The sequence below is a fragment of the Panulirus ornatus genome, chromosome 30, assembly GCF_036320965.1.
Source record: "Panulirus ornatus isolate Po-2019 chromosome 30, ASM3632096v1, whole genome shotgun sequence".
Taxonomy (NCBI): Eukaryota; Metazoa; Arthropoda; class Malacostraca; order Decapoda; family Palinuridae; genus Panulirus; species Panulirus ornatus.
The window spans coordinates 5,437,874-5,582,052 of NC_092253.1; the positions used below are offsets into that span (position 1 = coordinate 5,437,874).

At 39.8% G+C, this 144,179-nt stretch overlaps 3 protein-coding genes and 2 long non-coding RNA genes across 14 annotated transcripts; 2 read left to right on the forward strand and 3 right to left on the reverse strand.

The window, feature by feature from the left end:
- Positions 1-4,175: 4,175 nt before the first annotated feature.
- LOC139758349 (snaclec salmorin subunit A-like) lies at positions 4,176-5,837 on the forward strand. The gene is made up of 4 exons (XM_071679641.1): positions 4,176-4,398; positions 4,654-4,807; positions 4,984-5,092; positions 5,343-5,837. Exons 1-4 carry the CDS (start codon positions 4,201-4,203, stop codon positions 5,497-5,499), a joined length of 618 nt encoding a protein of 205 aa, XP_071535742.1. The 5' UTR covers positions 4,176-4,200; the 3' UTR covers positions 5,500-5,837.
- A 1,672-nt stretch (positions 5,838-7,509) lies between these two features.
- On the reverse strand, positions 7,510-13,231 carry LOC139758348 (uncharacterized). Of its 4 annotated transcripts, XM_071679638.1 has the most exons (6): positions 13,115-13,231; positions 12,680-12,836; positions 10,275-10,637; positions 9,654-9,828; positions 8,751-8,877; positions 7,510-8,480 (listed from the first exon to the last, which is right to left on the reverse strand). In XM_071679638.1, the coding sequence occupies exons 2-6, from the start codon at positions 12,752-12,754 to the stop codon at positions 8,312-8,314; spliced, it is 909 nt and encodes a 302-aa protein (XP_071535739.1). In that variant the 5' UTR covers positions 12,755-12,836; positions 13,115-13,231; the 3' UTR covers positions 7,510-8,311. The 4 variants fall into 4 exon arrangements, with proteins under 4 accessions (XP_071535739.1, XP_071535738.1, XP_071535740.1 ...); XM_071679637.1 differs by lacking the exon at positions 13,115-13,231 and having other exon boundaries at positions 12,680-12,980; XM_071679639.1 differs by lacking the exons at positions 12,680-12,836; positions 13,115-13,231 and adding an exon at positions 11,726-12,420.
- A 3,149-nt stretch (positions 13,232-16,380) lies between these two features.
- LOC139758351 (uncharacterized) lies at positions 16,381-28,908 on the forward strand. The gene is made up of 3 exons (XR_011714802.1): positions 16,381-16,509; positions 19,513-19,757; positions 27,661-28,908. It is a non-coding gene; the product is annotated as an uncharacterized lncRNA (long non-coding RNA).
- Positions 28,909-30,171: 1,263 nt separating this feature from the next.
- On the reverse strand, positions 30,172-34,189 carry LOC139758350 (von Willebrand factor-like). 4 transcript variants are annotated; one of them, XM_071679644.1, is made up of 11 exons: positions 34,103-34,189; positions 32,634-32,700; positions 32,364-32,534; positions 32,102-32,215; positions 31,752-31,987; positions 31,510-31,662; positions 31,240-31,410; positions 30,996-31,058; positions 30,734-30,842; positions 30,495-30,620; positions 30,172-30,339 (listed from the first exon to the last, which is right to left on the reverse strand). In XM_071679644.1, the coding sequence occupies exons 1-11, from the start codon at positions 34,172-34,174 to the stop codon at positions 30,299-30,301; spliced, it is 1,323 nt and encodes a 440-aa protein (XP_071535745.1). In that variant the 5' UTR covers positions 34,175-34,189; the 3' UTR covers positions 30,172-30,298. The 4 variants fall into 4 exon arrangements, with proteins under 4 accessions (XP_071535745.1, XP_071535744.1, XP_071535746.1 ...); XM_071679643.1 differs by lacking the exon at positions 34,103-34,189 and adding an exon at positions 33,456-33,548; XM_071679645.1 differs by lacking the exon at positions 34,103-34,189 and adding an exon at positions 32,989-33,054.
- Positions 34,190-41,008: 6,819 nt separating this feature from the next.
- LOC139758353 (uncharacterized) lies at positions 41,009-66,414 on the reverse strand. Of its 4 annotated transcripts, none has more exons than XR_011714804.1 (4): positions 66,396-66,414; positions 42,811-42,956; positions 42,193-42,285; positions 41,009-42,103 (listed from the first exon to the last, which is right to left on the reverse strand). It is a non-coding gene; the product is annotated as an uncharacterized lncRNA (long non-coding RNA). The 4 variants fall into 4 exon arrangements; XR_011714803.1 differs by lacking the exon at positions 66,396-66,414 and adding an exon at positions 43,784-43,902; XR_011714806.1 differs by lacking the exon at positions 66,396-66,414 and adding an exon at positions 43,676-43,694.
- Between the last annotated feature and the right edge of the window lie 77,765 nt (positions 66,415-144,179).

Here is a 144,179-nt window from a genome sequence, read left to right on the forward strand (position 1 = left end):
CTGTAAACATTTACAATAATAAACTTGTAACATGCCACACATATAGCCAGCATGGTGCAACACATACATTTAAGACGAGGTAATATGCAAAATGAACCTTGACAAACGTCGTAACACTAAGGGAAAGTTGTTAAAACCTTGAGTATCATACTAAGACAAACTACCTAAGGTTGACAGAATCTTATTTTCCTCAAAAATTAGGTTACGGTGCTGATTGGTTATTTATTTTGATGCTAGTCCGACCAAAAATGAGATGCCAAAAGGGTACTGGAATGTTTATATTATGTCCTTGCATCAAGGTAAAGCTGACAAAAGTGGATAGTCGAGCTATAAACGCAAAGTTCTTAACTCTACTAATGACGTGTATGGCAGAGGAGCTACTCAGAGGGTGGTAACATACGAGCAAAAAGCATTGACTAGATATGGTTAAGGTAAGCGTTTGAATAATTTTTAGCAAATCGAAACACTTTCGCTTTTAAAGAGCGTGAAACGGTAAGTGGGTAAATTGTCTTTTGGAAGGTCCTAAGAATATATAACATGGGTAGAAACTATTTATTTTTGTCACTTTAAAACGTGTTCAATTACGAAGTTTGAGTGGTTCCGTGAAAGGTGGGTCTGCTTCAAAGATGTGCCACGTCAATCCATCTATTTGAAATTTATGGTCGTGGCAGTGAAGCAGGTAAGTAAAAGGGTCTTGGAGAGAAGGGAGATTCCACAGTATGCTGAGGGAAATAAACTGCGAAGAGAATCGCTTACTATTTGCAAATAAGTCTGTATTAGTGGAAACTTAAAGCTTGTTCGGGAGTCTGGAAGAAAGGAAAGTTTTAGACAAAAAGCAGGTTGGTGTAAGGATTAGTTGCTACAAAACAGCTCGAGTGCAATTTTAGACCTGAGAATGAACGTAGCAGAAAATGTAGCTATGGGGGGGTGGAGTCATTGGATAAAAGGGACTAATGTTCTGGATGCACGAAGGAATATAAAATGTGATTAGAAGCAAAGCTGTGACTTGGTAGTCCTGACATTACTACTTAGGTGTGAGTCTTGAACCTCGAGTGCAAATGAAGGGAAGAGGGTGGATGTGTGATGTAGGAAATACTGAGAACGATATATGGTGTCAGGAATGGCTGCGTCACAGAGGCGTGGTTGTGAGCATGGTCTAATTGAGAGTGCCGACCAGAATGTGCTTTTAATAGTTCGAGGCTATGAAAGAAAATGGACAAGGAGTTGACTGCGAGGTTCTACGTGTCAGATGTGGTGGGGAGCAAGGAGGACAAGGACAATGAACAGATAGAAGGATAGCTTGAAGGATGATTTCGACGTGTCAGGATCCAAATATTCATGAGCACAGGCTCGGGTTTTGCAAGGACGCAACATCAGCAGCAACGTGCTGGACAACACCAGCCATCTCTTTAATAACAAGAGTATTTATCCAGTAGTTACAAATATCATTATTTCATTCGTCTTGCAGGTTGGTACAAGAGGTGATCATTGGGTGGATTAGACTGGGTAGTCTTGTGTGTGTTTTTGGAGGGAGTTGACGTAAATGTCAGTAGTTTGAGCCGAGGGCATAGGAAACTTTGAAGATAATTATGAGGTATGCTGTGGATGGCGTGAGGTTCTGGTCTATGTAGGGGCAGGAAGTATGCAGGATGTGGAGCCATTGTTCCTTTGTTCCTGATGTTGCCTTCCTAAATCGCGATATATATATATATATATATATATATATATATATATATATATATATATTATATACGTGTGTGTGTGTGTGATTACAATTCGAATGTTACTGGGAGAGAGTTTTACACCAGTGTTACCCCATCTCTTAACCTCATGTAGACACGATGATGATAATCTTGTGTGTACACACACACTCAAGCCTGAGTCAGCGCGTGTGTGTGTGTGTGTGCGTGTGTTTATGACGTATGGACGAGAGACGAGGCAACTAACCGCTTTATCAGGTTACACGAAGAGTTTGAGGCATAATCAAGGAAGATTTCACATGACAGCTACTAGGCTAAGGAAAGTTATTACTTCCATGGCCTCGAGAGAGAAGAGAAATGTGAATGGGGTCCCCCGTGAAAAGAAAACGTTTACACCTAAAGGCAATGAAACAGGTTGGGGGTATATCCTCTACGTCTTAACCATCCGTCCATTTCCATAACCCATCCAGGGGTGCAGTACGGAACAATAATGTGTTGACGATGCAAAAGAAGATAAGTTGTACATCTGGTTTTTGCCAAAGCAAATGTCATCCATGATGCAAGACACAGTTTGAACAGGAGTATAATAAACCTATCCACAGAACTGACACTTGACCATCAAACAACAGTTGTGTTATAGAGCAAGATACTTTTGTCTGTCTCTCTCTCTCTCTCTCTCTCTATTACCCCTGGAGCTCAGACGCGACATATGAGGCCAGCGCGTTCTCAAACTAATGCAGCTGTTTGTCAAGGTAAAGCTGGGGAAGGGGGGGAAGTACCACTTCTTCCCAGAACCTGGTCTCTTCACACACACACACACGCACACAGAAACTAGAACATGAAGAAAGATTTACGAAGTATTACATTCTATTTCTTTTTTTTTTTTGGTCAACGATATACCTCTGTCGGAGACGATATATTTTCATGTACTTGTTTTCAGGGAGTGAGTATCTGTGAGGTGTTTATTTTCTGTCTTCAAGACGATTATTCAGAAGCACAGAATATCAGTAAAACGCATAGTGAACCTGCTTTAGTATCACCTGTAAGATTTGCATATGAGCTGTGGGGGACAGAAAGCCATCGCTAAACACAGTGAAAAGTATTCCCTAAGTGAAATGGAACATACATTTCTTATTGGCTTTCTTTTGCCCATTCTAAAGCAAAGGTGTTTGACAGAAGTAATCATTCTGTTTCAAATATTGGCCGATAGAATCATTTCACCGCCGGGTGTTACCGGGCACCGCCAGTTCGAGGTTCCACTGCTGGTGAAAAGTCACCTTTAGCTGGGCTGTCTTGCTAAAGAACTTCTCGCTTCAAAGAAGTCTCCGTAACCCTGTTACTGGAAGTAGCGCAGCCATGGGTTGAAGGAGGCCCTTGAGTGATTATAATAGATATAAGATAACTATCTACCACCTAACTCAAATTCCATGCATTCTAGGACTGAGGGATGGGCAATGAATCCAAAGAATTAATCATCTATCCCCAAAAGTGATCTTCACTCGAGAGAGAAAACACGCTCCACCCCTCACACAGCAACGTATTATTCCTAAGGTGGGAGACCGGGAAGCGGCAGAGCCTGGAAAATACCCACCCTACCCCCATCTCACACACACACACACGCACACACACACACCCTCCCCACCCCAGCACTTATCCCCACCTCCCCCGAACATAATGGTGAGGGAATACCCAGCTCGCTCGAGTAGCCTGAGGCGGGAGGCGGTCCCTAAGGGGGTGGGGACTGGATACCTGAGCAGTATATAAGGTGGCTCGTGTCGCCTACTGCTATCACATCCTCCCAAGGCACGGTGAGTAGAGGGAGTTGTGCTTGTGACGTAAAGATCAAAGTAAGATATAGTGTAGAGGTTTACAATTGTAAACTTGTTCGTAGTGCTGATAGTAAGAAACTGTAATATTAAGTTTCTTAGTTAAGTATTTAGATTCAAGACTTGCATTGAGTCTTAATTTTTGGGTTTTTTCTTTATATTACATGTACGTCTTGTAATCTTTAACTACGTTACTTCGTGAGTTTCTTGTCTTCCACTATCAGACAGTTTCCAGAGACTATCGCTGCTTCAATTCCCCTTTATATTTGTGTGTAATATACATGTTCACTTAACCTCGCGCGTCGAGTTAAAACCCGAAATTGCTGAAATAATTCCATGTAAATCCCATAACGTGTATAAACCTTTAATCTATCATAACCGAACGATTTCAACGCTCCCTCTTCAACTCCCTTACTCCCACTCAATATTATATACTTCCATAACCTTTTCCCTCGCCCACCCCCTGATTCATTTTCTTTCCATGTCTCCATTTATAACCATCTCCAATTTTTGTCTTTATTACCTTCAAATTTTTCATTTTCTTTTAAAACTATCTTCACTACGGTTTTGTTTCTCCTTGTCCAGAAAATGAAAAACCTATCAAATTCGTTTTAAAGACATACTAACCAAACTGCAACTTTCATAACTGACTTCTTTCTTTCCCTCCCCAGATCATGAAAACCACGATCCTACTGACCCTAGCAGCCGTTGTGGCCTGCCAATACCCTCGTGGTAACCAAGGAGGCCGAATTACTTTCCCTGATTCTCGACAACCAAGCGGACCTTCTCAACCATCGGGTCAAACCCTAGGACAACAATTAGCCAGTCGACCACAGCTCAACACAAAACGCTGCAGATATGCTGCAAATAATGTAATTTTTTTATCATGCATCCTTTAATAATGCAATCTAGATCCTAATATCTCTAAATCATGAGTAATATACTTCCATAATGACATCGTGGAATGCTTGCTTTGATGTTGTATATATAGTCCACGTTCATATACACTATTTACATTTGTATATATTCCTGACTCATTACACTCGCCAGTAATCTAATGAATTTCTCTTCTTCAAATTGTTAACAAACTATTCTACCATTCCTACTTGCATACGAATTTTCCACAGAACAATTACCACTTCTCCTGGTGTAACGATGGAGGACAAAAATATACTTGGTCACAAGCCATCAACTACTGCCAACAGCTTGGACAAGGATGGCATGCTGTAAGCATTGAATCTCGAGAGGAAAACAGCGCTATCACAAAAATTATCGCACGCCGTAAGTATGAAAATAATACAAATTACTTTCTGTATCTACACATTACTGTTGTGAAATTTCGTACCTATAACATCACCTATTCTTTATATTGCACTTGCATTCTATAATTCTCGTATATTCCCACCACCTGGTGTTTTTCTTAAACTTCCATTCTATTATCTTTCCCTCCCCAACAGACGAACTTCCATACATCTGGACAAGTGGAACCCGCCAGTACTCAAAAGAATGGCAGTGGTCAGCCACAAATGCTCCCTTGTACTACACTAACTGGGCTAGAACTGGAGGGTAAGTTACCCATGTAACGCCATCTCGTTAGGGTTGAAAATATCTTAATCTAGTTATCCAATACGTATCTCGTAATAACGCGCATCCTTTGAAATTTACATCTTTACTTTACATAATGATATTCATCTCAAATAGATTACTAGCGACAATGATTAGTTATCCTAACCACACAATCTCTTTCCAATATAATTACCATTGTAATTTCTCCCAGGAACATTAATACTAAAACCTCCCTTTTATCCTCCGCCAGACTTGGCGTACCTCAACCAGACAATAACGAAAACAACAACGAACAGTGCCTCGGAATCCTCAACCATTTCTATCCTGGTGACACCATCACTTGGCATGATATTGGCTGCCACCATTTGAAACCTGTCATCTGCGAATACCAAGGGTATTCTGGTTAAATTCCTTCTGACAACTCTACGGCACCCAATATTTTCTTCGCCTTCCGCCACAGTATAAATCCCCATCAGGATGGATAACACCTCATGAAATTTTTTAAGTGATATATCGGCATCAATTATGAAAATGTAACTATCATTTGTCTTACGATGTTATTTACCACAACTTCATTAACATCATATACCAACAAAGATTCTTTAGACGAGTACTTTTGAAAATACAGTATAAAGGACACGAAGATATTTTATCCATTGTGAAATAACGCCACTATTTTTTTAACTAAGAATATTGTATAAATGTCTCCCTTATTATCCAATAATAAACTACCTTCATAGTCCATGATTATATCTTAATTCCATCTCCTTACTCATAAATACCTATTATCACATTTTACCACTCTTAACTAAATTCCAATAGACTCGTGCCATAACAATCAATTCTATATATCTCTGCTACTTAAAATGATGCAGCCTTTGGCTGCATAACCCTTTAAAAATGTCTCTGGATGCACAGAATCTTTTCATAAAATTCTCCCAAAATTTTAAATGACCAAAAGACCTACTTGCAACAAGATCAAATGTACATTGAAAGTATTGCTTTTCATCATAATCAAATGTACCAGAAATCAATCATGATTTCAAATTGCATTTCCCCCTCTGAAAAGAATTTCATTTACCTATGATCTTACCCATTCCATGTGGTAACCAAAGGCAACTTTGTTGAAACTAGCCGTTGCTCTGTTAGGCTATCCTAACACTATACTTATATTGTAATATCCTAGTCTCTAAATCTTAACCCGATTACCCAATATACATAGTTGGTTACAAAGTTGTTTGTCTCGTATAAAAAGACCGTAACCAATTTACTATTGGACAGTCGGTGAGTGACAGGTAATCTTTTTTTTTTTTTTTTTTTTTTTTTTTTTTTTAAGCGCTTGTCATAAGAGTTTCGCCTAGGACTGCCGTAATAATTCCATCTACAGTTTAAGATACCTAATTGAAAGCATATAGGTTTAAACTCCACATCCATTGAACATCACCGCGGACGCAGCAAGCAATGGACATGTGTAAATCAGGGAAAGGATGATTATCCAACATATAAAACCACACAGGAAGAAACGCTAATGAAATGAATCTAAAGCGTTAGCCTCGACTTGAAGACCAGTGCCTTGGTTTCAGATTAGAAAAAGTGAAGCGGAATCGCTTTTCAATTTATGTAGGAGACTATGAAGGAAGAATCTCTTTTCAATTTATGTATGAGACTGAAGGAAAGTGTTATCAATGTTCAATTTATTACCAAAAAGAGGCCATAACAATGCTCCTGGAAGTGGACATCCAGGAAGAAATGCCCACAATCCATATCGAAAAGGTTAAAATAAAACATTTTTATGAGCACTGGCTTTTGAATTGGCTGGTGGAGCTGAGCAAGGCAGCACTGTCCCTACCTAATATTTACGACATATGGACTAACTTGTGGAACTACCGATCAAGACATTAGATGTCGATGAAAGGTACACGAGATCGGAATCCAAAGATTGGGCAATACATCCGACAAACACACCACATGTAAAATAAAGCAAAAACCTGAAAGAAAAAATATTAGGTTGCAAGAAATGTGTAACACTACTTGAGGGTCGTAATGCCTATGAGATATTCCAATACCACAAAAGCCCTTTATAACATACTTGTTTTCTTTTATTCACTGTAGACAGTAGGTCATCATCCCCAAGAGGAATAGAGACGATAGAAAGAATACAAATATAGCAACAAACTGTGCTGATGTTAAGGTGTTCATTCTGAATCGACTTCTCTCTCTGACGAGGGAGTGTATCTCTCTCATACTTGTTATTCTAAAGGAAGAATCATTCCCATCCGTGCTACTGATGGTAGCTCAGCCTTGAAGCTGGAGGAACCCAGTAAAAAGTGTCCTAGGTTTATATACATATATATGTATATATACATCAATTTTTTCATGGTTGCAAATATGTAGAAAATACCAGAAAAACTAATAGATATATCAATACTTTATTCGTTACTAACGTGACATAGATTAAAACCTGAAAATACAATTACTATTAACTGAGGTATAGACAAGAAAATCATGCTAACTGCCCACATATCAGTTGATGTATAAATTAGTGATTATCTACTTTTCATGACAGCGGCAGGAATCTGAATGTTTCAAGTTAAATGAATCATTGACTGCTTCGGTATTCCTCTACATTCAAGATAGTCTTTTGCTATTGATAGAGATACCTTCCCTACTGACTAAGCCTTACAAGTCTCAGGAAATGTATTAACATATTCTACACGCTAGTCATATACATCAGGGATTGATCTGATTATGAAAAGACAACTACATGATCAAGTTCTTCTAAATACCTCATATTGTCTTTGGTCATTCTCGTTTGTAAATGTATTTTTCTACCACGATTTTAGGCGCACATAACCCTCTAGAAGAGATCCAATTCTTCTTAAGAAGAAACTAAGAGTAACGAGGTATAACACACCCTCCAGCTTTCATGGGAAAGCGACTTCAGAACAAGTTTATGGCACTAATTAATTCCCTTCGCTCCAGGAAGAAGTTGGGAGTACAGTGGAAATGACAGGCAAACGCGTGGCCCATTAAGTCCCTCTTGCATTCATTACTAGACTTAATACTTTTGGTCAAGCGATATATCGTAACTTCGACGATTTCTTCGCCTCTTTTGTTTTTGTGTGTGTCATTATCATCAAGAACGGGTGATTGCAGTCCTGGACGTCGTTTGGATGCACTGCCTCTCCTGGAAGACGAAAAAGGTGGTGGCTACGTTTCTCACTCATAGTACTTTTTAGAAGTCTGACGTTCGCAGATGATAGGTTTCATGTGGTGGCAACCGATGTCGTGCCAAGTAATGCCATCTCCAGGATAGAAGCGGTTGATCACAGAGAGGCACTGTTCGTTGTCGTTCTCGTTGTTGTCGGGTTGGGGACGACCAGGGACCCTGTTATAGGAGAAAGGAGGGGGAAAGAGATGAGATCTTAGCCAATGGACGTCTTTCTTTGATAACGAGGTTTGTACTGCACTTCTATTCATAGAGGAAGGGGAGTGACACCTTCTTCTTATCTACGTATGTACATCATAATAAGTTTGATCATTCATAAAGATAATCTTACTGAATATGAGATAATGTGACTATATACATCTGAATGTATATGAGTTCATTTCTATATATGTATATAACAAGTATATCACCCAAGGAGTGGAGACTCACATGCCAGTCTGACCCCAGTTGTAGTAAGTGGCTTGGTTGCCAGTGGCTGCCCACAACCAGTTGTACAGATTCGTCTTGTAAGGGGCGTGGAGACGGTTGCCACTAGTCCAGATGTAGGGCAGCCGATCTGTGAGGAGGAGAAGTAAGAGTTAAAATTTGGCGAATTAGTGGAAAATGCACAGAGAGCCATTAAAAAAAAAAAAGAAGATGAGTCTGTGGAAAGTTGAGAATGGATCGCTAAGATGAAAATACATTAAGACCTTTATTTTCTACAAAGGTGATAGCATGCCTTTAATCCTTATCTTGCCAGAGAGATAAATTATCTATACCTTTTATAAGCGCGTTCGGGGTCATATACGCGGATCACTACTTACATTAGATAGGAATCGCTAAGACTGCTAAATTCATCGACTGATCTCATACTCGCATATGTTACGACAGATACTAAGGACGATACTTCATCCTCTATGTATATCAGCCTATATCAGAAACTGCATAGAGGAAACTGCGCTGCTCAAACCCTCACATAAATCTAGCGACACCTTAAAGGCTTTTATCATAACTTTATGGTTGATCATAAAATCCTTAACATTTTGCAGTTTCGAGAGTGTAGTTTCCACTACCCAAAAGCACCCTGAGGATACACTCTTTTTTTTCCCCTGTTATTCCTCTTTGTGACAAACTATTGCCCAAAATAAAGTTGGCTTGAATTCAAGGCGACTGCATTGATAGTAATGGTAATACAAAGGATAGAGGACTATCCAAAACTATTCTTTAAAGCATTCTTATCATCATGGTTTATCATTAACACGGACGACTCCCTCTACACTGAATCGCACCATCAGTAAACAGGGAACTCTCGCACTAGCCAGTCACTGACTCAGGGAAGGGCGCCGTACTTACGCTGGTCAATGATGTTTGTGATGTATTGGTTTTCCTCCTCAGTTTCAATGCTCACGCCACCCCATCCGCTGCCCAGCTTCTCGCAGTAACCGTTGGCATCCTCCCACACATACTTCCTGCCACCGTCGCTGCACCAGGAGAAGTGGTATTCGCTCCTACCGAGCTCGAAGTGGACCTGCCGATGGTGATGCTGCGTTTAGAGGCGGAGTACATGGAGAGGAGGGGTGGGTGGTGGAAGGGGAAGAAAGAATAAGGGGTTTGTTTACGTGCTTACGCGAAGGTTATAACTGTGTTTACGTAGCAGATGGGGAAGTTAGACTGAAGGCCAAATGGTTATATAAAGCAACAGTGATTATAATCCTCAAGAAAATATAAGGGAACTATTACATCTTGTGAAAGATAAGGGAAAAGCAAATAATGGATACAAATGGGAGAAAAGGTTACATGTGATGATCAGGACAGATGAAAGATATCAGACGTAACTGTTGATAAGGAAGAAGTTGGAGGTAAGGACAACGTAGCAGAAACAGTGAGACGTGATTCTGAATGAGGTATAAGACAGGCCTGAGTGGATATGTGTGTGTGTGTGTGTGTATGTAGTGAAAGGTGAAACTAGTTTACCTGAGGTCTGATGTATGGTTTGCACTGAAGAAGAGAGAGAACGCCATCTGGTCCACCTCCAATTGGTCCCAGCACTGCTCCATCTCCCTGTCCTCCTGCTGCTAACCCAGTCCCAGGCCTCACTGGTCGGCTTCCAGCTCCTGGCCTCCCTGGCCTGACTGGCAGTCCTAGTCCTTGGTATGAATCGGAATCTGGATACACAATCCTATCGTTGTCAGGTGTGCGAGAGTTTCCTCCCTGGCTGTGGACGCTTCCACCGGGTCTGGGAATGCCTCCATGGGTTCTCCCGAGCCCACGAGACCCATGTTGAACTCTGTGGGAAGCCACAACAGCCACCACCGTCAGCAATAGTAGAGTCTTCATCTGTTAAGGGGGAGGAGAAGAAGAAGAAGCAAGTCAGAATGCCTCGTTCATATCTAATCTTTGTGTTCAAGGTAGCATGACTCAACAAACGTCCTTGATAATGTGACTCAATGACATGATATATTAGAGCCCAAATAGCGATCACCTTCTCTAAAATTCTAACGTTCGTCTCAGATTTGTCTTAGCAGGATAAACGAACACCTTTGAAATGTACGCGGGTAAACGAATGATTGAGAATGCTTTACGCTCAAAATGAAAATGAACGTAAAGATCAAGATCAATGGTCTTACAAAGTAAAGTATTCAAAGTTAGATGTGTATATCTTTTTTTTAGATGCTATTTGATAAAGATTTGAACTGAAATGATTGGAGTGAAAAGCTTTATGTACACGAAGTAGTTATCTCCAACGCGACAACTGTGGAGGTCTTTGACTCACCGTGCCAGGTTAGGATGTGATGTTAAGAACGACCTTAGACCGGCTTTTATACAACTTGGCATCCCACTCACCTTACGCCCGGCGCCCCTCACCGCTTGGGAAATTCGGGTATTTTGTCGCTTGCTGCAAGGTAGGTTCTAGAGAACTGGGAAGCCTGGTTTGGGAATTATCATGTGAGGTAACTCAGAATTTCTTTCTTTCAATCCTTGGAAAGTACGCATTCGAAACAGGTAAATAAGTAAATGGCATTCGTAAACTAAAGACCTAATGTAACGATATGTGACTTCTGTAGTATCCGAAGGGGGACAGTCTTCACTTGATACATTTCTCTGATATGAAGACCTATTGATAAACATTTTCTTATGGTTAGTTGAAACGGGGACGACTTGGCGGAAAGATGGGTAAAGAGAACCGGTGTCTGGATTCATCTTTCCTGCATTTCGAAGGAAAGTTGTGCGTTTTACTCTAAGTAAACTACACTTGATGAATTCGAAGCTACCTTCGCCAGAGCTAATCTTTTCAAATCGGTTGCCAGGTCACATCAAAATGCTAAACTCTACATACATCAGCTTCATATCAATACACGACATATCATTGAAAAAAAAATTCTTCTTATACATTGATAGCTGAATATCCCTTTGATGACGCGTACCTTCGTTGTAGTCTTTGGTTTGTAATGAAAAGGAATCCACATCATCAATGGTTATATTTCCGTTTATTTCACAGCTTACAAATACGTGACGGCGAATATTCTACCCACGATACATATGTTGGTAGTTAGGAGTCACAAACTACTCAGTTGCAACATATATCTACTGACGTCATATATAAATTATCTGAGATAATCATTGCGATTCATGTGTTTTTATCACGTTAAGCCAGGGATCAGTATGGTCTTGGCTTGGCTTTCCTTCTCCTTGTCTCAGCAAGGTCTGGCAAACACCGGATATTCCCACATTGTACGTGTAGGTATGAAATATTTTCCATCTGTGACCAGGGATGATGTTATGTTGGGGGTTAAAGACGGCCGAACAGATGGCCTCATTCCCTCACATCTACTCCCTAGCAGCCATGCTTAAATGTACAGAAACCAGAACCTCCTATGTATAAACATGTCCCAAGCACTTCTCCGTGATTTCCAGTGACTGATTCGTAAGCCCTTGTTCAGCCCATTGGCAGCAAGCCACAGACACAGACAATCGAGACTTCTGATGTGATCGTAGACACTCCAGGAGATGCTACTGAGTACAAGGTGTAAGGACACCTGGTCTCCTACGATGGGGAATACCGAAACGGAATCCCAACTTAGGATCCAACATACCAGTGAAACTTTGTTTATAGACCACGGTCTTTGGGTGCGACAGATACGGTGAATATATATATATATATATATATATATATATATATATATATATATATATATATATATATATTCAATTCTGTCTCAAGAATGGAATTTTTGCTTCTAATGAAATTTTAGTTAAGAAGAATTATCAGGAGTATCTAATTCCCTCACTCCCTAATGCCTTGTGGGGAGAGGGGTCTTCCCTGGTCCATCTCGTGGCCAGGACATTTCCACAGGCTCGATGAACTTAGCCATACTAACTGGAAGAGGACCCTTGTCGTTCGCAGATGACTGGCATGGTGCAATGGCATGCGATGTCGTGTCAGGTGGTCTCATCTCCCTCAAAGAAGTGGTTCAAGATGCCAAGCACCGCTCGTTTCTATTCTCGACGTTATCGGGTTGAGGGATGCCGCCGAGCCTGGTGAACAGGAAGAAGGAAGGGTGTTAATGGTTAGCTTGGCTGATCGATGAAGAGCCGCTTTGACGATTCCGCCCTGGGGTTCGAATTCATGGAGTGTCTGCTCGGCCTACTCGCTCTTGTGAGTGCGACCTACTCACTCATGTGAGTGTATGTGGGTGGGTTTATAGGGACGAGTGAACATTCTTGGCAGTCACAGATGCGAACACTTTATCATGCAGATCTCTGTATGACTGCCTGTTCTGAGGTTGTGAATAGCTAAAGACGCTACTACTCACCTACCAGTTCTGGCCCAGTTGTTGAATGTGAAGGGTCTGCCCGTACCAATCCACGTCCACACATCTATAGTTTGTTGTTGCGCGTAGTTGCCCATCTGGGAAACGAAGTAACCACCCGTCCAGATGTATGGTAGTCGGTCTGGTTTAGCAGAGAGAGCGGGAGGTGTTGGTGGAAAAAGCAATTTAAGGAATACAATATCACTACTTCATTCATCTTTAGAGATGCTTAAGGCGTTTTTTAAATCACCGAGTTGATTGTTATATATATATATATATATATATATATATATATATATATATATATATATATATATATATATATGTATATATATATGTCATAGTTAGTTTCAAGGGTCTGGGATAGACGTTGAGGGGGGATGTGTGTGTGTGTGTGATGACTGAGACTACAAAATTTGCTTCTGAAGATTCGTATAGAGTTATCCTTTACGAAAATTCATGATGGTAAAGTTCCATATCAAGGATCCCTAGGAAAACTTGAGTCACACCTTAAAGACTGATTCGTTCTTACGTGGGAGACTGATCATCAACAAGTCAATGGTTAGAGGTAAATAAGTATTGTACTGCAGGAATCGATTGTGGGAACAGTCTTCGTTTTGGTATGTATACCAATGACGTTGATAATGGGTTTTGTTGTACGGCAACAGAATTCGCTGATTTTAAGGGATTCCTCAAAGTTGTAAGGGATTCTTCAAAGTTTTAAGGGATTCCTAAACTGAAATATGTGAGGGTAAAATTTTAAGTAAGTTAACCCAAGTCACTGGTCCTGATATAGACCATGTTAACTAGTCCCTGATAAGTGATGGTTGAGGGGGCTTCCTAGTTGTTCATCGAAGCAAGACTTAATTCTGTAATCATAACGAGAGTGAGTCACTTGCATGCAGTATGAGTCTCCGTTACAATGTGAGGTGGTAGAAGAAGTGGCTCTGTCCTTACCCTTTATGAAACCTTTAAGGTCGGCGAATGCTTCTTAAGGACTGGCTATTTGTTTCTTATGTTACTTGACTCCTGTGATATTTTTTTCTTGCGTTTGGCTCGTTGTCAGTTTGATGTTTATGCACAGAGATATTTTGGCTCTTACAGACGACACTTCACCGAACGTGTTATGAGACGCAGTTATGACACACAAGAGTAGAAGCTACACCCTGGACAGCATCAGCTACGTTACACCACACACACACAAACACACATACACACACGCGTACGAGCGCGCACTTGGCTTAGGCTGGGTTATATGCGTGCATGCACACACAGGAGTGATGGCACGGTACATATATACAAGGTTAAGAAGAGATGTGGTAACATCAATGTGAAACTCTCTCCCTGTACCACACGAATAGTAATTGAAAAGTATGAACCAAGCATATAGAATAGAATGGGGATTAGAAATCAGGTATATGATATCGTTATCTCTCTCTCTCTCTCTCTCTCTCTCTCTCTCTCTCTCTCTCTCTCTTAGTAGCGGGTTTAACTTACCGTCATAAGATCGGCCACAGCGATACCTTGCTGTGATTGACACATACTCAACAACTGCCAAAATACACTAAGTAACGAGATTGTGTGTTAGTAGAGATATGTTCAAGGTTCATTTTCTATATAGTGACCGACATGGCACCGGCAAAACGTAGCCCCCAAATCATGCTCATCTTGGATGAAAGGAAAAGAAGAATGAGAGAAAAAAAAATATGAAGTAATTAATCCGAGATCCTGAGTTGTTTGGTGGGAGACATGGCGTTTTTGCTCTTGATGATTGGCCTTCAAGCTCATATATGTATTTCCCAACCGCGCTACCACCAGCAGCTCACGAGCGAGTTGCATGAATTTCCCAACCACTCTTCTTCTGCCAGCAACTCACGTGTGATTCCATGACGTGTGCAAAGTAGCTCCCGACCAGGTAGGTAGTCCCAGGAGACTGAGAGATAAGAGACTACACTGACGTACCGTCGAATACGAATCACTGTGTTCCATCATCACTATCCTTTGGTCATGCACGAATCAAACAGGTCTTGCCTTTATCCCCCTTTAGTCTTACAGTCCTCCCCTGTAATGCCGTATTCATATGTATATAGAGACTGTCTACTCGGCATATGATTGACAAGTTCTTATAGGGATAGATGTATGTATATGTTTGTGTGTATGTGTGTGTGTACATGTACGTATAAATGCACGTTTATGAATATGTGTTTGCGTGTGTGTGTGTGGGTGTTTCTAGACTTTTTATGCTTGATTTACGTCAAGTCATTCACAAAGAGGCCGTGTTAGAGCGTGATGCGCAACAGGCCAGCTTAGAACAGGAAGCGTACTGTTGTGGTGTGGGAGCAGAGATGTGACCGATTTAGAACATGGGATTTCCTCCCTCGCTCTATTATTCCCTTGCCTCTGGCTCTGGGGCGAGTGTCATTGTCTCCGGCAAAGACATAACCTTAGAGCGGCGCCCCTGGCAGAGTTACCGTGAAACTGTCTGTGGGTGCGTCTGTATATTGTGTAGATGTGTCTGTGTATAGCGTGGGTGTGTCTGTGTGTGTGTGTGTGTGTGTGTGTATATCTGTAGAGAGGAGTGAGGTGAGGGGAGGGAAGTGTGTTATAATGTTTGTCTGTGTGTCTAAGTGTAATGACCTGACTATGATTATCTATTTGTACAGTAGATGTGTGCGTGATAAATGATGAATAGATGATAAAACGATTTATTAGCTTCAAGCAGCCATTCGGCTAAAGATACACAGTTGACGAATTACATAATTGTGGGGTTATGATAGTAAATAGTTATCAATTGATCACAAAAGGGCTCAAGATAAAGATAGGGTTGGATACTTCTACGCTTGGATTAAGGACACGAGTGAAGTCTATTTACATGCTCCAGGAATGGGTTTACAGATCATATTCCATGGTTTATACATGATTCATCTATCGATGATTCGTTGAACATTACGTGATATAAAGTTACTACATGTCGATTGCATTACAGAAGCATCGTGTTTACAAATGTATGTAATGGCGAACATTAGGTGATACAGAATTACATAATGGTTGAACTGCAGTCGAATTGCTTTGACGTACATGGTAAATATTAAGTAAAGTTGCATACTCGTTGAACTGTAGTGATACTGTGTTGATCTATGTATTCTATGGTGAACATTAAGTGATGAATATTTTCACGTTGGTTACGTTACAGTAATACAGTACTTGACATCCATATAACTATTAGGAAACCAAGCTATTTGCTTGTTTAGCTGGGCACTTGTTCGTGGATTGTTTACGACATTCACGGCAGTAGGTGTGGGGCAGTGCTTGCATCTGTACGAGCACTGGCTGGTATAATGACCCAGGGAGGTCATGGTGACGGGTTTCGGCCAGGCGATAACTCCTCTGACCCATAGGCAAGTTTGTTTATGATGTTTCCTCCTACATTAACCCTCGTCCTCTACATGCCACCGCACCCACTCTGCTTTCTACGCTTCCTTCCACAGTTTCCTGTTGTGTTTCCTTACACCACATCACCTCATTATCACTGTCTATGTCTGCTTGGAGAGAAAAGTGCTTTTATCCATAGGATACGAAATAGATCACTTTTATCAGCCATTTTTAGTCAGTCATTTATAAAAGGGAGTGATCGAAACGCTGGTAGTGACTTATACACAAACCTGATCTTACTGTCAAGCTCCATTGTCAAAAGTCCGTTATCAGGGAGCAGAGATAGTCCACAGGGAAATGGTGTTTCTTCAACTCATGATTAACTATGTATCACTTTACCATTATCTCTCGGGCATATCCTCTTCATATCACACCATGATCGTAGTTATCGGTTGATATCCATGATGCTTTGTTCATTGTTCTGATATTCAGCATTTTGATAACAACGTCGACAGACGACCTACAGTGCGTTACGGGATGAATGAGATTTAATGAGAATCTTCTTTGTTTCATTAAAAGATCATTCCTGTCGAAGTGCGTATCTCCGGAGAGGTATAAAAGTAATATTCACCTGTATCCAAGACGCGTACAAAAAGGATTTAGCGGGAACACTTCACCCCAGTAAAAAAAAAGAACACTCATTTGTTTTGTGATAATTATTTCCCGAAAAGATACAAGGTCCAGGATCTTCCTCTCTACGACACACTCCTCTATCTGTGGTACATATATTTTTTCCACAGTAGCTACAGGAAGAACGTGTTGCCAGTTCGGTTCTCCCCAAGCGAAACATCGTCTGCGGGGGGGGAAAAAAAAACCGGGATTTTCCATATCGCTGTTGTGGTAAGCGAGAGCGTTGACCCAGACTGCGGCAGCGGCTGCCAGACCACACAGCCTTCCTCCCTCCCTAGCACCACACACACACAAACACACCACACACACACACACACCGATGCGGGACGCACCTCCTCCGCTTATCAGATGGAGGGGGAAGTCATTCCCCATGCCTCTGTGCTATTGTCTCACGTGGTGAGTCACTTGCTCTTGTTTAAAGGCCTTGAATACTTGGTGAGGACTTGTGATAGCTGTTTAGAGCCTCTTTTCGTAGTCTAGGACTTCGTCATCCCCTCATCCACTATCATTTTGCATATTGCTCTGACAGGTAATAGCAAGTTACGGTGATGGAAGTGTCACTATGATACTGGAGGATCACAGCAGTGTGACTGTAGTTTGATGTCTATCTATCTGCCGAATAAAACTATTAATGAGACTTCAGCTCGTAGTCAACTTGTAAAATGACCAACATAGATACACCAGTGCTTAGGGAATATCCCACAAAGGCATGCGAGGTGATGCAAAGTCAAGGGTGATTGTGGGAGAGATCGACGTCATAGAGATTAGTGAAGTATTAGTAAGAAGCAAAAGGGTGAGTTATGAAGATGCAGTACAATGGTTATATTGTAAGTATGGAGGGAACAAAAGATGTCATTTGTGGACTCAGAGTAGGTATTTGTTGGACATATGTGTGGTATTACTTTTAAGCTTTTGTTATTGGTGAATCATTCCATATTTCAACATTCCCACTGAGGAAAGAGGACTTTGCTTCGTTCGAAGTGAAATGTTTGTCCTCGACTTTATACACGTGGTGTTAAAGAACCTCTTGATAATGACCCAATTTGTCTGAATGGCTATCACGCTAACTGTAATCACTCGCTTTCCTGTTAGGGATAAGTCGTTAACCTTATGTAGAATACGTAATACCTTGTACTTAATGCCACACAGGGATAGAATACACGAAATATGTAGCTATGTTTGCAGATGTGTGCATATTGTGCCTAAAAAAATGAAGAGGTGATGGCAAACTCGTTTCACAAGATACTCGTTTTACATTAGAAACAGTGGCTTTCCTTGACTGCTCATGGACGCAAGTCTGGTACCACGAGGAAACGACTTTTCCTCGAGAATTTTCGCTTCTTCCTTCTCTACATCTCTGCAGCACAGATTGATGGCCCGATAACACAATCCTAGCCTTCAACATTGTCTTTTTTCCTTTCCTGTTTCTTGACATATCTAAACCTATTTTCCTAGCCTTAAACTGTAGCTCTTTTCCGTATGTATGAGCTGACCTTCACGACTGCAATTCTTTCCAGTGCATGTGTACTAGCACAGAGCGAATATGTATATATATATATATATATCTTTCATTCGCTCAAATTCCTTTATGGAAGTGAGTGAGTGGCATTTGTTGGATCATAGGGACGACGTAGACTCGTTTCGTTCCGCAATATTTCGAGGAAGCGAAGTCCTCATGCATCTGGCTGGCTACTTAGTATGTGGCGGCAACATGACCTTGCTACACAGAGATGCCTCTCCAGTAGTATTTTGCGTATCAGCAAGTGGTTATTTCCGATGGTTTGATCAATTATTGGTATAGTTACTGTAATTCACGTTGTGGTTCCATCAATTATTAGTATAATTACTATACTTTAACTATTGGTTTGATGAGCATAATAGTTTGGTCACTTATTGTTATAGTTACTTTAACTAGAGGTTTGATCAGTTATGAATGTCGTTATCTTACTTTACATAGTGGCTTAATTAGTTTCTAGTAGTAACTGTATCTTACCAAGGGGTTTGATCAATCATTTGCATAAATACTGTATATTACATAGTGGCTAAATCAATCATTAGGAGTTACTTTAATTTACATAGTAGTTTGATCAGTTATTAGCATAATCACTGTAATTCCTATAGCTTCTATACTTAAAGAGAACTAGAATGGAAGCCAAAAGAATAGAACATCCACATTGGAAAAATAAAATCCACTGAAGGTATGCACAAGTCGTGGTATCAGGCTGCCGTGCAAGTTTTTCCCAATCCTCCTCAGCTTGCTCATGCCTGTTCCTACTCTGTGGAGCAGCTAACACACAACAATACACTGGTATTCTGGTTTTCTGTCCCCCTCCATACAGGTTTGCCAGATATGAGACGTCAGAAGCGACGATTCCTGTGACCAGTGAAGGACAGCAACTTTTATACACAACGTCAGACAGACACGTCTTGTCCTGGATGAAGTAGGGGGCCGGGTGGTGTTGACGTGTGCGTGTGGCAAGCAGCAGTCTTGGTGATGATGATGATGATGGTGACGTCACTGAGGGTGGTCAGACCGCACGGGGCCTCGCAGTCTTGAGGCCCAATGATGTACCATAACATAAAGGTAAGCCTGGGGGTGAGGAGGAGGAGGAGGAGTACTTCTTTACATGACGACATTTTAAGGTTGGACCAGGAAGTGGGGTGGATCATTGGCATCATCTCCCTCTACGCTTAAGTGACCCTCGTCCTTAGAGATGCAATTACAGTACGCGTTTCCCACCACCCCCACCACGCCCCCACCGTATCCTAGGATGAAGCGTTGATCGTAAGAATTTTCTCTCACCTTTTTTTAATTTAAAAGAACGAAACTCTAGACATTGCAGAACCGTCCTCCAATTAGATATCGCAACACAAGCCGATGTCGTTGGCCGATAAAGACAGCTGTTACCAGCGTTGCTTCCCATGAGTTAGTTCTCTCTCTCTTGGGGGACGGACTATGACCCTGAGGTAAGCAGGGGGGAAAACCTAACCGCTAGTGTGTAACGCGGAAAACCCCGGTGAGTGTAATGTTAGTTGCTCTCCAAATTGGTTGGTATCCAGTACCAGACACGCAGAGACGAGAAAAAACAGACTAGATAGACTATTTCTCACTATTTCCATATATGCCCTAAAATTCTCGTAGAAAAATGATCCAAGGATTCACAGAAGAATGCGAGACTCTGTACTATATAAAGCTACTTGCGCTACATAATTAGGCTTGCAACCATGATTGTGATAAATGATGCCTTGTACGTATTAAAGGCAAAGACATCCGAGAGTGACATCGACCTAGATCTTTTATGGCTCTTTGATATAATTCATGAAATCCCGAGGTAAACTATGTAGAATACTGGCTATCACTGAGCTTGCTCATGTACGTAAATGAGCGATGGTTACCTAAAGGCCAGTTCATGGGAGTGACAAGGAACTTCTCGGACAAATGGCCATTCTTAGTGAATTATTGATCCTTGTTCAGTAGATTAGGATACGTTCAACGCTGACTTATCGTACAAGAGTTGTTGTGGGGGACCGTGGAGGTCTTTGCCTATAATTGGCTTCCGCCGGCCATCATCATACTCTTAGATGAGGGAAAAGAAATTCAGTGATGACATTTGAAGGTGAATGGACACTTTGAAGGTGAAGGAGGTGAATGGACTCTGTGTGTAGACAATGTGAGAAATGGACTCTCTTTTAGGGTAAGCATTCTTACCATGTTCTACACGTCAGTCCTCTTGATTGGATTAATTGCTGTGGGTCTCACAAGTACGAACACACAACTCTGTGACCAAATCTCAACAAGTACGAACACACAACTCTATGACCAAATCTGCTACGATTTGGTCATAGGCGTTTATGTGGCGTGTTGGTGCACTTGCCCTCAAGTTGATTCGACATTCGCTTGCCTCCTGGTTGTTGACAGTAGAGTTAGACACACTAATGGAGCAGTGTCGTCACAGATTGGGAAAGATGTTAAGCTTCTGTAGATCCCAAGTCTTGAACGTTTATATGTTGCGTATACGACACCATTTGCCTCATAAGATAGATTTTTTTTTTTTTAGTGAACTATTTAAGTCAGAAACTCTTCAGATGGTTCAAAGTAACGCGCGTGGACAATAACATTTCGATCGTCAGATATTATTGCAAGATGAATCATAAGCCGAGATCAATACCTAACTGCTAATGTAAGCACTTCGGTAATTCAATTACCCCCTCATGATAACTGTCCATCGAGAGCAAACTTTTGAACTTTGAACACCAGTCCCTTACCTAAACCCGGCTCTAAGTTCGTGTGTTTAATGAAATCCTCTCCATTAACCACTTCACAACACCAGCCTCGAGCTGTGCGAGAGTTGCATCGTGAAGAGGAATACAAATACAATGGAATTCAAACGCTAGCAGCGCCAGTGGGTCCTGACGTGGTTGTTTGTGTATGTATGTATGTGTGTGTGAGAGAGAGTCGATCAGAATAATCATGTAGTAATGTGGTTTTCGTGTCGTCCCAGATGTCTTATTCCTCTTTAACATCACCTGAGTTTGGAGGGGAGGTGAAACCTGTTTAGGAGTCTTGTTATTACTCGATTACTCCAATTATCATCCTCTTCCTGTGTCCCCCACCTCAAAGCCAAGGTCATTTGGTCCATCAGAGGAAACCTCAGTGGCTGTTGGGATGTATACTTGCCATGTCGTTACTGTTGTTGTAGTCACTGTTGTTGTTGTTGTTGTGGCTGTTGTTTTTGTTGTTATTAATGTTGCTGGTTACTGTTGTTGGTGTTACTACAACTGTTGTTGCTATTGTTGTTGCTACTGTTATTACTAGGGTTTTTTTTTGGCTGCTGTAGCTCGTAATACTTTTGTTTATGTTTGTTATAGATACAGGTTATTAGACGGACATCGATTTACTTACAAGAACACTGAAAAAAAAAAAAGCTGACTTGGCATTTTCTTTTTCTTACTAGCTTCAATAACGTCTTTCAATAGATAGATATCATACCAGCTATGTTTTCCTATCATAGATATTTTCTTTGATGTATATTGATCACTTGAAAAGGAGCATTTCTGTGGCGAACAGAATTTTAGATATGTGGAACAAATTATCGATCTATGGTTAATCAGTGTGCCAACTCTCATTGTAAATTCACTATAAGTGACAGGGAAAACTGATGTAAACATTACCGCCTCTGAAATTGGTGCAGTATATCGAAGCATTATTGTTAGCAATCCCCTGTCGCAACACAGCCCTTGTTAGTGGCTTTTCTTGGGGAATTTTGTACAACACAGACATAATTACCCAACCACAGGAAATCCTTCTCCAAGGTTCATGTACAGATCTGCACGAATAATATATCCCGTAACGTATATATCCATCAGTAATTTGCAAAAATGGACTGCGTAAAAAAAATTAAGAAAAGCATAAGGCATATTATGTATATTTAGAGAGAGAGAAATTTACTTCAAATGTTTGCCATCATTACCTGTGCTGTTCCATTCCTTGTTAAAAATCATTCTTCAACTTGTTGATGACATAGTTACTAAATGATATGTGTTACAGATTCACAACAATGTTTCGTAAACGTCAAAGTTGCGCCAGATATCCAAGCAAATGTAATACAGAAGCTCATGCTAGTGGTGGTAGGTACAAATAGATATGTACTTAACAGAGGTGAAGGATTAATTAGTATATTTGTGCTCATGCACAAATATAGTTTGGTAGCGCATTTCCTCGAACTCAGTGTATTCATTTTCAGTGATACACTCTCTCGGTGTATTTCCATTGATGCTTCTTTACCTCAGTACGTTCTTACTGATTTATATTCGTTGCAATATGTGTACTCGTACTGACGTATTTCCTCAGAATTTGTATGTGTGCACTGACTAAATGTTTCAGAGTTAGTATGCTTGTTCTGATTTATTTCCTAAATTTGTTCTTCTTTTGCTTGCACCGATGTATTTCCACAGCTACATTGTACCTGTAGCAATGTATTTCCCCTGAACCACTTTTCTTGTAAGCTTGTGTTCCCTCAAAAGTAGGAAAATCTATACGCATTTGCACGCTCTCTCTCTCTCTCTCTCTCTCTCTCTCTCTCTCTCTCTCTCTCTCTAAAACAACACCTGGCAACAGCCACCTAATAATCAACCTTGGGGATTATTCCTTCGACACTACTACAGTTCCTGTCGGGGAGCCGTGAACCCAACCCGAAAGAAAGAAAAAATAAAAAAACGAGAGGTTAGTGAAAAAAAAAACTGGTTGTGGTCAGCACGTCTAGCCCTTGTGTTCCTCTCCACTTCCATTCTCGGAAGTGAGACGAGCATTAGGGACAACGACCAGGGTTCCACACCGTTCCGAGAAGCTGGAAAAATCCCGCTTTCTTGTACATAATTGGAGTGGTGGTGTCTGTGTGAGGATTTTTCTAAGCAAATGGAAAGTCCAAGCCATCTTGGTCAGTTGCTGCGCAATAAACCAGTTTTGGGGTGAGGAGGGGGAGAGGAGGACGAGGGTGCGGGGGGGGGGGATGATTGACTGGGTGGGTAGTATAGTGCGTTTACGTGGGGGAAGCAGTGGATGGAGTTACTGGAAGACTGGATTCGGAAAAACACTTGGGGTGTGTGGGGGAGGTAGCTCTGGAAGACAGAAGTAGGGAGGTGGGTGGAGGGTTAATCATAGCGCAAAAGTTCTAGAAAACACGAAGTGGGGGTAATTCAGGTGGTGTTGGAGGAGAATGAGGATGTTGGAGATGAGTGCGAGGGCAAGTTAGTGAAGATGAGGGTGTAATGAAGGTGTAATGTAGAATAGATTAGGGTGTAGTGAAGGTGTAATGTAGTATAGATGAGGGTGTAGTGAAGATGTAATTTAGTACAGATGAGTGTAGTGAAGGTGTAATGTGGTATGGATGAGGGTGTAGGAGACAATATTACTTTTTTTTATGACCTGACGCCTAAAATGATACAAGCTGGGTTCATGGACGGCCTTAAACAGGCCGAAGAGTTTAGTAAAAAAAAAAAAAAAAAACCTACTGTCGACTTCCTCAGTGGAACGCTATGCTGCTCTTCACTGTATCATTGTAACAAAAGGCTGTATAATGGTTGTTCTCGAGTGATAGCTATGTACCTTGTTTCCTAACAGTTTTAACAGGGAGTGCAAAAAAACTGATAGGGAAAAACTGAGATTGTATATGAAAAGAGAACTAGGATGATTGTTAAAGGACGAATAGAATATTTGTGCTAGAAAATTTAGGTTCAATATATGTGATAAAAAGCATGAATATATTTCTGTGAACTTTGAGTATTTGTTTAGAATATCTGTACAGGAAAGGGTAATATTTCATAGCATCTAACTTTATGATATCTTTGCAGTAAACATAAGATATATAGGGTAGGAAGCATAGGATATCTAACCAGGATAGTAAGAGATATCTCAACCTGGAGTCACGTGATATCTCGTAAGATATCATAGGCTATCTGTCCAAGGAATAGAAATATATACGTACAAGTAAGCATGTCTGTGGTAGGGATGTTCACAAATTATCTGCAGCTGTTGTACATACCAATGGACGAATCCTAGGGTGAGATAGTGAACAGAGAGAGAGAGAATAAGAGGAAGAAAAAGAAGAAGCAAGAAGGATCAATAGGTGTCGTGATGTGTAAGTCGAGGTAACAGGAAAACCCCTAGTGAGGCAAACAGATCACCAATCACCATCATAACCTCAGCTCTGACCTTCGCTAAAGGTCATTATGACATGAAAAAAATAAATATATGATATGGAAGAAACAACGCATGTGTAAAAGGATCATTTTGCTTTATTTCTTATCTATCGTCTCTTCCCTCATATTCCTTCATATATATATATATATATATATATATATATATATATATATATATATATATATATATATATATATATATATATATATATATCATAACTGTTTTAATACGCGACCCAAGACTGTTCCACAAAATTAAGCACCACCAGACTAGATCTGTTGACTATATGTGGACCCACAAGGACACTGAGTACAGACTAAGTAATATGCTGTAAAGACCTTAGCACCTTGAGAATTACTCTGATATATGCGTGACAGTATAATGTGTACACTTTTTCAAGGCCACTTAACTTCTAGCCACTCTGGGGGCATCGCATGTAACAACACAAAGAACGTAACCAAACGCATAGCCCCCAGCCCACTCACCGACACCAGGTTTGTAGCAGAGGAAAAAGAATCTCTTAGTGTCCTCCATAAACAGCTCATCCAATACACCCAAAACTATGCCTCACACCGTCTCATAGTCCATCCTGTCAAAGATGGGTGTATCCAAGGTTGTAGGCTCCTGCGACCCAGGGCTGTGTTACTTCCAGTAGCAAAAAAAAAGATATGGGGACACTTTTAGGGAATGAAGTTCTTCGAAGAGACTGTGTACTTCCGATGACATAGCCTCGAGAAAAGTGACCTTTCACGCAGGCGGCGCCCGGTAACACCATCATATATATATATATATATATATATATATATATATATATATATATATATATGGACTTTCCAGGGCGTATGTGGAACCACCCACTGTACTTGTCTAGTTTTTCTTCCTTACCGCTGATCTTGCCAGCGTCAGGTAACATCCAGGGGATAAAATCTTTCGTCACAACGATGCAATGATTCTCGAAAATGAGTTCTATTTTTGCGCATGATCAGCGTACCCGTCCGCATTCTCCATTAAGGAAACGATCTTTAAAGGACTTCGTTCAGACAGAGAAAAGCAATATCTCTCCACCCGCTATACTGTTTATGATATACCTGATAAAAACAGACACGTGTATATTCGGCTGTCACTGTGAGATAAGGAATTGTATGCGTTCTTTAATTCGTCCGTCAGTTCGTTCAACATTCCTCTGTCCCATGTTCAGATGTTTGTTCTATTGTTCTTGGCGTCGTCTTTTCGCCAGTCATTTGACTGTTCGTCCCCTCCACCCGTCTGTTCTTCATCGTTCATACTTGGTAAATTGGACTGAATTTCGTCATGGGTTTTGCACATGCTCGGGCTGGGATATTCATGGACATTATCTCGGGTGGTTCCACAAGGTAACTCTTGTTTTTGTCAGTGGGTGAGAGAGAGAGAGAGAGAGAGAGAGAGAGAGAGAGAGAGTGTAGGGAAAAGAAAAACAAGTGATCATCTGTCTTATAGGCTTTGGTGGACATGTACTGGCCACACTGCACATACACACGAATGCATCCCATTGTGTTAAGTTTCTCCAACGACTTTTTCCCGGTCATAGACATGATAATTTCCATCATTATGGCTCGTCATAATCTGGGATGATTACCTTTCTCTGGCAAATCTTCGATCTGCCCAAATGATGTCACAAAGTCTCACATCACTGAAAAAAAAAGGAAAGAAATTACTTGCGTTTCAGAATATGAGCTTCAATCCCCTTTGATACCCCTAGATGGTCATTTGAATACTAGGAAGCTTCGGCATGTGTCACATTGTGGGAGGGAAAACCTTTCCAGTGACGTATTGCCACTGACGTCAGAGAGGCAGAGGGACTCAAATGAGTCAGTCAGTGGCGTGACTCCACCGGCCATGGATGGATCGGGGAGACTGGGAGGAGGAGGAGGAGGTGGTCGTCCCTCACCACAGTCGAGCGGGGTCACATTAAGACATCGCCTCCTCTTTGTCTGTTGCTAGTGACGTGCTTGAGAGCCTTCTATCTGGTAGCTATGGTAAGACCATCGAGACTGACTGACACGTCCAGAACAAACAGTGTGGCGTCGCGATACCCACAGGAAATGCCACCGTTAGGACTAGTTCCACAGGGAGGCCAGTGGGAGTCCCCAGAATTACCGGCTACCTGTGGTGGCCATCACCAGGCAGCAAAACATTGCCACGCTGGTGCCAGACGTATGATCCCTCACATGATGAAAAAAAAACTTTCACCTTGCCACGTGCGTCTGTCTTCCACGCCGCCACATCAGTCCTTAGAAAATGGGATACCGGTGTATTGAACGATATTGTAAATCATCCACGATCAAGAGTCTTACAGATGTCGTCACTGATTGTAAAGTCACCTCTGGTTTTCCCACAGAACTAATATTGTCAGAGCTCCCGCTGTTACCTGGCAAGAACTACAAGCCTATTGTTGGATATTTGTGCATGGAAAACGAGTGATGGTCATCCTGCACAACCTAGCGAGTTAGTCGTTTCTTTATAGGAATTAGAACTTGATTTTATTGTTTAAGCTTAATGATACAAAACCTTTGGTGAAACAATTATCATATTACCTTTGTTCTGGTCCTTAAGGGGTCAAAAACCTTTAATGAAACATTTGATTACTATATTACCTTTGTAGTGACCCTTCAGAGGTCAAAATTGTAGATTTATTCAGCTCTTTAGCTATTTGATGCTGGGAAGCTGATACGCAAACATGTCCCATATAAATAGCACATCCTGAATCTGTATTAACTCTTTTAAATCTTTTTTTTTTCTTTCCTTATAGTGATGCTTGAAGAGGGAAGATGACGCAGCGCTGTATTATCATCATGACATCAGCGTCCAACGAAGGTGGCGAATCATTTCTATCTCATCAAGAGGAACACCACCACCACAGCAGCTCCTCAACTCTCACCAAAACAAAGGGAAAGAAATGCCCACATCGTACATACAACTTCGTAAGATAGTGTTAATGTTATTGTTTAATGTACAGTTCGTCTTTGGCTTCCCCATGTGACACACTGTGAACCTTCGGTGTCACACTGGACAGTTATTTGATAATAATCAAATGTGTGTGTCTGTCTGTCTGTCTGTTCGTCTTAGTGGAAAGCCAAAGGCAGCCATGTCGTCACGCCTTTGTGCTTAAAAGACAAGAAGCTTCTCATCAGATGATGTTAACATTGACCATCTCGTCTCATTTGATAATGGCAATGATTGACCACATTATAGCTGGCCATGCAGTTTGTCCTGTGAACTTAAAAGGTTCCCTGCACTTGAAGTAAACTTGCCATCAAGACCTGATCTTAATGCTGACCTTTGCCTTGATTACAGTTAACTTTTCCTAGATTTTCCACACACACACACAAAAAAAAGAAAACGAGGAAATGGTCATGATTTCTTCCTGCTTAAAAAGAGAGAACCTGGACTATTAAAGTTTTTCTTTTAAGGAGGTGGGGAGGCGAGGCAAGCCTTGATGTAGTATGTACTTTACCTTCACTTATGATTATATCCAGAACTAATTATCGGCTTGCACTTCAGTCCCCGTAAGAGGAAAGTATTCAAGGATTATAGCTCAAAATCGAAGGAAAAAAATATTGCAATCTTGATCAAGTACAGTTTTCATATTTAATACTTGCACGCAGTTTGAGAATTCCAGAAAGCCAGTAGATGACGCCATTTTAACAATGTATGCTTCACATTTCAGGCTAAAAGGAACATCTCTACTTGATAGTGTGTGGCACGATTGTGTGTGTGTAGATACATATGATTTCATTCACTCATACAGTTATGGGGATATCTGACGTAGGTTACACTTCTGTATTCATTATTTTTCTTTCATCTCCCACAATTGACGATAGTTTTGCTACGATGCTAATAATTGTGTACAATGCAGATTATATACAAACGATCATCGATTAACTTAGTTGAACAGACAAAATGTACCATGATGTGTTTAGTGTCCTGGAGAGCGAATATACCAAGAATCCATGTCTTGAATAATGTCTAAACTTGAATGTATCATCCATTTCACTAACGAGTTGTTTGCATACCCGAGAATCTTAGTCAAAAGATACGAATAGATAAGCATAATCGAATGTGGGGACGATCTATCAAGCTTCTGTTGCCTGTTGGTGGTTTTTTTTTATAAATACTGGATCTGTAGAGTGATGTTGAGCGGTACCTCCTTAATAGACGAAACTCATGGTCGCGTTATTTGAATAACGAGCCAACTGACTGGCTTTATCTACATGCAGACAAACAATGTTGAGTGTCAGGTACCACCAAGCTTGGACGAATTGCACAATAAATGGTAATTTTGCCATTTTCGAAGTGCACTGCATATTCTAATGTGTACATTTTGTAATCAAGACCTTTTATTTAAGGACTCCCAAAGCTTCAAGGCTGCGCTACACTTAGTAGACACACGATGGACTCCTTTGAAGAAATATATATATATATATATATATATATGCGTAATCGACATCTATAGTCAAGTCCTTATATTTCGGCTCTTTAATATTTTAATTACTATTCATGCAAAGTGTAGTATCATGCATATTTTATGTTTGTCACATGGGGATCATACCCAATTTCCATGCGATTATATTTTTTTTTTTATTAACGGGAAAGTATTGAAATGCTTTTATGTTACCAACTGTAAACATACGCTATTTGCAGTGCATATTTATTTCACGCCAGCAAATCTGTGCATCATCCTCTTACAGCTCAGTATGGGCAGGTTACGGTGGATTATAAAAAAATTTAATGAAACTAACATACCACTGTCCCCTTCAAGGCTATTTGTGTTGAAGATTTTAAAGTATAAACCACTCAACGAGAAACTATATCTACTAATCTAGGATTAAGGTGATTAGTGGATTATTAAGCTATGACAAATCCTGTATAGTGGATCAAGTAACAATGGTTATTGAGCAATGACAAACATTGCTACTTTAATTAGATGGACTAACAATGGTTAGATGAACTAATAATGGTCCGAGCTAGATCAACTAACGGTATTTTATTGCTAAACTCTCTCGGAAACATTTAATACTCGAAGTGAATCATTTTCTCATACAGAGGACGACTCTTGGTAGCCGACTGGTGTGTTTTCATTAAGAGTTAATTCAACAGGGCGACAAACAGAATATAACGAGAGGTTATGGGGTCAGTTAAAAGTGGGGAAGGTTTCAGCGTCAAAAAACAATTGTTCATGAACATCTTGTTTTACGGTTACGTACTGAAGATGTAATGTTGCTATTTGAACTCTAAAGGTATATTTATGTAAATCTCCAAGTTATTTCTGGAATTTTTTTTTATTAAAATATTTGAGCTACCTCTACAAAAAAAATACATTTTTTGTTTACAAAGTTTATATCGAAATTAACTATATTATGTAGATTCGTATGTGATGGACCTAGCTTTCAGGGACTTCTATATTGATTGTGCTCCGTCTTTTTGAACTCTGAAAAGAGGAATAAGGAAATTAAAGTACCAAGAATTAAATAAAGAAATTAGTATACAAAGAAATATACAATTAAACAAAACCTGAAGACTTACTATGGGTCTATTATATCTGTAGATACTATGCTAGATTAATATACAAACTCAAAAACTTACTTTTGGTCTTCTTTATTATATCTGTAGATACTCTGAGGTTCTTCTGGAGTTCCAGGAGCCAAAACTGGACAGCCTTCTGGTCTTCCCCGTAACCCAAGATCATACATACATCGAAAGCACAGGTATCTGGAAAAGAAGATGGGGCAAAATTTAAAATGGGGTCTTTAAGATTATTCAAGAAATCTTGAAGTCTTTTAAAATTAATCATGGACCGTTGTATACGGCTAATTGATACTTACTAATGTGGGTATTCAGTTGTTCATTGTCTCCAATGATTGGACCCAGAGAATCTTGGCACATGGTCTTGTACCTTTCCCACTCGTATGATGTTACGTTACATGGGTTGGTCTATTGTAGAGATTAAATTGGTTACTAAAAAGCAGTTTTAAGATTGTTAAAAAAAAGACTGTCAAAGATAATCGATTTTTCATTTCGTAGTGTACTTTATGAATAGTTACCAATATCAGAAACGTTCAATAGATTATTCAAGCGATTACCAACCGTAGTTTCGTGGTGACAGTCGTAACAAGGTGCTTTGCAGGAATAGTCGCTTTGCGTATCCGTCTGTAGAAACGATGTTATTACGAGGGCGTATCAAGAGGATTAAGGAATATTTAATACTGAACAATTGATAAGGGATAAGAACAGACTTTAACAAAGTTTAGATGAATAGATAAAGCAAAGCAAGAAGTTATACACAGAAATCATAAGCATTTCTAACTATAGCGATTGTGTTTTGGCTTACTCTCCAGGAAGATGGGAAAGCCAGAGGCCAGTAGTTCAAGTTGTGTACTTCACCGTTTCTATTCGTAAAGTCATCGTCCACGTAGAAGTTGAAATGTCCGCAGAGACCATCCAGGTCACCAGTGTGGCTTGGATGGGCCCAAATATCCAGACGATGAGGACAGTGTTGGAGCTGGGCAGAATTTTAAACGATACAAATTAAATGTACAAGTTTACGAAATCAACGAGATATTAATGCATCTTGTTACGTTTAGTTTAACGTTAAGCTTACTACTAGTCTGGAGGAGCCCAGAAGCATGGTACAATAACCATCAGGATGATCAACGAGAGTACGCCAGACCAACACAGGATGGCACCCGGCGGAGGATTTCACAGTTTGAACTTTGCCAGGCTTCACGTGGAACGATTCGCCATTCACAATAAGCTGGAAGAGAGAATTTACCCATTAAAAATGTATAAAAGAGGTATAGAGCATTTATTTTCGTTAGAGAAATTATTCCCGGAATTTCTTACGTCAAAGACCGCTCCGTTGAAGAGCGTTATGACAGTGTGAGGGTCGTTCTTGAAGGTGGTGTGAGCGAGGCAAGAAGCGCGGCCGTAGCAGGCGACGAAGTCGCTATAAACAGCAACATCAGGGTAGTAAGTCAGGTCGCTCTGGGCGACGGAGTAGTTGCAAATGCCGTGCCAGTCGTATTGGTAACCGTCAAAGGTGTATATGTGAGGGTCGTCATGTAGGCAACAGTGGTTACCTAAGGAGATTCAAAGAGGAAATTAAGCAAAATTATGGCGAAGATATCAAGTTTAAGAACGAATAAAAATTGGAATTTTCGAAAAAAAAAAAAAAAAAGTTTGAAGAGACTTACAGCAGTCATCAATGGTACCCACTGGGGTCCAACAGCTGTTGTAACAGACCATAGGAACGCATTGGGCAGTTAGCTCCTCTCCCTCTGGATATAGCTGCCCGTCAAATTCGCAGCCTGTAAGCAAAATGAAGTTATAAATTAAAACTCGCAGGCTATAAATGGTATTGCTATAAATTTAAGAAAATAAATTTGGTGTTTTTTGGCGTTGAAAAAGGAATTTCTCAAGTTTCAAAACGGTGATATACGAAGGAAATTGACTTACAATTCTCATCGCCTGGTTTATCAAAGTAATGGCGTTCGACCTTCCCATTGTTGCAGACGAGTTGAAGGCAGATTTTCGGTAGGGTGAGAATTACGTCGCCATGATCGTAATGGGCATCGCCGTAACAGCAAGTTGCATGCACAGAAGGCGAAGTGTCGTACGATATTGATCCTGTAACGATGAACAATGTTGGAAGCGTTAAAACGAACAGTATCTTTTTCGCATAGTTTTTTTATAGAGTAGATTTAAGAGAAGTTCATTATTTCTTACCAAGAGCAAGATGAACGAATGTGAGAACGAGATAATGAAGAACCCAACCCATGGTGTTAGAGATATGCTGTAATAGAGCAAAAATGATTTTAGAAACAAGGTGTATAGAAAATGTAGTAATGTTTCTATATAAACAGACGCAATTTAAGATAATTATTTCAGAAGCATTTCAATTTCAAAAACGAATAGTTTACAAATACTTTGATATCAAGACCCAAAAATATTTCCATATAAAAGTTGCGTAGATATCCGAAAATTCTCCACTATAAATTCTAGCTCATGAAAACAAATTTAAAAACAAATTCGCCCCATAAAAAGAAAATTTCACACACGCCTCCGCCCTTCACCTACATACCCCGCGATCAAAACACGAACTGTCAAGAGAACATAAAAAGTACATCACTTTATAAATCATGGCTTACGCTGATTGGCTACAGGTTCGAGAGTGAAACTCCTGATTGGCGAAATTTGGCGGCAAGCTCGTTTCTTCCTAGGATAAACAAGTATATGCTTGTTTACATACACCCACGTAGTCAAATATGATCATTATTTACACACACACACACACACACACACGTTATCAAATATGATCATTATTTATCATTTCAGCTACAGAAAAATTTTTGTCCAGTCAGAAATCCTTTTCGATTCTCCTGTAATAAAATCCCGTCCATTGCACATGTCCTTACAATAGTGTAGTCGTTCAAGGTAGTATAAGAATCTTCCTCTCGTTCTTTAGATATCTGATAAAACAACGTGTAATTATCAACCATGAGGAGGAGAACAGATAAGCAGTATAGCGATCAACTCTCCATACTTTACCCTGCTGAGCTGTAATGAGATTAGCTTAACGTTGATCCAGATTGTGGGATGAGCTTCCTCAGTGTCAGGTTTATACATATTTTTTTTTTATTTCAGTTCCTCACTTCATACTATACTGAACCTCAGGTAAGTTATAGAAGTACAGTCAATTCTCAAGCAGATGCAGACTACCTCACCCTCTCTTTCTTGGTAAGGTGATAACCTCACCCAATATAGTTGTGTTTAAAACAACCTCAGGAGCTGGTTGTTGCTACTGTCCTCGCTCAAGCTGGGGAAGAAGGGAAAAGGGGCACTGGCGAGTATGGAGGGGGGGGACAATGGAAGTCTTAGTAATCTCTGGCAAGCTACCGTGGGGTGTTTAACGTTGGATTAACAACGTAATCAGCCGTCGGAACCCACCAAAAAAAAAAGTTACGAACTAGAAAGAACTTTTCAGGTGCAAACAAAATAATAGATACTTTGATACACATAATGGTAAAAAGTACAGCACACCAGTATTAACTATAATGACCCTATCAGGGTAAGAGTAATATGTGAAAGTATCTGTAAAATATTTATCCTGAGTCGTATCATCAATCAGACCAGTTCAGTCGTCAAAAAAAAAAGAAGGATAATAATCTTAATGAAGTTATCGAAACACCACTTACCACACCCGTATACAACAGACTTGTAGCGTCACCACACTCTACAAACCCTTCACCCAAACAGGTGACAGTCATATCGCGTCCCTTGTCTCTATCGCGTCCCTTGTCTGGCCTGTGTGTCCTTGACCAGCTGGAGTACAGGAAACCCCAGACCTCCACCACAACAGCGGTGGTGTTGCCACATGGCTAACCTCTTACTCACCCTTCCTCCCTCGTGGTTCATCCCAGCTGAGGAGCTCCAAATAAACCGATACGTAAAGTGATTTCGTAGATGACCTATAAGCAACGCATAAATTCTCTTCGTTCTGTTTTATCATACATGCAATGATGTATGTTCTAAAAGTAAGAATAACATGATTATAGAGCAAGTTCTTTATGTAAATCGTATTTGATTAATCAGATCAACCAGTTGCAAATAGTGCCTGATGATCAATAGAAAGAGTGAGACCTGCCAATAGAAGAAAAAAGTGTATAGAAATTCAGGCCAATTCTCGAAATGCCGTTTCGTTCAATCCCTTTACACCAATTTTCCTTAACTCAACCATATATCTATCTTCCTACCGACGGACTACAGACAGTTCAGTGCCGACAGAAAACCCAACTTGACAAACTATATCACCTAAGTTCACAAGAGTCTAACATAAAACAGAGAGAGAGAGATTTTGATGAAATATGGTAAAGGGGGTTTTCAGGTAGTTGGGTAAGTGGGTGATTACACACACACACACACACACACACACGACTTGACATACACACGCACGGCTTGGTTGCTTGGCAGTAAGCAGACGTTGAGGACATGTAGCGACAGACTTGCGATTTACATCACGTGTATCACGGCATGTACAACCCTGGCTTCTCTCGCACCTCTTTGACACGTGAGTTTATACAGACGACAGAACTGGTACAAGCCACAGGCACTGTAGGCACCAAACAACAAAAAGGACGGAAATCCTATGCTTCCTCTCTCTATATATATACCCACTTGGTACATACATGGGGTGAAAATTCCACTCTTGTAACATTCAAGTTTAAAAGGGGTTATAGGTGTGGATTCTCACTTTCTTCCAGCCTACGATCCAACTCCCTGCAACACCTCTACATAGAGAGCAATGCCACTATTCGTAGTTTAGTGGAAGGGCCGCAAGAAATGTTGGCCTCTGTTCACACCACTGGGAGACATCGTGTGGAAAAATGCTTTTGTGGCATGATATTTTTTTTCCTCCCCCTTCCTCCCACCTCTGATATTTCCGCTTTACCAATATTGTTTGTCCTTGGTGTTAATTGAGGCAATATTACTCATAATCCTGTGCTGATACATGAGATGTTTCTTATTTCTCGCTGATTCTAAATCTACTAGCACTCCATATTAAGGGATACACCTAATGTTTATCATACTGAAATTGCTGTATGTTTTTAGAAAGTATCAGATAATTGCTAAATCCTTCTCTGAAATCTCTAACAAAAATACTGAGACATGAGAGTTATGTCGGACGAAAAACACATATACATATTAAGATATTAAGATATTAAGAAAGATAAATAGGAAGAACAGATAGCTAGAAAAGGAAAGAGACAGAGAAGATATATAGGCATAAATGAAATAGGTAAATATCTGATAAGAAATCAACTTGACTAGGATCATTTGTGAGTGGATGTTAACTGACATCTTAGATAATTTAGTAAAGTTTCTCACACAGGGAAATAGCGTACAACCACAAACTATTGTTGTCCCGTTTTTGAGCACTTGCAATCTCCTAGCTAAAAATATCTTGACACAAATCATTACAGTCCACTGACACTTTTCTAAAAAGTAATTTTGAGACTTTTGATCCTTCGAATATATCTGTAATTGAGTTCAACAGAAGACTGATCAACTCTTTCACAAGAGGAAACTCAGCTGATCAACTCAGGAGTTCTGTAAGGAAGTCTTCAAAATCTTTCTCACAAGTCACTGATACAACTTGTAGGAAAAGCATCTTTCTCGTAACTGGTTAATTTCTTTTCATCAAACTTCAAATAGGAATAGAGAGGAAAGAATGTAGGATGATTTACTCTTGTTTCTACAGAAGGTGGATTTACGAAAATGTCCGGTTACTACACTATATTTTCTGGCATATATACTTCAAAAGTATCAGTACTGGTTATAATATCTTTACAAGAATCATTTCATGTGAAAGAAATATTCCAGTGAAATGATGATTAATAGATCCAATGATGAATAATAAATACTGTGATGGTAGATAATAGATACTGTGATGGTAGATGATAGATGCTGTGATGGTAGATGATAGATACTGTGATGGTATATAATAGGTAATGCAATGATGGATAATACATACTACAATTCTGTCTTAAGCTACTCATAGACATTTCCACCTCGATAGACTCCACGTACTTTAACTCTATTTCTCGATTTGTAATCATTATAGTCTATGATGGAAATATAAACCAATATAAAAAAAACAATTAGTCACATATTGTAAAGAATTAGATGGCCATATGTTTCTACTCTGTCATCATAAAACGTTTCCAACGGGATTTTACCTGCCGCTGTAAAGGCAAAAATAGGGAAAGTGTAATATTGTTTTAAACAACGTTGTCAAACGTTTTCAAAAAAGAAAAAAAATAAAGAAAAAAACTGTGACATGCTCAGCAAGCGGGAGTAGGAAAACCTATCATTCTTTTTTTTGGTCTATTGTTTTTACAATTGATTTATAGCAGCTATTGTTTCCTATTTGTAGGCGATCCTGTTATGGAGGCAGAGGATTACGCTGGTTTTCAGTCTCTACTGTTGTTTGAGTGATGTCTGAAAAGCATTATGATTCAATATTGGTTCCTTCGTTCTCAGTACATATGAATTATGCGTATTTACAGTAACAGTTGGAAGTGAAGAGAATGTATATGTCAATGCTTATGATCTAGATACATGGGTATACCTCTACTCATATCAGTCAGTAGATATGTATGTTGAACAGTCTGAAATTTTTCTAGCACATTGTCTATTTTGAGCACTTTCATCCTTCTCATGTAGTATTAATCTACATCATTCTCTCTTTTATCTATTCTGATAACCTCATTTAGAATCACTCTATACCCTCAAACTCTACTTTGGGCTGTTTCTTCTCCACTAAATTCCTTATTTTCATCCTATAATTCCTATCATTTCTTCACACAGTCGTAATTTCTACAGACATTATTCCCACTATTGACCTTTTCTTTCTCCTCCACCTCTCGCATTATCATCCCATTTCTACCCAGGGGCATTATTATGCAAAGCCCTCCCTCATTAGTCTCTGTGGCTAATGGGATACTTGGTCATATAACCATTTCTCTTTAAATGAGAAAAATACACACAGATCTTGATAATTTAGTCATAGCAATGTATATTCTAAAACTGTTTAGATTCACTGATAAAGGCTTCGTAAAAATCTTCATAGCGCAGTATTGTCTGAATTGCTAACCAATATTTCAGAAACAAAAGTTATTGCCGAATGTAACTAAGGCTGATGTGAAAGTATGAAGGGAAATGCGTGTCTGTGTGGGTTGTGTGTGTGACGGTGTGGTGGTGTGAGTTAGTGTGAGACAATGAGGATGTGTGTGTGTGTGTGGGTGTATGTGAGCGACCGATAGCGTGAGTTAGTATGAGGGAATGAAGATGTGAGTGTATATACGTGGGAACGATAGTGTGTGATAGTGTGAGTCAGCGTGAGTAAATGAGGATATGTGTGTGGTTGTATGTGGGAGGACGGTCGTGAGAGTTAGTATGAGGAAGCGAGTAATGACCATATTCAGTAGACAGAAGGTCGACACAGGACACTAAAATTCATAGGAAAACATCAAGTCTTGGATAATGACAATGTTCAAGAACAGCAGACATTTCTTGTCCTTGCTTGATAGTAAAGACGTTACTTTCTACGCCAATGATTGTTCATCTTCTTGAGCAATTTTCACCATTAATCTTATGATTGATTAATGATTTATGATTAATTAGTGATTTGCGCATTTGGTCGATACTTTTCAGGAGGCTTTGTGTAGAAAAAATGGTATCCATAAAAGACGCAGTGCTACCGTGTCATTTGATCGATTATATGTCGAACATTATGAATCGTTCGGAAGTCATGACAATTTGGCCAGTGTATATATATATACATATATATACACACGCACACACACAACCCCACATCGACGGCATGATACAAAGCATTTGTTGGCGGGGCAAATTCAACGAATATATAATAGATTCAGAATTAATGACCCTTTCAACACCGTGCAGCCATCAAATCCTATAACAAACGCAACGTAAAGTCACGGAGCACAGTTCTGACGATAGAGCGAAGTGGTATTACTATCTAAACACAGAAGTGGGCAAAAAAAAAAAATAGAAATCCGGTTTTTTCTTTCACAAGTCATATATGTTTACAATCAAAATGAATTTGATAGTGTTTGGACATGACATTTCCCAGCGAGCACAGACCATTAAACAAGATTAGGAGACTACAGATTTTAATGGTAAAACATATGTATATATATATATATATATATATATATATATATATACTTTTTAAGAGCTACATTTCATACATATTTTCTTTTACTGTCACTTTAATATAGTTTCTCTTTCTGTACGTTAAAGCCTCAGTGCTGAAGCAAGCAAGTGTTCACTGGTGAGAACATATGAACACACTTTCATCAACAGGATATTTCATCATCTGTAAAACTACCAAAAGGTCACTTATGATAAGCACAGCTTACATCCACCAACAACCGAGTTGTCCAACAAGAGGAAACAGAAGTCTTCCCATCAAAGCGTAACTAATTAAGGTATGCTGTTAGGTTGAGTTTATTCTTCCCAGTCGTACACTAACTTTTCTTCGTATTGATAATTGAAATCGTTGGTCTACGAAGAACTTATCGCTTCACAAGCGATGGTTTTTTATACAGATGTTCCAAAGGTCATTCATATAGATATGTTTTTAAACTATCATTCATTTCCAATTACAACACCAGTAATTCTCCTGGAAATCTCTTAAGGTATAAGCACCAAACCTTTTTCCTCCATTTTCGATATGATCATCTCACACACATCCTCTCTCTCTCTCTCTCTCTCTCTGCAATCACCATTATGCTCATCACGACCCGACTCGAAACTCATGTGATCCGACACAGTGTCGTAACTCGCCTTATAGTCGGGTCATAAAGACTAACATCCTCGGGGTTTGACCAGAGGCATAAGCAGCCTTAGGAGGCAATGCCTCACGAACCCGAGTCCCGTACTTAACGCCTGGGGGTCCCTCCTCCTCCATCACGATCTCCACGGTAGACAGTCCTGCGATTGTCCCTCGGGTGTCGTTGCTCTGTCTCTCTCACTAGGTAATGAAGCTCCGAACCATCACTTAGAAGCTTTTACACTGTTGAGCATGGTAATATCGCGCTCGTGTGTGTGTGTGTTCTATATATTTGTATGTGTGTGTGTGTCAAGTATTTGGCGACGGGATCTTTCTACAAGGTAGGGCTTAACGAGCCGTGTTCACCGCAGGAGAATGTATGTAGAGCGACGAAGAACGAGTCGTGTCTCTCGCGTGTTCTTAAGTGTTGTGTGAGGAGAGAGTGGATATCTGTGGACTGAATATGCCAGCAGAGGACGTGTGGGTGAGGAGGGAAGGAAGAACCCGGAATACCTTGAACCAAAAAAGAGACGTTTGGCAGCCATAAGTGTTGGATCGTAGAGCTACCTTAAGCAACACCTTCCGATACCCAGGCTAGTAGAACCGATAATACACCTTGGTCGATGGCTCCCTGCCACCTGCTATCTACCAGAGAGATTACTAGTGAGGGGTGATATACACCTAAAGGGGTAAAGGATTTTCTAATGTAATAATACCAAAGACAAAAAAAGGCTACGCTGGCGAGATGATTAAAACGAGTGGTTGGATTGGAAGGATTAACGGAGTAAAGGAGTGTTTGGGAGCGTTATATGAGGAACAGACCACCCTCACACAAGAACCTGGTCGAGCAGAGGGAAGCTACAGTCTGATACAAAGATGACTCACTCGTCAAACATAAGATTCAGCAAAATGATGAAAAGATCAATCGTGCTTTTATTTGTTGTATTATATAGAGGATTTAGAAATATTGCTGAAACATGACAAAATGAAAATAATCAGAGAAACCCGATATTGGAAAACCCCCAGGAAGGGAAAATTTCCTGGAAGGAGGAAAATTTCTATCATTAAAGGGGAAGGGGTTAAGCCTCTAATGAAGATGATGTTAGGGTTTCCAGCAATAATGGGAAGGGAGATGCCCAGCTAGGATTACGAAGGTGTATTGACGCTGACAGTATGGAAGATCCTTAATTAACCAGTCTCATGAGTGCTGGGGAGAGAAGTAAATTTCCTTCATCTTCCACTAAGTTACTAAATGGGACACTTTCTAAACTTTTCGTAGTGGCCATGAAATCAAATATAATGAGACAGTAGTTAAAACCACCTCCCATGCATACATCAGTGACAGTCACAAAAATATCTAGAAAGGCTCACGCGAGGCAAACTATGGTTAAATACAACACCTACGTCAACTTCAGCTACTTAAAGTCTTTAGGAAAGCTAAAAAGTACAAATCTTTATACAGAAGCTCATTTTGGATAACGCAACATCTTGAATATAACCAGTAACAACTACTTATATTACGATATAAAAATACATTCTTTTTCTTCCAGTAACGTGTCAAATTTTCTTAATTGACGATAAGCAAGAGGTGGCTCAGATGTCTAAAGCTATTGTAAGTTTAGAACTTCTAGGTTCAATGTTTAGCAAGTATTCAGTTGGGTAAACTAATATTTTGTAACAGTTGTCAGATTTTAGTCACCATAGGTTTGGAATAGATGGTGCGGGAGGGAAAAAAAAAAATCACTGGCAAATTTGAATTTTTTGATAATGTTTAACACAGTGTATCCAAAGAACATTGACATAAAAGAGTAGGTTATATTAAAAAAATACTAAACTGATATATTTCAGTCTTACAAGCTTGTCCATTCAGGATCAGTATTGTAACAATTTCACTAGAGAGTAGATCTATTGAGCTGTTTTTTTGAGGAATTAAATGTCGCATTTTGATTACATTCAATAAAAATGTTTACAAATATGTTACAGCCGCTTTCCTCACTGCTAACTACCATGTTTTGCGTTTTTTTAACGCCAATATTTTTCCCGTCAATACAGCTTAACTTTGCACAACATTGTAGTATATTAACTTATTTGATGCAGCATTTTGTCATGCATTTTCATCTAAACTAATAAAAGCCATTCATAGTACATGTATTTATTTCGAAAATTTCAAATTTTTGTGATTCAAACTAGCTATCCAACTTAGTTTCTCTTAAAGGGCGATACAGTATTCAAATGCAAGCAAGGTTTTGTAAGCATTGTCATGTTATGCAGTAGAAGTGCACCAAACAATTCTGAATTGGTTAACGCCCTTATAGACAAATGTCAACTAGATACTTTCCAAGCATCGTTCATGGGTAAATCTACAATAACTACAATGGATATCAAATGCAAAGTATCAAATATCTTCATTTATTAATCAGTGCAACGAGACACCATCTAAGGCATGTCTACATACCATTTATCTACAGAGAAAATTTTATGTAAAATACAAAATACCTTTCAGTATCTTACCATGATTTCATCATACTTGCTATCACCCAGTCTTCATGCCAGCTAATGTGACAAAACCATGGCGACAACCATGACGCCCCTCCATTCATACGAACCACTATCTCGTGACTTCTACACAAGAAATTTCAAAAGGCAGTCAAAGAAACTACAAAATTCATAAATTAGACCGGATCATTAATGTAATTTCATTAGGCAAAAAAAAAAATTCACCTTCCATTTTGTTCAACGTGGATATGCTCGTTACCAGTTCTTGGTGCAGTGCAAGAAGAGTTTCTAACGTCCATAGATTCCCCTTCATCGTAAAGCTCTTGCATAAGAGGACAGGTTTCTGTAAACATCATAAAAGGGTGAGCGAAATGATTTACGATAGTGAAGATTCTGCTCTAAAACTATGTTTAAGACTGAAAACAAACCTACCAATGTGAGGTTGATCCTCTCTTGACCGGACCAAGTTTCTCAGTGAAGTTGGTTATGAACATCCTACACTTGCCTTGTGTTACACAGGGTTTCCTAAAAAAAAAAGAGAATAGCCAAATAAGATGTTTTAAAGACTGTTTAAACTGTTGCAACAAAGGTTCACAGGTAAGAAGGCATAGCAACAGTTTATTCGATCTGTGAACCGCACTTTAAACTTCTTGAAGTCACAACATGGAAGTCTGCACATGCCAACCAGAAGGCTACACTAAAAGTTTAATTTTCATACGTAAACATGGTTAAAGTTACGCCACCTTAATTTTTTTTTCCCTAAAAAAGCTTTAAAAAGGACATACAAGGTAATTCAAGGGAAAAGTCTATATGGCCGAACTAATTCCTACATAGCCAATTTTTAATGTATTTTCAAATCATCCATTTTTTGAAAAGTTTCCCCCACTCGTGTAAGAAGGTGGTACAACTAAAGAGATACACCTATAAAACACTAGTTTTTATTGTAAAAAAAAAAAAAGATACTTGAACTTATAATGGACTACAGCGAAATCCTTTCGCAGCCATAAACATCCACATTCTACATTATATACTATGGTACATGCACCTCACCCTGGTGATGCGAAGGTTAGCAGCCACTTCTGTATCTGGTGTACTTAACTGCTGCTGACGAATTACAATTACCACAGACCGTGCTAACTACCTTTGTGGGTCGAGTGGTTCCCCTCACGTCCAGCCGGCGAAGTCGGTGCCAAGACCTAAGAAAAAAATGGTTTACCTTCAGTTTTACTACGGGGGACAAGCACATGCCCTATGTCTGTCAATCCTAGATTGCCGATACACAAACTATGGGAAGCATCAAAGTATTAGATTAATTTCAGTATACTGCCTTTGGGAGTCATACATCACAGTATGCCACTCCCAAGATCGGAGATAAATAGCTTTGATCAATTTAATCATTGCCAGTAATTTGTGGCACAACTTTTTCGACATCCTAAAAAAAAATTTTTACATGTGGAGCTATATGTAAAAAACCTTGTGGTGAAACCAAGTTGCAAAGTGAATTTCCTAGATAATTATGAATGCGATCCTATGACCATAAAATTTTTCTATGTTGCTGAATCTTAAAAACCAATATTTAATACTGAATAGTGTATACTCAGCTCAAATGATTTGATTGAAATCAAGACAAACATCTCACGAAATTTTGACGCTTCTAAACTAAGCAAAAACTACAACCTTAAGACTCGTGAATTGAAAAATAAAATCCAATACGAGAAAAACTATCAAGTTTAGTTTGCTGAATGAGCAACACTAAAGGAATTAAATTGTTTGCAGCACAGAACACCTTGGCTTATAAGAGACGGCCTAATCTGAAGTCTTGTGATTAAATTCTAACAAAACGGAAATTTTCGCATGAAATCCCGGCAATTAAGCGTAGGTCCACAAATACATTATCAAATCACGCATTCTTGACCTTAAAAACTTCATACGTTTATGAAATCCTTCAGCCATTAACCTTTCACCACAATTTACAAAAAAATACCTATCAAGAAATAGAGCTAGAAACTTTCATATTACTCACCATTGTCACCTGTGCTCTGTGAGATCCAGAAGCCAACTGACCGCGAGGACCAAAGTTCGGCGGAACCCTCATTTTCGAAACACCAATCATGAACCTTCGAACTGAGCATTCAAATCAAATGACTCCTTCCCAGAGGCAAATGTATTCAGACCCTATAGCAGGACGAGCTTCTGAAACGCCCGATTCACCTGTTCGAACCCCGCCGTCTCTGACATTACCACATGCATGAATAATCTATCCTGCCGAGCCAATATCTGTCTATTCAGCATACGGATCTAGTCCAGCGAAAAAAAATACTTAGAAAAGAGTATAAGAAGCAGTCAAATGGCACTAGAATATGAGACTGTACTGTTTCGCGTGTTGAGGATGATCCGAATCAGCGAGACGAGATCGAACATGTGGTGAACGAACCCTGTCTCTAAACGGAGAGTTTAAAGCGTGTATAATGAACACTTATCGTTTCTCATTCGCTCGTTCACGATTTAAACAAAGATACAGTCCAAAGACAAAGGTACCAAAATGATTTTACTATTAAGTATATAAAGAAGAAAAATGATAAAAAAAAACGATGCTGCATATTTAGTAAACGGTGATTTAAGGATCTGAAGATGGTTCGTTTGACCAAACTGCTTCATCATTGGTCATAGCAACGTTAGCGATGATTGTTTGAGTGTCTTTCAACTAGGTAAATTGATTACATTGTTGTTTGGGCTTAAGGTCCATCCACTACTAGGGTCATTAAGACCATGGACGTCAAGAAACATATACTAAGTCAAAGATCTTTGACACCTTTTTCACGCGTTGGGGATAATTCTCAAACCACCTTGACTACGCATGTAGTTTATACTTCAACCAATAAACGTCCAGTAATAAGTCGTACTTATGTCCCTCAACCAATCAAAAAGCCTCGCTTACATGCAGACCCCCACTTTAAAGGGGTGTTCTAACATTTACTCAGATAACACTAAAATGAGCAAAACTTTTTGACGTTAAAAGATTAGAAATAAGAAGAAAAAAAAGAGGAAATCCTCGACAAACGTGGGTCTGGCAGAGTTGGGGGTTGGGTTTCGCGCCTGAAGCTGCCTTCTTTAATTCCTTAATCTTGGCTAATGGACCAGGATTGGAAACTTCCATTTGAAAGGATTGACTAATTTAGACTAACTGAAAGTGCGTATTGTAAAGGTAATGGAAGCCAGTTTTAACTACCCTTTGTTTTCTATCTTAGAACTTGTGTGTGTGAGGGTTTTAGTCGCATTGAAATGTATTGCATGATCAATGGATACGGTGTCCCGAAATAAACCACTGTGATGAAATAGGTAGCATTCTTTCTCTCTCCTCTTTGAGTGGATGTTGTTAATACACGTGTTTACTTACCAATATCTTTGTGGAATAGTTTATAGTATATAGCTAAGAACACCATCTTGAATCACTGTCAGATAATCACTGGTTATCCATATCGACAAACACGAACCACAGAAACCCCAATGCAAATATGTACGGTCCTGCAAGCAACAGTGATCTCTCTTGTATTAAACAGTGTAAACTTTATGAATAAAACTACCGAGCCAAACTGAGTTTACGCCTTGAACCACTAACCTACGGTTGAAAATAGTTTTACTTTTCAGCTTTCTTAGATATGGTTGGGAAATACATCCTGCTGGAAGACAAGACTAAACTACAAGTGTAACCCATCTATCTGATTTGCATTTATCATATTTGCATATGTATATATTTACATGTATAGATAACGAACCTGATTCATTTTATGCTTCAAGCCAATAAGATCCTTTCCACGGAAGAGGTATATCAGAGAGTGAATCTAATGAAAGATATAACACCAATGACATTAAAGATTACGTCAGAGATCGCAAGCCAAAAAAATCTGACATATGAATGTAGAATTTATCTCATTTTTCTGTCATATCTGTCTTTACGACATCCTGCTGTCAAGCTTGCGATTCACTACGAGGAGCGTCCATACTTATGGGTGTCGAACCCAAGATATCGTCATGCATTTGGAAACTAATATCCTGCAGAACTGGGAAGGAAGAGACAAAAAATCTGTGACAATAATCTATAGAATTCCGTCTGTTTCTCGAGGAAGGAGACAAACCTGTGATACATGTGTTCTCTCCCCCTACTGAAGCAGGCTTCGAGGGGTAGTTCAAAAGTTTCGATCACTTTAAGAGGGGAAGGTAATCAAGAAAATTCGAGAATGATCTTATTGTTCCAGAGGCGAAGGATTCTGATCCGATTAGGGTAAAAGGGTACTGGTGTTCCAGGTCCTAATGTTTTAAGCTTCTGTGGGGGTTCCCTGTCGTTAACTGGCTGCCTTCGCTTTTCCAGGATTCGGGGGGAAAATAGTTTCTGCTTTACGTTATCCCTGAGGTAGTATACATTTCGCTGCTCATCCTATGATGGTATTGGAATATTTTATGCAATATTCCTATTGATTGTAATAACTAATCTAACATCAACTCATCTTTCATAGCATCTTGTTTGAATCATAGTGTCTTGATCTCCTCCTTCGCCGCTATAAAGCCTTCATTTTCCATAAGGACTGAAAATGGTATTACAAAGAGAAATATCTTGAGACCTTTTGTTTTCTCCAGCGCTTGTCTCCGGGTTTATTGTTCTTGAACTAAACGGATCTGAATGCTTTTACGAGTTTCTGAAAGTCGTGAAGTTATGCTAATGTTGGGAAGGCCTTCAACGCACGAATGCCCTGCTCCACACAGTGAGTCATTCTATTCTAAAGGGAAGAATCATGTTTTGACTCCCCACCAAACGAGTTATCTCCCCAGGTCTTTTTCTCGCTTGCTGTTTGGGTTTTGTCTGTCCGCGATAAACAGCTCTGTGACGAGAGATAATGTTATTCTGTTTTCATACTCTTGTTCTACAGACGTCAAACTGGTGAAGATTTGTAAAGAAAAAAAATAAAAGGTGTCAAAAAGATGTTGAGGACTACCAGCCACTTAATTCTGATATGGATGTTTCTTTGGACATCTGATAATCATAATGTGAGGTTGTTTAGTTCGGTGGGTAGTTAGGTTATCAGCTGCTAGTGTCGTTAAAGGTGCCTTGTTGAGCTACTGCATTCACCAACCGACGGATCTTTGATACCTTCTTTACAGATAATTCTATCAACCACACCTACTCTTCACTATGCCTGTGGCACCATTCGTAGACTAAAATATCGACCGAATTTTTATAGATATTCACTGAGGATATCATATTACACATAATCCTATAACCTTTTCAAAGCTAAAAGTGTTCTTTTTCTTTTAACATTAGCATGTCATTGTTTTGGAATGATATTCCAGAAATAAACATGTTTGTACCGCCCATATTTTGTAGCTCTACAACTGCCATCATTTCGAATGTAGATTTTGAGTGACCTATTCTTCCTAAAGCTACAAGGCATTAATAAAAATAATCACCTTAGATGAAAATAACTTAATCACAAAAGATGTCTCAAAACATCGCTATCCTTAGCATAACTTTAGCAGACGACGTTTAGATAAAGATGTAAAAAATAAAAGCTAGCTAGAATGATTATAAGATTTCTCTTTCTCTTCTGCAAACACATCAGAACTTTCTCTGGATTACCTGTACTGGCTGGGTTGCATCCCTCTGGAGTGCTCAGTGTTCTCAAGAGAGTTTTAGAGACGTGAGGTTTGTTTCCACTCGCGGAATACTTTTTCTCCCCCAAGCTTGTTAAAGTTGTCGTGGTGTTGCTTATAAAGTTGTAAGTCTTCCTTTGTGTGGCGTCTCTCGGTGGCCGACTGGCGATTAGGGCAAAGTGCCTCCCCTGAAGGCGTGACGTATGTGTGCTTGAGAAAGGAAAAGTTATCCAAATCTCTTTGTCTCTTTACTCCTCTCTTCTTTTTTTCTCCTTTTTTTTGCTGGTTTCTCTCTCTCTCTCTCTCTCTCTCTCTCTCTCTCTCTCTCTCTCTCTCTCTCTCTCTCTCTCTCAAAGCGACCTGCGAACCACTTGCGTCGGAGTGGCGTTCTTTTGGCGTGAGGTGGCGTTATGTTGCGTGCGTGCCATGGCGTTCTCTGAAGGGGTGGAGTGAGTGTGGGGAGTGGCATCCTTTTGGCGGAGAATAAAACGTTCATTGATCTGATGTGAATCGTTCATCAACAGTGCCTCATCTTCACCTCTGGTTCCTCGAGAAAGTGTCCTATGACTTGAAGTGTCGTGTCTCCCTGGGTGGCTTTGAGACGCACATCACTCCCAAGATTGTGGTGGTGGTATACGTCCTCACTCTTCCCTATACACAAGGGTGTATCCTCTCTAACCCTAAGCCATGCCTTTCTCAATGAAGTCTATTCCCGATCCATTTTTGTCACTGGGTTATAATTGGATTTACATCACTCCATGCGGAATGGATTCAACTAATGAAACTTACTTAATTAGGATAAACAAATATTTAAACACCCTCAGCGTATATGTACGTACATGTAGCTCAGGTCTACAGAAGACCATTAGTTCGTGAAGGTTTCCCACGCCCTCGCTTGTCCATTCTGTGTTAGCTGAGGCCGACAGTAAACAAGAGTTGATTGGGGTATGATTAGTTCCCGTAGCGGTGGGAGGAGTCAGGGAGGTAAGGCCATGCATTAGCCATTCAATGACTAGGGGAGGAATGAGCTTATTGGAGGTAGAGAATATAATTACCTGACGTGCTGCTGATGTTTTGATGCGTCTACGATTTCGGCATCAGTTCAGATTGAATGATGAGTAGGTTTCGGTTGAATCATGGCAAAATGATGAGGTTGGGGGTTTCGTTGTGGAGAGAGAGAGAGAGAGAGAGAGAGAGAGAGAGAGAGAGAGAGAGAGAGAGAGAGAGAGAGAGAGAATCATCATGTAATACCTACGCTGAGATTTTACCGGAATGACAAAGCTCTCACGTACCTAACACCCCATGCACAAATAGTACTGACGAGCACTTACGTCGTGCGAGTACTTACTGACGAGCACTTACGTGTGAGTACTTACGTACGAGTACTTACGTGCGAGTACTTACATGCGAGTACTTACGTGCGAGTACTTACGACGTGACCTTGCTAGAAAGTAGGAGGATCACTTATCGTCCATAGTCGGAAACTCTTGATTTACGACAAACGAGTTCTATGTCGTGCAGGGTTTTGTGTGTGAGATGGAGAGCTTGTATATGTGGAATGAAAGCCAGCAGCCAACTTGTGTGTGTGTGTGTGTGTGTGTGTGACAGAAAGCATTAAATTTAGTGCATCATGAGCATACAACGGCGTCCGACATTTTAGCTCGGACTGTCTGCCATTTCTCACCACGGGAGACGAACTGACGCCGGGTCAACTGACCCTGACCTACTTCCTCCTGAAATCCTCTCTCTCTCTCTCTCTCTCTCTCTCTCTCTCTCTCTCTCTCTCTCTCTCTCTCTCTCTCTCTTTCTTGGCATTCTCGTGATCTATACGAAGCTATGATGAAGGAGAGACTCTCCGCCAGTGTGCTGTTGGTGAAGAGTTCTTCAACGTGGTCTTTTGACGCTATCTTTGAAGGAATAGTTTTCGTTCCTGATCTTCGTGATGTTCAAATTATAGGATTCTCCGTGTCAGTGTTGGTGCTCAAGATCGTTCTTTTGTTAAAGGAGTTTTCAGAGCGCCTTGTTGGTGCTTGGAGTGATCCTTTTCCTTTCAAGGATTTTAGGACTCTTGTTAAGGCTCTGTAGGATGGCTTCATTGACCTGTTGGTGTTTTCGTTGAAGGATTTTGCTCTGAGGAAAGCCTTTTTACCGAAGGTATTTCGAGCCTTTGTTGTCATGTGTTCTTGACTTTACGTCTTTCCTCGTATATCATGATCCTCCTGAAAGGGTCTCTTGTTCATTTCCTTGTGTCTTTGTGTTCTCGTTGCTGTTCTTGTCCTTCTGTCCTTCTAACAGCACTCTTGTTCTCCAAACGGCACTCCTAGCAATGTTCTCCTCCCAGGCAATTCTCCTGTCCTTCAGTGTTCTCATTTTCATTCACTGTGTTGGCAAACTCGTCCTTTCTCTCCATCCTCAGTGTCCTTCTTCACTGCTGAAATAACTAACCACTTCGAGCGACACGGACCAATCAAGACAGAGAATTTATATGCAAAGTCTAAAGTCCTGAGGTATCAGTCAATCAACGCTGGGATTGCATACGAGAGATAACAGCGTGCGATATGGCCATTATCTAAGACCTCAACAGATCAGCTTTAAGGTTACGTACGAGCTGTAAGCGTCCACCCCCTAAGATATTAGACTATAAATGCCAGGCTTACAAACGAACGCCACCACACGAATATATCGACTACGAAACATTACGCACTTCGCCGGTTCTCTATGGCGGCTCCCAAGAACTCGATGAATCATTCTTTGTCCAGTCGAAGTTCACTTTTGTCTTCATGAATTCACACCATTTACCCAGACTGGAATACTCGGAGGTATTTGTATAAGTCTGCTTACACGTTGCTGGACGACATCTCATCCTATATGGACGAGTCAGGAGGAGAAATAAACCCCAGGAGGGTCCCTAGTCTCGATTATGTCTAGACTTTCGTCTAATTCTTAAAGGAAAAAAAAATAAGATGGAACCCGAAAGAAAAAAGGTAAATTTAGTAAGCCAGAGGAGTTGGGTTATTGTGTTTATGGCTCAGCTTCTTGTCAGCAACACTATCGTTAGGGCTCTGTGGTGCTGCTGAGTGTCTGGCTCGAGATGCCTTGAGGGACATTGTGTGTGTGTGTGTGTGTGTGTGTGTGTGTGTGTATGTGTGTGTGTGTGTGTGTGTGTATGTGTGTGTGTGTGTGTGTGTGTGTTTATTCGCACGTGATTCCCATTGCTGTATATGTCTTTGTATATTAGTTCCATGGATACATTTGTTTGTCCCACGTTTATGTATGTATCTATGTATGTAAGTCCCACGGCTATGTGGATCTACGTTCGTGAATTCTTAGGCTGTGTGTATCTCTATGTGTGTGTGTGTGTCCTACATCTGTGTGCAGCCTCGTACGTGAATCCCAAGTCTCTATGAGTCCACGGACGTGAGTCCAATGGATAGGTGCATCTTCGTACGTGAGTCTCATGGCTGTATGTGTTGTCGTCCGTAAATCCCGAGGTTGTGTGTGCTTTCGTATGTGGATCCCATGGTTCAGAGTGTGGCCGTGGTACTTGAACCGTGTGCGTCACTGTGTGATTACCATGGTTCTCACTTGCTTTTCCATATTTCGTGTCTGTTTCATCTTTTCGCGTAATTCCTCTTCCTTTCTATAGTTGACCCCTTACGAACGCGTGCGTGTTGGTGCACATGACCCCCTGGCTGTTCGCGCGTTCGTGCTTTGAGGATCCGCGGACTCTCTCTCTCTCTCTCTCTCTCTCTCTCTCTCTCTCTCTCTCTCTCTCTCTCTCTCTCTCTCTCTCTCTCTCGGCTGCAAGCAAAGTCCCCCGACACCGCGTGAATGACCCTCTTTTGAGTCCAAAACTTTCATAAAGCAGAATCAACAAGGATGAGGCGCATCAAGTAGCGCTAATGACCACTTTATAAAGTTGCTGAAGTGTGGCAACATGTGTAATTATGCAGCGTCAGCAGAGCCTTGGCCTCCACCCAGCACCTCTGATGACTTACCGCTGGTGCCTGCCAGCCAAGCCAGCGCCAAGCCACGGTGATTACTACATGCAAATTAACATATCAACATGAAGTCTCTTCAGAGGTGTACCGCTTGAGACCAGCCTCAGAGAAGGGTTGGGGGTAAAGGCAACAGTTCCATGGTGAGGAGTAAGTACATGTTGGGCTATGATCCCTTCGGTTACCAAATGGATCACCAAGTGCAGAGCTCAAGGTGAATCCGATAGTCTTTGGAAATTCATGTTCGTTCTCAAATTGCTCGAAGAAGGAGGATGAGGAGTATCATGACTTGCTCACAGTGAAACTCCTGCGTTGTGTCTTTGAATCTATGGTCCTCCTGCATCGTGTATTCTAACATAGTCAACAGTTTTCTTCGACGTAATCACTCCCGATTCTTGACTTAAGCGGGTTATTGGAAACTAACAAAGCTCTTTGATGTTCACATCAACAATCTTTACAGACTCAGTGTGAAGAAGATCGCCCCTCGGAATCAAACTCAAATCGGAGCGTAAAACAAACATCATCGGGACTTGACTAAACTTTAAGCTCACAAGACTCAGTTCTCATTCTTGATTTTTATAAAAGAAAAAAGAAAAAACTGCAATTACTTTCAGATTTAGTGAGATGTCTCCCCCTCCTTTCCCGTTGTTCGTAAATTACGTAATATTTCCACACCGTTTTTCCTTGGTGACGTTCTTGGATATATATATATATATATATATATATATATATATATATATATATATATATATATATATATATATATATATATATATATACGTAAAATGACATATACACGTGCATATTCATATCAGCATATATACATATACATACATGTACATACACATACACAAACATATACATATCAGCATATATACATATATACATGCATATACATACACAAACATATACATATATACACATAAACATATTCATGCTTGCCTTCAATCCATTTCCGGCGCCATCCCGCCCTACGAGACACAGCATAGTAGTAGGTCGCACAGATGAGCATGATCCAGTGTATGCTGATAACCAGGAGAGGAAAAATGAAACACGATAAGTCCAAGTGCACTTTCGTGTAATCCCATCGTCAGGGGAGATACAAGAATAAGATGATCTCATTCCTGTATCGCCCATGACGAAGCGATAACACGGAAGTGCACTCGGGGCTTACCGTGTTTCATTTGTTTTTCCTGGTGGTTATCAGCATCTCTCTCTCTCTCTCTCTCTCTCTCTCTCTCTCTCTCTCTCTCTCTCTCTCTCTCTCTCTCCCTCTATATATATATATATATATATATATATATATATATATATATATATGTGTGTGTGTGTGTGTGTGTGTGTAAGCTACATAGAGTGTGTTGTTCTTCAACCATCAATCCTACAATGAAAAAACAAAAATAAATTGTCCAGCCTTGTGTTGGAGTCTTCCCCCAGGTTTAAGACATCACCCACGCTCAGTCCTGGAGAGTCGTCCGCCTCACAGCCAAATCTATTGAACACTAAACAATTTTTATCAGCAAACACGTGTCACAAATACGGCGATAAGTTACGCCCAAATTGTTTTTCCTTTTTTCCTCCCGCTGTGTGGGTGCAGGTCCCCGACTGAGCTTACACCCCCCACCCACCTCCCACACACACACACACACACACACACACACACACACACACACACCCTTGCGCTGGGATCTTCCTTATTTGTATTGCTTTTCCGTAAATACCAGATCAGTGTCGTATTTTCGTACTTTCAGGAATTGAATGTCTTCCGCTGGTTAGAATTTGTTTCCCGAAATATTGCACGGGATAAGAACGGAGGTTACGTATCTGTGTGTGTGTGTGTGAGTGAGTGAGTGAGAGAGAGAGAGAGAGAGAGAGAGAGAGTGTCTGTAAGTATGTGTATATGTGTGAGCGTGTTTACAAGAATACGAATGTGCATCTACATGTATATATCGGTACATATATATTTGTTCTTCCCTGTGATGATATTGTCTGTGTTTCTGTACGTGGTTAGGTGTTCTGTCGTATACATAACCTTGTTCCTCCTTAGATAGTCAGTCCCCAAAAACTTTACAGAGATGGAGCGAAAAGTTTCTACCACACGAATCGCGAAATCATGGCAGCGGGCGAGTTAACTCCAAGCAAACGTATCCCGCCAGACCACAGAATTCCAAGTTATCTCTGAAGACACAGACAGATATGGCATTGGAAACTTCTATACACAAATTATAGTGCAAGACATTGGGGTTAAAGACCGGTTAAAGAACAAAGATATGCACACGTTAATATCATCACTGACTGTGATATCTCTATAACGTTCCTTCTGACCTCTAAGGCACCAGACTACATCAAACAGTAAAGTGGAAACAGTTCTTGTAACTCCAACCTTCAGTTTCACAATTCTTTTATGATCTAATCTCGTTTCCCATGTTTTTTAGGTAGGGGCGACGAGGCGGCATCGGTACTACCCCAACTCGGGTTATAAAAATCTCTAAACAGCTGCAGACTCTTTTTCTATTATCTACCGATCACACAGGTGGGAGGATGGGAATTTTTCGACGGAATTTAATGAAGTTTTGGTGGAGTCTCATCATAAAGAGATTAGGCAATTTCGATGGGGATCAGTTCCCTTAGCAAATGCCAGGTTCACGGAAAGACCCTGCAGCAAATTTCTCCCCAGATGAAGTATGTTTGACTTAGAATTTTTTTTACGGGGTGTTAGGCTAGACGCTGCGTCATCCTTGTGAACACATTAAACATGATTGCCACTTCCTGCATGGGCAGAGTAGCGTCGAGAACAAACGATTGGACCTTAGAAGAAAATATCTTCTCTTGTCTCCTTGTTCTGTCCCTTCTATTAGAAAGTAACATAGACGAAGAGTATTTCCAAACCCAGTTTCCACCCCTCTTAATTGCATAGTGAATACATAGTAGGTGTTCTTTCTCCCTGCTATATATATATATATATATATATATATATATATATATATATATATATATATATATATATATATATATTGCGCTGAACAAGACCAATAGTGGTAATGTAGTCTGGGAATTTCTGGTCAGCAGACAGACAAGCTGAGCGAATAACGTAACAAGCATCACCTATCAACGAATCCTGGACGGTACGGCCGAAACTCTGTACCTGAACTGTGGCACCATGTCGCTTAGAATGAAACACGTCACAGTTATCAACATAAGACGTATGACCTAAGCTACAAAGTTATGAATAATACCGCACCAGTTTTTGAAAAGCACACACGCACACACTCGTTTACTGATTGATAGAAAGGATGCTAGTAACAATACATTTGGGAATATATATATATATATATATATATATATATATATATATATATATATATATATATATATATATATATATATATATATATATATATATATATATGATTAGAATCAGATGCAATGGATTCCTTTTCTCCCCATAATGGAGGTTGAGTAACAATGATGACCAAAAGGAAATAAAAAAAATAAACTCCAGTTATGGAAAGGATTCCTCATCACCATTCCCTTGGATTTTGTGTGGTCTGTGTACCTCAGCCTTTCTATCCTCAAGCTCTCGTTCCCAGGCCTAAATTTGCATGCAAATGAATTCGCGTTGTCGCTAAAGGTCGTAGGTCGGTAAGTACCGTCGCTAGGGCCACGGACGATTGTATACATTAAGATTCGGAGCTGAATGTCGAGCGATCCCTTTGTTCGCGGGGAAGGATATCCGATCGAATGCTTTTTCCTTTTTCTTTTGTCTTTTTTTTTCTTTTTAAAGCTCCCCCCCTCCCCCACGCCCCACCCCTCCGCGCGAGATAGCGCCAGCTGCAGCTGGTGTATAAGACCGAATATTCTCACCGGGCTTTGTTACAAGCGACATTTGAAGCGCTGGCCGTGATTGGAGGCTGGTTGATGACTGGGGGGGGGGGCTTGGCTTGGTGGCGATTGGCTGTTCACCGTAAACCTAATGAAGGCTGGACATCGATTGGCACTGCGACCGGGATGGGGGGCACAATGAAAAGCAGAACTGTGGGTGAGAATTTCACGAATTCGTGCGTTGTCTCTTCGCTAGTCGTGCTATTTACAGACGAAGCTAAACAGGATTAAGACAGACACGCTTTGAATGAGAGGATGATAAAGAACAATATCCTTATTGGGCTTTGCTAAGAAGTAGACGATAGAAACCATCGAGCCATCCCTTTTTCATCATTGACGTAAAAGAAGGAAAGCGCAATACAAAATACAGAGCCACAGTATTGTCCTGTATTACGAAGCGAGCGAAGGAAAGCCTTTTCCCCACCTCCCACCAAAAATAAATAGAGTGATCACCTCGAGAAATTCCGCCTTCACCGATATTTCCATTATGACTCCTGATTTCGAGAGAGAGACTTAAGGGCTAATGAAGAAAGTTTAATGGGGAGTCGAATCCCGGAAACCCAGCACGAAGGGAGTTGGAATTTACTCCGTGAGCGAATACGTCTTCGTGAGTTAAAGAAAGAAGAGTCAGAGGACCGTAAGCTTCTGAGCGCGTGTGTGAGTGTCCGAAAGATAGGGTGAGAGAGAGAGAGAGAGAGAGAGAGAGAGAGAGAGAGAGAGAGAGAGAGAGAGAGAGATTCGACAAATGTACGTCCACCTGCAATGACCACTTACAGACACTAATACTTCAATTGAATTAGTAATATGCCATAAGGATGAGACATAATTGATGAACCAATAGGTAAACGATGTGAAAATTATGTATCATATTTGTATCTTGGGCAGATATACACACATACGTATATACACATACACATAGAGTAAAATAGATATCTTTTTTTTTGAGTGATTACTTGTCCTCACTGATTGATTATAGTCTTCACGTATCTCCTGAATAGAGGCTTTGGTTAGTGCAAGTGCGTCGGCCGGTATATATAGACTTGAGATAGTCTCTAATTAATCCCCACTTGACAGCATTAATCATCGCGATGAACAGAGAAAATAAAATTGCTGATGCTTTCCCGACTAAGTCTGGAGCGAACGGGCTCACTTTTATTTTTTATGGAACTGTCTCATTCACTCAAGTCTCCGTCACTCCCTGCATAAAACAGTGGAAACCTCGTACCCCTCTGCTTCATTCGAAGCTGCTAATGACTCCTTTTGTCTAACATGGCGATACGGCCGATCCCTGAAGCATTTCATTAGAAGTTTCACATATTTCGTGACCCCCGAGGAAGTAGGGGTGTCTATAACATCCGGATAGATCATTGTCCCTACGAAAACGCCCATATTTGGACGTTCCTCAGCGTTGATACGAGGAGAGAGACGCATGCGCACAAGAAGATATTTTTTGAGCTATGGTAGACTTTTCGTATTTTCCACAAACCTCAAGGATGATAACTATTTGATCTTTGGTAAATACCTTGATCTTCAAAGCCAGGCGTTAGTGCGCTAGCTAATATGTGCGTGAATTTATACATCGATTGATACTATAAACGGGCCTCTTCTTCAATATTGATAGCGTTGCTGACCATGAGGCAACATGAGCCTTGCCTGAAGTCGTGCCCGCGTGGGTTCGAACCCTGGACATTTCAGTCGGGAGTAAGCGGAAGAAACCATCGGTGGATAGAAAGGGTCAAGGTCACGACTGAGGTAAAGACTGATAAAGATCGAATCTAATTACAAAAGAGGGGAGGAGGAGATAAGACCTTTAGACAAAGTTCAAACTAGTCTGATGCATAGTTGATGAAATTTCAACTTAAAAGTAAAGTCACGATGATGAGACTCGGGTGGGAAAAGAATGCCTTGGTATAAATATCATCTAGGAGGATATAAAGTTTCCCAGAGAGGGATTTGGGTATCAACACTATATCATCATACTTGTCGTCAGAGCTCCAAAGCAAAGAGAAGGGCAAGGCGAAAAACTGTGTGTAAACAGACAGCAGAATCGCATATAGGGACATGTATAAGGACATGTTCTGTAACCTTACCACATCATGCTTTAGCAATATCTGTACACCTCCAGTCTACTGCTTACAAAGGGACGTTTTCTTCACTTCTATTTTCTTATCGTTAATGGCAAACCACCTCGCTTGGACAAGGGGGGGTCTGTGGGGTCTATGCACCAAAGCATCTCTATGTAACTCATCACTTGGACGTATATGAAAATAGAGCAATAAAAAGGCAAAACCCCCTCTCACACCCTGACCTCCGACCGACTCTGGACCCCCATGGAAACAAACATCACTCACTCATGACGATGGTACATGAACATCCTGGCTGAAATACGAGTCACAGAAGCAAGAGGCTCCCTGGATCATTCTGCCCTGTACCTTCGACACGACTACGAACCGGGGCGCGGAGAAGCGCCAACAGCATCCCTGCTCTACCGCAGGAGATCAATCCTGATATGATTAATTTTGAGGCTTGACGCTGTGGTCCGCAGCCCTCCCATCCCTCCGGGTTAATTATAGTCTGGTCCATCCTGCCTGAAGGGGGTACTGTACCTTCCCCACGGGCAATAATGACCCGTACGAGCGGTGGCAAGGGCCCATAGTCCCATACAACCAGTGGCAACCACGGGAAGGACGATATATCATGTAGCGAAGCTTCACCACGATAAATAAGGGCCATGTACGTTGTGTGGGAGCGCTCGCGTAGTCTTGAGAATTATCTCGGACGCTTAAAGAAGCTATTTAAGTTTGTGGTTTTCCCTCTCAATTGGTTGGTGGTTGTAACTTAACGTTGATGGACGTAATGGGCCCTCGGAAGTCGATAGGCCTAAAGGCCCAAATAACCAACCTCCCAAACAAAAAAAAATGAGGTAAATAGAAACATACTCATTGCCTCCCTTTCTCGCAATGAGGCTCGTAAAATGAGACTTCGGTTTATATAAGAAAAATTCACAAATGAGGTTTTGATGCAATTATGTGCATTGTTGGTAGTGTAATGCTTAGTAAGAAAAGAACCATGGTAGATGACTGAGAACATTCAATCAAAGTAGATTATATGTAGAAGAGATGTATGAGATTACGAGGGTAGAACGAAAAGAACCATACCAGAAAAATGTAGAAAATTGAAGCAATCGAGAAAGAGAAACATGGACAACCGTATTTAAGAACTTAGTGGACACTAATCCACAAGTACACGAAACAGAAACTACAGTAACTCACGAAACAGAGAACGTAGACACTCTCAAAGCACTAGAGAAAGAGACATCAGATAAAAACCGGTATGTCCTCACTAGAAACCAACCAAGAGACTAGAACCCACACACAATAAAACTGAAAGCTAGTGAAGGTGGTATAGACAAGCTACACAACAGGAACAAACAGTATTTTCCTGTATTTCAGCGACCTGAAGTATGGAACACCGTTCTGCACTCCTAGATTGGACGCCTTTGATCAATAACATTCCTCGAATCTGGACAGCTTGTAGTTACAGCGCGCCGAACGATGGTTGAACCGTTCGCTGTGATTAAAGCAGCGCAGTCCAACAAGCAGTTTAATGGTCCATTTGGTAGGGTAATGGTTGTTATAGAGCGAGTTAAGCGCCTCGGTGTAAACAGGCATGCGAGTAATGGATTGTGAGGTGTTTGTAAGACACTGGGTAGTATGAACGGAGAGTAAAGGATTGCATTGCGTACCAGGGTTTGCTGAAGCTTTGGGATTTGGTGATCATCATAGTACTAGCTAGCGAAGGGGGGAGGAGAATGTATTTTGGCCCTGGTTTGTGGGATTTTAGGGGGAGGGAGGCTGGCGCGTCGGGGTTGATTGTGATGTAGCGATTTTGAAATTCGTTGTAGCGTCGGGGGTAGAGGGATGACTTGGGATTGCTGAGTGTCGTGTTCAGGGTCGAGATGTCACTTTATGTGGTATTCAATCCTAAGAACTTTTAAGATCAAAGATAAAAAGTAGCGTTCAATGTGTTTGTGAGGAATTTGCTGGCTAGAATGTGATCAGTTGAGATATATCTACACACACACACACACACACACACACACACACCTCTAAAGAAGACTGTTTCTAACTCTACTGGGGGAGAATGAAGACGAATTAGCCGTAAATCTGAATTAGAAACAACGAGAGGATACATGTGTCATATAAGGAAACACACTCTCCAGATATGGATAAAAATCATTGATCTAAATAGTCACATAATATATATATATATATATATATATATATATATATATATATATATATATATATATATGTATATATATATATATATATATATATATATATATACATCAAAAGAAAATGAAAACACAATAGTCCCACTCTCTCGTCTATATTGCAAGACATTCCCGAGTGTGCTAATATCAAAAAAAAAAAAACAAAAGGAAGTACATAAAAACAGGTAGGATCCCTCTTCGCCAATAAGGCCAGGAAATAACCAGTCCCAACTAATCCCCACTAAGGAATGAGCATCAAAAGAAATACACTGTATAAGAAGCTGTACGTGACAGCTGATTTACTCTTTTTTCACTTTCTTTTGGTTTTAGAAAAATCATAGGTATTAGAAAAAGAATCTAAAATTGTATACAATCCTTCTTTTTTTTCAAAGAATGAACTTAGAAAATCAAATGACTACACGAATACGCACTGGTCGCTAAGGTGATTCAAGATTCAAAACTTTGCAACCTCTGTCTAGAGACGATTCTATTGACCAAGTTGAAATAAAATGGCATGGATTCAGAGCTGTAAATCCAGCAACGTGTGCACACAGACTCCAGAAGACAGATGATCCTTCTTGGAATATTTTAACCTGGAGGTTACAAATGGAAGACTGATGACCCTCCCCTACCTCGCTTGTTAAAGGTCAGATATACAGATACTGACCCATGAACCCCTGAAGGAAGATCTGATACTAAGAGAATCTTTTTGAAACACAAACGATGCTCTTTTATATATATATGTATATATATAAATGAACTGAATGTGTCACGTAAATCGACTGGATCATCAATGTTATTATTTTTATCATTATTATTATCAGTAGTAGTAGTAATAGTAGGAGTAATAGTAGTGATAGTAGTAGTAGTAGTAGTGGTAGTAGTGATAGTATCATTATTATTATAATCATTTAAAGAACCTGATTCATTTACTTAAATGACCTAGTGGTCTGTTACCGTTTGAATTCCTTTTTATTGTTATCATTGTCTTTATTATGATTATCATTATTATAATTATCATTATGAATATTAATATTATCATCATTATCATCACTATACAACCCCAGGATCCCTTTGATGTGGCTCCTGCAGCTTTAAGTCTTCACTCCAAGCAGAAGCAGGAAAATGATGAACTTCATAGTTTAACATGAACTCTGTAGATAAAGCTAGAAAAAAATTATCATTCAGGGTAGAAGAGGTTTTTTTTTACCCACTGCAGTGAAGTGCAACCGTAATGAATGCGAAATGGAAATGAACATAGATCATTTGCGTCAATTTCGATCTTTTCATCTTGAGAGAAATTGTATCATATACAATGATGTATAACAGAAAAAGTATTAGGATCAGCTTTCATCATGAATCATAACTATCATTTTTTTTTTTTAGTTAAGATTTTCCTAAAAGATATATATCCCTCTTTCCACTCTCTCTCTCTCTCTCTCTCTCTCTCTCTCTCTCTCTCTCTCTCTCCCCCTCCCCCACACCAACCAGCACAAGGGAAACTTCCAAAATTTGCAGACTTCCTCCAACTACTGCAAGGGGGGGGGGATATTTATTTTTTTGCTCGGTGGGAGGGAAAGAATCCCTCGCCTCTTGCCATTTCCCCGCGAATCGAGTGTCCATTAAACTTTTCTTCGTTAGGGAAGTTCCTCTTAATGATTAAAAAAGAAGAATTGAGAGTGATGTTAGAGGCAGCATTTCTTGATGTAATCAATCATAATTCCGCTCCCATCATGCCGAGCCAAAAGCGAGATCAAGAGTCCATCATAAATCCTCTCGTTTTCAAGTGAATCAGCAAATCCTGGAGATGTGTAATCCGCTAGGATTGCTTGGTATAGCCAATGGCGATTTCTCCTGTTATTATTCATTCGTTTGAAAGCGGATTTTAGAGATTTTATCCATTTTCTTTTTTCCTCGATGTAGATGAACAGCAATATACATGACAGGCCACCATCCTCAATAGCAGAATGAAGTTACTATTGTACAGTATTCTCATGAATGACCAACGAATATCTTGCTTTTATCATAGAGATAATGAAGTTGTTTAAGTAGTCAACGAACAGCTGATCATATTCTCGGTTTCCAGATATCATTGCAACAATGTCCAGAGAGAGAGAGAGAGAGAGAGAGAGAGAGAGAGAGAGAGAGAGATGAGGGAGGGTTCAAATCAGGAGCCTTGTAATCGATTCGATTTGAGAAACAGGATAAGAAAGAAGTCTTGGTACTGGTTGAACGCGACGCACTGAACGGGATATATACTTGGCATCTTAGCTATGGTGTAACCTACGCGCGACCTTTAACAGCTGAACGGATTCATTAGGATGCAAATTCAGGCCTGAGAGCGACGCTGGGGGGATAAACAGGCAGTGGTAAACACAAGCTGGACATCACCTGAGTTAAAGGGGGCGGAGGGCGGAGAATCCCAAGAGTTTAGTCAATGCTGTTCACACTGTATCTCTGGGACCTTTAGCATCGAACGTAATTACCTTTTGGGATTGTATGCCGGTTATATATATATATATATATATATATATATATATATATATATATTTCCTGGTGTCAACAGTACTATGATATGCAAGTCTAATGTAATGCGAGAAACTGTACAAAAACAATGAGTTGATGTACTAGTTCCTTTATCATCCTTGTCCTGCTCTCTCTCTCTCTCACACACACACACACACACTCTCACACATACTCAAGACGTCGTAGCTCGCAGACTTTCTCTTACTGTCGCACGCACTATGCACACGGAGGAGGAGGAGGAGGAGGAGGGGTAGTGTTGGAGGAAAGGAGGGGAGGGAATACCTCGCGCGTCCAAGCAGAATGCGAGAAGCGAACGACCATTAGACTTTCATCCATTAGCGAGGCATTAAAATGCGGTCATGGAAGCGATGGCAGAGGCAGCGGTTCCCGATGTGATCAATCATACATAACTCGCTCTTGTGTTATTTTTTTTTTTGTAGAACAGGAACGAACTAGTTTTACCACAAGTCAGGGAAAAAAAAAAACACACACAAAAAAACAAAAGACTGCAGCGTTACACGCTCTGTTGAAGTCTTTTAAAGAGCTGTTAAGTATATCAAGTTAGTGTTACATATATCTAGTGAGCTCTTTTAACAGCAATTCAGTTTTTTTTTAAGTATTTCAAGTTATTGTTGCATAGCTTTAAGAAAAAAAAAAAAGTTATATATATATTTTTTTTTCACTTTCATTTTCGCTTCGAGCAATTGTGAGGTACAATCGTGCTGCTTCGACGTCATCCTCGTAAACAGCCAACCACAGTTCGGGTGGGGGTTGTGGTGGTGGTTGGGGGGGGGGGGGGGGGGGGGGTAGTAGGATCTGGGTGGGGAGGGAGGGATTTCATTGTGTTCGTCTCCGGGCGGGGGGGGGGATGATGTCCTGCCTTTATTATATTTACGAGGAACACCCAATCACCGCGCCCGGTCTCCCAGCGTCGAACAAAGGGACGTGGGGTCGAAAACATTTGTTCCTAAATGCCACCTGCAGCAGTCATAACGCTCCGTGGGGGGGGGGGGTTGGGGGGCTTAACTGAAGGAGGATCGATCGAATCACAGCTGCAGACGAAGAGATAACTAGAAAGTCCTAACCCACCCACCCATCTCCTCTCCCAGAGTCGTAACGTAAACACTTAACGAGGGTGTTAGTAATGGCTGTTAAAGACAGACGACCATTTCGTGTATTATAGGATTACAGGTGAATTCCACTTACAGCCAGAGCTTTGCAGTACTTGCACAGAGAGAGAGGGTGAGAGGGACACAGGACGAGATATCCACGGAAAGATGGTGGAATAGGCACGTTTTCCTTTGGCAATATTATACTTTACGCTCAATTGCACATCGAAGACAAACTCTCGGTTCAAACTCCTCTTGCATGAATAGAGTCAGCACCTTCTACGTCTTTTTCTCATTGATTCGTATTCAGAGAACATTCATATCGTAAGTTAATATGTTATTTCGACTTCTTGTTTGATCGAAGCTCTTCCGTCCATGAGATAAAAGACAGAGTGATTACCGAGAAATTTGCGACAAGAATGGCCTTCAGATCACATAGGTACTTGAGCATTGCTCCGAAACGTCTCATAAAACACTTTGATTAAAGTGCCAATTTTTTTTTTTCATGAGCAGACCTTCCTTCTACAAAACGTAGTTGGTTAGTCTCGTCTAGCGACAAACAAGAATCTACACAAAGAATGTGTGTATGTCATGCAAAGCAAGTATATCTTATATACTCAGATCTTAATACCACAAGAATGTAATTCAGTCGGATTTCCCCACAACGCCAAAGACAAATTAACTGAGCAAGACTTTGGGAAAAAAAAGAGCAAATTGAATCTTCCTCGCTTTCGACACTGGAAATATAAATCCAATTCTCTTCCTCATTAAAACCGGAGTCTTTGATCAACAACATTTCTGAGCTGTGGACAGTCATTTGCTCCTCCGCTCTCTTAACGATGATTGAGCCTTTCGCTATGATTGAAACGAAGCAGTGGAGTGAGCAAGTGAACAACCCATTCAGATAGGGTAATGGAGGTTATAGTGTGAGATGAGTTCATTTGAATAACCCAGTATAGAAATAACTGGTCATGAAGTTGGGGGTAAAGACACAACATTGTAACGACGAGAGTGAAGGTAATGATGCAGGAATGATCATTTCACACTATCTAGAATGACTGCTACTGTTGGCCTCTGGGATAAAACGAGATACTGACAGTTGATTGGTTGGTTGGCTTAGCTTCAGGTCTAACAACTACCAGGGTCATTAAGGCTGTCAAACTTTTAAGGTGCATGAACAAGCAAAAATATGATGACACTGTTATTTTCAATAAATGTCAAGGAAATAGAATTCATATAACTTAACGTTACGTAATTCGTAGTTACAACCTTGACCTTCTGTTTTCACTGATTAATTTTTCTAAGGTCAGCATCTTGTCACCTGATTGAAAAGGCACGAAATATCTTTATCATACATCTATAAAAAAGCTACGTAGATTCATTACAAATTCACTTCCATACATAGTTCTGTTAATCTTTCACATTTAACTCTCCAAATTTACTTGGATTAGTTTCTCATACGATTAATCTTCTCCTCTGATCATCAGATTGCAATTTGGTAATCACTTTCTTTCCTCTTACAATAAAACCATAGGATTCTCCTCCGTCTCGTAAGAAGGTTTAGCAAAAGAAATACTGAAGGGGGATGAAGCACAACAGCAAAAATAAAACAATATAAACATAGACAGGTAGCTAGATGCACATATAGCCAGAGAGAGAGAGGGAGAGAGAGAATAGGGAGGTCATCATTATCAACTTTAACATGACCCCTTATTGACCTTTAATATTTACCAGCCAACAATATGAGAACTGATTTTTTTTCCGACTGACCAAACTCTGGTGGATCAGCTGAATGATATACGTGCAAGTTCAGCAGTCCAGAAATCCACACAAACAGTGTATTGCCCAGTGACCAAATCAGTAGAGACTTGGACAAAAAAAAAAAAATGTCTTTTTCCTTTCAAAGTGGAAGATTTTTATATAGATATTTCATTTTTTCCTTTTTGCTGTCGTCATTATTCGCGTTTTTTTTTTCCCCCTCTTGTAATCCCTATGTTTACTGTCTTCAAGAAACGTACCGTCGTGCTTAAGGATCGTACCGTCGTGCCTAACCGATGTACCGATGTGGCTAAGGAATTTACCATCGTGTTGAGGGATCGTACCGATATGCTCAAGGACCGGGACACAGTGTTGAGAAATCGTACCGTCAGACTCATGGATCGTACCGTCGTGCTCATGTGACCTACCGTCGTGCTCATGTGATCGTATCATCATGCACAAGAGATACACCATTATGCTCATGGGTTTCAAAATGTATTCTACTCGCAAATAAACTTTGACATACTATTTACGCGAACAAACCAACACGAGACAATACCTCGAATTCCGACAGAGTTGCTCATTTTGAGGGGCCTGGGCCCGGTTCAACATTGCAACAATGGGAGTATTGAGAATAATCAACATAAAAATCCTACGTTAGAAAAAAAAACAAACATAAATTCATTGCAGTAATGATAATGAAATCCCTATAATGCCGTCAGGCAAAACAGAGAGCAAAAGGATATTAATGTAACGTACATACGTCATTATAGAGGACTTCTTTACGTAAACATGTTTTCATTACGGTCGTATCATTCAAATATGCGTAAATAATACAAAAAGTATAAAAAACAAACCTTGCATATGTTCTTTAGTTCTTCAAAATCATATTTAATGGAACGTTTGTAGATTTTAGTTGTTGAAGGGAAAAAAAAAGATAAAAGGTAGACACAGAAATACAGACTGTACAGGAATTCAGAGCGAGGTTCAGCATTTGCACAAATCCTTGTACTGTGTCAACAGTGCTACTGCAGTTTGTTCGATTTTTGCTCGTCTCCTTTCTTGATCTATTTACGTCTTATATATATATATATATATATATATATATATATATATATATATATATATATATATTAGCAAGTACAGTCATCCTTTATAGGACACAGACACTTGAACTGCTTCATAATATCATACAACATGATCAAACCAGTGAGACCAAGAACTGAACACAGTACTTCAATAAAACTTCACCTCAAATGAAACAGTATCAACATCAGTTTCGAGCCTCAGAGTCAAATCTGACGAAGTAATGCGCGATACATCTTACATTAACTGTGTGTCTGGCATACTTAAGTTGACGTCGCGTAGAATCATATTACCGTCGTAATGAAAGCTTCACACAGGACATGAGCAGAGAAAAAAAGATGGAAAATAACTTACATAAGATCCTTTTTGTTTTGAAGGCTTTGCTGGACACGACACTCCCCTCAATGAACACACGTGTACTCAGTCGAGCATTATTGTGGTCTAGTATCGTTAACTTCGCCGTCAGTTAAACAGCGACTTATAAACATTCACTTGTTAGCTGAAGGCCTTAGAGACGTGTTTAGAATTATAATGCAAAAGTGTGAGGGATTGTTCAGAGCTACACGAGTAACTAGGAAGAGATCTTTGCTCCCTGAAGCCACTGATTCTAGAACAAGACTTCAGTAACCTTTGAGCAAGACGACGATGTGATCCGTGTTCACGATGGTGTACGATCTTCGAGTACGATGATGTACGATGATGTATGTATTGATGGTGTGATTCTGGGGTACGATGGTATGATTGATGTACGATGATGTATGTATTGATGGTATGATTCTGGGGTACAATGGCATGATATTCCTTGTGCATGACTGGGTATGATCCTCGAGCACGACACAATCATGCGAAGATACAGACACTCTTCCGTACAGACAGACACTTACAGACACACGCCCGTACAAAAATATACAGACTCTCTCGCCCACGCTCACGTCTCCATATATGAAGCAAGTCGAGACCATCCATCATTTTCAACAATAACTCTGAGAGCGTGAGTTCGAAGCAGTTGTTGGCGTGCCAAGACGGGGAGGGAGGGGGAGGGAGGAAGCAGCAGCTTGCAACTCTCTGCCTTTCTTGCCGAGGCAAGCACCATTAATACTGGCGAGACCATGCACATAAGATACCTCTCGCTAGCTGTCTGCTCCTTCTCTCACCATCACTCAGATATCTTCCTCTTACACTCGTTGTATCAACATCATCCATGGCAATACAGACCTGTTATCTAACCCTCCCCCCAAGTCTCACGACCGTGCTTACTATCTCACTAAAAGCAATTAATAACCTTCGCTAAAATGAGTAAATCCCTCTAACTTACCTCCGCTCTTCTGAGCGTCTGATTACCATCACTAAACAACCCTGAACCTTCGCTAAATCGCTACCAACCCCCTAGGCGGGAGCGTAAACCCCAGCCTCACTAACTCATTCTCACTGTAGCAAACACACCACCGCTGGCTTGCTACCTACCCCGCTCGCTACACATCGCTCGTCTGCACTCGCTCGCCACAACATCGCTACACATTATTCGCCACAACCTTCTCTTGTGACTCAAAAGGACCTCGCACTACTATCCCCGCGCCAACTGACGTATCACCCTCACTGTCATTGCTACTTGGGACCTCGTTACAGCCTGGGTACACAGAGCGGATATCTGGGACATGACGGATATCAAGCTATCTGTATGTTGATTCACCTGTGATTCTCTCGCTCTGAGGGTCAGGCTTGTGTGTGTGTGTGTGTAGGTGTGTTGTGTATGTGTATGTGTGTATGTGTGTGTGTGTGTGGACACCTACCTGCCTGCCCTATTACTTCAATATCGGTCTGTGTATCTTGTCTCTTTCACCTTCTCCCCTTATCTATATATCTTTCCACGTCTATACCTGACTGCCTATCTTCCCTCCCCATCTCCCACTTACCCAATGAGCGCTCAGGACCTCTTAATACAGGCAAGTGCAGCTTGAGACGGAGCCGTTAGTGAGAGCGTCTCTCTCTCTCTCTCTCTCTCTCTCTCTCTCTCTCTCTCTCTCTCTCTCTCTCTCTCTCTCTCGGCAGATTCTGTCGCCGTCTGTCTCCTGAGGCGATGTGGGGAAAACATTTGTTGAATGAAACACTGATAAGAACCATTCTCCTCCTTGAAACAATTCTTTTATCGCTGGAACAATGCTAAAGTAATTTCAGGTTTTATTTCCCCTTCAGGATTAATTGTACCAGAGTTTCATTTTCGGGTTTCAGTCTTTTGTATATCCTTTAAAGGAATTCCCTTTGAGTCTCTAACGAATTTGTCGTTCCTCACCTCTTGTCGTTGTAATTGTTATTGTTGTTGTTGCAGGATTTCAGTTGTATCTGGTAGTGTTGCTGTTGGCTGGTTGTTGGTTGTGATTTTTGAGTTCGTTTTATTTCGATTTTTTTCTTGATCAATATCATTTCTTTGTTTAGCGTTTCTTGTTCCGGTCTGTGCGAGTGGTGTTGGTGGCAAGGTTCACATCAGACAAGAGTAAAAGATATCTGGTTCAGTAAAGACACTTAATTCACATCAGAGAGCACCAATGAAACCTGCTTCATATCAATCAAGACGAAAAGCAAGTATTTGAAGTGAGTAAAGATACGTGGCTCACATAAATCAAGGGTGAAGACACCTCATTCACATCAGGTAGAAGCAAAGAAAACTCGGTTCACATCTGGCAAAAGATAGGACACCTGCTGCCTCACATCACGCAGCAACAAAGTTACCTGGTTCATATCTGGCTGCAGCAAACTACTTACAACTTTTAATGGTTTCGCATCAACAATGGTTACAAGTTCAGCTGGAGACGAGACCAACAGAAAACTTCCATGTGATTGGCATCCTTTGAGGACTGTTCTGCAAACATCTCTTTCCCTCACTTCGTTTTCTTCTTTTTTTTTTCTTAATTCACAAGGTTCATAAGGATCTTTAGGAAGGGTTAAGGCTTGCACTGGTTTGCATATGCAGGGAAGAATGGCACACACACACACGTAAAATATATTTCCCCATAGCTGATGATTATTTCATAGTCATATTCTACTCATCACTGAGAGATTGTATGTCGATTGTGTTCCCTCGGATCTGCCTCTGCTTGCAATATTCATCTCCTCCTGTACAGTGGGGTGTCTTTGCCTTGGAAGTTCTTGAGGCAAAGTCGTCAAATCTACCAGAAATAACATCTTGAGTCATGGCCTCAGGAGAACATATGATCCTTTACTCTTCGTGCAGAATTCCTGGTCTTTGATGTCTGACTAGAGAATGTCAGACTAGAGTGATGTCAGAATCATCCTATGTATCGTCCTTGAGTATATGCTAAGCTAATCTTGGGTCGGTACGTCCGGCTTGAGCTTCCATTTTAAGCTGACATGATGTCTTCCCAGCTGTTTGAAAGGGTTTCTATCCTCAACAAAAGTCTCAGGAGTCGCAATCATTGTTCCCTGTGTTGTCTGCTCTGTCATTTCCTGCTAATCTTTTTATCTTCGGTAAGTATTGCCTCGGCAGTCATCAAGTCTGCCTCACTCTCCCAAACCTCCAATCTGCTATCGCGACTCACACCGCAAATATCAACACAGAGGCCGTAAACATACCAGATGCCATCACAACACTTAATGGTATTAAGTTACGACATGGAAAATAATCCTTAATGGTTCTATTATTCCTAATTTGTTCTCTCACCTGCTGGCTATAGATCATAAAACATGCTAGAAATGTACGTTATCTTCCTTTATCTTTTTAGTAGGATATCTTTTTTTTTCTTTTAAAGTCTGCTCAGAAATGGGTCATAGGGTGACCTGAGGTAATAGGTTGACCTGAGAAAACCCTCTTTCTGTGGCTGTTCCTAGAATGCACCAATCACACCTACCCTCCTACGACTTGTTACAATAGTGAACCATCTAAGACCATTAGGCATCAGAAAAGACCAGGTCATGTCTACTATCCTTCGTCACTGGAGTATCGTAAAAGACTAGATCAGGTCATGTCTACTATCCTTCGTCACTGGGGTATCGCAAAAGAGTAGACCAGGTCATGTCTACTATCCTTCGTCATTGGAGAATCGTAGAAGACTAGACCAGGTCATGTCTACTATCCTTCGTCACTGGAGCATCGTAAAAGATTAGACCAGGTCATCAGCTCTTCCTCCCCCCTAACGGGTGTTCACAGAGTAGACCAGGTCGCCCCCCCACTATCCTCCGTGCCTTCACCTCGACACATCTGCTAGGCAATTGGTTTATAAAGCAGTAATTTGGTTAACAGGCAATTGCCCTCCTGACGGAGGATTATCTGCAGTAAACGTTTCACCGGTGCCTCTGGGGTTACCCTCCCCACGCACCCCCAATCCCAATCTCCCCCCAAGCCACCTGTCGACCCCCCCCCCCCCCATTCTCCCAACTCCCCAACTCGTAAGGTCACCTTGAATTTGGCATTGTTATTCGTACTTTTTTTTAATCTTTTTTCGGGTGGAGGGAGGAGAATGAGGCAACATATCCTTGATTATCTCTTTTTTTTTTCTTTTTTTACATTTGGTGTACATATTTTTTTTTATCGTGCATCCGTGAATATTGTGAGACATATTTGAAAAAATAAGGACTTAAGATTAGACTTACTTGGGATGTATTCGTTTTTGAGAATAGCATTACCTCTCTCTCTTATTTTGTATCGTGTGTCCATTCTTCCGTCACTGTGGATCATTCATTCATACTTTCCCCTCAGTTGACTGTCTCGCGTCTCTTTCTCCCATTTTCAGTACTTTTTCCTTGTAAATCCAACTGTAAAAAAAAAAACATCTTGGGGATTCATACCTTATGAATCAGATATGTCTAGTAAAGTTCAGAGATTTACCACAGCCCATGTAAATATGAAGGCTTCTCTCGGACCGACCGACCAAAATCATGACACATTATGATTTATATCTGAAAAAAAATTCATGACACATTATGATTCATATCTGAAACAAAAAATCATGACACATTATGATTCATATTTGAAAAAAAAAATCATGACACATTATGATTCATATTTGAAAAAAAAGAATCATGACACATTATGATTCATATTTGAAAAAAAAAATCATGACACATTATGATTCATATGTAAAACAAAAAATCATGACACATTATGATTCATATCTAAAACAAAAAATCATGACACATTATGATTCATATCTGAAACAAAAAATCATGACACATTATGATTCATATTTGAAAAAAAAATCATGACACATTATGATTCATATTTGAAACAAAAAATCATGACACATTATGATTCATACTTGAAAAAAAAAAATCATGACACATTATGATTCATATTAGAAAAAAAAAACATGACACATTATGATTCATATTTGAAACAAAAAATCATGACACATTAGGATTCATATTTGAAAAAAAAAACATGACACACTATGATTCATATTAGAAAAAAAAATCATGACACATTATGATTCATATTTGAAAAAAAAAAAGCATGACACATTATGATTCATATTTGAAACAAAAAATCATGACACATTATGATTCATATGTGAAACAAAAAATCATGACACATTGTGATTCATATTTGAAAAAAAAAATCATGACACATTATGATTCATATTTGAAAAAAAAAAGCATGACACATTATGATTCATATTTGAAACAAAAAATCATGACACATTATGATTCATATGTGAAACAAAAAATCATGACACATTATGATTCATATTTGAAAAAAAATCATGACACATTATGATTCATATTTGAAACAAAAAATCATGACACATTATGATTCATATTTGAAAAAAAAAAATCATGACACATTATGATTCATATTTGAAACAAAAAATCATGACACATTATGATTCATATTTGAAAAAAAAAAAGCATGACACATTATGATTCATATTTGAAACAAAAAATCATGACACATTATGATTCATATGTGAAACAAAATATCATGACACATTATGATTCATATTTGAAAAAAAATCATGACACATTATGATTCATATTTGAAACAAAAAATCATGACACATTATGATTCATATTTGAAACAAAAAATCATGACACATTATGATTCATATGTGAAACAAAAAATCATGACACATTATGATTCATATTTGAAAAAAAATCATGACACATTATGATTCATATTAGAAAAAAAAAATCATGACACATTATGATTCATATTTGAAAAAAAAAATCATGACACATTATGATTCATATTTGAAAAAAAAAATCATGACACATTATGATTCATATTAGAAAAAAAAAACATGACACATTATGATTCATATTTGAAACAAAAAATCATGACACATTATGATTCATATGTGAAACAAAAAATCATGACACATTGTGATTCATATTTGAAAAAAAAAATCATGACACATTATGATTCATATTTGAAAAAAAAAAGCATGACACATTATGATTCATATTTGAAACAAAAAATCATGACACATTATGATTCATATGTGAAACAAAAAATCATGACACATTATGATTCATATTTGAAAAAAAATCATGACACATTATGATTCATATTTGAAACAAAAAATCATGACACATTATGATTCATATTTGAAAAAAAAAAATCATGACACATTATGATTCATATTTGAAACAAAAAATCATGACATTATGATTCATATTTGAAAAAAAAAAAAGCATGACACATTATGATTCATATTTGAAACAAAAAATCATGACACATTATGATTCATATGTGAAACAAAAAATCATGACACATTATGATTCATATTTGAAAAAAAATCATGACACATTATGATTCATATTAGAAAAAAAAATCATGACACATTATGATTCATATTTGAAAAAAAAAAAAGCATGACACATTATGATTCATATTTGAAAAAAAAATCATGACACATTATGATTCATATCTGAAACAAAAAATCATGACACATTATGATTCATATTTGAAAAAAAATCATGACACATTATGATTCATATTAGAAAAAAAAATCATGACACATTATGATTCATATTTGAAAAAAAAAAGCATGACACATTATGATTCATATTTGAAAAAAAAAATCATGACACATTATGATTCATATCTGAAACAAAAAATCATGACACATTATGATTCATATTTGAAAAAAAAAAACATGACACATTATGATTCATATTTGAAAAAAAAAAATCATGACACATTATGATTCATATCTAAAACAAAAAATCATGACACATTATGATTCATATCTAAAAAAAAATCATGACACATTATGATTCATATCTAAAACAAAAAATTATGACACATTATGATTCATATCTAAAACAAAAAATTATGACACATTATGATTCATATCTAAAAAAAAAATCATGACACATTATGATTCATATCTGAAACAAAAAATTATGACACATTATGATTCATATTTGAAAAAAAAAAATCATGACACATTATGATTCATATCTAAAGCAAAAAATTATGACACATTATGATTCATATTTGAAAAAAAAAATCATGACACATGATTCATATTTGAAAAAAAAAAATCATGACACATTATGATTCATATTTGAAAAAAAAAATCATGACACATTATGATTCATATTTGAAAAAAAAAATCATGACACATTATGATTCATATTTGAAAAAAAAAAATCATGACACATTATGATTCATATTTGAAAAAAAAAAATCATGACATTATGATTCATATCTAAAACAAAAAATTATGACACATTATGATTCATATCTAAAAAAAAAATCATGACACATTATGATTCATATCTAAAAATAAAATCATGACACATTATGATTCATATCTGAAAAAAAAAATCATGACACCTTATGATTCATATCTAAAAAAAAAATTATGACACATTATGATTCATATCTGAAAAGAATCTCACAGTGATACAACACTCGGGCGGTTTTCTTTTTATAGAAACACATTCTGTATTCTGGTTGGTTCACGACTTATCTCCGCATCAGAATGGAATATTTAAGTAAATACGTAACTGGGATGAATAATACAATCTATGCGCCGGTGGCGAGACATAAGGCATGATTTGCATGTTATTGTTGTATGTCCCGACTGAGTCTGCTAAATGTCAAACGCTTCCTCTCTCTCTCTCTCTCTCTCTCTCTCTCTCTCTCTCTCTCTCTCTCTCTCTGATCCGCCGAGGGTGTCCTGAAGACTTGCTTCGCTGTGGTGTGTGTGTGTGTGTGTGTGTGTATGCATATATATATTCACAGCTCATTACTGTTATTTACCGCGTTTATCCACACACATACACACAGTCAGTCATGTTATGCACGACCTTAATTATCTTCTCTCTTTCTGAGACAATGATACGAATTGATATGACAAAATACGCCGATGTATATGGGTTGGTATGGGTAGAACTTGGGTATGGCAAATTACCTGTTAAGTCGTGTCTATTTCTCTTCCTCTCCCCCTATGTACTGGTGTCTGATTGGCTGTCTATTTAACCTCTCTACATGTCGAGAATAATCTAAGTGATTCATATCATACGAGACTCAGAAGGCAACGCCATCCGAGCAAACTTTTAGAATTATCTCGTCTGCTTCGGGAAAACATGTAGCTGTACCAAACCACACTTCATTGCAAGTTCCTCCAGCTGAATGGCATTACTACCACGTCCATTACTTTCCTCCTCATTTCATATTCATTACTTTTTCCGAGTCGGCGAGCGGGAGGGAGGGAGGGAGGGGAAAAAAAAAAGTAAAGCTATACAAGCAAAAGTCAGGGTTGTTTGTATCGGTGCAAATCAAATCACATACCTCAAAAATATTTCCAGCGATTGGAGTAAAAGGATTTTCCATGGATCAGGCTCGTTGCGATAAGCAAGGAGCGCTGTATGCTCATGCAGATGAATCCTTGCAGTCTTCTTTTTCTATTATTTCTTCTTTTTTCCATGGATGTTTAAAGGTCAGATGTCCTACAGAGAATAGTAGCGATATACGAACAACTTTACGTGCAAAGTGATACTTGAGGGCTGTGTGGTATATGTTGTTCTATGGTTTAAACAAAATTTTCAGTGGATTAGAAGCCCGACTAACCTTATGGAGTTGTTGTGAATCTATTCTTCAATCTGACCCGGAGCCTTGATATTGACGATATTCTTAGGATCGAATCTCCTCACATTGTATATCGGTCTTCCATAAAAGATTGAAGAGCAAAGGTTTGTATTCTGTCGGTAACCAGTATTTAGGTTGTTATTACTGATGTTAGGGGTTATAATGGACGGTAGGAGCCATGTTGATAGGCTGCCAGTTGACTTGTGTTTGGCCGCCTCGCTGCACTAGAGCTGCCAGTACAAAGTGAGCGATTCCTAATCTCTCAGAAATATTACCAGTGGAAAATCCTCTTAGTGAGACTTATTAGCAAATTGGCACAGGGATGATGGCAGGAAGGCTTAAACTCCACGAACAAGAAACGCTGTAAGAAGATCCTGCTTTTTTTTCTTTTTTCTTTTTTTTACCGAATTAACGCAACCATCTCTTTTAATGGTAGCGGAAAGGACGTAGAAACGAGGGATAAATGACGAGAATGAGAGTCGCAAAGATCACTTGATCATATACCCTCTGGGTGGTGCTCTCTCTCTCTCTCTCTCTCTCTCTCTCTCTCTATCCCCTTAAGGTAAGATCTTCTACCCTCCTGCCGCCAACCCCATCTCCTCAAGAACCTTTTCCGAACCAAACCTTTTTTTTCTTTTTTTTTCCTCTCCCGTAAACGTTTAAAACCCCAACATTTATAAATTCACGGGCCATCACCTCACCATTGTTCTGGACCAATTAAGGGCTCGTCGGCGCAGCGGGGGAAAGTCCTTCCCCGTAGCCGATAATGACCTCTATGGCTGAGTCATAGAGAGTCGAGGTTCCCGAGGCCAGGACCACAGCCGTGGTGTGTGGGTGGAGGAGGGTTGTTGTTTGGTGGTAGGGGAACAGTGTAGATGGCGCTGGCCTCTCCTTCTCTCTATTAACCGATGTATTGGAAAGGATCGCCTTGTCTCGCATACTCAAGAGGTGAAACTTGGACAGGTCTGGTGCGATGTGTACACTGGGTATACCATTATCTGACGCTTCTGGATAGCATTATACACGTATAGTATCTCGTATTCAGAGGAAAGGTAATACCCTGACATACCGGTGATTAGAAACTCATTACTGAACGAATTAGCTTTGAGTCATTCAAAAGCGCTGGTGTTTGAGATATTCTAACATAAACGAATTTTACAGCATTTATTGAATTTATTCATAACTGTACTTTTCTTGAAGACATCCCAAAGTTACCCGAGGAAACCCTTTTTCCGGAAGTTTCTGCAGCAACAAGGCTGCGCTATGTCCAGTAGCAGGGTAATGATATGGACTCCATTGAAATGAGAAGGTCTTCAATGAGAATTTTACTCCCAGTGATAGTTTCGTGATCTACTGCGCTTGCGCAGGCACTGACTGCAAGTTCTGTTAGACCCTCTGTAGTTTCGAGGTACGAAGACCTCTTCCACCCACTGCCTCGTCACCTTCCTTGACTTAATCTGCACCACCTCAGGAGACGCACGGCCTCTGTAGCTCCCACCTTCATTTAGTCAATCAAAACTTTCGGTCCACTGGACCATACCATATCAACGAGCATTCAACCTTGGGCTACATAGACGATTCATTCCAAAGTCTGCAAGATTTCTTTGCTCAATGTCGTTAGGTTGTGCTCCTCTCAGAAGCCATCTCTACCTTCCAGTACCCTGCTCTCCACCTGTAGCTTCCTGCAGGGCACAAAGTTGGACCCCTGTGCTTCCTTGTGATGATAATGATACACTGAAGGACGTACCTGCTAGATAGGGTGGACGTTGGTTTCTGCCATTAGTGTCAGTGTGGACAATACTATTCCACTTGAAGAAATGGAGTTTCAACTCCCTTCAACACCCAAGAGACGCTCAGTCCACTAACTCAATCCAGCCATCACTCGTACTACATCTGACAGTCTGGGATGAAGATACTTACTGCACCACCCCCGCCACCGATACTTTATGTAGCCCCACGTCCTTCGTCCCCTCGTCGCAGTTCGACACGACAGCCGCATCGATCCTAAATGGAACCTTTAAAGACCGCTACATAAACCAGCTCGACGCAATAGCTCAATAGACCACTGACTATCATTCTGATAATTGCTACGACACACACACACACACACACACACACACTTTTATCCCCTCCTCTCCCCTACCCTTGCCACCCACGCATGTTAGTACCGTAAATAACCACCTCTCCATTATTAACTACGTCCACTAGTGTACTGAATGGCCTATGATCACACGAGGTCTGCAGCTGGTGTTTACCAACCAGATACCTGGCCTGGCAAATTTCAATTTAGTGTCGCTTCGAAAGGGTTAGGTTAGCCCAACCAATTTTCTGCGTTTGAATGGCCTGTGTGCGGATAGATTTCTGTGCATCAACCGCTCCACTCCCTCTGTGATACAGATGTAGATGAATGACTACAATTTGTGTGGCAGAAAAGCGATTCAAAAAGAGGTTTTTTTCTCTTTCTCTCTTTCTCTCTCTCTTTTTGTACCACGAAAGCTGCAAGGGTCGGTGCATTTATACTTTGCGAATATTTGTGTATTTAGCTTATCAGTGGGTTGTTTATATATATATATATCGTTAGAAAAATCGAAACAGTTGACTCTGAAGTCCAGCATCTTGCATTTTACTCTCATAAATTTCAAGTTACATCACAGCTAATGAGAGTGACCCGTACATTCCCTTCGTTATCAGAACAGATAAACTGTGTAGCTGACGGTGTTTGTATGTCGCTAGTCATACCGAACCACGATAGGTTTTGGACCCACGTCAACAGTTTGATTGCTAATGAACCATAGTACCTGTGGGAGAAGGAGGGAGGGGGGGGGATAAGACTCTATTTACCTCATTTCAGATGTGGATGTTTAACGGTCCAATCTAACTTCTTCGACTACTGATGATAATGATAATGATACTACTACTACTACTACTACTACTACTACTACTACTACTACTATTACTACTACTACTAATAATAATAATAATAATGTATAATGATATGGTAATAGAAACGATTACCATTAACATATTCAGACTTGCAAGCTAAGAATAACGGAAATAAATGCATTAAAGAAAATAGAGAGTAAACAAAGTAGAGAAAAATATATAAAGATCATTAGTTTCTCTATCCTACAAAGAACAGAACATTCATTATTAAAGATCCTACCAAAAAAAAAAGAAAAAATACAGTTCACAACACTTTCGTCACAAAATTTGAAAGAAAATTGGAAAGGAGGGAGGGGGGGGAGAGAGAATATTCTTATCTTATCTTTTCGTGTGATACGTTGACAAGCACGGCGTGTGATTGGTATCAGCTTACAGTTATTGTGAAAGATGGAGTGGAAGGTATGAAAGCGAGAAGGAATATCATTTTGTTAAAGAAACATTTCCTGTAATTAGCTTTAATGTTTTCTTGTTTATAGGACCTTAACCAATGCGACCCTTGAGCACGACGGTACGACCCTTGAACACGACGGACGACCTTTGAGCAATATTCTATCAACCCAACGACTGAAAACTTAGTGGAAATTTAAAGCCTGGATCTTGTTCCTTAAATATTTCATTCCATATCGTCTCAAGTCAATGATTAACTCTAACCAAATGTTATTACCTGACTCTACTTTTCTTCCCAGTCCTTCGTGTTGTTCTCCCCTTCCTGAAAGCCGCACTGAGGAGAAAGGCAGTACACAGGGTTCAAGGGAAGGACAGATAACAGAGAAGTATGATAATCCAAGACGAGGATAATCTACGATAGGGTTGAATATATATTTATATAGTGATCTAACACTCCTTGACCCCGTATGCAGATGGCGACAGATCAGTAAATCCAGGAGACAGGAGATATTCGATGCTTAAGGAAACGGGACGCTATATGGAGAGACTCGTATTCTGCAACTTTTAGTTTTAGAATATCTATTGGCTAGATGTACATAGACAAAAGCATTTCAGTGCGAGCATGGGTCCATAGCATTTATTTTGAGGTAGTTGGAGGCAAGTACAAGGAGTACAGTGGGTACAGTACATCGACATGAGGGCAGGAGGAGGGAGGGGAGAGAGAAAGGATAATTATGATAATGTATCTCTGTTTATCACGTAATTAGTCCAAGCTTCCAGAAAGGCCTTCTTTTTTTTTTTGACTCTCTCTAGCGATCTTCGTTAAGCCTCTTCCACTCGCTAGAGCCGTCCATCTTCGTCCTGCTGGTCAAGGCGCTGACAGGCTTATGTGTTCGTGTAGGTTCGAACCCGGCAATTATCCCGTCTCTTCCTATTGTTCTTGCTCGCTAAGGGGCATGTCTTCTCAGCGGGATGCCCCTCTCTACCAGGCGACTATCGTCCTTATTGTTAGGCCGTAGTGGTCAAGATCCCGTAGCCGGTGCGGTGGCGACGGGCGATACTCGGCTCTATGGGCTGCTCAGAGGGGCGAGAATCGGATGCCAAATCCATTACTGTCAAACTGAGGTTCCTGAGCCGATAACTCAGGTGTTCCGATGCGTGAGTAAAGACCTTGACCACGAGAGAGAGAGAGAGAGAGAGAGAGAGAGAGAGAGAGAGAGAGAGAGAGAGAGAGAGAGACAGACAGACAGACAGACAGACTGAGAGACAGACACAAGGCGTGGTATTTACATAGTGAAAAGAGGGCGTTTTACAGAAGCCCATAATGGGCTCTGTAGATTTTCTATGGTTGATTTACATCCACGTAAATCATACCCTGTAAATCTAACCGCTGATAAGATTAGAGTCACTTCCTGTTCGTTCGTGTATTAAACAATTTAATTCTTTTTTTCTTAAGCCCTACGGCCCTTTGGTAAGATCAAAGGATAGTAACTAAAACTAATTGAATTGTTGAGAGTATTTTGTGAACTATGTTATTTTTTACGACTCTATTAAAAAAAAGAAAAAGAAATCCTGGCTCGAATATCATATACGATTATAGGGCTTAATTAGAATATAATTTCTGATTTCTAATTTGTAAAAAAAGACTAGAGAGGGAAAAGAAGAAATTGTGTATTTCATCATCACATCTAACCTGAAGTTAGCATCAGAAGACATTGCAAAGCAGTTGAGGTTTTTCTATACTTGGCCAACATCCTATATGTTCATAGCATCAGTTAGAAGTCGAATGAATGAAGAACTACGAGGAAAATGATCATTCATTTTGTGTGGATGAACAGAAAAGAACATCCATAAATGATTATTTACTTATTCATCTATCTATTATAATTGATCGCCGTTTCCCGGTATGTATCAGTGATTGATATAATCATGATATTCCAGATGATTCACTGTATATAATGTAGCTACAAAATTTCTCAGGTAGATTAATGTAGTTTAGAAGAGGGGAAAAAAATATAATGGTGGATCTATTGTATAGATGATGTTTTGATTCACAGTTTCGAGAGTAAACATTCATATATACATACATATGTATGTATGTATGTATATACCCAACTGTAAGTCTGTAGAAATGTATCGAGGGAGATTTACATATATATATATATTTGCCAGTACTGTCTTGAGATACGGCATTCTGTTCGCTGGTGCTAGGGCAACCGAGGCGTGAGCATTTCCTTGCATTTGCCGCCTCTCAGAATGTACCAGCGTATATCATTGTGGGAGAACACGTCTTCAGAAATATATTCAGGAAAACGCTGCTGTATTCATGGTACAACTTGCGGCCATGTGGATGATAATGAAGATGCAAATTTTATTCCGGGCCCAAAATTCACTCTTTCAAAATATAAAAACATATTTTAGAAATAACTGGAGGGTTATATGTATGCAGGGAAGTGATGGGAACATATGAAATGTGTCAAAAATTTGTGTTCTGTCATTCGTATGAGTCCGTGCTGAGAAAGGGGCATGGGTTACACACACACACACACACACACACACACACACACAAACATAAATACACACACAAACATGCACACTTAAAAAACACCCACACAAAACACACACACAGACACACACATAGATAGATAAATAGGTAGATAGATAGATTGATAGACAGGCAGATATATAGACAGACAGATATATAGATAAATAGATTGGTAGATATGCATATAAATTGTCAGATAGCTATGTGTTTTCCTTTACCAATCCCTTACCAGCCTTCCGGCCTTCTACCCTTACCCTCTCACTCTCCAATCATCAGCTAATCTCCAGCCTCTCCTTCACACTCTCCACACATCCCTTACGTGTCTCATCTGCTCGTAAGCTCCTTATCTCCATCATGACACGTAATTTGTACTCCCCCTAATGGAGACTTATCTTTTTTATGTATATTTTCTGCTGCATTTCCGACCTCTAGGCTGAATAAGACATCCAATCCCCACTGACGTGACCTGGGTATAAAGAACTGTCTATCACCGAGGCAAATGGAGAGTTAGAGAAAAAAGATATTCTTCAAGGATACGATGCATTTTTCTCCCTCATGTCATTAGAACACAACGTAACTAACTCCCTTGAGTAGTCTGGATTTCAGCAGCGCGCTTCCCCCTCTACCAAAAAGCGTATGGATTTAGGAAAATCCCTCTCCAGTCTACAACCCGGTTATTAGACGCGATTTTCCTTTATGTAATCCGCCCGTCAAACGCTGCTGTCCTTCCATACGACTCTGTTATCTGATTCTATCCACTATTATGTACATATCATGCCCTCAGCTATATGACTCGGGTTTAATAAGGTGACATATAAATGTAGCTTCAGAGTGAGATGTTATTCTCTGTTACTTGACCTTTTTTTCAGCAGCCTTGCTCGCTCTCTACAATGTGACACGAGGAAACCCAGGATTTCTTCTCTATTGGACCCTGATGTAAGAAACTGGTTTAGACTACATAAACCAAGAATAGAATGATAATCATCGCTACAACACTCGACTGAAGGACGTGGTGCGCTCCTCTGCCTCGTGAGTAAGACACTGTATGAAACATATTATGTGGAAATTAATTTCACTTGAAGATAAATATCGTCTGTAAGACTCTCATTTCCACATAATCTTAACAGGTTATCACATTTACATGCTACAGTTTTGTCTATCATATTTTTTTCTCTATATTCATCATCCTTGCTGTACATGAGTGCAGTTCTTACTGTTCGATTATACTTTTAGGCTTGTCAGTGCTATTGCAGTTTTATTTTTGAACTTAGAACTCAAGTTCAACTTAGAATTACCACTCAAGTTATGCTTCTAAAATCTAAATTTCCAGTTACTCGTTCACTTACACTCAAACATTCTTTATGATTACTTCATTTGTAATGTCATGTCTGTAATTACTTCTTCACTTCTCAATTCGTTTTATTTTTCAATCCTATATTTGTCCCTGATGTTGAATTTACGATTACTAGTTCACTTCAAAAGTGCCTTTTAGATTCCTTTCCATCCAGATCCAATTTATTTATAATGGACTTTGAAATATTTGAAAACAAGAAAAAAAGGTGAAGGACTGGTTTCACGTTTTCTATGATGTAAGAAAGATGAATGGCTATCATAGAGAAATTTATTAAAGGTTTAATAGTCATAAAGGCAAGGTAAAGGGGGCAAGTTCTTGGTCGTCTGTTAGAGAAGATGGGTAAAAATTTGGTTCATGGGTTTTTTGTTTTTTTTTTCTTTTCCCCGAACTGTATATACTCCTAAAAAAAAAAAAGTTGATGGCTTGACAGGGAGGTTACTTGCCTGCCCTACATCTTATTAAAAACTATGTCAACATCCGGTTCGAGACGGGGTGTCCCTGAGGGCAGCAACAGGCAGAGGAGGTAGGGAGCGGAGTTTATCATCACCATGCTCCACGGTCGCTGGGATTTCTGGTTGATAAGAAAGTGAGGCGCTGGCTAGATCGGACCTTGTCACGTAGTAGGGTACGTATTATTATCACGTGGGACACGGGACACAGTGGATATCACGTGCTAACACGTAGTAGGTCGTACGTGTGGCCGTATAGAAGAACAAGACTCTTTTAGGTGTGAAAGCCTCTCTCTCTCTCTCTCTCTCTCTCTCTCTCTCTCTCTCTCTCTCTCTCTCTCTCTCTCTCTCTCTCTCTCTCTCTCTCTCTCTCTCTCTCTCTCTCTCATTTCATAATCCCAATCAACATATTTTCTCTAGGATGGCATCCTAGCTTCGTCTCTCCGATGTATATCAACTGACTGTTATATTTCTCTCTTGTGTCTCCCCTGATGATGTGATTATTACACGAAACTGCACTTGGGATTTTTTCGTGTTTCATTTTCCCCGTGGACTCATAGGAATATATATATATATATATATATATATATATATATATATATATATATATATATATATATATATATATATATATATATATATATATATATATATATATATATATATATATATATATTACTTAAGGATGTTGACCAAACACTCTCACAACAATGAACATCAAAAACATCCGGGAAGGTGACGTCATGAACTAGTTCGTTTACGGAGGTAATCCTGACTGTCTTGATGAGGGAGCCTGCTTTTACTTGCGTCGTCGTTGCTGTTGTATGAACCAACACAGAGAGAAGATGTAGCCTCTATCCTCTATGCAAATTACAACGTGAAAGCATATAAACTGAGAGAGATATTTCCCATGTTGATATTTTTCTCTCCTTCAAGCGTATTCTTTCGATTGTGGAAACAAGATTTTTTGTATTCAGTCACAAATTTCTGGTCTCACTGTATTGCAATGAGACGTACATTCTTACTAAATCAAGTTTCTTATCATATCTTTTTCTATATCAATAGAAATCTGTGTGCTAAAATATATTCCATTTATCTATCTATTTCTTTTTTAGTACATGATGGCAAACACTCATATATTATCTACATATAGTTATATGTATTCTCAATATATATCTGATAACATCATGGTTACCTATCGTATCTTAAGTCTCTGTAAACAAATCTATATGTGTGTCTTACCTGCATATATATATATATATATATATATATATATATATATATATATATATATATATATATATATATATATATATATATATATATATATATATATATATATATATATATATATATATATATATATATTTAATTACCAATAACTTATCTACGGCTTCCTATTCTATATGACTTCGTCCCGTAAGGATATAAGACATTTGGTAAAAGCGACATTTAAGCATTCCAGGCCCAGCTTGGCAGGTCTTGGGGGAGTGTGCAAGGGCATTGTGGGAGGAGAGGCAATAAAGTGCAACCACAGCTTCCTCGACACACTGCACCTCAGAGATTCCCCCAGGTTTAGCCGACCGTCGGCCTTGTCTTGACATTACTGCTTGGCAGACAGCTTAGGGGAACTCAGGCAGTCGCCAAGGATTAGTATGCAAGAGCCTCGACCCGCTAGTCACTTGGAGGAGGAGAGAGAGAGAGAGAGAGAGAGAGAGAGAGAGAGAGAGAGAGTGGGGGAGGGAGAGTCGGGGGTCTACCAAAGCTCTGTTTGGCTTTTGTTAGCGGCTAAGGAAATATGTATGGGGTGAACTGTTCAGTATACAGCTGTATTATCCTGGTTGAACATTGACGTGTTGTATGCGTGGTCTAACCCATTCGTCCCATACTGTGTAAACATAGGGGGGCCATCATATACATAGGCACGCATACGTCATAACGAGTCGTCAGTATACATATAAACACGTCAGAGCGAAGGAGAGGAGGTGGGTATTACCATCTTCGAAAGAATATCCCGAGATTGTGAAGGATTGGCACTAGAGATTGTAAAAGAACAGTTTAGATTTCTCTGATTTACAAGAGGAGCCGAAGTGGTCAGATGACTGTGAAAGCTAATATATAAACACATGTATAGAACAAGTGTGGTAAATATCTACCATTACCAAGCTCAAGGTAGAAGATCTTGCGTTTGCCACATCTCTGGCATCAGGGAATATGTCAGCAATATTCTCCATTCAGTCTCAAATGTCTATCATTCTCGAGACGTTTGCCAAATTCATTTCTCTCTCTCCTGAGCTGATTTGTTGAATGGTAACAATACAGAGTGATCCAGAGATGGAAAATGACCGACCGTTTAGAAGAAAGAAATAAACGAATATCATGGGAATGATTCCCGTCCTTTTACACAGGAAAGAACTACTATCCTCTTAGGAGGGTAAGAGAAAAAAAAGGAAAGAAAAAAAGGAACAATTGTATTGTTCGAAGAATGAATCTCGGGTGGCATTCAGACGCAACTATTTTCCCCCGAGGTGGACTGGACTGCATGAAAGACTGAAATGAGGAATGGCTGCTGCTGGCCGGAGGAGGTAAGAGAGAGAGAGAGAGAGAGAGAGAGAGAGAGAGAGAGAGAGAGAGAGAGAGAGAGAGAGAGAGAGAGGAGAAGAAGAAGAAGAAGAAGGATTTGAGAGGACATTAGCCAGTGAGTGAGGAGGAGGAGGAGGAGAACCTCCCCTCCTTCCCCACCATCTGAAAGGCGACTTAACAGAGGTCGTACAGCAAGTGCTGGAGAGGCTTTACTTCGAAGCGAAGAGGACCTGTGGCTCAAGTGAAAAACAACTACCTTTGTGTCAGTAACAGCAGCAGGAGGTATTCCTCTCCCATACCTGGCCGGAGGAAGTGTTTAGGGGAAGGCTAGATAGATCCTGGTTCGCTCGATGAAGATCATGAGTATCAAAAAAAAAAAAGAGACGTTCATTTGCAGCGAGTGTTAAAGTGGTCATAGTCCTCATTCTTCAGCAGACTGGTTGAGGCTCGTTGGAAGGTTCAGCAAACGTCTGCAAAAGAAAGACGAACAGAAATTTCTGCGTGGTCTTCCCCATGTACAACAGTGTAGGTTTACATTTCCACTTAAGTGTACAAAGATGCCGGAATTTTGGAAAACAGATGATACAGTATACTCTTGATCTAGTGGCCTCACACTGTCGCACTCGGTGATTAAAGTAAAGTGAACTACATCACGTAGAAAATGGTAATAGAAGCGAATGGCGTATATGATATAGGGCCTAAAGGGCTAGGTATGGTAAAAACTTTCCTGAGCTGTATAATAGTGACTTTGATATAGAATGACATTCAATATGACACGAATATGGTGGAATGTCGCGATTTTTCATTGATATCAGAATGATATTTATCGTGGAATACCTATATATATATACTTTATCTTCGCCAAATGGTATAATTGATTATGGCTGAAATCCATGATTACATTACCCATTTTTCAGAGACGTTCATAAATCGTGATTACTTTGCAGATTCTGAATATATGACCTCCGATTTTTCTCATATTTGCTGAGCCAAATGGAATTGAGATGAACTAGCTGCCCATAGACGCTCCTTATATTAGAAATATATTCTTTTCTAAAGACTCTGGTAATACCCTAAAACACATCGCCTGTCAGTGGAACTGTGGCAAAATTGGAGAAATTCAGCTACTCTCTTTCCAATAGAGAATATATATATATATATATATATATATATATATATATATATATATATATATATATATATATATATATATATATATATATATATATATATATATATATATTCTCTCTCTCTCTCTCTCTCTCTCTCTCTCTCTCTCTCTCTCTCTCTCTCTCTCTCTCTCTCTCTCTCTCTCTCTCTCATAAGACAAAACTTTGGAAGCACTTCTCGCACCTATCTCTCTATTTATGGCCTCATATACAGTACATTAGGCTCTACATTGTGACCTTCCCATAGACTGGAGCGCCATTGCCCTTTGCCCCACGCCCCCCATTCACAATCTATACCCTTCCCCATTCCCGCCGCCTCGTCAGTGAACTGGAGAACCTCACCCCTTCACCTCTTCACCCCTTCATCCATTGATTAACTCTCCGTCCCCCCCTTTGGAGCTAGAACCCCTAACCCTTTTCTCCATGAAGTGGAACATCTTTCGTTTTCTTTTTTCTTTCCTTTTATTTCCAGCCGTGATCAGAGAGAGAGAGAGAGAGAGAGAGAGAGAGAGAGAGAGAGAGAGAGAGAGAGAGGGGATCATCCACGACTGGAGTCAGACTCGGCGATCATGACATATGATGCTGACCTCTTGGCTCGCTGACACACAATCACCAGCTTTATTACGCGCCAGGATTCTGACTGAGGAGACACACACACACAAACACACACACACACACACACACACACACACACACACACACACACACACAGTTCTTCGACAGGATGTAGGAGCTTAGCATGAAACTAAACACGAAAGTTGTTAAGAAAAATAGATGTGAAGAAATCATATGCTGGTAAAGAATGCTCAAAAGATGGGTCGCCCCAACGAGTGTTTGATTCTATCTCCACACAATACAAATAAGTGATTGGACACACACACACACACACACACACACACACACACACACACACACACACACACACACGCACGCACACTGCACGACAGGAATGAATTAGGTGATGAAGTCGTAGACACGATCACCTATATGATATTGGGCCTGTGTTATGTTTAATTCCTTCCCATCACTGTATTACAATTATATTTGCATTTCTGAATGACGTATTTTGAGTATATGCAAAGACTCTATCTCTGTGTTCTTTTCAATTATTCATGATTATTTTCTATGTGATTATTTATGATTATTTTCGTTACCAGTTATTTATGATCAATTTTTTTCTTCAGTTTTTGGATGGAAGTCATCACTATTTTCTCACTCTGCTCAATAGATCACATCTTCCTCTTCAATAAATACTCAGAAATTTACGGAAGATTCACTGAAAATAAAAAGAAATATACTTAAACTCCAATCAATAGCTAGACCCATGGTGTATAAGTCGAATCATATCTCTACCATCTACTGCAAAAGGAAATAAAGATTTCATAGATATATAATATATATATATATATATATATATATATATATATATATATATATATATATATATATATATATATATATATATATATATATATACATCCCTGGGGATAGGGGACAAAGAATACTTCCCACGTATTCCCTGCGTGTCGTAAAAGGCGACTAAAAGGGGAGGGAGCGGGGGGCTGGAAATCCTCCCCTCTCGTTTTTTTTTTTAATTTTCCAAAAGAAGGAACAGAGAATTGGGCCAGGTGAGGGTATTCCCTCAAAGGCCCAGTCCTCTGTTCTTAACGCTACCTCGCTAATGCGGGAAATGGCGAACAGTTTGAAAGAAGATATATATATATATATATATATATATATATATATATATATATATATATATATATATATATATATATATATATATATATATATATATATAATAATTCTTCCCCATGGGAGGAACTCTTGTAAAATTATCCATTATCATTTGGAGCTTTCTGATCTCACACGTACCCGGGGACCTGGAGGCTCCAAGACCTTTTGAATAATACATGGACACGAGGCCTTTCTCGGAACGTGGCAGCTCGCTCTGGGCGAGCGCTGTATTCCGCAGGTTTGGTGGACCAAGGGGAAGCAAACGAACGGTCAGAAGGGAAAGTCTTCCTTCCCGTGAGCTACAGCCGATGATGATTTCCTTTTCCCTTTTTTTTTTTGGAGATGCGAAAAAATCTTTTTCTTTTCTCATCCACAGTAGGACTGAATCAGGTCTTTCCCTTTTTTCTTTTTTCTTTTTTTAAACTCTAATGTTAGTGGTTATTGCAAGTGTTCCTGGAAAGCAAGAGGAGAAAATAGGAATATGAAAGAAAAAAAGAATAGGATGAAGATTTCCAGGTAATGTGAATTATTTGTGAATGATGATTCCTCTTGGTTTGTGTAATGAATAACAGACGTAGATATACCAGAAAAAAAAATTCTCTTCAAGGGAGGTTGTAGCAAGAGACGCCATTCTGTTGAAGGGAAGATAATACTTTCGATGGTGGTATTTAGGCATTATTGTTTCCCCCCTCCCTCCTTCCTCCCTCCCTACCTCCTCAAGGTGGACTGAATAGCCTGGAAGGCTAGAGAGAGAGAGAGAGAGAGAGAGAGAGAGAGAGAGAGAGAGAGAGAGAGAGAGAGAGAGAGAGAGAGAGAGAGAGAGAGAGAGAAAGAGAGAGAGAGAAAGAGAGAGAGAGGGGGGCCAAACAAGACATCTCGTGAGCAATACCATTAGTTCGAGACTTAGAGGCGAAGAAGGAGCTTCTAAAAAGAGTGTGGGCGACCGTGAGATATAAACCTCATTTCAGGAGGATCTCACAAGAGTACTGGTGGTCAGGGCTTTGGTTCACCAGTGTGGGAGGGAGGTAGGGATAGATCGAGTTCCTTGTGAAAAAGACCAACTTCTTACGTCACCATAAGTAAGGGATTTTCTTTTCTACTACTAGAGTCTCAAGGGCGTTCTATGGAGGGTTTTCAGATCCTTCTGAGAATAGGATTCCAATCCTTGAAGAGGAGAGTTTGCTGGAAGCTACGTGGGGAGTCTATAAACCTGAAAGGAGCATGTGAGTTGGTCACAGAGGTTTATTATGTAAACTTAGAAAGGCTGAGGCTTCTACAGGTCTTTTCTGGAAAAAAAGAATGTTTCGACGTTAAGGGCTTTCAAATGCTGACAGTTGTTCGATGAATTATATCTATGCACAAATATATGGCTGTAGACATGACTTCTTTTTTAAACGATGTATTCCTTTAAGAACTCATAGATTACAAACGCTTAAAATCTTCTGTAGATGTGCGATAATACGATTTGAAAATGATCACTATATTCAATTTTCTCCTCTTTTGTTAATTGCATTAATATGATAGAAATATGTGCTGAACTTTTCATGAATGATGAGGAACACAAGAGGATGAATGATTGATTCCTGAAAGATGTTTCGCTGCTTGTTATGATGTCAAAATGATAAGTCATAAGTCAAACTACATAATTTTCAACACTAAGAGCAGGTTGCCTATTTGATCACGCATCATTATCGTAAAGACAGTAAACTGTCAGTAATCGTTAACGAAACATATAGAAATTGACTCAGCTATTTTATGATTTCTTTCTAATAATTTAGTATGCAAATACATCTTGAAGGAGAACGCATATTCCCAGTTCTCCTCAAAATCAGGAATCTTGAGAATGACCCAGAATATGAACTCAGTATCCCAAAGCTGAAGTTGCTATTCCACATCTCCCGAAGAGAAAATAAGATGGCAGCTCGTCCGTTTCCCATTCTCTCTTGTCTAAAGTTTTATGGGCAGAACTTGAAGACCCATTACCACACGGCATGAATTCCTTTCCAGTGTTTGTATATAAACTAAACGGCCTTCCCCCAGTGTCGTCCCTCTTTTTTTTTGAGATTCCGTCTTTTGTTACCGAGTTTAGAAGCGCCCCATCACACCACACCACCTCTCTCATACTGTAGTTAGGGAGGTCGTCATATTCTCCCACTCCTCCCCACTTCGAACTGAAGACCTTATTCAATCTATACAGATGCTTCGCCACCCATGATACACGCAAGAGCTACAGAATCCTCTCCATTCAGGTGATATGAAACTCGAGTCTTTTTCACCTGTGCCTTGATGACCATCTCCTTCCCTCCCCCATCATGGACTGGAACCCCCAACTCCCGTGGTTTGAAGGACTCTCTACTCCCCCCCCCCCAGGTCTGGACTTCTCTTCCAGCTCTTGTGGTTATGAACCTTTTTTTTTCTCTTTTTTCTTTCCAGCTTTCGAGATCAGAGACTACTCCTCTCCATACCAGTGTCATCTGAGAGCCTCATCCCTTTCCGTGTTCTCTAAGACTCGTCTTACTCCTTTTCTATGATATGGAAACCATTTCCCCTCTCTATTAATCTATACCTGTATCTCCTCTCTCTCTCTCTCTCTCTCTCTCTCTCTCTCTCTCTCTCTCTCTCTCTCTCTCTCTCTCTCTCTCTCTCTCTCTCTCTCTCTCTCTCTCTCTCTCTCTCTCTCTCTCTCTCTCTCTCTCTCTCACTTCTTCCATGTACGATCTGGAGGCTTTTCTCATCTCATGGAAACCCTCATCCTCATCTGGAGGCTTCCCCCCTTCATTCCTATGATCCGGAAACCCTCGACCTCCGATATGATCTGGAAGCCCCCCATCCCCTTCTGACATGATCTGGAAGCCCCCCTCCCCTTCTGACATGATCTGGAAGCCCCCCCTCCCTTTCTGACATGATCTGGAAGCCCCCCTCCCCTTCTGACAGGATCTGGAAGCCCCCCTTCCCTTCTGACATGATCTGGAAAAGTCAGGCTCTGATCCGCTCTTCCAGGCCATCCTTCAGCCAATCTCTCTAATATCTGGAGCGTCTCGTCTTCCTCGACGTGATCTTTAAGCAAAACTTACCTTCCCCGCTGTAATCAGAAGGACCCATCCAAGACTTTGGTTCAATGTTGAGCGAACGATGTAGCAGCGACTCACTGGCAGTCTATTTTGCCATCGACCACTTTCTTAATACGCACCACGGAAACCATGATTCAGAAAACAGGTAAATGGGCGCTTTAGAGAAACGTTGAGCATACGTAGGACGGCCGACTAGGGGATCAGAGAAGCAGAATTTGGAGATGCCTGCGAGCAGAGTAGGAGATGGGCTTAATTGGCCCACATATACGTGCTTATCATCACCTACCATCAAACGGAAAATATATAGGCAATGAAGGAAATCTTTCAACCATGAAGCTATGAGTGTTATACGAGTATTGTCGATAAATCACTAATAAATCTTGAAAGGATTTCCATTTCAGTCATACATATGCATTTCCACACTGGCTCGTTATCTCCTGGCAACACGGAGTGAAATATCATGGACTGAAAATAGACACACGAATGGAGAGCAAAACACCGTAAAAGCAAGAATTCGTCAGCAGAAAGTAATGGGTGTAGATCCATGTTATTCGCCAGCAGACATCAAAGCAGGTACAAACAACCATGGTAACTGAGCGACTCTGGCTCTTTCGCTAGGTGATATTAAGGATGCTGATCCCATGGCTGCAGAGCGATCTCGTTGAACAGTAGTCAGGATGATTCACTAACGAGCAATTCAACGAGCTGCGAAACGATAATAGTGGAGAGGAAAAAAAAGAAAAGGTGAAAAGGATGAAATTACGTGCAATTTGATGGTTGATTGGACGATCTCTAACCCCAGCCTGTAATTTAAGTGATGGGATTGGCTCTAGTTTAATGGTAATTAAGGAGTCCTCTTCCCAGTTTGGTGTCAAATTTGACCAGTTTTTCAAACTCTTTTTAGATATTGTCTGTTTCTATATCATTACAGCCCTTATCCTTGTGGTGACCCAAAAATTTTCATGCTAGTCTCTCTCTCTCTCTCTCTCTCTCTCTCTCTCTCTCTCTCTCTCTCTCTCTCTCTCTCTCTCTCTCTCTCTCTCTCTCTCTCTCTCTCTCTCTCTCTCTCTCTCTCGCTTACTCATCCTCCCACTAAGATCCCTGTCACTCACCGCATTCTAATGACCAACTCAAACTCCTCCCGTCAGAAATTTTAAACCATTTCTACCACCATTTTCACGACGACCCCCACCCTCCCCATCCTCAGATAGATATCACCACCGAAGCTATCTATCATCATCCCTCCTGCCAAACACCCATGACCAATTACGTGCAGAGCAATAAACAAATGTACGCGCTGACAAAAGAGGAGGAGAACCACCACCACCCCTATGTAGTCCCTCTTCTTATGAGGTGTGAACGGTGACTGATGAGTGCTATGTACACCATCGTGCCTGCTGACGATGATGTACTCTACATCTCCTCGTGTTCTTGCTGAGAACTTTGAAAAAGAAAGAGATGAACACCGAGAGAGAGAGAGAGAGAGAGAGAGAGAGAGAGAGAGAGAGAGAGAGAGAGAGAGAGAGAGAGAGAGAGAGAGAGAGAGAGAATGAACACCTGTCTCGTGGCTCGAACGCATGTCCTTGACTGTGTGTGTGTGTGTGTGTGTGTGTGGTTGACACCTCCTTAACTTATCGATCTTTCTTGTCTCCTCTCCCACTTCCTTCTTCTTGCTTCTCCCTCTTTCTATATCTATTTTATCTTTTTGGCTCGCTCATCTCATTTCCTCACCTTTATTCAGCCTCTCTATCTCTGCACCTGCTCATTGTTGAAACCTTATGTGCACATATATTTTGTCATTTCTACTCTTTATCAGTTTACTAATAAATCCTTCGTTTTCTCCTCCTTTTGTCAATTCTTTCCCTTTTCCCCTCTTGTGATATATTTCCATCCATCATATTTTCTCAGAAAAAGGACTTTCTATCATTTTCCAGTGTACCATTTTCTTCTCTCTTCATCTTCTGACCACCTCCGCTCTTACTGTAACCCCTTCCCCTTATCATCTCTTGTATCTCTCCTCCCGTCTTCCACCTGCCCAGCATGCGTCCTGCCTTCCATTAAGAGCACTCATATGCAGCGAGCGAGGTACCGCCACGAGATAGAGAGAGAGAGAGAGAGAGAGAGAGAGAGAGAGAGAGAGAGAGAGAGAGAGAGAGAGAGAGAGAGAGAGAGAGAGAGAGAGAGAGAGAGAGAGACGAAGGGAGGGAGGAACACTCACCTTCACTGTCCCCAGCGAGTGTGACGGACGAAGCGCGACACAAGAAGGACCCATGTGACGTAGGGGAGAGAGAGAGAGAGAGAGAGAGAGAGAGAGAGAGAGGTCATACTTACAAATAAACACAGCTTCAACCTTCATCATAAGCCTTATGGATCCTCCAGATCTTCCTTATATATATATATATCCTACAAGATCCTGTGTGGCAACGTGAGCGACACTAGGTATTGATTGACTCATCATCTCCTGTAATAATCTCTCATGACTCTAACCTTAACCTAGAGGCAGGATATTCTGTCGCCTGGAGGATATGAGCTACTCTTAACACTCAGAGACACGATCGAGTCATAGTGAAGGAAGTCTGATATCTTGCACACTTGTCAACTTATTCTGTCTATCTACTAACCTTGGCTTAGCTTCCGCTGATGTAGAATGAAGAGCACATCCCTACCTTATTCCAGGAATTCACCAGCTCCAGTCCCTCAAGATAGAAACATGGCAAATAGAACCATTCGTCTGGAATGTAACCTTCACACACCCTCAAAGCACCACTGCCAGTACAACCTTTGTACACTGATGTGTCTAATACCGAAATGAATAACTAATAGGGAACGAGAATGCATATCATCCATAACTGAAAATCCATGATATTAACCCCAAGTAAAGAATCAAAGATTATTTTTACGGAATTTTGTGAAATAAGGGAAGTCAAAAAGGAAATACGTCCTCGTAACTTTTTTTTTTTTTTGCGTAAGAATCGATTCTGTGTCCAGGCACTACTATTCATGCCTTGAAGACATCTGTTCCTCCTTTATCCTCATTGATTTTAAGCTCTCCTCTTTCTCACACTTTAGCAAATTATCGGTATCTTCTCTCACACAAGCGTTAGCCCTCCAGCGCCTTGGAGCACTCGCTCCTCAAACCATTTCAGATGAGTGAAAAATTATATGCCAGCAAAAAGAAAAAATGGATAAGAGTGAAGTTAATATCTAACGAAAATTATCTTTTTTCTTTCGATTTTCTTACCTCCACGAAGAGAACTCTTTGCGTAGAAGTGTTAACGACAATGGCTTTTTCGTTAATGATAAAAAAAAGATGAGATGAGGAACGGTGAGTCAAGGATGATATAAACATAACAGATAATGGCTCATGGACGAGGAGCAGACGACACTTCGTCGGGGATATAAGAACAACTAAGAGAATAAAGATCTGCACAGATATACGAGGAATGATGAATCAGGAAATGATGATGACACAGTAGGAATAGTCCTAGATCTATTTGTAAGAATAGACAATTGGGTCAAATAAGGATATATCAGAAATGAAGAGAAAGATGATAATCAATGTAAAAGAGGTAAGATATACTAAGTTTGTAAACTGAAATTGTTACACGTCTGCAGTCTCAAACTTCTTGATTAAGAAGTGGGTGAAATTTCTAATGGGAATATGATAGTCAATAGACCCAACGTATGTCACTATACTAAACTTTCTAGCTTTTTATATATTCTACGTCCCTAAACTTGTGATATTCGTTTGCATGTTAAGATTCTTGTATTGTCTTCTCATATAGGATAAGAAAAGCCCTTGTTTTCAAAACAGAAAGAAGGAAAAAAAAGGGAGGGGCATTTCCTTCCTTTCTTTCATAAACATAGCCAAAGCAACTTGAAAACAAATTTTTCCCAACCGTTCCAAACTTCCTGTAAACATATGAAAATATCTGGGCCATCGCACACGAGAGAGAGAGAGAGAGAGAGAGAGAGAGAGAGAGAGAGAGAGAGAGAGAGAGAGAGACGGTGAACATATGCTTTAAAGGTTATGGAGAGTTGGAAGCGTCACCTTCAAGCAAGAATTTTGTGACCATCCCAAATTTCTGCTCCAAATAACATGGCAGGATGAAAGTGCGAAAATGGAGAAGGGAAAAATAGGAGGAGAAAGATAGATTAGAGAGAGAGGGAGAGAGAGAGAGAGAGAGAGAGAGAGAGAGAGAGAGAGAGAGAGAGAGAGAGAGAGAGAGAGAGAGAGAGAGAGAGAGAGAGACAGACAGACAGACAGACAGACAGAGAAAGGACAGAGAATAGAGGGAGGACCCGGGCGAAATGCTAGCTTCAAATTGGAATTTCCTATGCAAATTAGATTACTATTACAGAGTACGAAAGTTAAACGCTTGGGGGAAGGGTGAGGAAGGAAGAAATGACTTTGTTTGGCGACTTGGCCAGTAACAAGGAAGCTGGCCTTCCTCTTGTGTGGGGCGGAATAGCGAAGGGCCGAGTAAGACAGAGACGGTGGATGAGAAGACATGAGACATCGAGAATCGCAGAGTGGAGGCAGAGAGAGAGAGGGGGTGGTAGGAAACACAAAAGGAAGATGGGAAAAGGAGAGAGAGAGAGAGAGAGAGAGAGAGAGAGAGAGAGAGAGAGAGAGAGAGAGAGAGAGAGAGAGAGAGACAGATTCTCTATATATAACACATCACCTTAAATGATTTTGTGTACTAAGAGGCGATCACACGCAACATGGCCTATGGCTTTAACATCGTCCAGTTTACCCAACAAATGGTTTAAACGTTTAACAGGCAGTCTGTGTAGTCAATGGCCCTAACACGTATCCACGCAATGCTAAAACTGGTTCTCGGCTGCCCAGAGTAAATAGATTCATATATAAGACTACAATTCATTCCCTCCTCTTCATTCATATCCTCAGCCGTAGTTCGGACAAGGACTACATCATCACAACTAAGAATTTGATTGGATTAACATTACTCCAGTCTCCATGTTGAATGAGTCGAATGGTATTTAAATTTTCCATATTACTCATTACTCGTTCATAGTGAATGGCATCATCATCATCAAATCAACATACACAACATTGAAGGTAATATACTTCTTATACCCTTTTTCATTCCTTGTTTTTATATACATTCTCATAAATGAATTAATTTTCAGAATAAACATATTTTGATATTATCATTATTATCATTATCATTATTATTATCATTATTATTATCATTATCATTATTATTATTATTATTATCACTATTATCATTATCATTATTATTATTATTATCATTATTATTATCATTATTATTATTGTTATTGTTATTATTATCATTATTATCATTATTTCTTATTATTATTATTATTATTATTATTATTATTATTATTATTATTATTAAAATTATTATTATTATTATAAAAAGAGAAACCAGTACAGTCTATGACGCAGGGGTAAACGTATTTTCCCAGAAGGGAAACCCTATTCACTGATACTGTAAAACAAATATTCTTTTGAATATATTACCAGTTTGAATAATGGATGAGCCGGGTCGTGTAGGGGAGAGGGAATAGAAAGCGGAAGGGGTGAGGGAGAGGCATAAGAGAGAGAGAGAGAGAGAGAGAGAGAGAGAGAGAGAGAGAGAGAGAGAGAGAGAGAGAGAGAGAGAGAGAGAGAGAGAGAGAGAGAGAGAGAGAGAGGTTAGAAAAAAAGGGGGGGTTTACACCTCGTTTAAGACTGAAAAAAAAAAAATTTAAATGACAGTTACCTCATTTATGCCCATTGAAGAGATGGCTTCGTAAAAAGCACTTCGAGTCCAACTTTGTGAAAACTTGGCCGACACTATGCGATTACGCCGTGTTTCCTGGGAGGTCATTACGACATCGCAAGAGAGAGAGAGAGAGAGAGAGAGAGAGAGAGAGAGAGAGAGAGAAGAGCATCTACTATTTTCTGTCGTGCCGTCTACTACCGTCTGTCTCGAGAGCTGTCACATCTAAATATAGATATAGAAATATATATTTGTCTGTGTGTGTGTGTGTGTGTGTGTGTGTGTGTGTGTGTGTGTGTGTGTGTGTGTGTGTGTGTGTGTGTGAAAAAAGCCATTATGGAGAATCACCAAACGAAAATATGAATGAAAATCATATAACTAATCACAATACTCTATACCATGCCTTCTTTCCCCTCCACCCTCAAAAAAAAAAAAAAAAAAAAAAAAAAAATTATATATATATATATATATATATATATATATATATATATATATATATATATATATATATATATATATATATATATATATATATATATATGATGCCTTCCTTCAACATGGGCATGACAAAGCGGACCTCACCTTTGGCAAGACTCATTATCAAAGTGGAAGGAATCCCTCGGGAGGGAAAAAAAGTTTTAATGCCTTATTTTCCGGAACCTTTGCCTTGAGGATGAGCCTCAGGGCCAGGGGAAGTTTTCCCCCAGGGGTTATATCATCATCATCATCATCATCATCATGAGAAGGGATTTATCGAAGATTAGGGAAGTGAGAATGTGTCTTGATTTCTCGATTATCTCATCCCATCTTGGATACAGGAAGGTATTATTATTATCATTATATATATATATATATATATATATATATATATATATATATATATATATATATATATATATATATATATATATATTATCATTATATATATATATATATATTATCATTAAATATATATATATATATATATTATCATTATATATATATATATATATATATATATATATATATATATATATATATATATATATATATATATATATATATATATATATATATATATCGATGTATATCAACTGACTGTTATATTTCTCTCTTGTGTCTCCCCTGATGATGTGATTATTACACGAAAGTGCACTTGAGAACTTTTCGTGTTTCATTTTCCCCCATGGACTCATAGGAATATATATATATATGCTCTCATATCCTCATTATGACCGACTGGTGCATTCTGTGACCTTCCCTCGACAAGGAAACAAGCACAGATGTTCTCTGGATCGTAACCCCACAAGTAAGAAGTTAAGCTAATATCGGATTAGTATTACCTCGAGCTTGTGGCTTACTGAGAACCAAGGCTCTTAAGAGTTTTAGTTGTTTTTTTTCGAGTAAATACTTTTCCAAACATGACACTGAGACAAAGCTGGAGTCCCTGAGTTAATGTTAGTGTGGTATGGTGTACGGATCGCTGAATCAGGATCAGAAACGTTAAAAATATTCTTATCTTTTAAAGAAGATCGAAGATTAATGTCCATCCTTGCTCATATCATGGTAGCAGCAGGACGGAGGCTAGCGTATCGGAAGAAAAACCTGGGGTTTTTTTTTCTCTTTCTTTTTAGCCTTTGCCATCCTGCTGGGGTAAGGGATGGTGGTGAACCAAGATGAGTGAAATTAATTCTCAGAAAAGGGGAGGAAGGCGCCTGTAAGCCCAAATGATCCATCCGGTGGAGATGGGAACGAAGCCAGTGAATGATGAGAGAGAGAGAGAGAGAGAGAGAGAGAGAGAGAGAGAGAGAGAGAGAGAGAGAGAGAGAGAGAGAGAGAGAGAGAGATGAGTAAACATCAACATCTTCTCAGCACCGGATGTTGAGTGAAGGGAGAGGAGGCATATTATTCTTTAAGCTTCTCTAAAGGAGAGAAAATGTGCTTCTAATTAAAGAAATTCAGCATATTCCGGCAGACATTTTGATGGATTAATGGGTGGATCTCTAAATGATATATATATATAATGAATGGTGCCAGACGTTCAATATCAACCAGCCACAAGTTTAGGAACTTAAGTTCTGATAATGAATCATCATTTTGAGATGTCGCTCACGCTTTCACTCACGCATACCCGGATTCCGCTCCTGTAATCAAGAGAAATTAGCTATCTTAATTGGAGTTTAATTTCTAGCAAGATTTGCATTAAAGAAAAACCCGAGAAATGAAGCGAAGCAGGTTCGTTCGATAGGAGAACGAACCTTTGCAATACTCTCGGCCACTACGTCTCGTCTAACCATTATATCCATAAAGGAAATATTGTATAACTGAACACTATGTATTTCATATATGCATGACGCCAATTGTTATCCCAGCCATGTTGAATGCGTGACTCCGTCTGGAAGTGACCAGGTTCGAGCGGGTTTCCTGAGCCAGCTACGTGCTCAGAGGGAGGTAGCGCGGAATTACAGTAATTATAGCTATAATAGCCATCCAATTAATTCCTCTGAGACGCCTTAAGACAATAAGGAGATAGATTAATACGCAAGGCTGTTGGAGTTTCGCACATACTGTCAGTCATGATGGACTTTGAGACTTTGGGGCTTTGAATAGAATTGTCTCTCTCTCTCTCTCTCTCTCTCTCTCTCTCTCTCTCTCTCTCTCTCTCTCTCTCTCTCTCTCTCTCTCTCTCTCTCTATTTGCGTAGGCCATGAATATGCGTAATGAGAGCGTCATGTGGTCAAAGAAAATTATCCTCAATACCTGCTGAAGAAGGTGTGGTAAAGGTGCTAGTGAACGTAGCAGCTTAACCAGCGTTGTCGGCCTTAATGACCATTAGCAGTTAAGAATAACCAAGGACTGGCCAACGAGTCTTCTGCTTGTGTGTGTGTGTATGTGTGTGTGTGTGTGTGTGTGTGTGTGTGTGTGTGTTCTGAAGCGTTTACCTGTAAAAAACACCAGACTTAGAATATGTGTCATAGATTACGTCCACAGAAATTTATTAAATTCAAATTTCTACGTAGACTACGTACCTCATACAACTGTCTCCCACACAACAGGTCCATTTCTCACACGTAACAAGTACCTGTCAATAATCAATATCGTGAATAGCTTATCGTATAATAGATGGCAGATGTACAGTCCTTTCTTGGTTCTATTGTTTTGATTTGTTACGAATGGTAAGGATGAAACCAACTGGGAAAAGCCTTTCCATTGTGTTCCATCGTTCGTGGCAAATTAGACAGCATTATCAGATTTTCTTTCTCATTTATATCATCTAATAAAAAAGTACTTGTTTTTAGCAAGATTTTCTGTTTATTGTGTCTTTTAATATATTGTATGCAGCTTCTTTTAATTACGCTAGAATTACTCTACTATATGTAACGGAAATTTAATTTTTTTTCAATTTGAAAATGTTACCAATAATGCTTTTCTTACTGAATTTTGAAGAGAACCTCATTTTCCCTTCATGTTTCAGTGTCGATAATGGTAAATTGATTATAAGGGCACAGGAATATATATATATATATATATATATATATATATATATATATATATATATATATATATATATATACACGACAGTAAATTTTGCAAAACTTAGCAGTAGATACGCAGGTTTAAACAAACTCACACAACTGGGTTTTTTTTTTGTGTGTGTATGTCCATAACATTTGCACGATCCATTTGCGTCACTCATTCTACTTTAACTGCAGGAAATGGAACAATGGATGGAGACAGGCAGACGTAAATACATTTTTTGCTGGTGCGATAGTTACGCTGCCTGAACGAAAGGTTGCCAAAAAAAAAAAGAAAAAAAAGGCAACAGTGTTAAAGGAAAGATAACGCTAAAATCAGAGATGAAAAAAGAAAAAATTTACGACGAATATTTAGTTGTTAAATTTTTTTCATAATTTATAACATTTAATTTATTTTACGCAGAATATTTAGTTGTTCAATTCTTTATGATTTATAGCATTTAATTTACCTCACGACGGATGATATATCTCGTAAGTCCAGAATGATAGAATTATCGTAGAGGCTTAAATGATGAAGGCTTTATAGATATAGCATATATAGTTCCAGACGGGATAATATTCTTTAAGCCGTATTGGTTTAAAAAGTCCATCAAAAAATATTCAGTTATAGGGAAACAAATGAGCTTGATTACTTGATGATTATAAACAATTTCGAGAATATATTTATAGACAAGAAACTTTCTTATTCATTATTTTTTCCATATGTTTGATTTATTCATTTTACGTTCATCTGTATACTTACTACTCTAGCAAAATGTTGATGCCTCTTATAATATTTGGAGAAGACATTTATGTTTCTGATGATTCTAGATATATATATTTATTTCAGCGTTTAAGAGATATATATACTCGCACACACACACACACACACACACACACACACACACACACAATCTCCCCTTTATTTTACCATCTTTAATTTACCTCAACACCGAATATAAGTTACGTTACCAATGGTTTTGAAAAATATATATCAATCGAAACTAGATCTATATGTCTGAAAATCAGAGAAATTTAAAGAGGGGAAAAAAAGGGAAAAAAAAAAGTTTATCAGGATATCATCTCTTGTGGAAAACTGATCCTTGGCTGGGTATCGAAAAGACTGCAGGGCCTTTTTTTTCCCGGGTTTTTATCAAATACAACTGCGATTATTTGCCCTGGAAATTTGTTGGTAGATATCAGGACTGTGAGGCTTTTTGTAATTAAGTCTGGAATTGCTATCCTTTTCCGCCGACCCGGTTCGAATCCGCTCCAAAAAGGGAGATTAGTCGAGAATCTGAATTGTGAATACTCTTCCTCCACCTCCAACTCGATCGAGTAATACAAGAGCAAGATATTGCCAAAGTTTGTTCAGACTCCGATTTGCAGTGACGCTGGGGGAATGATAATTCTCAGGAACAAATTACAAGGGAAAAAAAAAGAAGAAGAATATTATCAGTTACATTCTGGAGAGAGAGAGAGAGAGAGAGTGGATTGGTCCTATGTGGTGTCCAGGGCATGTGAAGCGAGTGGAGAAAAACCAAAGGAAGGTCTTTGGGACCTGGTTGTGGATAGGGAGCTGTGGTTTTATCACACACACACACCCACACACACACACACACACACACACACACCCACACACACACACACATATATATATATCCTCTGGCTGTTCTGTTCTTGCATCTTACATACCATTGTTCACTGTCACATACCCAAAACAATCGAACAGACTGACACACACACACTCTTACCCATCAATTGTAATATTAATATTAACAATAAGAGAGAAGAAATTCGTTAACGGTTATATGAAACGAATGACCTGACCTACAGTACATTTCCAGCCATCGTTAATCTTGTTCGAATGACAGAAGCAATAGAATTTGCATATCAACAAAAATGCGACTAGGTATATGCAAATGACATGACCTCATCAGCCACACAAGCATGGCAAACAAGCTATTGCAACTACGTCATAAAACATGTTATGATGAACATGTCACTGTAGATCATAATAGAATTCCCTAAGTTATATACCTTTTTCCCATCCCCCTGTCTCCCAACTCATATACTGGGAGAGAAAGATAAAGTACAAAAAAAAAAAAAGTTGGTTTCATAATAAGTCATTTAGAATGATAATCAAACTTTAAATTGATTCCACAATTTTTTTCGGCAGGATCGGGAATGGGAGAATTAGATTATATGTTTAGCATCTCTTATCACTGACACATTGAAGGCTCCTGTTATACTAGTCTATAGCAAAATATGAGCATATACCCTGATACGAGGATGTATGCAGAGGTATGAGACAAGAGTAACGGATATATATATATATATATATATATATATATATATATATATATATATATATATATATATATATATATATATATATATATATATATATATATGTGTGTGTGTGTGTGTGTGCGTGTGTGTATGTGTTAGGGAGGTAGCAAGTGTAGTGTGTTAAGATGAGAGGCGGGAGTGTTAGTAGGAGTAGTAAGGTGTTAGTTGAAAGAGAGTAAAGTAAGCAGTGCAAGAGAGAGTAGATGTTAGAGAGGAGAGTATGCAGTGTTAGCGAGGATGGTAGCAATTACGGAGAAAATGACGAGTGGCTATTAGCAAGTGAGATAGATGTGTCAGCGAAGGTTACAGCGGGCGTTAACAAAGGCAATGGATGTTTGGGAGACCAGCAGAGGCTATCAGGTTAATTGATAGCCAGGTAAGAGGAATATAGATATCTATGGAGTAAGCATTTCAGCGAAGTAAGGGGAATATATGTATAGTTACGGCTATAGCATTTCAGCAAAGATAATATAGGGTTTTGGTTGCAAAGAGTTGAAACCGCGTTCATAAATGTTTGAAGCGTCATAATCCGAACTTTGATTTTCTAAATTTTCTTTCTTTTTCGTCTTTCTTGGGGAAAACGTGATTCCAGGTGTCGTATGCCATAATGAATGGTGCCGCCGGTAGTGGACAAGGCACAAAAATATCCCAGGGCACAAAAATATCCCAGCTCCCGGCTAAGTCGTGAACGGAACCTTTTCTAACTCACTTTTTTTTTTTTAACTAACTGTCTCGGTGATAGATGATTGGAGCTACCTGGCTTCGTGTACCAGACGCGCCAGACAGTAGGTTTTTGTCGACCGTGTGTGTGTGTGTGTGTGTGTGTGTGTGTGTTGTGTGTGTGTATGTATGTGTGTGTGTGTGTGTGTGTGTGTGTGTGTGTGTGTGTGTGTGTGTGTGTGTGTGTGTGTGCTTGAAGCATCTAGTGATATGGATAGACATGCTTATGCTGAACCAAAGTAACTTTCAGGATATAAAAATAGAGAAAATTGAGGGTTATTTTTTTCAACTCTAAAGAGAATGCAGACTTCTTATCTATCTATCTAGATATCTATATCCTGTCTATGCACTATCTATCTAATCATCCATTCATATATCTGGATAGATAGGTAGATATAGACAGATAGAGAGACAAATGGAATGCCACTAACACAGAATCTTAAATACCATTGTGATCACTCTGTATATTTTACATTCTGCATCAAGCCTTAGACATTATATTTTCTCTAATGACGTGTTTTCATCTTATGAAAGAATATTGCAATAAGATAATTGCATATCACTGGAGAAAACTCTTATCATTTTGTAAGTAATGTTATCATTCTTCTTCTCATTTTCATATCTCATTGTTTGACCTAATTATATATTCGAGCCTCCATCATTTTGATTAAAATGCCTCTCTTTTATCAAACCCGGGTTCCCTGTGATTCTAATTGGCGTATTTTCATTCGTTGATAGCATCTAATTCTCACAACTGTGCTGGCAAATGTTTAAATCCTACAAGCACAGTGAGATAAACAAGAGCTAGGCGAAAATTGCGTCTCCTCACTTTAAATCACACGATTGACCTGGATGCCGTAAATTAATTAATTGATTTTCCCAGGCGACAGGAAATTAATTACAATGTTCATAGGTGACATAGAGCTTAGCGAACCGTATTGCATTCTGGATCTAAGTAATTAATTTATCTCATAGGACGGAGTCGCTACATGTACCAAAGGGTTGTCCATTTTGGTGTTCTCGTACGCTATAAAGAAAGTCTGGGATCTTCCTGTGGTTCACTGTTTGATTCACTATCCTCAATTTCCTTTCAGGAAACGCTTTTGGCTCCGTCTCTCCAAATAATGCAAATAAAATCGTTTGGTAATGCCCAGAGCGTATTTTCGAATTATTGCACTTCATTGTTTACAGTCAGCCTTCCAGGAAATGCTTTCGCATTTCCTTTTGAAGTATCGTATATCTAATATCGTTCTCAGAATGACCAAAGTGTCGAAGAGAATTGCGAAACGAAGAATAAAAGACAAGACAAAGGATGAGATGATGATGGTGATTGGTTACTGATCCTTTTATCTTTTCTTTAAACTTGCGTCTGTTGTTTTTGATTCGTCCATGATTTTCAGGCAGGGGGATGATTAGAAAAGGATGCATTAATTGATATATAAGGAACAAACGTCTTATTGATGTGGACTGGTTCATGAGTTTGTACCGACAGATGAATGTTTAAATTCAAGAGGACTTTTGCTTTAAGCTGAGGAGGATTTTTTGCAAGCGAATATCAGAAAATATGTGGAAGAAACACTTGGTTCTGAAAGATTAAAACAATCACATGCTTGTCAAGGATGATGTTCTCTGCAGGAGCACGGGGCGCACACACTGACCTAGCCACAGATAGTGGCAAGAACTAAAGTAAACTCCCTTCCACAACTATCCAAGAACGCATGTAACTCACGCAGGACCGACTTCATCCCATGCCAAAAAAAACAACACATAATCCCCCTTAATCTCCAGATGTGTCATTAGCTCCATAGACACAAAAACCCTTCCATTATCATCTACCGTCCCCTGAACTAACGCACTTCCTCCCTCTCTTCTTCTTCAACAGAACAGCCCTTCCTCACCTCCTACAGTGTCGTCTCCTCCTCCATTTCAAAAAATAGGCACACACACGCGCTCTCTCTCTCTCCCCTCACCCGCCTAGCTAGTAGCCTCAGGGAGACTGGAGAGCCTCCCCAACAAGGCCACTGTACGAAGGGCCAGTACCACCAGCGTCTCCCAGAAACAATGGCAGCCATATTGATCCTCGCGGTTCATTTAGTGTACACAAAGAGCAGTCACTGCCAGCAATGGCATTGTGGGTGGAAAGGCTGTGTGTGTGTGCCTCTCTCTCTCTCTCTCTCTCCTCACTCTCTCTCTCCCTCCCTCCCTCTCCCGCTCCACACCCCTCCCCTACAAGGCCCTCTCTTCTGGCATCTGATGCAGAATGCTGGGGTGCCACTACCAACATCCCATACCCCTCCTCCTTCTTCTTCTTCCCGACCCATAGTCATCAAGCCTCCGCAAGTGTGGTGTGGGGGGCCTGGGTGTTGGGAGGTAGGGAGAACTACTGGATTATAACTTCGGCAGTTCGCAGTCACCCCCGCAAGGGAAACTTTGCAAATGATATAACTTTATGCAGATAACTCCTGTTTAGTGAAATACGGTCCATACAGTTGCAAATATTGCGTACGTAACCTGTTACTATAAATTTCCTTTCTGATGAATCTACTGGAAATCACCTCATTTTGTAGCGAGGAAAAGTTGTGATATTGGTGAAGTATGAAGCAACAAATGATGATATAATGATAATATTACGGGAGATAAAGAGTGCAACAAATAGTCGTATGTATATATATATATATATATATATATATATATATATATATATATATATATATATATATATATATATATATATATATATACATCCACGGGAAAATGAAACACGATCAGTTCCCAAGTGCACTTTCGTGTAATGATCACATCATGAGGGGGAGATATAAGAAAAAGAAATACATCATCTCCCCTGATGATGTAATCATTACTCGAAAGTGCACATGGGAACTTATCCTGTTTCATTTCCCCGTGGATTAGAAAAAAAATAGTAGATCACGCGTTCAATTGTGTGTGTTTGAGAGAGAGAGAGAGAGAGAGAGAGAGAGAGAGAGAGAGAGAGAGAGAGAGAGAGAGAGAGAGAGAGAAAGAGAGAGAGAGACTCGTCCCTCCTGCAGAGGCGAGGAATGCGTTCAGCTCTTCGGGTGGCCAATGGCTCGTGAGGACCGACTTAATGGGCAGGTTATGTCTGGATGGTCCATAAACAACGCTTGCGACAACAAGGGGGTGTGGGGTGGTGTGGTGGTGTGGAGGTTGGAGTAGGGGTGGTGGAAGACACCGGAAAGCAAGACACAGACGACGCACACCAGAGGAGGGTGCAAGGCGACAGCGGCTGTAAGACAAGATAGGCTACAGTAAGAGACGACAGAAAATCTGTAGCAGGTACCTACAACAGGTTTAGAGGTTACAAAAACTGTATTACCAGCACGGGTACTTGTGCAAAAGACGCTGTAAGCTGCAGAGAAAAGTGAGGGATTGAAAGACCATAAAACCGACGAATTTAATGAGTTGATACTAAAGGCGTAAAAAAAAAAAAACATGTTTGAACATTAAACACTTACCCATGAGAGTAAAAGGATATATGCATGTGATGATATATATATATATATATATATATATATATATATATATATATATATATATATATATATATATATATATATTTATATATATAGCTAGATAGATAGATAGATAGATAGATAGATGCAGGACAAAACGAGGCTCTTTACCGTAAAGTGTGGACACACAAAGAGTGTAAGCAATCAGGGTATGAGTGTTCCAAGTTGGCCATACGACTCTGCAGAGCACACGGAGCGTAAGCAGTCGAGGATGATGAGTGTTGCAAGTTGAGAGGAACAGACACAAAACGAGACACGAGTTTATGCGAAGGGTTGAGACGCTTTCTTCAAGCCGGCGAGGGAAGTGCAAGGGCGTGGGGCTGAGTGCTCTGGCTCTCTCTCTCTCTCTCTCTCTCTCTCTCTCTCTCTCTCTCTCTCTCTCTCTCTCTCTCTCTCTCTCTCTCTCTCTCTCCATCACGGAGTCATGGCGGAGTTTATGCACCAACTTCAACGTGCAGGAGGACAGTCATTCTGAAAGACTGTGATTTGTAAGAGACCACAGTGTGGTAAGACACTTGGCTAAATAGAGACAGGGGGAAACGCGAGAAAGATACACCGTTTGTGAAGGAGATCCAAGTGAATAATTCATACAATAACAGGACAGGGGATGGGGACTACGGACTGAGGGGGATCTTGAAGCCATATATATATATATATATATATATATATATATATATATATATATATATATATATATATCGTCTCGTCATCTTTCATGACAGCTTCCTTTCTCGCTTAGGTAAGGTCCGCGTACAGAGAATACACAAAGTGAAACTGGGACAGGCCATAAACAATGGATACTCCACAGCTCTAGAATCTAAAGCCACACGACTTTCGACATAATGCTGACAGGAATAGCCTCAGTGATATGTGAACCTCCGACTCAGAAACTGAAGCTGTTTGTTACGGAGGCAGTAAAAGGGAAAGGCTAGATGAAATGGGGGGGGAAAACAGTGGCAAGCGGAGGTAATGGGGAATGATAGCGGAGGGGGAGAGAGGAGAGAGAGAGAGAGAGAGAGAGAGAGAGAGAGAGAGAGAGAGAGAGAGAGAGAGAGAGAGAGAGAGAGAGAGATAGGAGAGTCTCTAAGCCAATGCAGAGAGTCGCATATCGAATTTGCTCCATGACATATGGTGGAAGTTGCCAGGCGTGAGGCCCAGGAGGCACGGGTATAGACCAAGACCCCTTGAAAAAAATTATGGAAACCATTTGAGATGCGATTTAATCCGGGCGGAAACAAGAATAAACTGTTTCGTCTGGAGTTTTTACTTGACTTCACGTTGCGAATTTAAAAGGTAGGTCTAGACACTTCCTTGTTCATGTCTTTTGTAAGACTTTATGCGCGTTGTTCTTTGAATTTCCTCAGGTGCCTTATGAGCTCCAGTCTTTAATTTTTCCTCGAATGTCAGTTTAAATGCTTCCTAGGAGTGCGCCGATCATTTAACTTCCCTTGGGCGCCAGTTTAAATGCCTCATACGCGCCGGTCTTTAAATTCCGCAAGCAACGGTGTAAATACCTCCTGTTCCCTGGACTTTTTAAATTCTCTGAGCTTTAGTCTCAAAACCTCTTGCTCGCGCGCGGGGTGGGAGGAGACTTTTAAATTCTTTGACCTCCAGTCTAAACGCTTCCTTCGCACCGGCATTTTTTTTTTTTTTTTCTTTCAAGCGTCGACTTAAACACCGAGACGCGCCTGGCTTTCGCTAGCCTCTGACGCGTAGTGTTGACACGTTCTCGGGCAACGGGGTTTACATACTTCATGAACCTAAACCTCGCTTTACAAAATAGTGCTCAAGGCGCAGGGTGGCGCTCTCAGAGCGAGTCGTGGCTTCACTGACATGGTCAAAGCATGGCCCATTCATTTTGACAGAAGCTTGAAAAAGAAAAAAGAAAAAAGTAAAAGTTTTCTTTCATCCTAACTTCTTTGTACAGTTGCGTCGTATAGAGATACTGTGATCAGCAATTGACAGAAGAAGAAGAAGAAGAAGAAGAAGAAGAAGAAGAAGAAGAAGAAGAAGAAGAAGAAGAAGAAGAAGAAGAAGAAGAAGAAGGAGGAGGAGGAGCAGGAGGAGGAGGTGGAGGAGGAGGAGGAGGAAGAGAGGGAGAAGGAGAAGAAGAAGGCGAAGAAGACAAGACGAAGGAGGAGAAGAAAAAGAGGTTGAAGAAGAAGAAGAAGGTTAATTTCGTCAGCTAAATGTACTTCGAAGATCAGCCCTCAGAGCCTCTGGACACTCAGAAAATATCATGACTGTGGCTAAACAATTCAACCCCTTTATAGAGTATCATGACTAAACAATTGAACCCCCTCAGACAGTAACATGACTGTGGCCAAACATTTGAACCCCCCTCAGAAAGTATCATGAATCTAACTAAACAATTTAACCCCCTTAGAAAGTAGCATGACTGTGAACAAACATTCTAACCCCTTCAGAAAGGATACCATTCTCTAGGTCCTCGAAATACTCTCTTAAAACCGATCTCTCCTTCACCTACCTCCGAACTGGCTCATGGTATTATACATTGAGAAATATATAGATGCGCCACCTAATGTAGCTTTTCAAACCTAGTGTTCCATCAGGTTTTAGCTCATTGGGTTTTAATTTACTCAGAATAAATGATGCTTATCAGTCTTTAATTAGACACAGATGTCGTCTGTTAATTACACATATCCATCGACCATGATATATCTCAAATGACAATGAAATATTAATAGATTGTTTTGATTCTTCGTCTATATTATTTTTTCACTGGTTTCCACTCTTCCTTGATTACTCGACCTCCGGAAACATCAATCGAAGGAAGAGATAGACTGATGTTTTCGAGGGTCGATGAATTCATTTTCTAAAATGTTCTCATTCCTTCCGATGATAGATATATATAGAGAAAAAACGAATGAAAAAAAAAGAAAGGGAAAAAAAGATATAATGCAACAATCCGTGATACTTTCAGCGACATCTAAGATATATGTTTTGAATACATCCGGAATACATTTTGAATATATCCATCTATTACAAACCCAGGGTTACACCATGAATTGAATTTATATATAAAAAAAAAAAATTGGTCGGTAATTAGTCTCTCTACTACCTGCATTCGATGAAAGCATTTATGTAGCTGAAGGGCCCCCCCCCCCCCAAAAAAAAAAGTGTTTATATTTCTAATGAAAACTGAACTTATGACTATTTGATCACATATGCTGCCGTCTGGTTGGTCTCCTTTAGCAATGGATCTTTATTGCATACGTTTCGAAAAAAAAAAAAAAATCCAGTCGCGGGAAATTTGATTGGTGTCTGTTCATGGATTCAAATCCCCTTCAATTTCCCCGAACCTGTTAAATCTTTATTTGATGTCTGGGGCGACGAGGATGAAGAATGAGGGAAGAAAATGATGGAGGAGGAGGAGGAGGAGGAGGAGGAGGAGGAGGAGAGGACTCGAAGGGAGAAGGAAGAACGAAGAGGAAAAGGTAATGGTGGTAGTGGTGATACCTTTAGGGGTGGTGGTGGTGATGGTGGCAATGAGGATGGCGGTGGTGATAATGGTAATTGTGGTAGTGGTAATTGTGGTAGTGGTGATTGCAGTGGTAACCGTGGTGATGATGGTGTTGGCTGGAGTGTACCACAATCAAAAAACGAATTGAAACTGAATTGTATTTGTTTACGAGCGAGACAGAGAACGAGTTGCTACTTCATATAACGCCATGTTCTCTGAATATAACAAAAAGAATGCGATCATAACTCATATAATTGTTAACATAAAACTTAATCATTCTCCAAAGATCAACGAATCAGAAATGAAAAAAGAAATTCTAAGTTAAAACTGAGTCGATCTCGCCAGACATTATAGATGTGAGTTCGAAGCTCAGTTGAAACTGGACTTTTATCGGAGCTGAAAGACAAATTCATTTTTCTGGATGTGTTGCAGGGAAAGTTTAACTCTTGCCTCATGCAATTCATGAAACCAGCGATGCGGACAGGGAGACGAAGAGGAAGAAGAAGAAGAAGACGACGACAACGAGACTTGGAGGAACGATGAGGAAAAAGACAAAAAAAAATCTCTCTGGAAAATGTAAGCAAGCGCTCACACACTTCTTGAGTATTTACTCGGTAAATCTCTAGGTATATCTAGCGCTCTCATTATGTAGACTTACGTACCACACTACGCATGCGCTTGTCGAAAGTGTGGACTATCACGACTTACCTTAATCTTAAGCTCATATATGCTAAGTTAACTAGTTATTATTATACCATTATGACCACCCAGCTTCGCAACATTTCAGCTGTTAGTAATGTTATAATTATTGTTATTATTATGGTCATTATTATTCAAATCACATGCACACGTAGATAAAGAGAAAAACAATGCATACACACCCACATTCACACACAGGAGACGTTCACAAACACAACACAGAAACACAACTGATACATAGAAATGCAACATACACACACTCAGACGCAGTAGACGTTAACACACACACACACACACACACACACACACACACACACACACACACACACACGAGTACACCAACACACACACACACACGAGTACGCCATGAATAAGGTAACACCACAAGACTCCAAGCATTAACTTTTGACCAACAGACGAGGGTTGCAGGGAGGGTGTGGTAGGTGGATAGCAGGGCTGAAGGAGGATGGGGGAAAGAGAGGGTATCGGTGGGAGAGAGAGATAGAAGTGGAGTACGAAGGCCAAAAAAATTTTGGAGAGGAAGGTATTTTTGGGGAGGTCATGGCGGCTTAGAATTTTTGTTAGTATGTCTTAATTCCACTAATGTGTGAGTTTGGAGCTGGGTAGGAGGAAGGTGGGTGTGGGAGAGAGAGAGAGAGAGAGAGAGAGAGAGAGAGAGAGAGAGAGAGAGAGAGAGAGAGAGAGAGAGAGAGAGAGAGAGAGAGAGTTAAAACCAAAACATGTTTTTCCTGTGCTCGAAGATGATTTCCTTAGCAGAGAAATGAAAAAAAAAACAGTTGAATTCAATTGCTTATGTGCAGACAGAGCCAGTCCTCTGAGAGACAGTGCATAACCCAAGATAAATCTGACCGTAAAGAAGAGATGGATGAATAACGTGAATAACAGGAATCCATCATGTAAAACACCGTGAAAAAAAAAGATGAATGAAAATGAATATCATTCAGCCACGGATGGGGTCCTGGTAATGACAAGATATAAAAGCAGATCAATGTGATGCAATACGGAACTCCCTTCGTCTATAAACAAACATTCAATGCCAAATGCCAGCTGGTACATGACGCGCATAGGCAAGGTGTACCAGTGGATAGAGATATCCAATTGCTGCTAAAGGAGCAACAGGTGGGCTGGGCAAGGCTAGGCTGGGCTGGTTCACCTTTTTCATTACAGTAACTTCCGCACCTGGGTTGGATTCCATGTATATTTGAGGACTTTTCTAAACCTCTGCATTGCCAGCTATCGTCAGGCAGGGAGGGAGGAAGGGAGAGGGGAGGAAAAAAAAATCATTCATCAAAGATAAAGTTTCTGCCTTTGGTATCATAGGAAAACATTTGTATTTACTTTGATGTCCATTTTTTTCCCCCCTAACGTGCTATACACACGTAGTCAGTGCTAGAGGGATTCGAGGTGAAAGCCCTCATACATACAGGCTCTTATGGACAGCTGGAGCTAAAGCTGAATTTGCACTGTTCGCCACCAGATCCTTCGCAGTGACAAGAGACGACGAATAAAAATGTAAAGCTGGACTATATTTAGAAATACGACCGTGTTTCTCGAACTAGAATCATCAAAGTCAAATTTTCCCTCTCTCTCTCTCTCGTGTTTCACTTTCCCCGGTGGTTAGGAGGAAAGGGAGAGAGAGAGAGAGAGAGAGAGAGAGAGAGAGAGAGAGAGAGAGAGAGAGAGAGAGAGAGAGAGAGAGAGAGAGAGAGAGAAATATCCGATTATAACTTCGGGATTAATGGCATTATGTTCTATAAGCGGTGGTGAAGCTATGTGTATATATGAAGACTCTTATTTACCAAAGGTCTCCTTTTATTTGTCATAGTCCTATTCTTTCTTCTCCTCCTGTTAGTTAACAGTCTTTAAATATTTCTCTTCTTAAATCATTATCCTGTTTTCTTCTCCCTTCCACATTCCATTTTCCTTTATCAATCCCGAGCTTCCATCCATTTTCTGTTTACTTTCGGGTGTTTTCCATCCCTAAGACGTTGATGGTCGCGTTTTCTCTCCCTTGGCTGATCCTGGACTCAACACAACTTGGGCTCCGCAATCCTCAGAACCAATGAACACGACATCAGTCATACCGTCGGGGTCTAAGTGACGGAACATGAAGATATGAATATCTATTCTTTTGGGGTTATTGACCCAAGGGACGAGATGGATTATTAAGAATTCAACAGTCTGGGGTTGGGGTATGTTTTTTTTTTTTTTTTGGAAGGTTCTTAGGAGTGTGGAAGCCTTTGATTGATTTCTACTATTAAGTACGAAGGTACGACAGCTAAATACGAAAACACGACCCCTATGCACGACGGTACGACTACTGAACACGACAGAACGACCCCCTGGTCTACACAGTACGACCCTTAGGTGTAATGGCCTAGTACCTAATTGGTTCAATTCGCAGATCAAGCTATGATACCCAAGAGTCGTACAGTTGTCTTCACAGGTCGTACTCTCGTGCCAGAAAAAGGCTCATACGATTGGATTCAGTGCCTTCAGCTGGTGAGATGCTTGTCTTATAGATGCACAAGCAATCCTGTAATAATATAAATTCGTACACTGTAAAATATTCCGCAGAAATAAAAGGAAAGGAAAAAAAGAGCCAATGGATTTTGTTTTAATAATGTCTATTGTTTTCGTAAGCGTAACATACCCTTGTGTATAAATTCATTTAGAAATAAACACTATGCTATGTAGTCACTGCCTATTCAAAAATGTTTCTCTATTTTTCTCCCGATAAAACATGAGTATATCCAGAACAATTCATTTCATAATTGTTTTATAAACGAGCCAATATAATTTCCATTAAATAGCCAGAATTGATTTGCATATCATTCTCTCCTCTTTTAATATATATATATATATATATATATATATATATATATATATATATATATATATATATATATATATATATATATATATATATATATATATATATATATATATATATATATATATATATATATATATATATATACATATATATATATATATATATGAAAGGCAATAAAAGGTCAAAATGACATTTATATATTATCAAGATCAGATTCGCGGGTTGTTCCAATAGAAGACTCATTCTCAGTAAGGGAAAACTGTTTTCCTGTAAAGGAAAAAGAACGAAGAAAATAAAACAGTAATGACTATTACATTCCTTGAATTCCGATATTCTCTTACGTTTAATATAACTCTCTCTCTCTCTCTCTCTCTCTCTCTCTCTCTCTCTCTCTCTCTCTCTCTCTCTCTCTCTCTCTCTCTCTCTCTCTCTCTCTCTCTCTCTCTCTCTCTCTCTCTCTCTCTCTCTCTCTCTCTGAGTTATCTCGATGTGAAATATTTAATTAACACTGAAGAATTCAGCGGCAATGGTTGGTGACTGGGAAGAGAGAGCGTTCACCAGAGGCTACCTGATGTTATTGGAACCTTGGAGAAATGCGCCCCACGTAGGAGCAGGGAAACGACCGACTCCTTAAGGAGAAAAGGGGTTTCTCGACTAGACCCATTATCCATTCCACCCACTGACCAGGATATAGCATTTTTGACCGTCCAATAGATAATATATATACCCAGATTGATGCTGTGGAAAAGACTGGTCCTGCTATTTGTCTAAAGTCTAAGTGTAATGTAAGAGTGAGGATGGTTTAGATGCTGCTAATACGTTTATGATCTTCCAGTTCTGTGTCTTCATCCCATCAAGACCCAAAGGGAGCATATCGCACTAAACTGGGATGCGAAAATGCTCATGTGGTCAAGTCCTACAGTGTATTGTTATTGTCAACTTTTCCATTGCTTATGACGTCTTTATCTACTACCGGTGTCTGAACCATTCCATATATCTTTTGTTTAAGGAACAACATGTAGAAGTGAACACTCTTATACAAAGAGATAGGGAATTTGAAACCTTACGAGAATATAAGGAACAAGACGAAAATGGAATGATTGTCAGAATGATATTGTACTCTTAGTCGTTTTCAGCGAAATGCTTTTGTGAAATCTGAAATATGAATTTCATAAGTTGTACATGAAAGCTTAGGCAATTGCCTCCAAACCATTGTTGCAGGACGACTGCATTTGTGACAAAATATTTAAAGCATTCAGATTAACAGAAATTCCGGGACTACTGTATCTAGAAGCAAGTTTCGATGTCTTTCATTAGATTGAAAGGCAAATTACATATGAAAAATATATATATATATATACATATATATATATATAGATAGATAGATAGATAGATAATGTGTTTATGTGTGTGTGTGTGTGTGTGTGTGTGTGTGTGTGTGTGTGTGTGTGTGTGTGTGTGTAACCTTATCATAAAGAAAACTCTGTAATTAGGACAGGTGCGCCCCGAAATTTAGACAATTACCCGGCATTATCTTATTGTTATTATCATTATCATTTTCTCTTATTGGAAATATATGAACTAAAAGATATTTCGAACTCCCTCCCCAAAGATTAGATTTTTCCCAGTTGGTGGTAATTAGTAAAGTCTCTCATAAAAACTCCATATTTCTCAACGTATTTTGATGGCTTTAATATACTTCCTTCAGTATCTAGTTTCGTCATTAGCCTTGCAGACGATCGTTTCATTTCTTACCTCTTTATTTCTGTTCACTATATCTTTCTTTTGTCCCTACGTTCACCACCTCTTACTTAGACACTCACCTCTTCTTCTACCTGTCCATGTTTTTTCCTATCTATCGAATTTCTACATAATCTACGATTTTCTGTTAGTTTCTATTCTTCTTCGCCTGTTCCTCCAGCTCTCTCTCTTCTCCGTCTCTCTCTCTCTCTCTCTCTCTCTCTCTCTCTCTCTCTCTCTCTCTCTCTCTCTCTCTCTCTCTCTCTCTCTCTCTCTCTCTCTCTCTCTCTCTCTCTCCATTACTTCTATTTAGTCAGTGAATCTATATCTCCCATCCTCCTCGACTCAGCTCATATTCATCTCCATCCTTTCCCCTTCCACCGTCTCTGTGCTCAAGTTCTCTATCACATCTTCCATCCTTCTTTCTCTTTCCCATTCACTCATTCGTAGCAATTATCACCAGCTCTCACAGCTGCACAAACCTTGTTTTGTCAGTTAAGAAAAAAAAAAGACGAAAAAAAAAAACATGGACATGCACACAATTCGTCTCCAGCGAGAAGAGAAAAAAAATATAAAGAGAATTAAAAAAAAATAGAGAAAGAGAGTAAAAGAGTAACATCTGGTTTAAACTTTCAGTGTGGGACGGGATAACCCAAGTCAATGTGAGGGCAGATGTGGATTATTGCATCACTGTTGTTGCATTTCATGATTATTTTTGGGGGGATTATATCTATTCCTCTATTTACCATCCGTGATGTATTTATAAGGCACAGTACAGGTACTAAATGTCATGTAATTCGTCGTGATATAGAGAGTAATCAATGATCCCAATACATTGCTTAATATATATATATATATATATATATATATATATATATATATATATATATATATATATATATATATATATATATATATATATATATATATATATATATATATATATATATATATGTATACAAAAATTGTCATTGAAAATTGAAATAGTGATAGACTGCACTTTCTCAATCAGTATAACATTGTCACACGAATGTTATTTCCCGTGATATACTAGGAGATAGTTCTGCAAAGGCCGAGCAGTTAAGGGTTAGAGTTCAGAGCGTGAGGCAAGTCACTAGGCGTGAATCATTTATTTTTATGAGAGAGAAAGCTGGCTCGGGAAATTGGTTTTCCGAGGTTCAATATAACGAGATCTCCCTTTAACTTCGTTGCGGCCGTCCAAGACTTCGTTCGGTGTGGACGTGCATATGCTTTCGTCCATTGTGATACGGAGGTTCTGGGTAGCTGAACGATAGAGAGGTGGGGAAAGGAAGACCTGTAGTAGATTATGAGATGTCTCTTGCTCTGTGATATCTGTGGCGGGAGAGAGGTTGAACTACGTGGTGGTTGTTGAGAGAAGACAGTGTGGTATGATAAGGAATGATAGAGTAGATAGCACGCCCAAGCCATGGCCATCACGGGTGAAAAGCTTGAAACATGAGTGAGTTTGACGAGAAGGAAAGAAAAAAAGGGATTAAAGTCTTTCTTCCTCAAGTCTCAATGTTAAAACCAGCTCACTACATCAGTTTTCCACCGTTTGACCCACAGTAGCCAGCTGACCCAGACTAGGTATTTATGGAAAGGTACACATATGAGTATCTGAGATCTTAAGTATCTCAGATACAAGTGACCCACACACACACATATATCAGTATCTCAGATACAAGGCGTCCAGTGCAGCACGTCAACACGCAACGATTTGACTCTATAAATCAAGATCAAAGTGATGATTACATCGAGGTTGGTGCTATGTATCCTGGTGGGATTAATAAACCCATTCCCTTCCCCCTTCTCCCACGAATAGAGTTACACACACACAGTTAACACACACACACACACATACACCCACACTTGCACATATCCTCCTCCTCTTTCTCAAGAGCATCTGTTTTTTTCAGCCACAGTCCTCGCTGGTCTGCTGGCGTAGGGTTTATTAACCCTCCTGGGTGCATGATGGAATAGATGCTGCCAGCGATTATAATGGGTGGAAGAACACACCCCTCCCTCACTGAGCGAGGTTAGGCTTTGTGCAGATAATTCAGGACAGCTGTTTGCACTGTGCCCCCACCGACAGCAAAACAAATAGCAATGCATTTTCCTGTAGCGTAACATAATGATACTGCAGATTAGTGGAGATTATTTATGTATATCATATCCTCTTAACTAAGGTTATAAAACATAATTCTGGGTTGAAATACATATATCATAATGCAAGACACTGAGTCCGACGATACTGGCGTAAACGTATGTATATATATATATATATATATATATATATATATATATATATATATATATATATATATATATATATATATATATATATATATATATATATGTGTGTGTGTATATAATGTTGCTATGACGAAAAGCTTGCGTGTGTCAGTGCGTAAGAATTGCGTATTCCCATATGCAAGAGAAGATAGGAAGAAAAAAGATAATGACAGACAGACATACAGATAAATACAGAGACAGACAGGCAAGGACAAAACAGAGAGAGAGAGAGAGAGAGAGAGAGAGAGAGAGAGAGAGAGAGAGAGAGAGAGAGAGAGAGAGAGAGAGAGAGAGAGAGAGCAATGCAGCAGCCCTCACTCCAGACACACACACACACAGACACACACACACACCATTGCACCCCCTACGCGGCCCCGCGCCCCTGCGTGGTACAGTGAACAATCCAATCCAAGGACACACACCAACGAGCACTGACATTTGTACCCCTCGCGCTCCTGGCGGGGGTTCAGCATTGCACCTCCTGATAAGGACTAGCCTGGGCCAAATTCTCTTCGGAAATTCCAAAATATTCCCTCTCCCCCTTCCTCTTCCCCTCCTCCCCCTCCTCCTCCTCCTCCTCCACCACCTCCTCCGCCTCCTCCTAACCCACACAAGGCGTCTTTTCTTTCTCTATGAGGTCCTCCTTCGTCTGCAGCTTACAGCCAGGGTGTCGTTGGGAATGGTTAGACACAGAGAGCAATCAAGAAGGCGATTAAGTGGCCCCGGTGGACGAGGGATAAGATCAACAGATGACGTTCTTTGGCAAGTGTTTCTGTGGTGGTGATGGTGATGGGAAGGAGGAAGGGAGGGAAGAGGGAGGGAGGTTTGACCCCCCTCCCTCCCAAATCGACGAGAGCAAGGGAACCGACAGGTGCAAATAGAGGAGGGGAGGAGGTGTGTGTGTGTGTGTGTGTGTGTGTGTGTGTGTGTGTGTGTGTGTGTGTGTGTGTGTGTGTGTTTCTTCTGCATGGTGTCCACTGCCTGATGAGAACGAAATGGCTTGGATGATGCTAATTAAACCAGTAAGTCATGCATGTATATTCTTTCATTCTTTCCTCATCCATTGGTAAAATGATTCATTTTTTTTTTCTTTCCTGTATGATCATGGAAAAGATGACATTGGTATGTGCATGCGTAGATCACTGTATGTGTTCAATGTCTAATGTGTTCAATGTCTGATTTGATATGTTTGATCTTGCGACAGATATATATTGTTATCATATTTTGTTTTCCTTCAACTGAACAAAGAAACAAGACTTAACTTAGCTAACACGTTACATGTCGTTAGTAAATGGAAAGACAGACATACAGACAGAGAGATAGACAGACAGACAGAGAGACTGAGAGAGAGAGAGAGAGAGAGAGAGAGAGAGAGAGAGAGAGAGAGAGAGAGAGAGAGAGAGAGAGAGAGAGAGAGAGAGAGAGAGAGTCAGAACACCGCTTGCAAGCAAAGCTTTTCAGCCACCCGTGATAATTCACCCTCTGCATTTTTCCGACACGCCTCCTGTACAAATACCTATAACTCAATTTCCGACCTCTCCTCTGGCACGCGCCAAGCACTAATACAACTTCCTTGGGTCAGGAAAACATATGGGGGCATAAATTTACCACTGGGATGTTAATTTAACCGCCGTGAGGGGGGTGAAACTGGCTTGTTAAATTTATAGGCAATTAGCAAGAGGCGCGTATACTTTTAACCTTGCTCTCATAAATGCTCTTCGAACGCTACCTCTCTCTTCTCTGTCTCTGTCTCTCTCTGTCTGTCTCTCTCTCTCTCTCTCTCTCTCTCTCTCTCTCTCTCTCTCTCTCTCTCTCTCTCTCTCCCTCTCTCGTATGTGTGTGTGTGTGTGTCTTACGGGAAAACACTGCACATCCAATTCTTAAAGACATCCTTCAGTGCCGTCTACATGACCAAATACTGTTTACCCTACCCATTCCTATATAGCATAGAAAGAATAAGAACGTTCACGTTATCAATGAAAGTCATACTCTAGTATTAATCAAGACTTACTTTGTGTTTCCATGGGGAGTGTACAGACTCTAAGATCGACAAACGGACAGAAAGAAAGGGAGGGATAGAAGCAGTCTCCCCATTCCTCCCTTACTCCCTACCACCATTACCAGCACAACCATTCGACATGCCATGCCATGCCATGCCGTGCCATGCCCCTCCGTGCCACACCACACTGCTCCCTGCCACACCACACTGCTCCCTGCCACACCACACTGCTCCCTGCCACACCACACTGCTCCCTGCCTCCCATACTGCTCCCTGCCACACCACACAGCTCTCTGCCACACCACACTGCTCCCTGCCACACCACACAGCTCCCTGCCACACCACACTGCTCCCTGCCACACCACACTGCTCCCTGCCTCCCATCATGGCCCTCTCCTAACTTCTAACGCTACCAATCTTACCCGCTACAGCTCGGCCTCTCAACCCAACAAGGGCACTTCTCGCAGCGCTACGACGCAACAAAACACGGGAAATACTGGAAATTAGACAGTTCTAGCATCCTCTTACATTTCCATACTCGTTGGCTCTGATGTTTGCAAGGAAACTGCCGACCTTGTTTCCCAGGAGAAGGCGAGTTTGGATGGGAGGCTGGTTCTGCCATGGGGGGGTTTTTATAGGCCAAGAATTAGAAGGTAAACTTAAGTTCAGACATTATATGACTGAAGAAATGTATATGAGTCAACCAAAACGCTACATATATTGGGGAAAGTATAGGAGTAAAGCCTCATACAAACAGACTCCCACTTACATGCAGATCTGATGTATGAGAGTAAGTATATTTGCGGATCCCATCTTGGCAAGAAATAGTACATGAGAGATAATGTTAAGCGGTGGGTAAGAGGTGTGCGAGGCGAGGTAAGGGAGGTTACTGCTCGTTTCATTTCACTTCCTTTACTCTAGTAACCCCAGCGTAAGCAGGTCTACTTGGAGGTAAATACTTTGTGAAATAATTCACTTCATACTGCACAGAGAAGAAGAAGAAGAAGAAGAAGAAGAAGAAGAAGAAGAAGAAGAAGAAGAAGAAGAAGAAGAAGAAGAATGAGAAGAGCCTGTGTTAACATCAGGTTTGATATTATAATCTTTCTATTAGTACGTATGTCTGAATGTCCTTCCGATATTTCTAAGGCCAAAGGTTTAGGTCACGGGATTAAGGTCTGACGTAGTTCGATTCTACACTCGAGAATAGTCGACTTAACTCGTGTGTGTGTGTGTGTGTGTGTGTGTGTGTGTGTGTGTGTGTGTGTAATCATATTTTTAGCAATATTCGTACATTACAATCATTACTAGTGTTGAAATGATTCTCTGCAGTGGAAATGGCAGATTGACAAATATTCTGATGGAATATAAGATATTTGTGATTTAACGTTCACCGAGGTGTATGAAAGGAGAAAAAGACAACAGAAACAAGACCACAAAGAGTGAGACAGTGGATAGAAAAACTGTTGAAAAGTGAGGCTGAGGAAATAGAAGGGTTGAAAAAAAGGGAGCAATAGAAAAAGAAACACTGGAAGGGAAAAAGAAGAGAAATAAAGAAATCGAAAAGTGAGACATTATAAGTAATTTCATATAAAAGTGAGACTTTAGTAAAATAACCACTGGAAAGTGAAATAAGAGAGATAATCCTGTTGGAAAGTGAGACACTATATATATATAGATTTAGCCACTGAAGATGAGACAATATGAGAACAGAGAAAAAAGTGAATTAGGAACAATTCTGATTCACAGTTTCATTCATTTGACGAACCAGTTCTACAGACAGCGAAAGAATCACTTCGATTACAGTATTCTCGTTTTCTTCTCATGATGTCTATCTGCCAGCTTCTCAAAACCAAAGCCCAGCAACGAATTAGGTCAACAGATCCCCAAAAAAAAAACCATGGTACAGGAATAGACCATGATTAAACCCTCCCAAAGCCTTTACTGGAAATAAAAACCACAAGACGCAAGGGAAATTAAGAATGATTGTATATAAGAGCTTGGTTAACTACAGTCTAGCTGGAGAGATAAGTCGTTAATCATAGAAATTAACAATGAAACGGACGTTCATACATGCACGCGAGCAGAGAGAAAAGCAAATATACATGTCCATTGCATCCAGAGGGAAACTGACAATGGAATATCAATCGACGGATGATTTAGTGTACGTTCTCATTGTATTTGACTCTGGACTGTATATCGCTTTGCATAGCAACAACATTTTAGTTCCGTTACGAGCTCGCCACTAGAAAAAATAAAAGAAACGTTTGCCTTTCACTGGTTAAACGTTTGTTGAATACAAAAACGTATCATCCAGTTCAAAGAGGCTGTGTATACATGTTGCACGCGAATGTTTAGAGAAAATACTTTTGCCCCTCTGAGGGTGGCAGGTCACTAGATACAGAAACGAATATGGGGCAAGAAATTGCGTGTCATAAGTCTGGGGCAACAGTGAAAAGGAAAAAGACCTATATAAATATATATATATATATATATATATATATATATGTGTGTGTGTGTGTGTGTGTGTGTGTGTGTGTGTGTGTGTATGTGTGTGCTACATTTATGATATCAGAAAATGAAATATGAGATTTTTTTGTTTTATGGTTGATTCATTTGTTCTTTAGTTTTTGAGTATGGAGCCAAGGCTGAGAAAATGCTATGAGGATTTCTTTCCCACACAGATGGCTTATCCTTCTCCACAAATGAATGATAGAAAGAGTCTTTCCTAAATCCTGATGGAAGTCTTGCGTGAGATCTTCTCAAAGCAAACTGCAGACACCAGCCTCAACAGGTAAGAACAATAACATCCAATATTTGAAGCTATGACCAAATGAAAACGGGAAATACAATTCATATTGATGGTTGACGGGGAACTCTATCTTTTTTTTTTTCCAAAGCTTAACTTCAAAATAAACAGAACTACTAATTGTATTTTGATACTGGGAGTGTCTCTCTCTACCATTTCCAAAACACTTTCACTAACATCAGTTGGAAATGTAATCTGTGTTGATGATTATTCCATATTCTACACCTATTTGGGTTCGTCTGTTCTTATGCCTCTCTGAAAGAGCAATAGCTTATTCCAATTTGTGTGTCCTGGGAGAAGGAAAAAATGTTATTTGTGTGTCCTGGGGATAAAAAACGTTTTTTTTTTCTATTTGTGTGTCCTGGAAAGAACAAAAGAAAAAAAGTTTATTGTTGCTGGAACGAATTGTTGAAATTTCATTGCTAAAATGATTTGTTAGGGGCAGTGTTGCCAGACCGAGTTGCTTCTATAAATCTTTGTGATCTAGCACTGTTGCCAGAAATACCACGTAGCCATATCAAAGAATATATATATATATATATATATATATATATATATATATATATATATATATATATATATATATATATATATATATATATATATATATATATATATATATATATTTATATATATATGTGTGTGTGTGTGTGTGTGTGTGTATGATATGCTAAATAAGGCTATCAGCAGGAATTATTTCGGACAGTAATGCCAGAAGAATTGCTTGTAAATCTGTTGACAAAGAAGATTGAGGACACATTATTTCCAAAAGACAGAAATATTCACGACCTATTTGCTTGAAAGAATGGCCTCGACCGTGTTTAAAGAAATATCTGGGGGAAGTGTTAGAGCAATGTTTGTTTTAACTGTTTTGCCAGAAAGAATGGTTATGGACCGTATTGCCAGAGGCGAAGTCTTTAACAAGATGTTACCAAAAGTTAACTTTTACTTTCTTCTTCGAGAATGTTTTCCCCAGATTACTGACAGCGATCTTGCCAGAAGGAATTATTACTTTATCATACAGTGAATTATTGATAATCACTTATCACTGCAAAGCAATGCTGGTTCAGATGGTGCTGCTTTAGTTCCGGCATTTGCATTCTCTTTCCATACTTCTCTTTTCTCATAATCATCTATTAAGCTTTACATAACAGTAACTGCAGTTAACTAACCTCCATAAATGATCCTTTGAAAACATTCGAAACTACGTTGTCCTGAAGCAGTTTTGGGGTAGATGATAGTATCTGATTTTTGAAAAGAAAAATAGCGTTCCACAGAAGGAATTCAATGCTGTGTATGAAATGAGAAGATTGTCTATTTCATAGATATGAGGACCCTGCGCATTTATGAATGCCTCACGAATCAAATCACCCTGAAGTACCTGAATCAAATCATGATCTTGAATGAATGAGGCAAAACATGTTATCCATAGTATGTAAATTGGGATAGATGCTAAATCTTAAAGGAGTAATGAATGAATCCTTTATTTATAGTTTCAATACATGACTGGTACGGGTTTAGAAGGGTATATCTTCTTGAGAACATGATAGAAAATAATTGTGTTCGAACATCAAGGAGGAGAATGATGGACGAGTGAAACAAATAGTTCTATGCACAAGCGGCAGGAGAGTCTTTCCAAAAGCAAAAGTCTGAAGATCACCTGAAGAAAAGCTTGAATGGCAGGTCTTTTGTTTATCGAGTTCAGATCAACGTTCCTGCCTTATGTTTGGACAGACAATGCATAAGCTCTTCAGTCGATATTTGTCCTCCTACAGGATCAATATTTTCTTTCCTGGGCGATTTGTTGACTGAATAGCTCGCTGCTCACAAGTTGATTTTTACCAGGAATGGATAGGTTCTTATTATTCTCTTTTTAGAGAAACAGTGAATCACCTTTACGAATTTTTTTTCACTGGTTCCTCACAGCATTTATCACAGTTACCCTGATGTCTTGTCGAGGTTGTAGGTTCACTGCACCTTGAAGCCTATCATTCTATGTCAGGAACTTTTTGAGCAACGTAGACTTGGTTTATCGGTTCCTTATTCGGGCTGCGCCCTCTCATTACCTGAGCCGAAGAGCCATAGAATAGTAGGGGCTTCTAGCCACGGTGGTACCTCTTCCTAAATAACGGCGTCCTCCTGTGTCTCCCGCTGAGCGCGAAATTATACTACTTAACTCACCCGCTTAATGACCAGACTCAGTAGAGGAAACCTTCGTCTTAGATTATGTCGAGCGGGTGAAGTGAGCCAGGAGCCACTGAGACAAATGAACCCTTGGGTCGTGCATATTGGATTTTTAGGTTTTGGAATATAGGAGTTAGCACCTTAGCTTGACTGAGATAACATTCTTAATGTTTTACTTTATTCTGATATAGTGATTTTTTTTTCTAATATCCCTTTTCTTCTGCTGTATTTTGTACTTTTCAGATGCGGGAAAAATTAAGTTTTTGAAAGCATTTTTCAGGTGAGAATGACAGTAGTCTCACATATCATAATCTATTCAGTCTACTAATCTAAATCCGGATTGAAAAGAAAGGAAACACATGAAGATAACAATGACACATCCTCCTAAACCATATTTATCCCTACAACAACTCATTGTTTACTGCACATGAATTCCACGTCTGAACGAAACTGTTCCGAACCCCATGTCAAGCTCGACAGGTAGAGACAGAGGCCTTTGTATTGCTTCGATCACATGCAACCGAGGCTTCGAGACTGTAAGGACTGTAAGACTCAAATCCACGACTGATTATCACAGACTTTCATTTCTTCTGTCCTAAACAGTCCACTCTATTTTAGACCTTCACCGTCCTCTGGGCCTCATCCGCTACAATCAACATTCACATATTGAGCACATCTGCACGTCATGCCTAATCTGCACACATTGTAACTCCCTCCTACCTCAGCATATTCGAATCCTATCCCTTCCATTTCGAAGCTCTCCTCCCAGCCAATCTCCCCACCCCATTTGATTCCAGTCTAACATTACACAGCTGCCTTTCAACCCTATTCCCTGCACACAAGCTGCCTCCCTAATCCCCAGAGTGGTCTGGTTGCCAATCTGACACAATCTTCTCCAGTGCGTCTTTCCTCCCTCCTCCCAGACACATGCATAAGCGAAAACACTCGAACGCCACAATAACCTTGCAGACGCTGCTGCCAAGTACCTCGTATGTGGGAGGTATTTGGCCTCTGCTCTCTATAATGAGCCCTGAGACCGACTCCAGTCGAAGGTGAGGTGAAGACAGCTGGTAAGGAAAGGATATATATATATATATATATATATATATATATATATATATATATATATATATATATATATATATATATATATATGGACACGATACTTGTCTCTTTCCGATGCAGGGAGTCAGAAAGAATCATGTTTACCTCAAGCAGTTTCATCACAAACAGATCTCACCCTCACATACTCTATTAACAGGTTTGGCTTATCTTCACCAACAGACTTCTACCACCCCTTCAACCACCACTGTACCTCTCTCAACTCCCCCACCAGTATATACATATACCTTATTCATAGCTTTGCTTTAAGGATAACCATGCAACTACAATCCACCGCTTTTAACAAGCACGCATGCACCCACGGCGCTCCGGGCGAACGTCGAAAGCACACGTTTCAGAAGTGCGAGGTGTGAGAAAGGAAAGAAAGAAGGAAAGAAAAAATATTTAAGACTCCATTAAAAGAAAATTTGCCTTAGTTATAAATGCAAATGCTGGTGGACACGTCTGTCGAGTCGTTACAAATGCGAAATGTGATTTTCTCATCGAAGTCTTATTCACCAAAGTCATTTCACCAGCAGCATATCAGTCAATGTCTTAATTCACACGTCTCACTCTCTCTGAATAGTGTTGGAATTGACAACCATTGACCTACGCGAGGTGAATTTGACTCGACTACCCATTTCATATACGATCTATTAATCGTGAATCGAGCTTTGAATGACTTCCGAAATGTAGTTTCGAGGTCTGTGTAACGAGGGTGTTCAGGCTCGTCTATGATAAAGCAGAACTGAAGGATTTTGAAATCTTGTACACCTAAGGCATCAAAGTAACATACATTTTCTCAAACGCGACATTGTGATCCGGAAACACATCCGGTCTTATGTATAACTGATAATACTCAAATTAGAAGAGGATGAAGAGGTTGTATTGGTCCAGTGCTGAAATACAGCACACAACACTTGCTGCAGTGTTAGTTGGTCAATCTCTGTTGGTCAGATGTGGAACGTTTCAATTTGACCACCCCTTCCCATGCCGTTTTTCGTTTTTGTTTGTATTTATATATGTTCTTTACTTCAGCGTGGCCGGATCTGCAATTTCTTTCTGTTTACTGAAGGGCAGCATATACGAGAATAGTTTGGGTTACTATTTCCAACGCAGTTCAGTTATTGGGTGAACTTTCCTGCGTCGGTTTCTCTCTCTCTCTCTCTCTCTCTCTCTCTCTCTCTCTCTCTCTCTCTCTCTCTCTCTCTCTCTCTCTCTCTCTCTCTCTCTCATATCTTGACGACAGCTGCAGTCTGGCAATTCCACCAGCACTCGATGTGTGTGTATGCGTGTGTGTATGCGTGTGTGTGTGTGTGTGTGTGTGTGTGCGTGTGTGGGTGGGTGGGTGTTTTTCTATCCCACTTTCTTCTTTCACCTCACATCAGTAGTGACCTGTACGCTATTTCCTCGGCATCCCACGAGAAACGAAACGGCGAAACGCTGACTACACACACGTTCTCTATTCTCCCACCACTTCAGCGCCTATTCCGAGATGAGAGAGAGAGAGAGAGAGAGAGAGAGAGAGAGAGAGAGAGAGAGAGAGAGAGAGAGAGAGAGAGAGAGAGAGAGAGAGGAGAAACGACGTGCGAGCTTTTATGACTTGGCTGAACCGGTGGTGTCGCTACTTCAGCGTTGGGACTCCGCTACCACCGCTTACGTCTTCGTATTAACATCACACCCAGCGCTGTTGCATGCGGCCCGTTTATATCTCCATTGTGCTACCGAGGGCGCTCCGTGATTCACCATCTGGCCCGTGGACCAGTTTGCGAAACGAGACTCCGTCAGACACTGCCTTGAGGAGACCTAAGTTCGACCTGAGGTGTTGGCAGGAGACGAGTGAGATGCGAGTGTGTGTGTTCAGGCTCCAGGGACGACGCTGGGATGAACTCGAAGGCCTCTGGCAGGAGGGGAATGAGACCCCTGGCGAATTTTCTGTAAAGGCAGAAATGGAGGGAGGGAAGTGTGAGGTAAAACTCCAGGATTTGGTGACTGAGTGGAGGAAAAAAAAAGGGTGGGGGGGATGGAGAGCAAAGTTTCTGGGGCCAGAAGGCGTGGTGGTGAAATGGATATTGAAGAGTTGGCTGTGTGTGTGTGTGTGTGTGTGTGTGTGTGTGTGTGTGTTTGAGTGAGATTTACGTTATAAAATGAGATAAATGTAAGACCATCAGCAGCTGATTATATACACGTGAGATCTTCATCATATATATATATATATATATATATATATATATATATATATATATATATATATATATATATATATATATATATACAAACAGACAGACAGATAGTGGGAAACATACTGGCGGAACAGAGGCGAAGAGAGAGAGAGAGAGAGAGAGAGAGAGAGAGAGAGAGAGAGAGAGAGAGAGAGAGAGAGAGAGAGAGAGAGACCGCACAGATACTGAAATCCAAAAACACAACCATTACAGGAAACAAATGACGGTCATTTTTTCCCGAAAGTTTTTTCCGCAATAACACGAAACGTAAAAAAAAAAAAAACTACTGCGGACATTTACAGCTTCCCGATTTCGCTTTCATATTCGTAAATATGACTCATCAGCATAAACCACCTTCATCCATCTGTAAGTTCTGGTGAGCGCTTGAAATTACTTTTTTTAACCACTTATGGACAACATCCACCGGAATAAACATATGCCATCGGATTCAGTTCGAAGGAAAAGGCAATCAAGAAAATGTCTATGAATTTACATCTAAGAATGAAACCTTCAAGAGTATAATGACATCTTTATCCAGCAAGCAAGGCCTAGTCAGCCTACAGTTGCTATATAACTTCTCGCACCGGTCATTTAAACTCACTAAAACATGGATTAAGCCCAAATGTGCAAAGTTATGCAATGAATGCCTTATACATTATCTCCTCCGCACAAGAGGAAGATTTCCATTACTACATCGCGTGGGAATTCCTTCTTTCCTTTCTTATCTCCAAGTTGTCCAATCATTTAAGGGGGGAAGAAAGTTTCGTCTGGTGCGGGTCTTGGGTTGAACTTCTTCATTAACTCCCATTAATTCCCGCTCTTTATCTCCAAGTTTCGAGGGACAAGTATTCCGGATTGGTGTATCTCCCTGTTGGAAGCAGAGATTTAGCTGTGTGTGTGTGTGTGTGTGTGTGTGTGTGTGTGTGTGTGTGTGTGTGTGTCTGCAGTTTACTGAATGATAAATAACTCATGTTTACAATAACTTGTGGAAGCATACACGAGAGCTTGACAACCTGACCATGTATTTCAATGTGGTCTTAAGACGAGTTATAGCCACGAGAGAATGGGAGGTTCGTCCATGTTGACCTTCGTCTGTGATGGAAGAAAATAGTGTTTTCCAGTAGCAAACTCTTCCCTCAAAAAGTTTTTGCAATGAACGTGCGTTCTCCCTGGTTAGTTCTGTGTCCAAGTTCGACCTTCGAACTTCCCTCACATCGCTCCGTCTCTCTATTTTTCCTCATCTTTCAATCATGTCACTCTTCCTTTTTCCCTTTTCCCAGCTTTCTCGTTCATCCTCCTTTCACACTGCTAATTTTCCCTTTCTTCTAATTGCCCTTCTCCTCTTGCTCCTCCTGTTCTATCTCTTCTTCTTTTCCTTCTTCTCCTCCTCCTCCTCCTCCTCTTCTTATTGCTCCTTCTCCTCCTTCTCTTATTCCTCCTCCTCCTCCTCCTCCTCCTCCTCTTCTTCTTATTGCTCCTTCTCCTCCTCTTATTCCTCCTCCTCCTCCTTCCATTATTCCTTTCCCTCGCAAGACCAACGATCCACAACGATATCTACGTCTCAGTGACTCTATAGCCCAAAGACAGAGATCATCTACATCTACATTTCGGCTTTGAATTAAGCTACCTGGACAGTCTTGCCCAAAGTCAGATGGATGGGTTGGGCCTTGGCCGAAGTCGGATGGATGGGCTGTCATCATCTACATGTTTTACTGACGTCATTTCACCACGAGTTCATTTATGTTTCACCTGAAATTCAGAGCCGTTGCTGAAATGCCCGCATAAATGTCTTAAACTATCATTTCTAAGGAGAAACGTAATCAGCTAATCTCAATACGTCATAAAGATAATCATCATAGAAGATAAAGGTTATTTCTAAAAACGAGGACATAATGCAACTTTAATTCTACTAAACATTTAAAAGGGGCCTTTGTATCATATAAATGTTTCCCCGTACAGGTAGGGGAACTTATAGAAAAATAAAGCAGTAAAGTGGACGAAGTGAAAGCAGGAATGAAATATATAACAGAGGAGAAAAATTCTGATGATTCACCATAAGCCTAAATGATTGTGAATACCAAATGACGTCCAAGCTACGTCTCTTCGTTGTATATCAACTGATTGTTATATTTCTTTCTTGTGTCTTCCCTGGTGAGGTGATTATTGCACGAAAGTGCACTTGGGAACTTATCGTGTTTCATTTCCCCGTGGACTGATAGGAATATATATATATTCTCTGATTATACCACTTACATTTTGAAACTGATAGATAGGGGGGACATCTTACAGCAAAACAGCTGAATGATGAACTAACATTCAAGGTATCATCTGAAAAGCATGATATATAAACACCGTTCACATATCATATCTGAAGTTAACTCCGGGTCATGTGCCAGCTAGTGACTGAGAGGGAAAATTGCTTTAAAAGATCTCAAGCTTTCACAGTAATGCGGGAGGGGCAGTGCAAATACGACCTTCCGTGTCTCTTTAGACTTAAAGGAACTTTTGCGATTTGATCCTAAGTTTCGTAAATTCTCAAGAAAGAACTTGAATGCTCTCTGAATGCATCTTTGAAGAAGAAGTGGGTGGGGTGGGGGAGAAAGAGAAAAATGAAGCTCCTCTCACAAACTCTCTTTCTCAAGTATAAGGAAGATGCAACTTTTTTTGGTTAATTCCTTCGCAAGGAAGGATATTTTTCCTCATTCCGTTCTCCTCCTCAGAGAAAACATAACTTGGCCCAGTCTAATTAATCCAACAAGCTAAAGCTAATGTCTTGAGACTTGTGATGCTGAGTACTGGAGTGTGTTTAGTTGTTTGATTGCATTTTCTTTTTTTATTCATCCAAGAAATAACACGACTTGTAAAATGATTAAGAAATGTTCGTCTCTTTGTCTCGTTGTCTTCAACTAGAACTAGACCCAGTAGACACAGAGGAATATATATCTTTTGGACTCTGTTATACAAGGATTTCATTCTCTCTCTCTCTCTCTCTCTCTCTCTCTCTCTCTCTCTCTCTCTCTCTCTCTCTCTCTCTCTCTCTCTCTCTCTCTCTCTCTCTCTGATTAAGGGAGGAAGATAACTCTGATAAACATCAGAACTAACTCTACATTCTTTCTTGAAAATGACTTTTCTTTCCTTTACCCTCCCGACCCACACATGAAAAAAAAAAAAATAAAGGATAAAAAGAAGGAAGTAATCTCTGACAAAATAGTTCAAACTAGGTAACTATGAGTGCGTTTCTGATTTCCCAAAGGCTTATGACTCGTTTTATTCCAAAGATTAGGGCTCAGATTTCTTGCCACGAAATCTCTGAGTCTTTTATTATTTTCTATTTTGACTTTCCCATACGCTTATAGATTATAAAACAAAAAATCAGTTTAATCTCTGAATATTCACAATCCTAATTAATTAAGGGTTTGTTTTCTTCACTTAGAGACTAAAGTAAGGGACTATCAACCTGGTTTGTGTGTGTGTGTGTGTGTGTGTGTGTATGTGTGTGTGTGTGTGTGTGTGTGTGTGTGTGTATGTGTGTGTGTGTGTGTGTGTGTGTGTGTGTGTGTGTGTGTATGACTACTATTTGTGTGTTAGAGGAAACATATATATATCTGCATGAGTGTTGATTATTGCCTCTGTATGGTGCAAATATGTCTTTATCAGATGTCTGATTCATCTGCCCGATTTTCGACAATTATTTTTATGATTATCACGGCGATAATTCAGTCGTTTCACGTAAAGTGTGATAGATCCTAAAGACTAAATCATCTGGAGTTTTAAAGTTCCTGATAAATCGAGGTTCATTTATAAAAGCTTGAGAGAGAATGAGAAGTTGAGAGATAGAGAGAGGGAGAGAGAGAGAGAGAGAGAGAGAGAGAGAGAGAGAGAGAGAGAATAGATATAGAGAGAGAAAGACCTAAAAGCAGAGAGACAGATGAACAGACAAGTAAGGAGAAGAAAGAAGATGGACGGACGGACAGACAAAGAGATGGGGGTCAAGAGACCCAATCTTTCTACAGGACATGACATACGACGCACGCACGTATACACACACACACACACACACACACACACACACACACATATAAAACCATTACACGCTGGACCTTGCAAAACGAGACATGAGCGCAATGCGACTCTTTACAGTTATTTATGACGTTACTGAACACAAACTCTCTCCCCACACCCCAACCCTTACACAGTGTTGGAGGGGACCATTTTGTGGACATATTGTGTGTGTGTGTGTGTGTGTGTGTGTGTGTGTGTGTGTGTGTGTGTGTGTGTGTGTGTGTGTGTGTGTGTCAATGAAAGAGAGAGAGAGAGAGAGAGAGAGAGAGAGAGAGAGAGAGAGAGAGAGAGAGAGAGAGAGAGAGAGAGAGAGAGAGAGAGAGAGAGGGACGGAGATTCAAATAGTGCCATTACCAGCAGCTGTTCCACCTCTCTCTCTCTCTCTCTCTCTCTCTCTCTCTCTCTCTCTCTCTCTCTCTCTCTCTCTCTGCTGCCACAAAAGGCCTGAGCGTAGTCATCAGAACGCTCTCATACCCCCAGTGATGCCAGTCTAGGACCCTGGGTGCTATTCTTGCGCCTGCTCGTGCCTTTGTGTTAAGGTAATTGTTCGCTCTAGGAAATAGGCGCTGGCAGAAATCGTTGCTGCAGTGGATTTGTGATCGGCCTATGATTACGTGGTCGATAGAATAACACAAGCGAGGTTTGGTAGTGCACATTTCATTAATGTTTGTGTGTGTGTTTGTGTGTGTGTGTGTGTGTGTGTGTGTGTGTGTGTGTCTTTAGCTATGAATACACACTCACTGTGTATCAATTATATCTTAGACTTTGCTTGTACAACTGTGTATTGATCATGTGAAAGTATGGCAAAGTGTCCAGCTGCCTGGCTCTCTCTCTCTCTCTCTCTCTCTCTCTCTCTCTCTCTCTCTCTCTCTCTCTCTCTCTCTCTCTCTCTCTCTCTCTCTCTCTCTCTCTCTCTCTCTCTCTCTCTCTCTCTCTCTCTCTCTCTCTCTCTCTCTCTCTCTCTCTCCCAACCTAACAAATTAAGCCAGCAGTCATTCATCATAGTGTGTGATGACTGGCTGGGCAGTAATGAACAGCCCTCGTCATATAATGTTAACAAATGACCACAGTGAGCGTGCTTGATGATGTTTTACGTCAACGGATGTATGTATACAAGTGGCCAAGTATGTTTCTCGGGGAGAGGGAGGAGGAAGAGGAGAGAGAGGGGGTTTGGTTTGCTTTCTGCTTTACCTGATGCTTGGCTGACCTAAAGAAGCTAAAATGCTTTCAAAAATTTGGTAGCAGTCGTGAATAGCTGGCTCTATATTACTTGATGGTCTGAGGAAGAGACATTAAAGAGAGAAAGAAGTGAAGAAGATATAGTAGCGATTTGCTAGTGATGATGGTGGAAATGGTAGTCATGTTGAGAAAAGTGACAATAAGGTGATAGGGGGGAGATAGTGATGATAAGGAGATACAGAATGTGGTGATAGTGAAGATGGAGATGGATACAAACGTAATGGGGGACAGTGAGAAAGGTTTGTAATGGCAATGGGCAGCTGTAGTGATGAATGGTATGCTAAAGAAATGGGCAAATGCTGATAAAGAAATGGGCAATTACTTACGTTATTGATAATGGTGTCAGAGTTAATTATCATGATAAAGACAATCATATTGATCTACTGGAGATATATGTCATAATCCTATCAGCAATAATAAACATAAGCTAAAGCTTAAAAGTAAATTACAATACCACGCCATATATAAATATAAGTATTTTTTTTTCTTTTTTTGGTGGGGCTATAAACGATAATTGATAAACAGTTGAAAAGCAGCCAATGATTCATCAATGAAGATCAATAGTATACTTTATCAGCATTACGATTACCTGGGAATTATCCTGAATAGAACCGGTTGTCATGGTCCTGAATAACTGATAACAAAATTGTTATGAGTAACACATCCTGCTACATTCATTGGTTAATTATGAATAAGCGTTTGTGTTATGTCATGTGGTAATGATAATAATAACATCCATGAATTGTTTATTAGTTTGTATGTTCCTGATGGTAAATAATGATCCTGTTTGATGTTGGGTACAGACCGTGACGCTGCACACACACACACACACACACACAGAGAGAGAGAGAGAGAGAGAGAGAGAGAGAGAGAGAGAGAGAGAGAGAGAGAGAGAGAGAGAGCACACACATACTGACGACTATTCACAAACCGACTTCGCCTTTAAAAGACATGGCTAACTTATAGACGAGACACCACACAAAATAAAGCCACTTCATTTCTTCTTTTTTTTTCAGGTTTCCAACGCCATCAAATGTAATTAAGTCATTTAAAGCTAAGAGGGAGGCTAATGGCCCCCATTTTTTACGAGAATCAGATTATGCACAGCACTTGCCTTCCTCTTTTATATAACATCCAGACGGAGATTTGAAGCGGGTTTAATGCCTTTCAGATTTTTATAGGACACTCAAGGAGACCCGCCAAAGGTCATCATAACCCCTTATGCCTAAGTCAGTGAGGCTGGTGGTTGTTGGGAGGAGTTTTGGCGTGGCGTGTGTCTCTCTGAGTGTCGACATGTAGCAAGCAGAAGAAGGTTTAAGGTTGATATTGTATCATATATACATACAAATATAGCGTAGATGAACGCGCACTTTCATGGAATTCATAATGCCCCTTAGCAGCAAGGATTCGAACCCTGTATCTTTTGTGTGGTGGCTGGGTACGCTAACCGTTTGGCTATACTGCCCATAATAGGGAAATGACTATTCGATTACTAGTAATTGAATACCTTTCGTCTCACGTCCATGGGCAACGAGACCTAGACCGCCTCTTGGAAGGGTTTATACATACATATATATATATATATATATATATATATATATATATATATATATATATAAATGTTCATGACGTCTCCAATATATATTAATAAATGTTCCTTTGTGCTTGTGACGTACAGAAACGTGTTATAAATCAGCCAGACCAAATCATAATGGATCAGAGCAATTGAAATAGGAGTCGGTGAGGCTTGCACACGTTATGAATTAAGTGAATAAATTTTCATTGAAATTTGCTGCAAAATTGGGTCGGGGGGGGGAAAGGCGGGGAAATGCTGATTATGATTACAATGATAATTCAAAATAAGTGATTACATTTGCATCAAGAATGATATTTCGGGTGAAACAGATATCATTCGGATTACTTTTGGGTGTAAAGTGAACGCATGCCATTGTTATGTGATATCCTACTTTAGCTGTGTCGAAAATGTTAAAACTGGTGAGGTATATCCCATCAAAGCAAGCAGCTAACCTGCCAAGCGTTCTGCTTGGTAGCGGATATTGTGGCTGGCGTGCAGACACGTCGTACGACGGTAGTTCATCATGGACGGATGGACGTATGGGTGAGGGACAGATAGACAAGAGAGGGGACGGAAGAACAGATGGAAGGCTAGCGAGATAGACAAAGGAATATCCGGAGGGAAAAGCGGAAGAAAAGAGGGACAGACGAATAGACTGATGGATGAATGGAAGGGTAAGAGGGAAAGAGTTTTGGCAAGACGGATAGACAGAGAGATGGACGAATGGATAGGAAGGGACAGAAGACCAAATAGACGGGATGGACAGACGAACAGATGAACTCGGAAGACAGACACGGGAAAACAGAAAGTGACAGACGGACATACAACAGTAAAGCAATAATTTAATCATCATGAAAAATCAAAGAAGAAATAATAGAATAGAGTATGGATACCACTGGCCTCCCTCGCTATCCATGTCTGTTCACAGTTCCCCACTAAGAACAATACAACCACTGGAGAGTTAGGCTCGAGAGTCAACCCAGAATATTTATTTCCCTTCACCACACAAAAAAAGAGAAAAAGACAAACACATACACAAAAGAACACCCCCCCCCCCCCACACACACACAATATGAACAATCTTCCATACCTGCAGTGTGTGTGTGTGTGTGTGTGTGTGTGAGTGTGTATGTGTGTGAGTGTGTATATGGTAAGACAATAGGAGGACTGGAAGTTGGTAATGAGAGAGAGAGAGAGAGAGAGAGAGAGAGAGAGAGAGAGAGAGAGAGAGAGAGAGAGAGAGAGAGAGAGAGAGAGAGAGAGAGAGTAATCAGGTTTCTGTGTTTGTGTTCAATCAAGGACCCACCTACCTGTACCAAAACTCAAACTGATGCCATTGCATCACAAAAACACTGCAGATAGACATCTCCAAAAATTCTTATTTCCTTAAGAATTTCGAGCTTATTCAATTATTGAACAGAGAGATTCCGAGCGGCTGGTGAAAGAAAAAAAAAAAAGAACGAATCCGTAAAATACAATATGTGCAAAATAGAAATTCTCTCTCACTCAGGTTTTATATTTTCCCTGCGGTCCCAAGTGTCTCAAAGACATCATGGAAAACAGTACGAAAATTTTGAGCCAAAGAATGTGTGAGCTGAGGGAATAAGTTTTCCCTTTACGCCCGCATAACGGAGTAACTCCTGAAGAGCTAGGATATGCAACTTCCTTCTATGGACCGCGCCATCGCGTGTGTAGAAATTCCGATATGTCTTAGAAGGCTTAGCAACACACACACACACACACACACACACACACACATACGCACACAAAACTGTAGAAATTCCGAGGAGACGTCTTAGAGGGCTTAGCAACACACACACACACACACACAGACACACACACACACACACACACACACACACACCAACAAAGAAAAACACACCACACTTTTGTTAACGTAATGATACAGTACAAGAACGTTTGCGAGACTTGAGTCTCCGTCAGCCAGTGGACATAATCACCAATTATGTACATTCTCACACTTACCGGGAGACTCCTCAGTGTCACTTAGGTTCTCGCCTGCCTCTAAGTACCTACTTAACGCTGGTCCAGCCCTCTGTGACTGCGCAGATTGTCACGCCCACTGGATAAGTTTTTCTTGCGTATGTGAACAAGACTCAAGATTTTTTTTTTTTTCCTTTAGGAAAATTTTCTCTTTGACGTTGATTTCTTTATTCCAAAGCTGATTTTTGGTGGTATTGTTCCCACACTGCATAGATCTTTACCTAAATATCTATTTTCATGTACTTATCTCATGATGTGTATATATACCCATCTCAACCAAGTAATGCCTGCATGATATATGATGCAAACCATTTACCCCTTTACCCTGAGAATCGAACCCTGGACTATCTGTGTAGCAATCAGGTACCCTATAAAACCCTAGCCACGATGAACTGTTTTAAGCTTTTTGTAGCCAAGGGGTTAGGCTACCTGGCTGTCACACGGATGGTGCGGGGTTCGAATTTCTGGGTATAGTTGTAAATAGTTTACATCATAGTGGTTAATGTACTTAATTTTGTCTTTTTAGTAAGATTTATTCGATGTAGCTTCTCAAAAACAGAGTTCAAATGGTTTTAGAACTCGAGAGATAAAATCACAGCCTTCCGGACTGATAAATGACCACAGTATAGATGAAAAAAAAAAGAATAGTCTGTCAAAAACGAGGAAAAAACAAAATATCGAGTTGTCCAAAAAAGAAATAAATCATTCATCCTTCAAAAGGCAACCCTGGAACATGACCATGGGGGCCTACAGGAAAATATATAACAAATTAGTCATTTCAGCAGATATTATATTCACTCCGGGGACTGGAGCGTCGATGAATATTTTATGGAAATTACGTGGGGAAAAAAATATTATAGCGATATCATCGCTCCCTCTTTTTTTTTTTTTTGATGGTTTTTTGGCCCCCGTATGAAATAGCTTTCTAAACCCCGGAATATCATTGTTATTGACGCCGGTGCATCGCTTGTATTGTAGTGGGTTTTTTTCTCTGCTCATTCAAGGACATATCCTTCTATTAAAACCATCATACTTATCGTACAAGTGCTAATCACATTACTGGGATAAAATGGATCTTTTATACCTAAAATGTAAAACGTTTTTGCCCCATTATACGTTGTGAACATTAAGTGCATGTCATTAATCATGAAAAAGCATCCAATAGTCGATTGCATTATAAGATTAATTGATGGAAGATTTATGGTTTTATGTAAAAAAAAAAGAAGCTACGTTTAACCGTTATTGATTTTTTTTTCTTTTTACTTTCTAGGGGTGTAAACACACACAGGAGACAGATAAATGAAAGGCAAAAGAGTAGAGGAAAAAATCGTGTTTTTATGTATTGAGAACCGGCTACAATCGAGCCAGGATTCACTTTACCTTACTTTACATTGGGGAAATGCCTCGAAGTCTTCGTCGAAGCTCAGATCTCCATAGAAACTGAGGTCTTCATCGAAGCTGAGGTCTTCATCGAAGTCGAGATCCTCTCTGGGATTGAGGCCTTCGTCGAAGTTGAGGTCTTCGTCGAAGTCGAGGTCCTCATCGAGGTTAAAGTCTTCGTCCAAGTCGAGGTCCTCATCGGGGTTGAGGTCTTCGTCCAAGTCGAGGTCCTCATCGAGGTTGAAGTCTTCGTCGAAGTTGAGGTCTTCATCGAAGTCGAGGTCCTCATCCAGGTTGAAGTCTTCGACGAAGTCGAGGTTCTCGCTGAAGCTGAGGTCTTCGTCGAAGTCGAGTTCATTATCGATGCTGAGGCTGATGTCGAGTCACTGTCGAGCATCTCTTGTTACGTAACGTTTTGTCATAGATTTTTACGTGCTGCACAACGGAAATAGAATAACTCTGGCATTTCATAGCATTTCTCTCGCGCTCTCCTTTATACCCTAACTGTATTAATCCCATCTATACCTTTTACAGGCCCAATGCATCATGACAGACACCTAGGGAATAGGGGTCAACAAAGGTCAGAAGTCATTAGCATCCCGAAGTTTAACGACTTTAGGAGAGGGACTCTCGTTATTCCCGCGGTCATGCCATGCAATGTGTTTGGGCTGGACAAAGCACCTCGGGGCAGCCATGAATATTGAAGATGTGTTGATGGGAATCCTCTATGATGAGGCTGGGGTGAAGGTGTTGATGAAAGGTGTATGGGGGCCTGATGCTGGCTTATTCTCCCTCCTGGACGTGGTGAGGATAGAGGCATGAAAGCGAAGGGAGCTTAGAAATAAATGATAACAAAACAGCAAGCGGAAATTCTGAAAAGAGAGTGACTGGAAGACATAAGCATACGTACAGAAATAGATAAAAACATGGAAGAATAATTGATTACTGTAAAAAGATAAAGCAAAGCAGGATAATAGAAAATTACATTAATCACACTCATCTTTTCCCACTAATTTTCCTCTTTGGACTCATATTCGTCTTGACTTCCAGTTCTCTAAAGTCAACAAAGTTTTTTTTCCCCTTTTTGCCAGTACGTTTTCTTTCCCTGCAATCCAATTTGCATACATAACTCTGCTCAGGGTCGGCCTGTCAGCTTAAACAAGATGCATTTCCCGCGCAGAATCATAATATATAATTTTCCCTTCACTGATATTTTATTAGGTTAGGAGGAAATATTTGATTTCCTTTCAAGTTTTTATGATATGTAGATTAATGAATACAGTCAGTGTAATTAGTAGAAGGTGTCGAAGGAACTATATGAACGAATGATATCCATTTCTGGGTATAAATAAATGATCAGGTTTCACCTATTTGATTTTTACAGAAGAATTACAGTGTGATTCATTTGGTTCTACATTAGTAGATTATGTGGTTACCTGAACCAAAGGTAGGTCATATATATATATATATATATATATATATATATATATATATATATATATATATATATATATATATATATATATATACATATATATATATATATATATATATATATATATATATATATATATATATATATATAATATATATATATATATATATATATATATATATATATATATATATATATATATATATATATATATATATATATATATATATAGACAATTGTTTAATCCAGCAAATCAAAGTGAACGTTACCTGTACCAAACCTCCATCCTAACCTGCTTAAATGTTTTGCCTAAATGTTGGAAAATTCTCTGCGTCCTTGCTTTCATTTTAGGCATCAAGGAGTTTCAGAAATACCTTTGAGTCCATTTTGAAAGAATACACTAAGCAAATTACACCGTAAAGCTGATAGTGTTTCCTGGCCACTTTTTTTGCGGGGAGGAGGGACTTAGCTTGGATGTCCTTCTTGTGGTCTAATATTAACTAAAATCCCACAATCTACTTGCTAATGGTAGCACTAACCATCATCTACTTTGATAATGTCAGCCCTCACCCTATCATGGAATTAACCTCTTCTGAATACACATTGTTTCTCCTGAATCTGATGTTCTGTTCATGCCACCCTCGTCTCTCAATCACCTCTCTCCCTATGCAACTTATCGGGTTTGCTCAACAGACTTATACCTCTGTAATTCGAGCATTCAACTTGACCTTCCCTTTATATAATGGCCCTATAAAGATATTCTAATAGTTTTTAGACACACCCTTGGACATTAACAATCACATGTATCTTAGTATTTTTTCCAGGGTCTTGGTAGAGCCAAGGTTGACTCTCCCTGTTTTGGAACGTAATAAGGAAGAAGATGTCTCACTAGAAGTGATTCTAATACTGTCTACAGGATCCAGTGTTAGGCTAAAGATACTTCCTGAGGAGCTAGTGATGCTGGATGACTCACCAATTCTCCCGGTACGTACCCAGGATGAGCATGTTTTCAATTCTCTACTTTTTTGTTTTTCTTAGGTACATGTCTCTCCAAGTAGGATCCGAGTCCGAACCAGTTTTAGTGGTTTGAGCAAGCTCCCTGGCGTCAATCCTTCTCTCCTCGTCTCTGCTGAGAAGTCAGGACGCTACCTTTATGTTGACGAGGAACTTGTAAGACTTTTATGAAGACGAGTCTCCATAGGACCCTTTCCACGACGGGTTACTTCAAGACCTAAATGAGAACGAGTCCTAAAAAAGACCTTTAGAAGAATGAGTCACTGTACAAACATGATGCTCAAGAGTCGTTGCATGATTTCTATGTTGTCGCGTCACTGCATGACCTTATATATGACGCCTAGTCACTGTGCCAATTCTGATTTCATTGACCATCATGATCATCTTTTCTAAAGGCTAGATCTACAGGGGTATAAAATGTTACAAGCCAACGGTAGTTTTTAAACTGGCTGGGTCTAGGCCTCCCAAACTATTTAGAGGCCAAACTCAGAGATGATGTGCCCCCTTTCTTGAGGAACTGCATCTCAGAATTCCGAGGTGACGGTCAGCCTCCAGCTGTATCAACACCGACCCAATTTGCTGACTGAAAAAAAGAAATTCTCAAGAATGGAGGGAGTTTGCATAAGCAAACATTCGTTCGACCTTACGGTCTCTGCTTTTAACATATCATATCGACGTTAGAATTAGACTTTGAGAAGTATATCCATCTCTTTCTCCTTTTCATTACCTATCCATCGATCTAGATATGGAGGTATGGGTACACGCGACCAGGTGTTGCCTTAAATCCTTACGAAATTTAGCAGACAGGATGATGGAGGCAGAAGCTCGGCGGTCCATGATTGATCTCAGTGAAGTTCCTGCGTTGCCGATGTATCGACGGAAAACTTAACCAGAGAGAGATCCTCGAAGCTCAACTTCCTAACGAGTTTTGGAAGATACCACGAACGCTGCGACGGTCGCTCAAAATTATGAGACCACAATCTCAATAGGAAGTTTTCATTATATATATATATATATATATATATATATATATATATATATATATATATATATATATATATATATATATATATATATATATATATATATATATATATATATATATATATATATATATATATATATATATATATATATATATATATATATATATATATATATATATATATATATATATATATATATATATATATATATATTGTTTTGGAAACTTTTCTTTTTTTTTCTAAAAGAAGGAACACAGAAGCGGGCCAGGTGAGGATATTCCCTCAAACGCCCAGTCCTCAGTTCCTAAGCGTTACCTCGCTAACGCGGGAAATGGCGAATAGTAGGTAAGAAAGAAAGAAAGACATACAGATATATATGTATGAGACCCTATATATTAAATACTAATTCACAGGATATAGATGTATATGTATGAGACCCTAAATACTAACTACTAGTTCACAGTTGTCTCAACATGGCCCTTTTCCTTTACAGCCAGCATTCTCTTCCTTGGGTCTCTCTTGTCCTTATCTACTCACACAACTATCTGCTTTTATAATTATCTTTTTTTACATATCTTTACCCATAGTAAAGCAAGTCATAAACTTGGTTCATCTCTTTCCATCCCTAGTGAGTATCACTAAGATGTTCTGTCTCTTCCTGTTCACCAAAGGGGAAATAAAAAGACAGCCAGACACAAAAATGGTTGGGTGTGTCTTTTGTTGGTGCTGTTGTTTCTTGTACATTACCACTGACAGAAGAAAGTTTGAATTACTTTTTCATTCCGTAAGAAAGTAACAATTATAAAAACTGTTGAAATACTTTTCGGCAAGATAGAGTTAAGACCCAAAGACTTTTCATCGAGTAAACAACCCACATTAAACAGGAATTTTATTCCCTCTGTTTTTTTTTTTTCCCTCGAGTGAAAGGATAGGGAGGAAGAAAAGAAAAAAAAATAGAGGACCCATTTTCTTTCTTAGGCTGAGGGACCATCTCAATTAGCATTCTGACAAGATGCTTTTAGGTAGAACATTCTTCATCTCTCTCTCTCTCTCTCTCTCTCTCTCTCTCTCTCTCTCTCTCTCTCTCTCTCTCTCTCTCTCTCTCTCTCTCTCTCTCTCTCTCTCTCTCTCTCTCTCTCACACACACTCACACAATCACTCGTTTGCATACAAGTGCCCCAAAGGTGAGTGTCCACTGTTGTTTTAAGAAATGAACCCTCACTTCAATAAGCCACACATTCGTTTTTAAACTTCACTGTCGCTCACCCAAGGCCACGCCACCACCAGCACCACCACCTCGCTCAGACCTTGGGGACCTGTGTGATCTGTGTCTAACTCTGTAACTCTGTGTAACTCAGCCATCAAGCGACTACACCCATGGGATGTGTAGGGCCCATCAAGATCACCAGTCGTTATCTTAATGTTTTGGAAACCCACGTTATCAAATGACTTATCCTTGGAAATAGTCTGCAAGGCAATGATAATGGGTAACTTTATCTGTTACAGTGAGCATAGGGCCTTATCCACTGTCTGGCAACGGGCCTCACCATTGACCACTGCAGTGACATAACAACTTTTTAAGAGATAATATAGCTTTTTTTTGTTGCCTTATTTACTCCTTAGATCCTATCCAAGGTAGGCCTTAAACCTTTACGCGAGGCCCGAACTCTTTTTTTTTCTCCCCCCGCTCCAGTCTATCGGCAAACACAGCAGTCATACACGTGTAAGTTCTTGTGTGTGTTTAGTAATGTGAGTTTACACAGGGTTTCCCCAGCTTCATCCTTCAATGGCTTCCCTGGCCGAACGTCTAGTTTTTGTGCTCTAATGTTTCTTAATCCACCTTCTCCTGACAATTCTGCCTTCATCTGTTTTTTGTTTTTTTT

Excerpts from the sequence above, each read along its gene's own strand:
- LOC139758348 (XM_071679638.1), bottom strand. The coding sequence starts at position 12,754 with ATGAGACCACCTGACACGACATCGCATGCCATTGCACCATGCCAGTCA. Across the intron at positions 8,878-9,653 it reads CACAAACATCATTGACCAGC|ATCGGCTGCCCTACATCTGG; the intron begins GTAAGTACGGCG and ends TCCTCCTCACAG. Across the intron at positions 8,481-8,750 it reads AACTGGGGTCAGACTGGCAT|GGTCCCTGGTCGTCCCCAAC; the intron begins GTGAGTCTCCAC and ends CTCCTATAACAG.
- LOC139758350 (XM_071679643.1), bottom strand. The coding sequence starts at position 33,533 with ATGTATAAACCTGACACTGAGGAAGCTCATCCCACAATCTGGATCAAC. Across the intron at positions 32,535-32,633 it reads ATTCGTTCATCTTGCTCTTG|GATCAATATCGTACGACACT; the intron begins GTAAGAAATAAT and ends TCATCGTTACAG. Across the intron at positions 30,843-30,995 it reads ACTGTCACCACGAAACTACG|ACCAACCCATGTAACGTAAC; the intron begins GTTGGTAATCGC and ends TCTCTACAATAG.
- LOC139758349 (XM_071679641.1), top strand. The coding sequence starts at position 4,201 with ATGAAAACCACGATCCTACTGACCCTAGCAGCCGTTGTGGCCTGCCAA. Across the intron at positions 4,399-4,653 it reads GCAGATATGCTGCAAATAAT|AACAATTACCACTTCTCCTG; the intron begins GTAATTTTTTTA and ends AATTTTCCACAG. Across the intron at positions 4,808-4,983 it reads CACAAAAATTATCGCACGCC|ACGAACTTCCATACATCTGG; the intron begins GTAAGTATGAAA and ends CCTCCCCAACAG.